Source organism: Rhinichthys klamathensis, unplaced genomic scaffold, assembly GCF_029890125.1.
Source record: "Rhinichthys klamathensis goyatoka isolate OS25496 unplaced genomic scaffold, OSU_Roscu_1.1 h1tg000011l_1, whole genome shotgun sequence".
Lineage (NCBI taxonomy): Eukaryota > Metazoa > Chordata > Actinopteri > Cypriniformes > Leuciscidae > Rhinichthys > Rhinichthys klamathensis.
In genome coordinates this window covers 3020152-3164330 of record NW_026606564.1, presented here as the reverse complement: position 1 = coordinate 3164330, position 144179 = coordinate 3020152, and the positions used below count along the sequence as shown (strand labels likewise).

Below are 144179 nucleotides of genomic sequence, written 5' to 3'. Positions count from 1 at the left end.
TCTAAGCAGCAGTTTTCATTTTTGCAAATCATACATTATTACGATAGATAGATAGATAGATAGATAGATAGATAGATAGATAGATAGATAGATAGATAGATAGATAGATAGATAGATAGATAGATAGATAGATAGATAGATAGATAGATAGATAGATAGATAGACAATTTATTATAAAAGCATACATGTAGCTTACACATTTACCCAAATTATCATACGCCTGTTTAACAGAAGTTAATTTGGGTGGGTTTCTCCATCCCAATGTCACTTCTCTGTGTTTTACGGCCCTGACGAGAACGTTGCTCTCCTCGGCTGTGAACCGCTCCTGGCGCGCACCTGGCAAATCCGCCGTTATAATAGGAATCCGATTTAGAACAAGCGCGCCTGCTCTTAAAGGGAATGTGAGATGACGCTCTGATTGGTTTATTTCACGTTACGCCCAAACCACACCTATGAATAATGAAGCTACTTCAGACCAACCCCTTTTAGATTTGCGCCAGGCACAAGAGGCATTTATCCCGCCGGTTAAATAGCAACAGCGCCGGGATCCGCCCACAAAGTTACTTGCGCTTTGCGCTTTGACACTTGCGTTTCAGATCGTTAAAATAGGGCCCATAGGTTCTTTTGGACTTTCAAAGGATCATGAAAAATGAATCATGGTTTCCACAAAAGTATTAAGCACCGTTTTCAACATTGGTAATAATAAGAAAAGCAAATCAGCATATTAGCAAACTAATCATCAAATCATCATATGATAATGATTTCAGAAGGATCTTGTGACACTGAAGAGTAATAATGGAATTAATTCCTATTAAAAAATAAAACAGTTATTTTTAAATGTAATAATATTTCACAATTTTTTATTTAACAAATTATTTAAAAAACTATACAGATTTAAAATTTTTGGGTGAACTATATAAGTGGCACGGGTAGTATAATAACTAGCGCACAAAATACAAATCAATAATCCAATAGCAATAGCCCAACAGGAACACGTAGTGGGAGAACAGGTTGACCACAAGCAACACATTAAAGCAACACTAAAGAACTTTTCCTCTGCGGTCGCCCTACAGGTTGGAAGCGGAATTGTCCATTACCGCTGTCGTAATTAATTTAACCTACCGCAGACTACTGTTTATCTATCACCGGCTTTGGAATGATTGATGTCCACAGACAAGGTAGAGTATGTTGCATGATTTCATGAAAGTATGATGTATTGTGACATCAGAAGCAAAGAAAAACTAAATAATTACTATTGTAATGCTTGACATAAAGCAAGTCAAATTTGTAGTTTTCTTATGTCTCATTCGAACTACAGAAACGCGACCCGGTCTGGCAAATGTGGTTATAGCAGATATGGGGCTGCAAAGCGAATCCAGAAGTGCCTTTCACCCTCTTACGACTTGATGAACCACTGATACGATTTTGGAAACATTATTTTAAGGTAAAAAATGTTCTTTAGTGTTGCTTTAAAGAGACAGGACAAGAAACAGAGGAAACGTATCGGTTACCTAACGTAACCTCGGTTCTCTCTAGAAGAGGGAACGAGTATTGCGTAAGTTTGCTTACGCTACGGGGAAAGATTCATCTTTTCGAAGATATTGAAGCCAAAAAATTATCCTTAATTTTGTATTCATTGTCAACGCAGTGCAGCAGCTAGCAGACCTAGAGCAGGCTGTCTAGCGCGCTCATTGGCTGCCCTGCGGCAACTGCAGCAGCCTTCCACTGAGCCTGGCGTGACGTCACGTCCAATGAAGGGCGCTCGAATGCCCACCAGAATGGGAGTGGCTTAGCGTATATAAGCGGGGCTCGGAGGCAGTCTCCCTGGTTTTCATCGACTGAAGCAAAAGTCGCTCGTGGCGCGAGCACGGCAGGTTACGCAATACTCGTTCCCTCTTCTAGAGAGAACCGAGTTTATGTTAGGTAACCGATACGTTCTCTTACGAGATGTTCTCTCGTATTGCGTAAGTTAGCTTACGCTACGGGAACCCTTTGTCAACGCCGTGCGCGCCAAGCATCCACTCATGAGTCCCAGGGAATCCTGGGGATCCCAGATTAAGCGGGGAATAAGGCGGCCAGCAACGCGGGCCGGCACAAGTACATAAGCACTCATAGGGAATACAGAGCGGTGCTGCCGATCCGTATAAACATATAGCATATTAACCCAATATAGTGCAGTCGCGTGAGAGTAGCCTGCGCACGATCAACGAAGAGCTGCTCCGAGTGCCTGAAAAGGGCGGAGCGCGTAATGTAAGCCCTCATCGCCCTGACCGGGCAGAGGAGATTGACATCGCTCTTGCTATCGGATGCTGGCAGAGCCGATAGAGAGATGACCTGCGCTCTGAACGGAGTGCCAATCACTTTTGGGACATAGCCATGTCTAGGTTTGAGTATGACTTTAGAGTCATTCGGTTCAAACTCAAGACACGCAGCGCTGACAGACAGCGCGTGTAAATCCCCCACGCGTTTGACTGATGACAGAGCGGTCAGAAAAACGGTTTTGAGTGATAGGTACTTTAGATTCACGGAATCTAACAGTTCAAAAGGATATGCTTTCAGGGCCTCGAGGACCAAAGAAAGATCCCAAATAGGAACCGACGGGGGCGCGGGGGTTCAGCCTCCTGGGAAGCGGATGACAGATTTGGGCTAGCGCGTCCTGACGTCCTCGTTCTTCGAAAAGAACATTGGGCAGTGAGCGTTATGACGCAAAAATGTCGACTTCTGCTTTGCCGAAAAGGCGCCATAGTAACTGGACTGTTTGGGGGTGCATGGACCATTCCCCCGGGGGAATAATGTCCCTGGACAGTCTGTCTGGGCCGTCGTTCAGGCGGCCTGGCACAAGTGCAGCTCTCACAGTGAGCGCAGATGGTGCTGAGACCAAACGAGGAGGCGTTCTGTTAGATCGCAGAGGTTCCTGGATCTGACACCGCCCTGACGGTTCACGTAGGACACCACAGACATGTTGTCCGAATGGACTAGAACATGGTGGTCCCGTATGAATGGGAAGAAGCGCTTCAGCGCGTCCTCGACCGCTATCATTTCCAGACAGTTTATGTGAAGGAGCTTCTCTTGGTCTGACCACAGGCCAAAGACCGGTCTGCCCTCAAAGAGAGCGCCCCAACCTGAGTTGGACGCATCTGTCGAGATGACCTTTCGATAGGAGACAGCTCCCATAATCACTCCCTGCTGATACCAGTCGGCCGTTAACCAGGGCTGCAGAGCCGTAATGCAGGTCTGAGTCACTTTGATTCGTTCGCGGCTGGAGGCCCAAGCTCGGCGAGACGCTCGAGCGTTCAGCCAGCGTTGTAGCGGGCGCATGCGCATTAAGCCCAGCTGGAGCACTGCAGCAGCTGAGGCCATACAACCCAACATCCTCTGAAATGTTTTCAGGGGGACGATGCTGCCCATCTGGAAAGACACGCCCAGGCATCGAACACGGCGCACGCGCTGTGTCAATAAACGAGCCGTCATAGCCACAGAGTCCAGTTCTATTCATAGAAAGGAAATTGACTGGCTGGGCAGTAATGAGCTCTTGGTCCAGTTGACCGTGAGACCCAGGCTTTCCAGATGACTGAGAAGCACTGTTCTGTGAGATAAAAGCTCTATCTCTGACTGTGCCGACTGAGAACCAGCCAATCGTCCAGATAGTTCATAATTCGCAAGCCCTGATTTCTCAAGGGGCCCTGATTTCTCTGCACTTCGTGAATGTACGGGGTGCTAAAGACAAGCCGAATGGCAGGACGGTGTATTGATATACCTGACCGTCGAAGGCGAATCTCAAGAATGGCCTGTGACGGGGTATTATCTGAATCTGAAAATAGGCATCTTTCAGATCGAGAGATATAAACCAGTCCCTCGGGCAAACGTGCGCGAGGATTTTTCTGGTCGTAAACATTTTGAACGGTCTTTTCACAAGAACTTTGTTCAAATGTCTCAGATCTAAAATAGGTCTAAGTGTCCCGTCCTTCTTCGGTACGAGAAAATAACGGCTGTAAAAGCCTGACTCGCTCAGAGAAGGCGGTACTAGTTCTATTTCTGCGCGGAGTAGATGTGCTACTTCCACATTCACTGTCGTCGCGATCCGTGCTTGAAAGCGCGGGGGACGGCGATCAAACTGTAGCGAATAGCCCTGCCTTATTGTGCTTAGCACCCATTCTGATACCCCGGGAATCGCTTCCCATGCTTTTATATACGTGTAGCTAGGGGCAGGATGGCCTCCGGGTTCTGATCGCCGCATTGTGATCGCCGCATAGGTATGGGCGCAGCACGCACGACCTCGGTCCTCGAACACGGCGGCTCGCTGACAGCGGTGGCAGGCTGTTTTGTATGTGACGTCCCGATTGCTATGAATGGGGAGCGTTTTGTGATCACTTTGTGATGCGCGAGCGGTGCCTTGGGTGAAGTGTTTATTAGTAAGCGTGAGCGCTCGTAAGTGGGCACGGGACTTATATTCATAAATGAAGCCCCGATCGCTTTGGATGGGGAGCGTTTTGTGACAACTTCGAGACGCGCGGGCAGCGTCTGGGGAGAGTTGTGTGTTAATAAGCGTGACCGCTCATGAGCGGGCACAGGACTTATATTCATAACCTGACCGATATGAGGCAGTTTTGGCCGTGTGATAGAGCGGGCAGAGAGTAGGCATGGGCACGGGCTCGTGGGCACATTTCCTACATCTAACACTCGAGCGGCATTTGCCAGCTTTATGAGAGTGGGCTCTGTGGGTGACACGGGAAAAGTTGTGCTTGTGTGTAGAGGATAGAGGTCTATCCCTTCTCGGCGGCGCCGTCCACCTGGGAGAGCGACGCGGAGACGTGAGATTGGAGCCTCGCGGATAATGGAGCATTACACGATTTTGTAAGCTCAGTGTGGAGTTCTGGCAGGAAAGGCGCAGGCCTGGATGCGGGCGCTTGACGGCGGTGGTGAAGGAAACAGCCGTCGAGTCTGTTAGGCGCGGGCTCCTTAGACGGTGACCACTCGAGGCCGAATCGGTTGACGGCCTTAGAGAGAAGGCGCAACAGCTCAGCGTCCACTCCAGCACGGATCCGGCCGGATTCCTGGATCGAAGAGGAGGCGGAGTGATGCGAACCCGACCACTCCTCACCAGTGATGCCAGAATGGAGCAGCAGTCCCCTGTGGCTTGTCCTTCTGCCTCGTCGTCCAAAGCGATGGCAGTGCGGGCCATAGCCGGCAGCTGCACATCCGTGAGGGGGGGCGGAGAAGGTGAGAGCAAAGCTCGAGGGAGGAATTCCGGCGAGCGATTCGCGGTGGCCACAGGCTCCGGAGGCCTTTGGGAACGGCGCTTCTTCTTGTGCGGTCCTACGAAGGCCGGAGTGACAGCTTCTGGGTTGAAAACTTCGAGTCGAGCCCGCAGGGTCGACATCGGAAGTTCGTCGCAGTGCTCGCAGCCACCCGAGGAGAGAGCGAGCGCTGCGTGTTCCTGGCCCAGGTAGAGAGCGCAGATCACATGGCGGTCTCCAGCGCTGAGCGGGGCTCTGCACGAGCCACAGGAAGTGTGAGGCATCTTGAAAAAGACGTCTCGCTGCTCTTTTAGAAAGTGGTGTCGCAGCGGCAAACACACACAGGAGATAGAGCTCTGAGAGGAAAAGGATACGTCGCCGGATGGCGTAGCTCGCACGGATGGCTTGAAGGCGGCGAAGACGGCCGGCTTCTTCAGGTGCTGTCCTAAGCTGGCTGTTCGCTCCTCAGACGGCGGCGGCTTCTCTCGGAGTCCAGTGATGCGGAGAGCTTCAGGGAGATGAAAATCAGCGAGACAGCCTCCAAGCCCCGCTTATATACGCTAAGCCACGCCCAGGCTCAGTGGTAGGCTGCTGCAGTTTCCGCAGGGCAGCCAATGAGCAGCTAGACAGCCTGCTCTAGGTCTGCTAGCTGCTGCACTGCGTTGACAATGAATACAAAATTAAGGATAATTTTTTGGCTTCAATATCTCGAAAAGATGAATCTTTCCCCGTAACGTAAGCTAACTTACGCAATACGAGAGAACCTCTCGTAAGAGAACCTCAGGGCTTAAATACACAGGGACTAACTAGTTAATTAATTTAACAACATGAATACAACAATCAGACACACAGGGAAACTGGGTCAAATGAACGGGCACACAAGCAAACATGACAGAACCAAAAACACAATATACACATTCCAATAAGGCGCTAAATGTACCCTATATATATTGCCAGCATTATATGATATAGATTTTAAAGATTTTGTGTGAGATACTGTTCAAAATACACTCTTTTCCTTTTGCCACATTCAGTGCAAAGCAAGAGGCTCAGTTTGGACAGCATTGTCCCAGATAACTGAGCTGAATCAGTGTGAAGCAGGAAGAGACAGCTCATCTGCTGTCAGTCTGTTGTGTGAAGCTTTAGGACGATGTGAACCCTGCCTCTTGCTTTGCCTTTGTTTCCGTGTCTCATGTGACAAGCTCAGTGGACTCTTTGAAGGAGAGTAGCATCGTCAAATCTCCCATTCTCAGCAACTTTTCACATTTCCATTTCGGTGGCAACCTCAATCCTGCCGTAACCTCTAATTCCTAGACAACAAAACAAAAAAATGGTTTCATAAAAAGCTGTATCATCATAAAAAAGAGTTAGGTTATCTATAGAGTTATCATTTTTGCCCACACTTATTTTACTGTAACATGAAATATTCTATTCTATTACAGTTTTCCACTGTATAGCAAGGAACTTACCATTAACCTTTTAACAGGTTTTTAGCATTATTTCAATATTTTACCATTAAAATTACGATACTTTTTTTACAGTGCACAGCGACAACCAATTAATACATATCAGTGCTCTTGGAAAGCTGCTCGGCCAATCAGATTAGGAACAGTGGAGCTAACTCTTGTATTGTCACGTTTGGTTTTGGGTTTTGGTTCACGTTTATGTTTCATGTCTTTTATTTTGAAATTCTCAGTCATGTTTCCTGGTTTCTTGTCATGTGACTTCCCTTGCCTTATGTGTCATGTGATGATTGGCGGATCGTCTTTATTGTTCACAGGTGTTTCTTGTTAGTCATTAGTCTAAGGGGCTGTTCACACAACACCGTTTTCAACTAAAAACGTAAAAATATGTATGCGTTTTGGCCATTCGTTTACACGACAACGGCGTTTTGGCGGCCTGAAAATGCAAACGTTTGAAAACGGTCTCAGTGTAAAAAACAAAAACACGAATCTCTGAAGACGATGACGTCTTGCACATGCGTATTACGCGTTCAATCTATCGCCATCTAATGGCCTGGAAGCAGAATTCATGGTTTTTTGTCTTTTTCTCGGATCCGTGCGAATGGGGATCATTTTGACAATGGTGTCGTCTGTACGCGGAAAACTGCACTTGGGTTCTGCAAACTCGCCTATAGTGGAATAGTAACATATATATATATTCATATATATATCAGCCCGTTCTCATCCTTTGGCGTCATACATGTGACGCTTTGGACATTTCGTTGAAATCTTACGCACATGGCATCCTTTAGCATCAATATGAGACGCAGAACCCAAGGCGTCATACAGGTGACGCTCGTCTAAATCCAACGCACATGGCATCGTTTAGCGTGAATATGAGACGCAGATCCCAAGGCGTCATAACCGTACCCTACCCCAGACCTAAACCTACCCATAACAGTGCGTGTTATATTGAGGCTAAAGGATGCCATGTGCGTAAGATTTCGACGAAATGTCATATGGCGTCACTTATATGACGCCAAAGGATGAGAATGCGTTGATATATATATATAAAACAGGACATGGGCTACAGTGGCGTTCAGTGCAATATACAGAATAACCGAGGAGACGTTTCTTCTTTCAAAACATTGCATGTTTGAATCATCAGCCCAAACCCAGAAATAGCACTGTCACACTGGAGATACTGTTGAGGAACAATGCATTTTGTGAGGCAGGCCATTGTGTAGTGTCATGTCTGGTTTGCTGGAAAAATATATATAAATCAGCTGTTCATTTGTGTCACACAATGGTGGTACCCTCCGCAATCACTGGTCATCCTAACAAAAAGCCCTCTGAAGCACTTGCCGTATCAGCCTGTGTATTCAAGTTACTGGATGTTTTTAAACAATACAGAGCATTGGTGGAAACCGGAGACAGGAAGCAGCAGATTAGAAGAGAAGTCCCTCACTCTTTACTGAAGTGGATATTTCTAGGGCACATCCCAAGATACGTATTCTATGCCGTCTTGAAACTGAATCCCATTCCAAGCCACCCCATTATTAGACACTTATTCATGTCAGATTCCCAAAGGAGAAATCAGTTCTCTTTTGCAGATATTTGCACATTATGACTGTGTAACCTATTATAATTATGTATTCTTTGTGTGCATGGTTACAAGGTTTGCGTGCATTGTGTGCAAGTTACAGTCTAAAAAAGTTTGAAAACCTCTGAAATATACAAGGCGCAGAGTAATATACATATGCAATATACAAATGCACACTGTACCCAAATGAGAGGGAAAGACTTGCCATGCATTTTTCACTGTCACAGTAAAATAAACATATGTGAGCATGACAGATGGCCTGACAAAATTCAAAAATGTCTTGTGCAAACTTGTGCAAACTTGTGCAAACGTAAATTAACAGATCCAGATACATCCATGTCATGGGATTCACAATCCCCTAAAACAGTTATATACTGTATATATATATATATATATATATATATATATATATATATATATATATATATATATATATATATATATATATATATATATATATATATATATACTGTTTGGAAGTTTGGAGTGATTTTTTAATGGAAATTAATGTTTTTATTCAGCAAGGATGCATTAAATTGCTCAAATTACTCAGTAAAGACATATAATGTTACAAATTTCCATTTCAACATCAAAATGTTTCCATTTTAGCTGTTCTTTTGAACTTTCCATTCATCAATGAATCCTGAAAAAAAAACTAAAATAGGAAGCAGAAAAATTTTCAATAATAATATTAATAATAATAAATGTTTCTTGATCAGCAAATCAGCAAATTAGAATGATTTCTGATGGATCATGTGACACTGTGTAAGAAAAAATGATGTGGACGTCGAAGATCTCAAAAATAAAGTTTATTACAGCATAGCAGTGGCGAAGCACCTTGGGTTCACCGGCGTCAGAATGAACCCAGAACATCCACATATTAAACCTTTTATCCTGCTGTTACTGTTTACCATTCTTACTGTAAATGAAGTTGCTCTTGTTGTAACAGCTGTGTTCTGTATGTTAATGAAGTTGAGACACCCAATTGTCTGAGAAGGTTCTCTGTGTCATACACCCATTCCCATTCTACAATTTGACTATACCATTTGCTCATGATGTGATCACCCCAAATGGTGAAGAAACATACAACTTCACTTCCTTCATCTCTATGATAATTAAGCCATTTTGGGGATGAGCTCACTCTTAAATATATTTTGGAGTGGAATCTGGGTCGAGGCAGACTACAATTTCTTACACTGACTGATGACTGGAGTAATGATGCTGGACTACAGGAATAAATGATATTTTAAAATATAGAAAAATGTTCAATCATAATAATATTTCACCAAATTACTGTTTTTATTGTAATTCTGATCAAATAAGTGCAGCGTTGGTGAGCATTTCTTTTCAAAAACACTGGAAAAAAATCAAACCAATCGTACCGATCATGGATTCAACAAATATTTGCAGTCATATGGCTATAGGTGGTCCAGGAAGCCAATGGTTTGATACAGTAGATGAAAACGCATGATAAATGACATTTTTCAAAGGATTGTCAGCCTAGTAGAATGCATTGTATAGCAATTAAACCTCTTCATGGTGGATTTTAATGTTGAGGACTGGTATGCAGTTTAAAATAGAAGGGAGAAACATGGCTTAAACTTCAGCTAGCTTTACTCTAGGGTCAAACAGCTGAGTAAGCACAAACAGACACATACTCCCTCTCACAGTTTGAACTCTTGATATCATTTAATGCAAATATACAAACGTCTTCAGTGAGCTAGGTTAACTGCATAATACATTGCACTGTACTTTATATGGTTGCTGTTAGTTCTTTATTCAGATAAAGTGCCTCCCTGCCCGATCTTTGCAATGAGAAAAGATCTTCTCATCACAGAGTAAAAGAATAGTTCATCCAAAAAAGAAAGTTCTGTCATTATTTAAGGCCTTTTAAAATAAAAAAAGTATCTGCCGATACCGATACCGATAGCCGATTCAGAATGATATCTGATATCACAGATTGAGCGATTACATGACACATGATACATTTCAGTAAGTTGTACTTTATCTTTCACCATTCCTTTTGATGTTCATGCATGATTTTGCGTGCTATAACTTGTATTAAAGTTGAAGAAAAGACTTGAACTGAGGCACTACAGCGATCTGTCACGTCACATTTAACCATGGAATGCATGAAGGGGGTCAAATTGACTCGGCGTGCTGTGATTTGTTAAAAATATTTCAAAAACTTTGGTTCTGTCAAAAACAAAAACTTGTTTCTTAATTTTTCACTACTTCAAGAATGCATAAAGGGAGACAAATTGACCTGTATTCATTTTTGACTCAACACATATTTTTGGATACATTTTTGTCAATAATAATGTTTATTTTCTTGAAACTTTATGGATTATTAAAAAAATAATAATAATTCTCATTCTTGCTCTGAGGCAAATCCAACTCTGTGTCTGGTATTCATAAAGTATATCTCCCTAATATATAGTAGATGAAAAGCAGTATGTGAAATGAGTAGTATTTCTGAATTCACAGTGTTCATAAAACAGTAGACAAATAAAGTATTTGGGTGACCTACCACTTCTGCCATGATTGTGAAGTTCATATTAAAAGGCACTTTACTCTTCATAGACCACGGGAGAGAAGTCGTAAATGGCAGGGAAACCACACAACTCATGTGAAGTGAAGGTTCTGATTTTACTCAGATCTGAACTAGTTTAGAGTTTGTACAACTGCATTTTTTAAATAAAATAAAAAATCTTATTTTGTCATGCACATAAGGAAAGTGAAAAAAAAAAAAAAAATGTATATGTTAAAAATTTGTGTATCATCAGTTATTTAAAACTACACCTTTTTTTTGAAGAAAACCATTCATTCCAATGGGTCCTTTTGACCGAGATGCGTTCTAGGGTTAAGAGCGATGTTTATTCTTTAAATTTTGTGATAAAATGTACAGAATTTGAAAGATGAGACATTGTTTCTTATCAGAAGCAACAAAGCACAAAGCTCTTTGCGATTATTGGGTTGGAGGGAAAAACCACGGACCTGGCAACCCTTGGTTGAACTACAAGTGTTTCAAATTTTCTTTATTTTTCTTTATTTCTTTATTTTATTTTATTTTTTGAACTATTGTGAATGGGAAAATGCTGTGTAAAGATTACAGCATACAGGTTATTCATGTAATGTTTTCTTTTGTACTTTTTTTTCTTTTTTTTAGTCTTTTCAGTGAAAAACATCTCGGTTGCGTATATGCAACCCTCGTTCCCTGTAGGAGGGAACAGAGACGTAGTCGACGTCGACTGCAAAGGGTTCACGACAGGGCAACACATTCTCATCATTTGGCGTCATTTAGGTGACGCCATATGACATTTCGTTGAAATACTACGCACATGGCACCCTTTAGCGTGAATATAACACGCACTGTTATGGGTAGGTTTAGGTCTGGGGTAGGGTAGGGTCTGCGTCTCATATTGACGCTAAAGGATGCCAGTAACGTGTATGACGCCTTGGGTTCTGCGTGTTATATTCACGCTAAAGGGTGCCATGTGCGTAGTATTTCAACGAAATGTCATATGGCGTCACCTATATGACGCCAAAGGATGAGAACGGGCTCGACAGGGAGCCTGTCATCTTCGAGTACTATTGAAACGAGCCAATGGGTATAAACATGGAAGTGGATGCACGGTCTAGTTGCTTTTTTGCTGAGGAGCCGAGCATAACTTGGAGTCAGCGGTGGTCCAGCAATAGTGGCGAAGGGACTATGTCTCCGTTCCCTCCTTCAGGGAACGAAGGTCGCATACGCAACCGAGACGTTCCCTTTCAGTCGTTCACGTTCAACGTTGTCAACGTCGACTGAATGGGATCACCATTGAAAACGCCACTAGTGCTGCCACCTCCCAGTGCCTAGACAAAAGCCTCCTGATCCCCCCGCAACCTGAGGCGGAGATGGGACAGGGCTTAGGCCAGGGAAGTCACTGCTGTTCCACAGGACCACTGGGAAAGCGTACCCTATCAATGGAAGGAAGGCACATCCTGCCCGAAGGGAGGTAACGTGGAGAATACACATATGGACTGGGCGGATGACCTGCAGTACAACATATGGAATGTCACTGGGGTGGCTCCAGCCTAAGACAGGGGGGAGACTCAACCAGACAGTGACGAGGGAAGACACGGGCTCGCCGCAGGGAGCCGTACCGTGGAAGAATAAACATATGGGATCGCCGTAGGGATCACAACATATGGACCCAGCCTAACACAGGTTCCACCAGTGCATACGAGTGATATGCCTGGCTTCGGACGTCCCACCACGTCCGTTGCCGAAGGGTATGGAGGAACTCGACAGGGTTCAGCTAATAAGGGGAACTCTACTGGAGCATGAATTGCGCACGTATCCAGTCCATAGGAGGGGAATGACGCAGCAAGCCGACACTTCGAACCGGGTTTACAGTGAAACTGGCTTCATGTGAAGGGAGCCCATGGGAAGCAGCGGTTCGACACATAGGCTAGTTCTCTAGCGAACTTGATAGGTGTCGCCCAGCCCCCAACTCTATTTAACATCTGTTCAGGGAGGCACTCTGTGTCAACGCCCAGGAGGGAACAATACTCTCACTTAGGAGGAGCTCACCACCCAGGTGGGCACGTTTCTTGGGAAAATTTTCTCACCAAGATGAAGGCAACCACATAGTGGGCGAATCTCTGCTTGGAAACAGCCTTCTCTTCTGCTAGTCTCCGTAACAGTCAAGAGCTGTGGCGTAGGTCCCGTAGGAGAGGTAGGAACCTTGGGCACAAATCCAGGCCGGGGTCTCAGATTTCATTAGAGTTAGCCGGCCCGAATTCCAGGCACGATTCGTTGACCGAAAAGCGTGTAAGTCCCTACCCTCTAGATAGAGACCAAGCAAGAAGGATAAATGTTTCTCTAAAAACAGGATTTTTAACTCACTGCCTGCAGGGCTCAAGGGAGGTCTCTGCAGTGAAGTAGCACCAGAGATAAGTCCCAAGAGGGTAAAGAGGGGGCGGATTCAGTCTCCTTGCTCCTCTCAGGAACCTGACAATCAAGTCGTGCTTCCCACGGATTTGAATCCACTGCATCATTATGTGCGTCAATACAGAGGCAACAACTTTTTGAGGTGGAGGAGACAGCCCTCACTCAAACCCATTAGCAGGAAAGAAGCACTGAAGTGATCGAACACCTTCGGGATCTCCTCACGGAGAGAAGGTGCTCTCACAGAAGTGATGGTCTCTACGGCATAAAAATTCTTGCGGTAGTAACCAGAACCTCCGCGTCCCGTTCTTTTTAAAACCAGACCTGGAACTCTCCAAGGTCTAAACGCGGGTGCCATCATGCCCCATCCCTGAGAATGTACTCAGAGGAGGGAGTCAGGAAGGGCTGATGAGAGGAGAGGTCTGGTTGAGACAATAAGGGGCAACTATGAAGACCTGCTCCATCTCCTCCCTGCTTTAGCACAGTTGTGTGCAAGAAGGCTCCCTGGGGAACGCATTTCTGCGGGGGTCAGAGTTTTTTCTGTGTCGAGGGATGTCCACTCAGACAGGAGAAAAAACAACTGGCGGAGGGACGAGTCCAGAGGGGCAAACAGGCAACAGATGTAACTGTTTTTGCAGACCCTGAAGTGATCCCAAACAGCTGGACCGCCTGGGGACGGAGACTCCACTCTCCCTGGGCCATAGGCTGTCATGAGGGTCGTCAGCGGCACGATTGAGCAGGCCAGAAGTAATAAGTGTAATGAAGCAACCTCAGAAACTTCTGACTCCGAGGAGGAGGTGGCGGGCGAGGAGGTGACCGTTGCGCTACGCCATCTGGACCGGTTGGGAAGCATTTTTGGCTTTCATGAACCGGGCGAGGGGACCACAGACGTACCCGAGGTGGGGCAGCAAGGTGGAGGACAGGGACCCAGCTCGAAAGGCCCGAAGGCGGCCCAAAGTAGGGTCTGAGTGTGGTGCACAACACTTACCTGTCTCCACGAGACGGCCAGGGATGCGTGAGTAGGCAGATGAACGGGTCCTTGAACGGGTCCTTGAACAAGAGGGGGCTGAGGGGTGCAAGGCTTTACAGGGTCGCACACCGCCAGACTTGCCCTCTTGGGACCCAGGAACAGAGGAATTTGCTCTTTCTTTGAAGTGCAGGTACCACTTGCTCCGGTTTGTTGGGCAATGGGAACATGAACCGTCCACACAAAAGCTGCTTCAGCGTGCTGTAAGCCCAAAACACGTGATGCAACAATTGTGACCGTCAGAGAGGAACAGGGAACGACTGCATCCAGAAATGCACGGGTGGAATGACATCTTGAAAAAGACGCAAACGCACCCGTGTTGCTCTTTCAGGAAATAGGACCCATCACCAGTACCGGAGCACACAGGGGAATGACCACGGCAACACTGAACAGTGAACTATAACAGTGAAGGACTCACCTTTCTGCCCTCTAACCAGCCGTCAACAAACACAAACATTTAGAAATTTGTTGCTGTTAAATCAGCAGTTGATAGCTCAAAGCTCGCGATCACCGCAGCACTCGAGCTGTAGAAACCACCAGCACTGGGAGAGTCTTCCAGAAGAACACCAACACACTCTCTCATTGTAAACAACAGCACTCTTCAGAGACATCAAACGATCGGCTCCCAAGTGAAAGGCAACTAGTGAGTGCATCCACTTCCGTATTTATACCCGCGCTGCGGGGGCGGAGTGTGTGATGCAAATCACACACGGCAATTCCATTGGCTCGTTTCAATCGTACTTGAAGATGATTGGCTCCCTGGCGTGATCCAATTCAGTCAATGTCGACTAGGTCAATCGTGAACGACTGAAAGTAAACTATAGGGGCTTTCGCACCGGGTAGTTCTAGGAACTTAGTTCTAGGAACTAGCCATCAGGGTGGTTCCCCGAGAACTAATGGTTCCCATAGGAACAATTTCCTGGTTGCATTCGCACCGCCAGTAGGAAAGCTGAAGTGACGTAAGCCGCGCTTGTTGTTGTGACTTTTATTTTGACGGTGCTGAGAACGCTAGCCAGAGCCTGAGCCACACAATGCTGGCATTCTCCGTGTTCATTAGTTTACGATCTGTCTAACAATCCTGTTTATTACGTTATTAGAAAGAACTGTTATACATAGAAAGTAGACAGTAAATGAAAAGGTATTAGCGTATGCCGTGTGGTTGATGTCCAGTGTCGCTAACTTAGCAGAAACACATAATCATGTTTCGCTTGGTCCCCTCAAAGTTGCATTGGATTTTCTCCTCAGCGTAAAGGTTAAGAGGCCTGTCTATCATTATTTTCCTTGTCCGTTTCTGGAGTAATTATAGGCTATAATCTGTTTTTACACAGTTTTTTTTTAGTTTTTTTTATGGCGGATACATGTGTTTAGCGTACACTAACGTCACAGGTAGTTCCTATAGTGCTGGTTTAGACCCTACTCTGAAGTAGGAGCTAAATTAGTTTCTCCAAAAGGAGTTCCTAGAACTAAAATCGTTCCTAGTTCCTGCGGTGCGAACGTGCCAAAATCCGGGTACTTCCGCCAATAGTCCTAGCAACTAGTTCCTCCGCTGTGAAAGCCCCTTATGTTTAAATGTTGAGTGAGTGTGTGTGTGTGTGTGTGTGTGTGTGTGTGTGTGTGTGTGTGTGTGTGTGTGTGTGTGTGTGTGTGTGTGTGTGTGTGTGTGTGTGTGTGTGTGTGTGTGTGTGTGTGTGTGTGTGTGTGTGTCTCTACTCTGTAACCTCTCTGTGTGTGTGTGTGTGTGAGAGAGAGAGAGAGAGAGAGAGAGAGAGAGAGAGAGAGAGAGAGAGAGAGAGAGAGAGAGAGAGAGAGAGAGAGAGAGAGAGAGAGAGAGAGAGAGAGAGAGAGAGAGAGAGAGAGAGAGAGAGCTGTCAGCAGCTGAGAGCTGTGAGTGGCTACAGTATGACAGTGAGGGAAAGGCCTCCTTCCTCTTTTATAGTCTTATCTCTCAGAATGATATCTCTCTAGACCAGTGATGGTATTTTCAACCATGTGGAACATTCTTAGACTTGTTCATCAGGCCCACCTGTCACATACAAAAAGCCTTTTACCATTCCAATACAATTCAATATTAGAATAAGGATTGTGCGCGCTCTTTTACTGTCATACGATGGTCACACACATCTTAAAGATAAAATTTATTCCACAATTGCCTCTTTTTTAATCATTAATTTATAGCTATATAATAATACAGCAAATTTAAGTTACTTCATCACATTTAAACTCTTCATTCCTGATTTTTATATAAATGATCACTCTCTTAAATTTGTGAAAGAAGATTTGAACTGAAGAATGTTTAGGCTGTTTTTGTGGGGATAGTCACTTTAGGATAAGCAATCAAGTAACACTTTATTTCGATGGTCCCTTTTGAACATTCTGTTGACTATAAGTAACCTTGCAACTACATGTCCACTAACTCTCATTAGAGTATTAGTAGACTGTCTGCTTAATATCTGCTCTTTATTGTGATTGTCCTCCAACAGACATTCTACTGACTATAACTAACTTTGCAAGTACATGTAAACTTATTTTAATCATAAACCTACCAGTCTACTAATACTCTAATAACACTCAAATGAGAGTTGGTAGACATGTGGGTGCAAGTTTACTTATAGTCAACAGAATTAAAGGGACCATCAAAATAAAGTGAAACCAAGATTTTATCTTAAGCCGGGCTGAATGAACAAACACTGTCATTGCCTTGACCTCAGTAAAAGCAAGAAATAACATACATTTTCAGAATAGGAAAAAATATAGCTTCATAAAATTTCTTCCACACGTTCATCTTCATGTTTCTTTGTTTAATATAATTGAAATATATAAATTTCATTAAATCTCTAAGGAATATCTCTAAATTATGAAGTAATTCATGGTTTTTACCTCTAAATCATTTTTTTTTTTGCTATGTATTCTATCCTACCATTAAATTACTAACATTTTGTACAGTGTATTTTTATATTTTTTTGTCATTTTTGTTGCTTGGCATTTAAAACACATTACACTTTCATTGTATGAGCCGGTTCATTCTGTCCATAGAGCTCTTTTTGTGTTTCACATTAGAGGGCTGCATTGGGATTGAGTCCCGCCGGGTCCCGCGGGACCCAACCCAAATCTCGCGGGAGCGGGCGGTTTGAACTTTGCTGCGGGCGGGAATGGGCGGACAAAAAAAACCCCTGCGGGATCGGGAGGTTGCCTAACGACATGATGGAGATGTCAATGATGTGGAAAAGAACCTTAAACGAGGTATTTACAGCACAAAACCTGAGCAAGGCAAGTCTGACATTTACTATTCATCTTCCTGATCAGTGCGTCAGAATACATGCAGGCCAGGGAAACGAAACCAACAACCCCATGAATCTCTTTAACAATAGCAATACAAATACGCGCTTTTTTTTTCCTGCGGGACGGGAGAAGACACAAAGTCAATGCATCTCTATTATTGTGCGGGAATAAATTCTCCGAGTTTTGCGGGTGCGGGCGGGAGTGGACATACATATTGCGGGAGCGGGCGGGAGTGTAACACATACGTTGCGGGAGCGGGCGGTAATGGTCAGAAATTCGGCGGGCGCGGGCGGGAGCGGGATGAAGAAAACAGTCCCGCGCAGGACTCTATTTCACATAACAAAAAGAACACTGGGTTGGAACAGTATGCATGGTGATGGTGATATTGTTTTTTTTATTCTCTGCATTTTAAAGATAACTTGCGAGATGAATAAAAGACCAGGACAACATAAACAACATTGTATTGTGGAACACACCCTGTAAAGACATACCACTGTCATTGGTGTCTTCAGGGCAAACGTTGTTGCTGACTGACATAATAAGAAGGTTACACCTAAATTCCCAAAATATTATAAACCACAGATATTGTGTATAATTTATGGGACACCACAGCAAGTTAGGATCCACCCAACGTTGACTCTACAATACTGCCTTCGAAAAGTGAAACTCCAACACTGAGTCTGAGAAAAAATGGCTACAAAACCATTGTCAGTGTTAATGTGGTTGTTACGTTATCCTCCTCCGATCTCCTGAGTGACTTATCATTATGTTTACCTTTTTGTTTCTTTACTCCTTCTTCGTGCGCTTTATTACAGCCACCGTGACAGATATCAGTTTAGATATCTCAATTTTCACAGTCAGTTTCATCAGAGTATAGTTAAGTCAAACCTGTCTGTCACGGGGCAGATCGGAATCTAAATGGCTGGAATTTGTCTGTATAATATGCATGCAAAGTATTAGTGAAGAATTTGACCGATGTTCTGGGAATAGTGTTTCAAGGAAGTTCTCATAAAAATAAAAATACATATATTTCATTCCTAAACCTCATGTCATTTCAAAGCTGTCTGACTTTCTTCCTTCTGTAGAAACACAACATACAAGGAATGTTCGCAACGTTCACACTGCTCTTTTTACAGCTCCAATACTGTGAAAATGAATGAGGACTGAAGCTGGCAAGCCAACAGATCAAAAATCAAGAGATTCATATCTCATTTGCATACATTCAAATGCGGATCATCATGTCGCACTAGATTTTGATGTATGTGATGCATGCGCATAAAAACTCATTTTCGCGCATAAATTGCTCGATAAATATAATGATTGCTATAGAGACGTATTTCATAAGATCAGGTTGTTCAATTTCTTTGGAAAGCCTTTGGAAATAATGAAATGAGAAGGTTAAGAATTACATATAACATGGATTAACAGTGTTACTTTTTCTTCCCCATTTCAATAATACAAAACTAAGAGACTACTCTTATTTCACACTATTTTAAGTGTGTGAATCAGTACCAATGTAGATAATGTGCAGTATTCATAAGACAGTGATCTAGTATTCCATTCCGAACAGCCTCAGAATTTCAAAACATAGACGACAGCATGTATATCTGTATATCAGTCTCTCATCTGCCCTCTTTTTTTGGAAGGCATCTCAGAGAGCTTTTTGTTACAGAATGAGTGCTTGATTGTTCAGCATGGCATTTATAATGTTATGTAAGTAATTCACATTTTTGTATAGCATAATTGTAATATGGATCCGTTTTGTTCAATACACATGAACCACGGTCATCCGTTTTCTGAAAAGATTTCCTTGTATCTTCTAAGCCAATGGGAAAACCACAGCAAATTCCTGGCTAGCCATATATTCTCTGGCACACCGCAGAGAATCCGATATAGGTCACGATGCCATTGTCCCAGCTTGCGACACACTCTCACTTCTCCAGTTACTCCAATCCATCTCTATCTCTCTCCTTCAGAGCCACCTGCTTCTCGGGCACTGTCTATTGTGGACTGGCTTTGAGCTGGAGTGGCTCAAAGGATCATGTCATGCCGTGTTACTCACACCTCTGTCTGTCTGGCTCGGAACTAAAATGAAGTCTCGGCAGATGTAATCTTTACTTCCCAGACCTATTCACACTCAATAGACATTTCACAGAGTTGAATTGAAGTGAGTTTAGGCTTCACAAAAGAGACTGCTAAGACGTTCTCCCAGTACGTTCTATATGAGGATGTTTTTCAAGGTAGTCTACTGTTGGATGTGTGTGCATTTGATCACAGTCAAACAGTAAAACCCAAACTTTTCTTTTTACACATAGCCTATATAGCCTGACTACGTCAGACTTCGTACTTCCGCTCAATTTCATTTCGCTTCTGTACTCAGTCTGAGACAGCGGCCTATCTATCCGTTTTCCTCCGGCCTGAAAACAGCGGGCCAATCAACGAACAGAGGGCGGGCTGAGAGCCGTGACGTAGTCGCTAAGCGCCGAGTTTAAGATTAGGTCAGGGAAATCGAAAACGACCGCGGATATGGAGACGCGGATGCAATTCGCTCTGTTGTGGAGAATATTCCCGGCACTAGCAAACTGAAGCCCGAACAAGAAGAGTGTGTATTAAACATTTTGAATGGAGGTGATGTTGTGGCCCTACTCCCTTTGGGAAAAGTTTAATTTATCAACTATTACCGATCGTCAGCGAGAAACTGGGGAGCCTTTTGACAGGTCAGTGTCTCCTTTCTTTTCCAGGTCTTAAATATTGCCATGACATGCTGTGATCTTGCAATTAAGTTGCAGCATTTCCGACAGAGTCGAGATGAACAAAGAGCTGTGTTTAACAGAACTAATCCTAACTTTGACAATTGGCTGCAAATATATTTTTTTGTTTCTCTCTACTGTCAAATATCAGTTTAGAGGCCCTGATTGTACCGTGGATGCGTAGATTAACTTCGCATATTCTGCAAAAGTCGTTTACAGCCATGTTCACTCTGGTATTTCGCTCGCATCATCAAGTGTTTACAGCAGGTTTACAGTGGAAGTTCGATGCATGATGTCTGTGGTTCGATACGGCTGTGTCGGCGCATAACATACGTCATATATAAACTTATCTGATTGGCTTACGGGTAACCAATGATTTTAAACTTCAGACAAGCGCCCCCTAGCGAGAGAGAAAACACTTCTCTATTATGCCATTCCAGACTCTGTCTACGAAGCAAAGTGAAGTAGCAGAGTCTGGTATTACCAGGCTAATGCCTATATGCAGCCCATTCTCATCCCTAGGCGTCATGAAACTGACGCCTTGGGAATCATTTTGACCATGCTTCAATATTCGACGCTTTAGGCACCCTTTAGCGTCAGCTACATGATGCGATCCTAGGGCGTCATCTCACTGACGCTTTACCTTTAACGTCAGTTAGATGACGCTATCTAATCCTAACCCTACCCCAGACCTAAACCTACCCGCGTCATCTAACTGACGCTAAAGGTAAAGTGTCAGTAAGATGACGCCCTAGGATCGCGTCATGTAACTGGGTGCCTAAAGCGTCGAATATTGAAGCATGGTCAAAATTGTCATTTTAGTGACGCCTTAGGATGAGAATGCGTTGCTATTTGCATATGACACGAATTTCATCAGCTGCATAGCAAGCACATACCGTACGCGGTGGGCTTTTTTTTCTAAAAAAAAGCATTTTCAGTATACTTCATGTCAAATGTTCAAAGCCTTTCAAAGTGTACTCCATTTGGCGGTCAACACATGCGCACTCCACTTTTAGACAAACACTCGCGAACTTCCCTAAGCACTTCGCCGGCAACTTCGTCAAGAGGACAAGGGAAGTTTATTTGGACAGACCCTCGACACTTCGATTTTGGCCGAGGGAGTGAGTCTACTCATTATGTACACTTGCAGATCCATAGACCGCAAGGCAACAAGATTGTGATGTCACAGCAGGTCAAGCTTAATTTACCCCCATCCCACACAACTCTAGCGTATGATATTGGAGTTATTTTGACATTCAACCACATCGTACTTGTAGCTACTATAAAGGTGCTGTATGTCATTTTTTGACTGAACTTGCAGATATTTAGGAAACATGCTAATTTCACATACTTGTTTCCCTGAAAAACACTTCTACAAGTAGTTATTCTACTTTGAAATGTGCGCTCCGTGTGGGAATGTCTGTTTTTGTTTCGGTCTGTGTGATCTCGCTCACTGCCAAGCAGTGTTGGGGAAAGTCACTTTGAAAAGTAATGCGTTACAATATTGCGTTACTCCCTTAAAAAGTAACTTATTGCGTTACTTAGTTACTTTTTTAGAAAAGTAATGTGTTACGTTACTTTTGCGTTACTTTTTTTCCACCTGGGCTGGGCTTGTTTTTTTATACCAAAAAAGATATATTTTTGGGCAAATGTAAAGACCCTTTCACACCAAAAGTAAAAAATAATAAGCCTCAGACTGAAGGAAATGCAGATTTACTCCTGTACAGTTGAGTACAGTAGTGTTCAGTAGAGGGCGTCGCTCAAACAAACCTTTCAGCTGCTGCTGTTCTGGGTAATAGAAGAAGAGGATGCAGGAGAAACAAATTTAACACTTACTTTACCAATAAAAACATATAAAAAAATCTATAGTCGTTTTTGCTTATGGTTTAACTGGAAAATCGGAGGTCAGAAGCAAGTACTTTGGTCAATAAAGATTAAATGCATACAAATTTGTTTTATTTAACATATTTAGGTATTGGAGGTTTGCATAGTGTTCTGATTCTGCATTTCACTGATTTTATTCATTTTGAGGAATATTGAATCTTTTTTGTGCAAGTGAGATGAGTAAATCCACGCTTACATTTAATCTAGAACTATAATAACCATCATGTTTACACACAACGCCTCTGCACTTCGATTTGTCTCAACATTAGGACAGAAAAGCAGTCAGTCAATAAAGGGGAAAACAAAGTAACTTGCGTTACTTATTAGAAAAAGTAACTCAGATATTTTGTTGTAAATTTTAAAAGTAATGCGTTACTTTACTAGTTACTTGAAAAAGTAATCTGATTACGTAACTCAAGTTACTTGTAATGAGTTACCCCCAACACTGCTGCCAAGTTACCCAATAGTATTTCGACACCCTGGGTTGTCAGTTGGTGGAAAACACAGAGTATTGCAGCCATGGAAGCCAGGAAAAACGAACTGGGTCAGAGATTGCAGATTCTTGCAGACTAAAAATCTCTAGCATATTAAAACACGGATTAATCAACTCTTCAACTTACAGTGTGTATATCTCCTCGCCTTCCATTGTCAACTGTGCTCGCTCCTGTTGCGCGTCCTCAATCTGGAAACCCACGTGAGCGTCGAGTTTGAGCAGGATGGGGCGCGGAAACGACTCTCTCCAATATTTAGAATTTGGACTGAAGTACCTCTTTCAACCGCTAGCTGTCAATATTACATACTGCAGCTTTAAGTTGACTGTTTTAAAGTTTATTGTTATAATTTTGTTGTGTGTCATTTTTTTATATTTTCTCCAACAGCCAAACCATACATGCAGGACAGGCCAATAGAATGCTGCATAAAACGAATTCATAAGGGAACAAAACGTAAATAATAAATCAGCTCCATGGCGGATTCCAATGATCATGGGCTTAGGGTGTTCCATTTAAAACCATTGCAGTAGTTGGCACTCGTGCAATGTGAGAAATGCCATACATCCGAGTGAACGAGAAGGCCTGATGCACGAAAAGGCAGTTTGCAAAATATGCGTTTTTTTTGTAATTCTGCTAGGTGGCACTAATGTTGCAGAAACTACAACCTTCACCATTAAACGGTACGGCGCATCGGCTGAGGTGGGTCTGATCCAAATCGGAGATGACAAATAAGAAACACCATGGCAAGTGTCAATTTAAATGTATGCCAGAAGTGTTTGTTTTTTTATTAAGAATTAAAAATAAGTATGATATAATAAATATTATTTTATTCCTAGGTCTTCCTCCTCCCGGTGGGACACGCCCAGAACACCTTCCCGGGAAGGCATCCAGGAAGCATCCGAAACAGATGCCCAGATACTCTGAGCTCCTCCCGAGTGACCGAGCTCCTCACCCTATCTCCAAGGGATCGCCCAGCCACCCTGCGGAGAAAGCTAATTTCGGCTGCCTGTATCCAGGATCTTATCCTTTCGGTCATGACCCACAGCTCATGACCATAGGTGAGAGTAGGAACGTAGATTGACCGGTAAATCGAGAGCTTCGCCTTACAGCTCAGCTCCTTCTTCACCACGACAGACCGGTACATCGACCGCATTACTGCAGAAGCTGCACCGATCCGTCTGTCAATCTCCCGTTCCATCCTTCGCTCACTCGTGAACAAAACCCCAAGATACTTAAACTCCTCCACTTGAGGCAAGAACTCTCCACCAACCTGAAGTGGGCAAGCCACCCTTTTCCGACTGAGGACCATGGCCTCGGATTTGGAGGTGCTGATTCTCATCCCAGCCCCTTCACGCTCGGCTGCAAACCGTCCCAGTGCACGCTGAAGGTCCTGGTCTGATTGGGCCAGCAAGACAACATCATCCGCAAAAAGCAGAGATGAAATCGTGTGGTCCCCAAACTGGACACCCTCCGGCCACTGGCTTCGCCTAGAAATGCTGTCCATAACAATTATGAACAGAAGCGGTGACAAAGGGCAGTCCTGCCGGAGTCCAACATGCACCGGGAACAAGTCTGACTTACTGCCGGCAATGTGAACCAAGCTCCTGCCCTGGTCGTACAGGGACCGGACAGCCCTTAGCAAAGGACCCCGGACCCCATACTCCCAGAGCACCCTCCACAGGACGCCGCGAGGGACACAGTCGAATGCCTTCTCCAAATCCACAAAGCACATGTGGATTGGTTGGGCAAACTCCACTGTGTGTGTGTTTGGGTAGCGTGTGTATGCGTGTATCCACTCATGCACAGGTCCAAGGGCTCGATTTTGCAAGCACACATGTGTACATGAACATAATGAACATGCTCCTGAAAACTAAATGTTTCTCTTATTTTCAGTCTCTCCCATTCACTTTCAATGGCCGGCCATTTTTTGACTGGGAACACAAGTGTGACTAAAGTGCTTTTACAAAAAATCAGATGCCTATATAAATGAGGCCTATGATTAATCAGATATAGAAATATAAAACCAGTCCTAATTGAAAGAGAACAAGTTGACAAAAAGATTGAATCCAATATTGGGTGATAATATACTGTAGCATAACAAGTGATTTATGAGCTACTTTTTGTAGGCCAGTCATTTTTGACCAGGAACATCACAAGTGTTATAGGGTTTTGAACACAACACAAGGGATATACAAATACTCAACTTGTGAGATAATACAGTGTATTGCGCAGATTCTGCATTTCTGGCTTACTTGAACATAGACGTCACTACGCAACAAATAACAGTGCGCTTGTTCATTTGCATTGAAGCATAGCGGAGATTAAAAATGAATTTGGTTAACAGAGAAGAGACATAACATTGTTATTTTCCAACATTTTCTTTGTACTGTATTGATCTGTCCACCTAAAACACATTTTTGGTTAAAAGGATTGAGGATGAAAGAGAAAGAGATGAGATGGCTGTATGACAGGATTTAGTTTGAATAGGAAATGTTATATAATGTTATATATAAATAAAAGCTGTGATGCATTTTATCTGGTTCATTTCTTTTCTTTTCTGTTTTTTTCACTTAAAGGTTTTGTAGCCAAATTGGTCGGTGAGTGAAAAAGTTCATTTCAAACCCCTATAAATAGGCTGTATACATATTATATCAAATATAATTTAATAAACCCTGATAGCACACACAGAAATTATACGACAGAAATGTGAGAAAGGTTTTGTACCTCAAGAATTGCTTATTGCAGCCCTGACTAGAATTTTTCTATAACTAGGAACCTTTGTAAGTATATAATTTAAACCGCACGAGAACTGCATGACACATAAATAATGAATGTGCATTCATAACCTATGGATCTAAGATCGCAGGGTCCCCAATCAAATAGGTTCTCATCAATTTTTAATCACGGGATAGGTCGTAAGTAGAAGCAAAGCAGTGAAATGATCATATTCAGAGCAGGCTGTATGCTAATTACACCTCACACTGGGGTCAGCAGAGAGACGAGTCCATGCATATGCATCTCTGCATCGGAGATGAGACTCAGTGTTCACTGAAATATGACTTACAGGAGCTCTGCTAAGACGTTCATGGCAGTATGATTCATGATGTATTTACCTAAGCGATGCTGCTAATGATCGCTCAGCTGCTTGGAAAAGACATCCAATAATATGGGATAAATGCTTCATAATTTATTTTTAGAAGAAATTAGGGGATTGGTGTAAATGGCGCTCATTGGGAAATAGCAGGGGAAGGTTCCTTTTGCTTCCTTTCATTCCCCCAGGCCATCTAAATACACTCCATCTTCTCAGCTGTCCTCGTCTACATGGTCACCATCTGCTCTATTTGCATGATGGGCATCACTGACCAAGTAACCATGACAACTGCGTAGAGGACTGTCTCTGTGCCCTTAGAAATGAGTACGGCAGTGGTTAACATTGAGACTGTTCACAGCGTTTGTGCTCATAAGAGCAGTCAATCAAACACAGTGCTATTGCAAGAATTAGCACACACCCAAACCTCATGGTTATCACATGCCTGCGTTTTTTTTGTTGTTTTTTTTGTCTTTACGTGCCATTACTTGATCATGTGATTTGTTTTTCAGCCTGCTGTTTTTACTTCATCAGTCTCTTTGATTTTTTTTGATTTTATTACTTCTCTCAGCATTATATTTTGTAGAGACAAACTCAGCCCTGTCAAAACCATTGTTGCCATTTTTGAATATTTGGCCTAGATTTCCATTTAAAAGTTTGCATTCACTTTCTTTATAATAAAAATTGTATTAGGTGTCTATATTCTTTAAATTGAATTTAAAATATTTGGTACAATTAGTGTGCACATAAGATTTTTTTAAAATAAAGTTTTGGTTAGTGATCGCTATGGCTCCTCCTAGTAAACAAACACATTATATGATAATTCAATGTGAATCTCAAAAGATTTTACACAAGGTTTATTATATAACCACCACTCTTATCTATTGTGAACTTTAAAATGCAAATATTAGTTTCTGCTTAGCATAAGTTACTATTTACATTGGGTGCAAAATACCATACAAATGTTTGGTGTTAGTAAAATATTGTAAGGTTTTTGAAACAAGTCTCTTGAAGGCTGCATATTTTTAAAATGTAATTTATTCCTGTGATGCAAAGCTGAATTTTCAGCATCATTACTCCAGTTTTCAGTGTCACATGATCCTTCAGAAATCAATCTAATATGATGATTTGCTGCTCATGAAACATTTCTGATTATTATCAATGTTTGAAACCAGCTGTGATGCTTAATTTTCTGTGGAAAGTTTTTTTTTTTTTTTTTTATAGATTTTGTTATAATACCGACCCCAAACTTTGGCAAATGGGACAAATTTTAACAAAATAATGATCATGTGTTTGTAATATCATATTTTCTTATTATAGTGTAATTACACTAGAAAGTGGTAATACTAATGAACAACATGAATGGTTTAATTGATACTCACTGTTTACTTGATTAACTACCACCTTATGATGAAAACAATTTGTTAATAGTACATTTAGGTTTTATGAAAAATATCACCTTTTAAATCAAATGATTTTTAAATCAAGGAGCATTTCCAATAGCATAGGTTGTATAATCATGAATTTAACTGATATGGTTATCAACTACTGACATGAAAGCTGTTTCAAATTATGATAAACATTTCTCAGAAAGCAGTGCATTAACAGTAAACTCAAGCTTGACGAAGGCAATCCTGTATTACTGGAAGTGAAACAATGTCATCAGGTGGCCATACTTTGTTTTTTTTTTTTCTGTTTTTTTTTTATATCACCTCATGTTCTGTTAACAGCAGCAGGATAAGAGCACAGATATGCCGACGGGCCCGGGCACTTGCCGGGACCCAAACTGAGCGCCAACAGTTCTTCAAGCCCAGCCATTCAGCACCCAGTCCACATACGGCCCCCTGCCCCGACCCCTCAGGGGCCTCCCCACCCGCAGCTGTGCAAAACAGAGGCCGCTCTCTCACTCGCTCTCACACACGGCTGCGATGGCAACCACTTCAGAGAATCAAGCATTCATAGTCACTGGATACTCCTGGGAGACAGACTGATTGTCCGGGATTTGTGGTCTGCTACAGTTGACAGTTTGCCACCATTTAAATGCCTGTACATACTGTAGCTGATGTAATAACAGAGCTGATGCCATTGATATTTCTGCCGTTTGGCTCTTAAAATAGCTTTTGCTTTGGTACAGATACAGACGCCACTGCGTAACGGTAACCTAGTTTATACTAACATATATATATACACACACACACATACACACTGTTCAAAAGATAAGGATCTTCAGGGATTACAGTTTTTTTCATGTTTTTAAAAGAAGTGACTTATGCTTTCCATGGCTGCATTTATTTGATCAAAAATACAGTAAAAACAGCAATATAGTGAAATATGATTATAATTTAAAATAACGTTTATATATAGCCTGTAAAAAATTTTCAGCATCATTACCAGTCTTCAGTGTCACATGATCCTCCAGAAAGCATTCTAATATGCTGATTTGCTGCTCAGAAACCTGTATTATTATTATCAATGTTGAAAATGATTCATGATTTATTATTTTCAGTGTTGAAAATGATTCATGATTTTTTTCCCTGGATTCTTTGATGAATAAAACGTTCAAAACGTTCATATTTCAAAATATTTTAAAATATTGCTAACACTTCACAGTAAGGTTTCATTTGTTAACATTAGTTAATGTTTTAACTATCATGAACTAACCATGAGCAATACATTTGTATTGGTTAATCTTTGTTAATGTTAGTTAATAAAGATCCAGCTGTTTATTGATTGTTCATGTGAGTTTAATAATGTATTAGTAAATGTTGAAATTAACATTAACGAAGATAAATAAATGTGGTAGAGGAAGTATTGTTCATTATTAATTCATGTTACGTAACTAATGAAACCTTATGCGACAATCATAAGGGCATAATCAATAATAAATAGATAATGATACTTCTAAAAAATTCAAACAAAAGATATTGTTACATTTTCTGCAACTGTGCCACTTTGAAGTTTGTTGTATTGAAACAAATTTGAATTTCCACAGTGAAAGAAAACTTCTAGATGTTTGCATTCCCACTCTCCTTTGAATGGAAGTGAATGGATCCTTAAGCATAGTGTTAAAACTTCATGAGAAAGTGAGTTTTCAATTTAAATGTGTCAATGTGCCCAGTGATTTAAATGCCAAATTTAAAATTTAAAAATAAACACAGCCGTGAATCTATATTGGGTGTACCTTAAATAAAAGAAATTAAGATAGTGTGTTAAAACGTATTTGTATACTTTCAAAGTGAAGCAGCTCTTTCTCTGCAGGGGAGGCTGCATTTTTTTAGATGTTGTCATATCTATATACTTGCCAAACCACACAAGAAATTCGCAAAAATCTTCAAAGCGTTAATTACAGCTTCATTTCCTCTTTGTTTAAAACAGACTCATATGCCGGGAAGGAAAATCATGTCAGAATGCTGTACTGGCCGCATTCCAGAGCACAGCCAAGAGTATTATTCCTCCAATAACTTTGTAGATTAACAAAACAAATGCATTAAAAAAGGGAAATACAGACAACTTGCATGGCGTTAAAAGTGGAACTGAAAGAGGTGGGAGTGAGTTGCTCTCGGGCCCTCTTGTCTTATGAACCACATAATACAATGATTGGGTCATTTCTGTTATGCAGTACCTTTAAAGCTCTGTTACTTATAAGCATTTCTGTTAAAGGGTGTAGAAGATTTTTAGAAATATTATCGGGTCAAGCTCAAGCACCTCATATTTAATTTTTAACTTGCATAGCAGGATGGAAATGAAGAGTGAAAGTCAGCCATTGCTCAGAGACTGTTATAGCTTACATAAGGGCGATCTTTGAAAGTGTTGATATTTTAATTTCTGTAATTTTATCACTCGAGATGGAATGTCGAGTGAAACAAACCGAATGGAACAACATCACAGAATTGATCAAATACATTGCTAATAGTGATACTGATGGCATTAAGGAACTGGCTTTTGTTAGTTAAGGTCATATTACAAAACAAAACTGGATGGATGGATGGATAGATAGATAGATAGATAGATAGATAGATAGATAGATAGATAGATAGATAGATAGATAGATAGATAGATAGATAGATAGATAGATAGATAGATAGATAGATAGATAACAAAAGAAGATATTGCTGAAAAAAAAATGTATAAGTTATTTGTGCCTGTACAGTAAAAGTAATGGGTTCCAAAACAACATTATATGCAAAAAAAAAAAAAAAAAATCTATATATATATATATATATATATATATATATTATGTTGAAGAAAGAAATAATATGTATGTTGAGGGTAAGTACATGACATCATTTTCATTACATACTCATATTACAAAACAAAACTGGATGGATGGATGGATAGATAGATAGATAGATAACAAAAGAAGATATTGCTGGAAAAAAAATTATATGTTATTTGTGCCTGTACAGTAAAAGTAATGGGTTCCAAAACAACATTATATGCACAGGGGAAAAAAATCAATATATATATATATGTTGAAGAAAAAAATAATATCTATGTTGTACATGACAGAATTTTAATTTTTAATTAAACAATAGACAGACAGACAGACAGACAGACAGACAGACAGACAGACAGACAGACAGACAGACAGACAGATAGATAGATAGATAGATAGATAGATAGATAGATAGATAGATAGATAGATAGATAGATAGATAGATAGATAGATAGATAGATAGAAACTTGTCTATACAGTGAAAGTAATTGAAGTCGAAAATCAATTAAAAATTGTTTAATATTTCATCCATAAAAATGAAGACATGATGAGACATTAAAATGTACTGCATAACCAGAATGACATGCTTTTAAGTGTGTTAACCCAGAGACAAAGTCTACAGGAACTAGAGCGCATCTCAGATGATTCGTCCACACATTTTTGCTTTTTTTTCCAGATAGTCTCTTTAGTTTGTACAGTGCTGAAAGCAGTGAATGCAACAACAAAAACGAAAATTTCAATCTTTTGATTAAATAAATATCTTGGCGTATAGCTTTAATGATCAAAGACACGTCATTCACAAAGTATGCTTTTTTCTAATTTTGGTCAAACAAGGTGGCGATGCAACAGACAATATTCTGGTCCCAACAGACAGCAAGTGGCTGTGCACAGTATGATGCAAACAGATACATTCCACTGAGCCATTAATAAGCATTGAACATAAATGCCAGTTTGTACAAGAATGCACAAAATGCAAAACATCGAAACGTCTTTGGCGGTGGTTCATATTTTGGGCACTGTCAATAGCGGTCTGCTCAAATCCTTGGCCTCGCCGGCCGTGCGAACGCGCAGGTATCCCAGCAGGGACATGGCATGCTGGCAGTACTCCTCCACCTGTCTGATCTGCTGGTAGTTCAGCACAGTTCTCCAAGCGCTGACCGCCTGCGTCGCGTTCCTGGACGATACGATGAACGGCTTGGTGGAGGCGTTCGGTCCCGTCGTCATGTTCATGGCGAAGACCTCGATTTCGTGATTGGCTGAAAGGTTAACGAAGCGATATGCATTCCGTACCGTTTTAACGGGATTCTCCACCAGGTCCTCGTAGCGTACCGTCATGTATTTGCCTTTGAACCAGTTGGGGGGGTGAAGAGCCGTTTTAAGAGTCCTAGACGTCTGTTCGCAGATCACCTCCATGGCTCCGATGGAGTGGTAATCTGAGCCGTCTTTTTTGTTCATTTTGTGGTTGGGGTCCACGAATGGCACACGACGAAGCTTGGGGTCCCTGCTGCGCACGACTTGCAAATTCTCCCGGATGAGTCCGTGTCTCGATTTAATCCTGGAGTTCGCCACCGCCCTGGGGTCTCGAACCAGGTGGATGACTTTCAGATTCAGAGAGGGGTCCTCCATTAGAGGAGCCAGAACGTTAACATCCAGAATGCGAACTCCCTTTATCACTATCGTGTTGTACTTCAGGCACTCTTCCTCCAGCATCTGAAGGCTCTGCGGAGGGCACTTTCTGCACACTTTTTCGTCCACCATTCCCACCACATCTTTTCTATAGGACGAGCAGAAGGGGTAGGAGCAGATGACCTTATTGATGGCGGCCCCAAACAGTCCGAGAGAGGTTATGTTCTTCCCCCCGGGACTGTTGTACAACTGAAAAACGGAGAAATCGCACCTGTAAAGAGAGCTCAACATGTCCCGGGCTGCTCCCTGGAGGGACACCGCGTCCCCCGGGTACAGCTTCTGCCAAATATGCCACATAGGCTCATATAAGAAAAACACATCGGGGTTTTGGTTGAAGAGCTCTCCGAAAAAAGACGAGCCGGACCTCCAAGTGGTCAGCACGTACACCAGCTGGCGTTTCTTGACCTGCGGGGCTTTGTAAAGGTAACGGATGTCGGATCTGCTTTGGAAGTTCACTCCTTGCACCGGCTGGTTGCATTGCTGAGGCTCTTTGGTCCATTTGTAATTAGCCAGGTTCAGCATGGTCAGAGCCACCAGCAGAAAATACGCCAGGAACATGATGATCTTCTTCCGCCGTAGCACTTTCATCACAATTCCAGGGTTGGCTATTATTTTGGTGTGACTTCTCGTGCAAGACTTGTGTTTCCTTCCAAAGCCAGCATTCTTCTCCCATGGTGGTGTGAATTTTAGAGGGTAGGGTTTGTTTTTCATTTATGACACAGGAGAGCCAGTGGTGTCTCAAATAGAGCTGCAGTTTATCACATGCAGCGATGATGGCATGGAAGAAAGCGTGACATTTGCCCCAAGTCCATGTAATCGATTATCGATTAGGTGATGCGTGGGAGAGGAGGGGATGCCCGACGCTCCAAAATACGAGGCGAAACGAAAACAAACCGCACCGCAATGCGCAGGGTTTCATCCGGATATCATACAACGGATGCCGTTCGTGTTATTTAACGGCTCACAAAGCGAACTCGAGCTCATTTCGTTTCGCTTACCGATGAAAAGCGGCGGGGTCTCCTCCCGATAACATGTCTCGTCCGGGCCACGGGCTGGGGTAAAATGGCGATATAGATGCGTGCGCGAGCATTTGCGCTCAAAGGGAAAGAAAATCCCGCAAATAGAAAGTTCCTTTTAAACACACGGAGTCAAAAGAAAGCCATCTCCAGTCATTGTGGTACCCAGCCTTTGCTCTGTTGTCCGGGCGTACGCTATAACCGATTGGTGCTGCACGAATTAAATGATAGAAGAGGAACACAAGTCCCGCCTCCTTTAAGCGCTGAATGGTGGAATCAGGAGCATCTAGGCGTCTACTAACGACGCTATTGGTTCCTGTCTAAATCCGTCAAATCTCAATGGTCACAAGCCTACATAGCAACATGATGCGCTGTGTATCACGAAGAATAACATTTGGAGAGTTCAGACAATAATATTATAGGCCTACATTATGTCTGAAAAATTAATTGTAGCCTATCTATTTATAAAGTATCCCTTTATTTTAAGATTTTAAAAAGTTACCTTAAACTGTATGGATGCTGTGTTCTGTATCTTTCATTATTTAAAATGCCTATTAGGATTTGTTGTCAATTATATTGTATATAATATATTCGATGTATAATAATATATCCTCCCGAGACCCTGAAAAAAACGTTATTTTAATTTTTTTTTTCCCATGTCATTACATTGTTTAAAGCATAAAGACACAAATTTGAGAAAAACTTTTTTGAAAACAATTATATTTTATTATTATGTTATTATGGTATGTCCTCCCTAGTGGACATCAGTTGTTTAAAAAAGAAAAAGGCATGACATAACGTATAGACAAAAACAATGTTTGTTGTTTTAATTCCTTTTTTTTATGCAATACATTTTTATGTTTCAAGATTTTTTAACCAAACGTTGTATAAAGATGATTCTCAACTATGTTATGAAAGATATAACGGAATGAATTGATACACCATTTTACTTTATGCACTATGTGGGTAAAATGGCCATAAATGGATATTGCCATGCAAAACACTGTATCTAATTAATGTGTTCTCGGGGCAACATGTAGCCTAATGAAAAAAAAAAAAAAGTATTATAACGGGAGTAATAATCGGCAACATTTTCATTAGGCCTATAGGCTAATATATCATATTTCATTGGAATATTGATATATAATTTATTTCCCTATTCACTTGTGTCTCCCAAAATGCCTGATAAACATGCTTTAAGTCCTGGTGTCCTCCATAAAGTTTTCCTGAGATGTTGATTTATGAAATGAGTCAGATTTAAATAGTAATTACAAAAAAATGATCATATTTCCATAAGAGTCCTAAATTTGATCACTACATGAATGTCAGTCATTTATAAAGACCAAGGAGAAGTTGTTTACAAAAGTCTATTCCTTGATCCCAGAAAGAGGTTATAATGCTACCTAATGCTTTTAATGAAAGTTTTTATGCATCATCAAATTCAGCCTTTATTTATGATTTGGCTGGGCTGGAAGAGGGTCTTGGTTTTGGGTTCAATTGATTTGTAAATGTTGAAAACTGAGTATTAAAACAAGGATTCTTTGGGATTAAAATCACTGAAAACAGATTTTTTAAGTTCTTTTACTTACATAACTCAAGAACAATGACACAGGAATAGTTAATTCACGATAAACACACTAGAGCCTGTTCTTGTAACTCTTCTTTGCAGTTAGCGCCACCTGCTGTTTGTTTCTCTCTCTCTCTCTCTCTCTCTCTCTCTCTCTCTCTCTCTCTCTCTCTCTCTCTCTCTCTCTCTCTCTCTCTCTCTCTCTCTCTCTCTCTCTTGTTTCTCTGTTCTCCACTTTTAGCCTTCTACGTTCTCACCTTTAAACATTAACATATTAAAAGATAATTGCGATGAATAAAATAAGGTTATAGTGCAGAAAAAGTGATGATATTACCTCTATCACGCGTGTTTCTGAAGGGAGATTAGGATAATACAGTAGACGGGCCATTGCAGCAGCGCATTAGGCTGGAGTCTTGCCATATTGCGAAGCAAGTTATTGCTTCAACCCAAAAAAGTGGCGTTGTTTGGGAATGAGTGTTAGTGCACAGAAGGATTGAACTCTGGTCTGGGTGCTTGTTTGCCTCTCTTTCTTTCTCTCTTGTTCCTTAAGACACCTCTCGTGACGCTGTCATCAGTAGGCCTAGTTGTCCATTCGCCATGATCAGTGTGTGATCTTTATGCGATTTCCAGATCTGTGGCTCGTTGTCTGATATTTTCGGTTATCTAGACTTGCATTAGAAGAAACCCATGGCGTTAATCACAAGAGGACTCCACAGGATATTTTTGTGGACCAAGAGATCAAATAGCACAATTACAGGTGAGATTGTTTTGCTTTAAGTAACTTTATTATGACTGATGGAACAGTATGTTTTTTTTTTTTTTTTGCTTGATGTATTATGTAATGATATTTTCCCCTCACTGCTGCATACTGAAATCTGTGCGGCTAAAGTCCATTTTCAAATCCTTTCCATACGTGTATTATAGGGTATTAGAGTTGTAGTAATCTGATATGATGCTGCAACTGGCAAGGGGAATTGTCTGTCATACAGGCTGATGGATTTGAGTGCAGCTACAGTTGTTGATCGGGGCAATACACACTTCTTTATTTTCTGGAACTCACATAGGCCTACCATGCCATGGAACTAATAATAACAATACTACTACTAATAACAACAACAACAACAACAATAATAGTAATAATAAAGATAAAATGCTAGGCCATTTTGTTTTTCTTCTAAAGTCATTAACCACGTGATGATGTTACACTCTAAATATAGTAATAAAAACAACAACAGTAGTTATTATTATTAAGTTTGAACCTTACCTTTGTTATTGCATCACATCATTTAGCAAAAAAGTCACATTTTGTCCAATCTCAAAAAAAAAAAAAAAAAAAACCTTTTAGGCATGTTTAAAGTAGTTAATACTGCCACTGGCCCCCCAAGAGGTGTAGCTATAATAATAATAACTATTGTTGTTATTGTTGTTGCTATATTTACATACACGGGTTAGCATATGATGATTATCATCATCATCATCATCATCATCATCATCATCATCACATCATATGTATTGCCCTAATTACTTTTCCTTGCTAGTGGCAGCATAAGTTTAAACTAGTTTAATCTTCCATTTTATGTTTGTGCTAAACAATAAGTTGCTACATTTCATTAAGACGGGAAGAAATAGACTGTTTCGCAAAATGATGGGATGCTTTAACTGTACGGTTCAAAATGTTCAATTATTATTATTATTAGTAGTAGTAGTAGTAGAAGACCTGGTAGTAGTAATAAAGAACCTTAATAATAATAATAAGAAGAAGAATAAATATCTATATATACTATTTATTTATATTAGCTACTTGTTGTTATATGATTTAAACTTAAATCTTTAGGGTCCGAGAATCATTTGCAAAACACTCAGTTTGTCCCATCTTAATAACTCTGTTGAACACAAATATAAAATGGGGAAATTAAACTATGGGGTCGCATTTTATTTGAAGGTGTCCTTGTTACAGTGTAATTTTGTGCATGTAGGCTACTTACTATAGGGTTAGGGTTTGGTTTGGGGTTTGTTGCTGTCACGATCACCTGGGGCCCGTACCGTGATGGTAGTTGAACAAACTCAAGGTTACAGGATCAGTTTCGTGTTGACTAAACCAAACCAATCCAACCAGGCCTTGTCGTTTACTGATTTTAGTTTGCCTATTTAAGCTCTAGTCTAGTTTTTTACTCGTGGGGTATGAGTCGTTGTTTGTATTTATGTCTCAATCGGGGTACCTGGATGTCTTGTTCCTTTCGTCTTTGGATTATGTTCCTGTTTCTTTGTGTGGACTAATTTGCCAGGTTTCCAGGTTTGGAGTGTCTGTATTTTTTTATTTTTTTTGCCATTTTGTTATTAAAACTATGTGTGCATTTGGATTCTCTCACTGCCTTGTCTCTTCAAAACGTAACAGTTGCATGTAATTATGCATAATATACTGTTATAACATTAACAGGGTCACTGTAAAATAAAGTGTTAGGGAAACTTAACTAACCCTCATCCTTCCCTTGCATTTTGTTACACATATTTTCCCTTGCGGGTCAAAATGACCCGAAGCCCTAAAATTAACCTTATTTTATTTCATTTTGATAATATTTTTTGTGCATGTTTTTTTTTTTTTTTTTTTTTTGGAGATTTGTTATTTATTTATTTATTTATTTTTTACCTTTAAATTACTAGATTTGATCAATAAATAATAAATATATAGTCATTTAAGCACATTCCTTACATTCTTTCAGCTTAAATTCAAAATAACTCACAATTTCATGCATAACCCTTTTAATTCGACTCAAAATATCTTACATTGGGTGTCTTTGCATTGGGTGTCTTTCCAACCTCTTGTGGAAAAATAATATAACATATGGCATGACTCTAACCACTAGATGGCCTTATAGCTCTATTTGGAGCAAATGAGCTGTTCCGCTGGGTCCTAACGTCAGTTTTTCGTCAGTATGCATTCAAGAATTTGTTACGTTTTTTTTTTATTTCAAACACAAAACTCCTCGAATCCATTAAATTTTTGTTTTGTGTATTCGCGGTTCAAGTGCGACAAAAAAAAAAGTCCTAGGGTCTTTGACCCCTCTGATGAACACTCAATGTTTAAAAAAAATAAAAAATAAAAATGAATTTCGAGTGGCATACTTAACCTATGTCCCGCTGCAAGGGCCTTGGAGATGTGGTAACTGATCCTCTTTTCAGAGCCATCAATAATGCAGGTGGCAACAGAGGCCGATGAGTCTCTTAAAGGAGTGAGCTCAGTATTAGGTGTCAGTGAAACATTCTTGGGCCTCGAAACGGCTGCTCTTCCACCCGTTTGTTCATCTAAAGTACTTTTTTAAAGACCATATTTAACCAAGGAAAGCATCCTTCTTTATTATGGACCGCTCAGAGATCTTTTAGTGCATGGCAGATGTTACCTGGATCCCTTGAAAACAGGAAGTGAGTATCTTTGTAAGGGGTAAATTGATAATCCTTTAAGAGTTGTATTTCCTGAAATGATTCTTGTGGTTGTTTTTTTCTAAATTTGCATTCGTTTTTTTTCAATGCTAATGCGTATGATCCATCATTCTGTTACATCATCTTCGTTTGCATTCAAAATCAGTTACATTACACTGTAAAGAGTGTTTTCATTCTAACGATATAACAACATTTGGTCACTTTTATATCAGGTGTCTTTAACTACTATGTACTTACATAAAAAAAATATTGTATTTACAGTGTACTTAAGGTCTTCATGTTGTATTGCGAAACACTTTTGCTGCTGTTGAGGTACAATATGGGTAAGATACGGGTAAGAAGTGGTTTGGTTAGGTTTAGGGGTCAAGAGAAAGTGAACAGTGTATTTATAGATGTAATTGCAGCTTAAATTACATACAGGTATTTTTTTTAATATAAGTAAACTATAAAAACATGTATCTAAGTCCATTGCATCAAATGATTAGGTTACACTTTATGGTAGCACTTTATTTTACTGTCCTGTTCCCCATGTACATACTTATTAGAGTAATTACAATGGGTAATAACTGTACTTATACCCTTAACCTACACCTGAACCTAACCTTAACCCTTGTAGTTACCTTATGTTACCTGGTATTTTCTTACGCAAGACTGTAAGTACATGTACTGTAAAATAAAGTGCAACCCACTTTATTTTAATGTGTCCATGTAACAGAGTAATTATACATTTAAGTAATAAACATGCACTTACTATAGGGTTAGGATTATGGTTTGGTTTAGAGTTAGTTGCGTGTAATCGTCCATAATTCATAGTGATTGTTATAGTAACTTTATGTATTATATGTAACAAGGACCATAAACAAACTGTTACCAATGATTCATTTAAATGTTAGTGCACAATAGTTAAAGACACTTATTATAAATCAGAACCCCACATTTCCAATTTAATTCTTTAGCTTTCAAGTGGTCTGAAAGTCCAGTGAATTTATGATTGCAGATTAGGCTATAACATTTGGCATCACTTTGAGTTCACTTACATTTATAACAGCAAATAAACTTAAAGCAATTAAGCAGCAATTAAGATGCACCTCTCCAAGCACTTAATGACCCTTAACACACACACACACACTAAAAAAACTTTTTATTCTTATTTTTTTCCATCTACCCTTTAATTATTTGTAGTGGTTCTATCATGAAATGAAGTTACTGCTCTAGAGTCATGCTTAAAACATGAAGGTCTGCTGTCAAACATCTGTCAGCTGAGGTTTCTTGTTCCGCCTCCAGTGAGTTCAACAGCACAGAAGAGTAATATTATTTTTCAGCACATTCCTCTGTTTTATGGCTGGAGATTCCCTCTTTCCCATCATTAGGTCAGCCGATAAGGTCTTATTACTCTGGTAGAGCGCGTCTCCTGTATCATCGCTGTACTTTCGTTCTGCTCTTGTATCTGGTCGCTCTGGTTATGAGACCAATTAAATGGCTCATTTTATAATGTATATCTTTTATCAAAGAGGCCTTCCAGATTGTGTGTTTATGGTTGTGTTTGTGTGAGAAAATCAAGCTTGTTTTATAAGCTTTGATAATAAAACCAGTGAAATGTGGAGCCGTTTTTTTAGGTCACAAAGTTATGTGGGTATAAAGTATGCTCACATGTTACATAGTACAATAAACGAATGACAGCCTCAGCTGACACAGCATTAAGTTGGGCGTTAAACGTTAACTCCAGCTACGAAGTAATAGACATTACAGGCCAAAGGTCTCTTACCTCACCATTATCTGCATGAGCTCCACATACGCAGTGGGAGAGGACAGAAGTCACCGCAGTGGATCCGATTGGAATATCTGCATCTTTTCTAGGGTAATCTCACGCTGAGTCGTGGGACTTTTTAGGAGAAAGGTATCGTTTTCTCAATGGCAGCATTCAAGCTTTGATTTTACTGTCTTATCTCATCAAAACATGCTGATTTTGTTTGTATGTGTCCCGTGGCTTTTGTTTTCTAATTATTCAGTGATATTTCTGTGATTGATAATAGAAAACTGATGACTCAGTGAGTTTGTTCTTGTAACTCGTATGTCATGAAATCCTGCTGGGATGTTGACATGTCCTGCGGTGTGAGATGCTAAACTAGCATTTTGCTAATTCTTTTAGTTGTTTTTCCTGCAGCTTTTATGGACTCATATTATTTAAAAGGGCTACATGGAACATTTGTACTTTTAAAAATGTATTTATCACACCTCGGTGCCATTTAAAATGAACCAGTGAAGACAAATGGTGAAAGCTAAAATCTTGATGCTGATGAACTTACTACTATTATTAAGCAAGGATGCATCAATATCAGTACAGTACAGATATTTATAATGTTTTCAGATTCATATAAACATATTAAGCAGCACAGTTGTTTTCAACATTGATAATAAGAGATGTTTCTTGAGCAGCAAATATTTGAATAATTTCTGAAGGATCATTTGATACTGAAAATTCAGCTTTAACATCATAGGACTAGATTATATTTTAAGATGTATCAAAATAGCAAACAGTAATTTTAAACTGTATAACATTGTAATAACATTTGAATAATTTCTTACTGTACACTGTAAAAAAATAATTATGTAAAAATACAGTTCAATTGTAAACATATTTACAGAATAACCTGTAGGCCTAAATGTCACAATTTTTAACAAATTGTAAGTTATAAGATTGTTTTTAACCTATAACATACTGACAACCACCATAATTAAACTGGTGGTAAAGAAAATGATGAACACATGATGAATCAAAGTTCATTACAAGTAGCTTTACAAGCTGAGATAAATAAAAATGCATTGAAGGTGTTTTACTGTATTTTACTCCAAAATTATATTAATATAAGGTTAGATCTATTATATTTTTTTCCTGTATACATAGTAAGGGAACTTACTGTTTACCTATTAATAGGTTTTGGTCGCACTTTGGCTTCAGTTCGTCAGTTTGTCCAGTTCTCCCTATTAACTAGTTGCTTATTAGCATGCATATTACTAGGATATTGGCTGCTTATCAGTACTTATAAAGCACATATTAATTCCTTATTCTGCAGAACCATATTCTACATCCCTTAATGTTACCCAGTACCTAAACTTAACAATAAACAAACTATTAATAAGCAGTAATTAGGAGTTTATTGAGGCAAAAGTCGTAGTTAATAATGAGAATTAGACCCTAATCTAAAGTGTGACCTACTTTTTTCAACTGTAGTGTTTTTACGGTCTTTTTACAGTTAAAATTACAATCATTTTTGCAGTGTGTTCTTGTTCAAGTAAATGCAGCGAGCATATTGAATTTTATTAAAAAAAAAACAAAAAAAAACCTCAGCCTTTTGAACGGTAGTGTATGCCGACCCATCTATAACTGCATTTCGTTAAGTATTTCTACCAGTCGTGTCCATCATGGATTTGCTTATCATAGAGATACAGCAATGGGCAAACAGAGTATAGCGCACAAACTCTCTGTGTGGACCTTTTTGGCAGGTCTTTTGCATGGTGAGCACTGCTGCGTGGAGACCAGCATGGAGAACAACGTCACACAGATCTCCAGAGAAGATCTGGAGGAGCTGAGAGAGGCTTTCAACAAAATCGGTCAGTAAAACTCTGTCTGAATCTCACTGTATTTTAGTGAATTGTCCATTGGAACATGTGAAATGAGCTTAAATCATCTACTTTGTGCTTGTGAGTTGTCAAAAAGTACATGTGTTTTGATGGCTGATCATCGTATCACGTGGTTCTACACACATAATTTATAGGTTTTTAATGGAATACCGAAATAAGGTGTCAAAGATTTTCTGCAGTGAGGAATTCAACTACTATAAAATGTAATATTAAAACTGTCTTTCATTCTAGATATTGATAACAGTGGCTATGTAAGTGATTTTGAACTTCAAGAGCTATTTCGAGAGGCCAGCTTTCACCTTCCCGGATACAAGGTACGGGAGATTGTGGAGAAGTTCATTGCCGGTGATACCAACAAAGACGAGAAGATCAGTTTTGAAGAGTTTGTTGTGGTAAGCCTGATTATGAGTTTTCATCTTATCTTGAAGTGTTGATGAGTTTTTATTGGTCAAAGTATACCTCAGCTGCTCGTGTCACTGGTGCACTTTGAAAGCTTAGATCTCACTAAATTCTTCAGATATTCCAAGAGCTAAGAAGTAAAGAAGTGAGAGAAACTTTCCGCAAGTCCATCTCCAGGCGGGATGGGATTCGGTCATTTGGAGGAACATCAAAGATCTCAAGTGAAGGAACGCAACATTCTTACTCAGGTGGTGACATATTTCAAAATTGTTTATGCAGTGATGCCATAATAGAACCAGTTTGAGTTCCTGAAAGAACCGTTATAAAACCTTTTGTGCACAAGAAAGGTTCCGTGGACGTTAAAGGCTCTTAATGGAACCATCAATGACAATAAAAAAAACATTTATTTTTAAGAGTATAGACCAGGGGTAGGCAAGTTCAGTCCTAGAGAGCCGCTGTCCTGCAGAGTTTGGCTCCAACACTGAAAAAAACCTCTCCTGCCTATAGCCTTAGTAATCCTGAAGACATTGATTAGCTTGTTCAGGTGTGTTTGATTAGGGTTGGAACTAAATTCTGCAGGACAGCGGCTCTCTAGGACCGAACTTGCCTACCCCTGGTATAGACAGTCAAAATGAAATTGAAATGTACCTTAGTTTCATTCTTAACTCTTTCATGCTAACTATGTTGCCAGCCATCACATTTTTGATCATATTCACGCCGTGTCCAGGCATGTTGTTGTCTCAACAGATGCCTCCACCACCGGCTCCTGGACAGGACCTCTACTGCACTGGCACATCAACTGCCTCTAATGCTAGCAGTATGGTTTGCTCTGCGCCACTTCAAATTGCTGCTACAGGGCAAGCATGTGCTGGTCCAGACGGCCTTTGCGTACATCAACCATCAGGGTGGTCTATGCTCCCATCTCATGTTGCAACGCACCTGCCATCTCCTCCTCTGGAGTCAGAAGCATCTGAGGTAGCTTCGCTGCGTTCACATTCAGGGTGAGCTCAATCGTGCGGCTGACGAGCTCTCACGAATAGCCCACGCTCCCAGGAGAATGGCGAATCCACACCCAGACGGTCCAACTGCCAGTTGTTTAAGTCCCTGACCGAGGGGACTACGCAAGTATGCGTTTCCCACAGTGAGCCTTCTCGCACAGACACTGTGCAAAGTCAGGGAGGAAGAGGAGCAGGTCTTGCTAGTTGTGCCGTACTGGCCCAACCGGTCCTGGTTCACAAAACCAATGCTCCTTGTGACAGCCCCTCCCTCTTAGGAAGGACTTGCTTTCTCAGAGACGGGGCACCCTATTGCACCCGCGTCCAGACCTCTGGAGGACTTACGTAGTCTACCCCCGGCTGTGGTAGAACCGCTCACTTCAGCGAGTACGCCCTCTACAAGGCACGCTTCCGCTCTGAAGTGGAGCCTGTTTGTTGATTGGTGCTCTTCTACAATGAGTAGCTCCCTGGAAATGCCCAATCAGAGCTGTGCTTTCCTTCCTGCAAGAAGGGCTGGAGCGAGGGCTGTCTCTCTCCACCCTAAAAGAGTATGTTGCCGCTATCACTGAACATCATGATGCAGTAGATGGTAAGTCCGTAGGAAAGCACGACCTGATCATCAGGTTCCTGAGGGGCGCAAGAAGATTAAATCCTCACCGCCCTCACTTTCTACCCTCTTGGGGTCTTTGCAGCCTTAAAGGGGGCACCCCTTGAAACACTGCAGTCAGTAGGGCTTAAAATCCTGTCTCTTAAGACGGCGCTCCTGACTGCACTGGCTTCTGTTAAGATATCCACCCTGGAGGACCTGCAGGCATTTTTTTGGCTGATGGATCATGCCTGGAATTTGGACCAGCCAACTCTCACGTAATCCTGAGACCCCGGCCTGGATACTTGACCAAGCTTCCTACCACTTCTTTTAGGGATCAGGTGGTGAACCTGCAAGCACTGCCCCTGGAGGAGGCAGACCCAGCCCTTGCTCTGCTCTGTCCCTTTCGCGCTTTGCGCCTATACATGGACCGAACGCAGAGCTTCAGGACCTCAGAACAGGTCTTTTGTCTGTTATGGAGGCCAGCAAGAGGGAAAGGCTGTCTCCAGCAGAGGTTGGCCCACTGGATAGTGGACACCATAGTCTTGGCATATCAGGCCCAAGACCAGTCGTGCCCCCTTAGGGTGAGGACTCATTCCACTTGGAGTGTTGCGTCCTCCTGGGCGTTACATTAGTAACCTAGACATTTTGATTTATATGCTGTTAAATGTTTGATGATCACGTTAGATTACTTGTGCACAAGCAATGCTTCTATCAACTCCTTCTGGTTTATGCAGATCTTCTTCCCTTGTTTTTGGATCTGGAGATGCTGTGATATTTCAGAGGATGTGCCCCCTACCTTATAACAGTAAAAACAGGGATTGCAGGAAAAAACTCATCAGTGGTGGGGAAGCGTGGTTCTAAAATTATGAAAAATCTTGTCAATGGCGGGGAAACAGTTAATGAACATTTCAGTTTTTTTTCCAAAAGAATAAAAAAGGGTTTGTCTTCATTTATCAAGATTTAATAACTTTCTTTGACTTGTAAAAATGACTTCAGCTGCCCACCTCCATTATGCCATGGCGTCCCTAACCCTTTTCACCATCCAGTGAATTCCTGTTGAATAAATTAACTCTATTCATATTTTCTTATGGAATATCCTGTTTCACTTGGAAACACATAAAGCCTCTGTGCAGTCCCTGCTGTGCTTGAGCACTGCTTCAGAAGAGTCAAACCATATTTGAACAGTTTGAAATGAGATTTGTCAATTGATTTGTCAAATGATCCCTGACGCAAGTGGACCAAATGTAATTTTGCTAATGTTTTGTTTTTATAAACGTTTCTCAGATGAAGAAAAAGTGGCCTTTGTTAACTGGGTCAATAAGGCCTTGGCAAAGGATCCTGACTGCAAACATCTGATCCCAATGGACCCGGAAACTGACAGTTTATTCAAATCCGTAAAAGATGGAATATTGCTTTGGTAATATAAGATTAACTGGTTTACTGTGTAATGTTATTTGTTTGTTGTGCTGGTCAATACATTGCCTTTAATTATTCAGCACATTTAAATACAATAGAAATAAGAGTTCATGTTTAACAACCTCTTGGCCGTTTCTTTGCAGCAAAATGATCAACCTCTCGCAACCGGACACCATTGATGAGCGGGTCATCAACACAAAGAAAAGCACTCCGTTTACAATGACTGTAAGTGCTCTCACTTTTGAAATCCAACAAAGAGGTGACATCAGAATAAAGATCTTTGAAAACCTCTCCTATAATGGGTGATTCTCAGCCCCGTCCTAATAAAAAAAAAATGTCCAGGTTACATTTGACCCTAAAATCAAGAAGAAAATCGACAATATATATATATATATATATATATATATATTTTTTTTTTTGCATTGACAATTAATGCCACAATGTGACTTTAATTCTTATTAATTCTAATTAATCATGAGAATTAGGAGCCATTTAAACAACATCGTTTTCAACTAAAAAAAATCATTTTCTTTAATTTGGTGGATTATGATTTGCTATCAATGTTTAGGGATTCCAACGATATCGCCCCTTTGTGCCGTTATTGTCATAGTTGTGGTGGTGTGGACTTCCCCATTCTGATAGAATTAGAATTATTATTAAAATAATTTTTATAGTCATGGCTATCGTCATTGGTGTGATAGGCCTTTAGAATATTTATTAAAATAAAAGATGTGTGGATTAGAGACATATATTTTAACAATAAATAAAGTTCTATCTACCTCTTTACTAATACAGGAGAATTTGATGTTGGCACTTAACTCTGCTTCGGCTATTGGCTGCACGGTGGTCAACATCGATGCTCAGGACATGAAAGCAGGGACCCCTCACCTCGTGCTTGGCCTCCTCTGGCAAATCATAAAAATCGGCCTCTTCGCTGACATTGAGATCTCACGCAATGAAGGTCATTACTCTGCCTAAATTGATTTTTGGTAACATGGTGCCATCCAATGGGGTTACTAATTGCCGCCATGAATGAATACAAGCATGCATGTACATGAGTGACTGATTTACGCCTCTTGGGAGGTTTCAATAACGTGTGTCTGTGTATTTATCTGTGTGTAGCTCTAATTGCATTGCTTGATGAGTCAGAAGAGCTGGACCACCTGATGTCAATGTCCCCCGAGGACCTTTTGCTGCGATGGGTCAACTATCACCTGAAAGCTGCTGGCTGGCAACAAATCAGAAACTTCAGTGAAGATATCAAGGTATTTTATGCTTCATCACATAAGTCATCATCAGTCATTCAGTCATTACTGATAATTCACATCACTCCATTAGAACTGGGCTTTGAACTGAAGTTTACCATATTTCACCCAAGTTTACCCTTTTCTTTTTTTTCTTTTGGCCAAAATATATTTCAAATACACTACCATTTAAAAGTTTGGGGTCATTAAGATTTTAATTAATTAATTTTATGTATTTATTTTATTTTAAAAAATTATGAGCTTCCACATTCCCCTGATAAACTTTGCATTCACTTGCAAGGGCGTAGGTTTAGGGGGGGACGCTAGGTACTAGTCCCAATCAATATTTTGAGATGACAAATTTGTCCCCACCAATATTTAGCAAGCTCCTTTGAACTGCTATTTTGATACTTGCGCTGCTATTTGGATCGATTCCAACGGCCAGGACGACGACAGTAGGTACAAGATACGCCGTAATTTGATTGGCGGCGGGGTATCTGACAGGCTACACGTGCGGGCCGGGACTACTTTCTGTGCTTGCACTCACTGGCAGCGAGCGGGTGGTGTGTGCGTGTGCGCGCGTGACGACTCCGACAAGTTACCAGGGCTGTCTCTCTGCCTCCCATATACAAATGCCAGAGTAAAACATTTTAATATTCCGTTTTTTTTGCCCCTTTTTGTACTTTGTAGATCAGCTATGTCACCCAAGAAGAAGAAAGGGGACATACGAAGCTTTTTCATAAAGCAGAGTGTAAGTAGGCAAAATTACGGTGGCCGAGAGAGCTCAACGCGCTGCAACTGAAGAAAACACATGCAAATAGAAGAAAACACATGCAAATAGAAAACAACGCGTGCAAATAGAAAAAAAAACACATGCAAATAAAATAAAACGCATGCAAATAGAAAAAAAGGCGTGCAAATAAAAAAAAACACCTGCAAATTAAGAAAACATCTTCATCAGTTTCACAACACACGTGTGCTCCAAATACTCACAACACCACCAAATACATAAACGCGCTGCAAATAACACAGAGCACAACGGAAATGTTTCCAGAGGAACCAAATAAGTGACGAACCCGGCTGGGACGTGCTGGCATATATCCATATCCATTGATATCCATAAATCTATGCGTGCTGGTGCTTACAGCTTAAAATTATACTTTATTTATTTGTTTATTTATTTATTTGTTTGTGCAAAACATACAGAGATTACATTTTTTATGACATACAACTTGTATACAATGTACAAAATGTATTAACAATATGTTCAATGTCATCAGAATACAAATGAGAAAAGAACAATGAGCTGGAAACTAAAATAAATAAAGAAAAAAGATAAAGAAGAAAAACATTAAGGAAAGATATTTATCTATAGATCAGTTACACTGTACAAATTGTTTCATGTTATTACATTTTCATAAAGAAAAGTTTCGTAAGAAATGTTAGGTAATGTAGGGTCCAAAATTTTTAAGTTGAGACACAGATATATAACGCATATTTTAAAAGCTTTTTTTGTAAAATAAAAATAAAAATGTATTTGCATCCGTTATGTTAACAGCATCATATTACTGTCGTAAGACCAGCTGATGGACACCGTGCTGCGTTGTCATGGGAACATCCCACGATGTCTTTAGTTGCTCCCTTCATCAAGTGCGCTCCACACGGCTGCCTAACAGCCCACTAGAGCCTTGCTCACTCCAAAAGGGCTCTAATATCTGCCCTTTCGAAGGGAGTATGGCATAGGGAAGCTCACGAGCAATAAGCACGTCTCAGCCGGGTTCGTCACTTATTTGGTTCCCCTGGAAACATTTCCGTTGTGGTCTGTGTTATTTGCAGCGCGTTTTCTGTATTTGGTTGTGTTGTGAACTTTTGCAGCGCATTTCCTTATTTGGAGCACACGTGTGTTGTGAAACTGATGAAGATGTTTTTTTAATTTGCAGGTGTTTTTTTCTATTTGCATGCGTTTTTTTCTATTTGCACGCGTTTTTCTCTATTTGCATGTGTTTGCTTCAGTTGCAGCGCGTTGAGCTGTCTCGGCCACCGTACAAAATAACTATAGCCACACAAATAACTAGCAGTAGTAGTGACTGACCAGGCTTTCAAATGCAGATTCTACTGTGGAAAATAGTATTAACTAGTGATCCTGGTTGCCCAGGATATTGTTACAGTTAAACCTTGCTTCTGCAATCTTTCAAGGTTAGGAGCATTAATTAGGGGTGTGCAGCACGGAAACTAATGTACATAATAATTTATGTTAAATAAAATGTTTGGTTGTTCAGCATTACACAGTCTAAGGTTTTTATTTTTTGAGAGTGCATTTTTGAGATTATACAGTTATACTAGCTCTTTATTGACAGTATACAGGATGGTGTATCGGGGTCAGGATACAATATAATGAGATGAAGTAGATTCACTGCTGTATTGTGATATACTGTATTGCCAGCAGTCTGAAATGACAAAGGAAATCGCCATTAAAGCACTGTAATCTTACAACAAAATAATTCGCGTGGGGGGGGTGGATGTCCCCACCAAAGCTGAGACCAAACCTACGCCCATGTTCACTTGCAAAATGTAAACGTAAATGTAAAGTTTCTTGGTGGAACGCAAAACATTTTGTGAGTATATATATATATTTATATATATATGGCCATTTTGAAATACCGCATTGGTTAAATGCTGAGTAAATCAAACACAGGCCTAGAAATGAAAGAACTATATAAAACCCTATAAAAGCCTTTGATCTGGTTTCACATCAAATCCTTTGAGCTGTCATTTGCATGTCAGTTGATATTGACTTATATAATGCTCTCAGGACTCCAGGGCTTACTTCCACCTGCTTGATCAGATCTCGCCTAAAGGAGACGGGGATGATGAGATGAGGATTGACATTGACATGTCTGGCCTGAAGGTAAGTCGGTCTGAATGTTTAGTCAACAGCCTTTGCCTTTTTACTGAGAAAGTCAACATGCTGATTTGTTTCCGGCGTCAGGTCAGTTTCCTGTGTTCCACACTTTATGACACAATTTAGTGCAGATAAGAAAGAGGGCGACTTTTTGAGTTTAAACAAAGTGAAGGGAAATATGAGAACAAAAGACAACAAGACAAAGTCCTGAGGAAGGGAGGTTGGATACGAGTGTTTGGCAAGTTTGGTTTTGTAGATTGGGATTGGGGAGGTTCGTTTGTCTTTAGGTTTTAACTATTTGTGTTGCAAAATTCACTATTACTTGAGCATTAATACTATTTTTCAAAACCCTAAGCCTATGTAATTAAACTTTGATGCAACTCATCATGAATCATTTGTGCCACAGACACGAAACCCCAAAATACAACAAAGAACTTACACAACTTTCAACAAGGTCACATTTCACTTAAATAAATAAATGTATGAATGCTATTTTTTGCATTATGGAATTATTTTCATGACAATTAACCACATTAGCGCTATGTGTTTGAATGTTTTTTTTTTATAAAAACAGATAAATAATAAAATATTTCAATGATACTAAAAGAACACTGAATGGAAGTGCCAACCTTTGATACTGTATAGAAAGCCAGTACAATAAAATAAACGCAGTCTATTTTTCAAGCCAAATAAAATAACTTATTCTAACCTGGGGTGTAAAATGTAGCGTTTGTACAGTTACGTCCACATATTGTCCTATTATTGTGGCACTGTACAGAACAGCCATTAATCTTGTTGCGGCAGATAATCATCTGCTTTCAGATTTAAGCATAGTTACTCAGACTCAATAACTCTGTCTTTAAGGAGCGCGATGATGAAGTGCGAGCGGAGCTGATGCTGAAGCAGGCGGATCGCCTGGATTGCAGACAGTTTGTCACTCCACGGGATGTGGTGGCAGCAAACCATAAGCTCAACATGGCCTTTGTGGCCAATCTTTTCAACATGTACCCGGCCTTGAACAGACCCACCACTAATGGCATTGATTATGAAATTGAGGGTGAGTTGCATTATTTTATGTGAATGTGCCAAACGTGTGCTGAAAAGGTGTTATTTATGCAGTCTGGGACCCTTTAGAGAACCTGAGAGGTTTTTGACTGCCTGTGATAAATTATGCTGCATTATCTTTGCTTCACATCTGAGCTCACATACTGTTTAGCCAACCAGACATTTCCCATCATTAAAACAAGAAACATACTCAAAAAGCAAGATCCATGAAAGTATTCACAATACATTCTTAATGACTTACACACAACCTATGATTGTTTGATAGAAGACGATCGTATTTTTAAATTATTATATTTTGTATTATTTTGTTCCGCCTGAACTAGACTCGCATAAGGCCGTTACCAGAAGCCAGTGATTATAGTTTATAAAGTTATACATATTTTTCTTGACATAACCGCATCACTTTGCTTCAGAAGGCCTTCATTAAAGGTGCAGTGTGTGACTTTTAGCGACATCTAGCGGTTCGGTTGCGAGTTGCACTAAGGGCTCAGCCCACTGCACACCCCTCCCTTCCGAAGAAGCTACGGTGGCTAAAACGGGACAAACATCGTCGTCTGAGACAGCAGAGAATAGCCAGAGTAAGCCAAGAGTGTGTGACATTGTCACTGTTTCTGTACCACAGTCCATGATTAAACCACATCATGGATAACGTTTACAAAGCCATAGTCAGGTGAGGATCAAGGGTTTTAATATATAATATAATAATAGTAATCAGCTGACTGTCTCACAAACGTAACCAGCACATTTCTCCCCACATAGCAAACCCATAATACAGCGAGGGAGAAGAACCACATGAAACTATGCAACTATATATGTTTTCTAACAGGGTAGTAAAAGTTTAGCTGTAATATGAGCTGTTACTGTGGCTGAGCTGGTTAAAGCGTTAAGCCTTGTTTATACTCGACGCGTCCGCATGAGCCCAAAGGTGCGCGTGGCAAAAATGACATGATTGTAACAGCGCGCGCGCCTCCGCATCCCCTAGACACCATTTACTACACACAATAGGCTTTTTTTTCTCTGATTTTGAAAACTCTTCGCGATCGACTTAAAATGCTTCCAAGATCGACTTGTCGACCGCGATCGACGGGTTGGTGATTCCTGTAACATACTGTTTTACGGTCAATGACAAGAGTACTAATCAGCTGTCTCACGAACGTAACCAGCACATTTATCCCCACATAGCAAAGCCATAACACAGCGAGGGAGAAGAACTAAGTGACATGAAACAATCCAACTACATATTTACACCACTGACAAGGGAAAAGTCACTACTCACGGTGTTTATGACTAGCTTCTTCTAGCTTCCTGCGGCTTCTCTTTTAAGGTAGTGACGAAACGCGCTCTGTAGCGCTGTGTGTTTGCGTTCGGCTACGGTAGAAACATGACGTCACAATATGTCGACCTTCATAGAAGGGGGTGCCCGCGGTTATGTAGATATAAATGTCTCATTCTAAGGTAATAAAAACATTACGGTTTATTAAGTAAGTTCTTTATACACCACTGAAAACATAGTTATGGATGTCATATTGCATTTCTGTTAATAGATACTCAAAAATTTTACACATTGCACCTTTAACACCCTGTATGGATTATGTTTGTGATGGATGAACTTTTTTGGGGGGCTTCAAAATCTAAGGTACCATTCACTCCCATTATAAAGCTTGGAAGAGCAAGGACATGTTTTAATATAACTCCGATTGTGTTTGGCTGAAAGAAGAAAGTCATATACACCTAGGATGACTTGAGGGAGAGTAAATTATGAGACAATTTAAATTTTGGGGTGAACTATCCCTTTAATTTGAACATTTGCTAATATTTTAAATGATTTAATGGACCTGAGCTAACATGAACTAACAATGAACAATTCTATTTTTATTAACTAACATAAATAAAGATTAATATGTATGTATGTATGAATGTATTATATATGTTTATTTAGTAGTGGGTTGTTTCTTAGGATATTTCTGAGTGTGTAAGAAAATGCTGCTGCTGATGATAATAATAATGCTAATAATATAGAGGCTAATAATAATAATAACACTTATTATAAAAATAATAAAGAGCCTGATATCAAATAGGAAACAGCATCTATGTAAAGAAGTCACTTTAGGTAATAGATAAAGTTTCAAGTCACTGTTATAGGTTGCAGGAAATATACATGAAAGACATACAGTACTGTTCTTCTTACCAACACCTCTGACAAATTAGTGCTTTTGTGTGTCAGTTCATGCATCTGCAGTGTTTTCAGCGAGCACCAGGTGGCGCTCTGTGGCTTACTTCACACATAATGCATGTGTGTGTGTGTGTGTGTGTTAGAGGATCAACATGTGACAGTAATTGGGGGTGATTAGGTTTTATCTCACTGTCTGTTTATCTGTCTTTTGTCCTCTTCATCTGATTGTTCTATTCTCTTCTCCATTCTGTCTCCTTAAATACAGCATGTCATCAGCCAAATAGATACGTACATTTGCCAGAACCCTCTTAACTGCCTTTTTCCCATTTACGTTGCAGAGGGAGATAGATGGTTATTTTACCATCATGCTCTTTTCTGCATTCACAACACTATTAATTTAGTTTGCAGCCTGATTTTATTGTTAATAAGGATAAAGGTCTATTGAGCAAACTAAGAGAATATCTAGCTCAGGATTGTGAAACAGACTATCATCATGTAATCATTCTTGCGCACTTTAGTAATTCGTATTTAAAGGACTTTATTAAAAACACATTTAACAGGAGCATATAGTGGAAGACAGGATTTCCGCTGTACAAATAGGCATACAGTAACATTCACAACACAAAGATTCCTCCTTAGTCCACTTAGGTAATTTATGAAAACTTAAGGAAAACTGCTAAGGAAATTGTAATGGCTATGACACCACAATAATTAACATGACCACCCACATTTATACATCAATGTCAATCTATCAAACTATTCACTATACAGCTGTCACGTTTTCGTCCAGATGAAGATGATTCAAAAGTAAAAAAGTATTTATTAATAAAACTAACACAATTAATCCAGTAGTGAGAGCTAGGCAACGTACAGTGTGTAAAGACACAAACAATACCGGACAAATGAATTTAAAATAAGAGTCTTCTTTGAAATATATAAAAAAAAACAATCTCACCGACCCCAAACTTCTGAACACTAGTATAGTTCAGCTGAATATCTATTCAGGGAGGAACTTAAATACACAGTGATTATGACAAAATAACAAACAGCTGTGATGTTTGAATGAATGTCAATGGAAACTAACGAGTGGCAGGAACCTAGAACAAAGGAAACAGGAAACTGACAATAAACAAACTAAAAGTCCATGAAAGTGAAACTAACAGAACATAATTGTGACATAACACCCCCTGTGGGAAGGCGCAACCTCGCACCGTAATATATGAAGCGGGGGGGTTAGGAGGCAGACGAGAAGTGGGTGAAGGGCTGGATGAAGGCAGACATGCTGGCAGGAGAGACAAGGGTGGCGATGGAGGTAGTAGCCATGGAGGACATGATGGTGGAAGGGCCCAAGGAGAGGTGGATGGTGGTAGGATCCAGGGAGGACCGGACGGCCGACGAGATCCCAGAGCGACCCAGGAGAAGACCATTTTGGAGGTGAGCCATGGCGGCAATGATGGAGGGAGGAGCCCAGGGGGTTCTTTGAGCCTGACCAACAGCACTGATGCCTGGAGATGAAGAGGCCCAGGTGGAGTCTGTGGCACCGAGAGACCAGGTGACACTGAAGGACAGGCAGGGAGACCAAGGCGGAGTCCTGGCGACAAATGGCCATGTTGGAACCAAGGGGCCAAAGGACCAAGGTGATGCTGGTGTGAGTGAGGGGTGGAGGTGACCCCGGTGGAGCCTGAGGGGTGGAGGAGCCTGACATAGCCGTAGGGGTGGAGCGCAGCGGACAGCCCGGAAGTCCGTGGAGATGGTGGGGCGACAACTGACCAGGGCGGAGCTGGTGGGACGAGGTAGCCTGATGGAGCCGAAAGGACAATGGTCCCAGGTGGAGCTGAGGGGGCAAGGAGCCATGACGGAGCCGATTGGTCAACGGACTGAGGTGGAACTGAGGGCTCTGAGGGACGAGGCGGTGCCCGGGACACTAGGGCTGGGAATCGCTGGGTACTTCACGATACGATACGATATGCGATACATTGTTCACGATACCGATAATATCACGATATGGCGATACTGCGATAATCGATATTATCAGTAATAACTCACAATAGCTATATCATGTTTTAAGAAATACAATTTTCTTTTAAATTAGGAAAATTAATCTCCATTTATTTTTTGGGATGAAACACAATAACAAAAACAACTTGTGTCTTATCAGTTGCAACAAAACAGTCACAGACACTATTTTAGTGTAACATTGCTGCAATCAGTAGTAATAAAAATGTTTACGCCGGGGTGTGTCGGCTTCGAGCCAGCACCAACCACGGCTTTCTCACAGAGCTCCGGGTGATGCCGCGTGAGGTGTCTGTACATGTGGTCGTGTTTCCCGTTTTGCGGACTTTTGCAAAGCCAGACATCCCAAGTCTCACGGAAGTTCAGGGAGTCTCCCGCATAATGATAGCGTCTCCCTGATGCCCGCAAATTAGTTCAAATCTCCCGGAATCTAGAGCGCGCATGCGAGACAGAACAGCCTGCACGCATAACATACATAGCAGGGGAGAGAGCGAGAGACTTTGCGTGTGTGCCTCATGAAAGCTAGTCAAATCCAGTCAACTCGGATAATGAATAGAGCGTTTTATAACGGCTTTTAAGATCGATACTTGGCAAGAGTGCATCGAGAATCGATCGCGGGAGTAAATATCGTGATATATCGCCATATCGATATTTTGGCGCACCCCTACGGGACACCTCATGCCAGGGCAGAGATGGGGACCGGAAGCCCCAAGGCAGATCAGGGCTGATGGTGAGGGGCTAAAGGGAGCCGGCGGAGCCAGAGCCGAGGGAATGGCTGGCTTCAGTGGAGCGTGCAGAAGAGGTAGACTGGGTGAGGAAGCAGACTCAGTGATGGACAGGGCTGGTAGCGACGAAGATCATACTGTGATGGACTGGTGGTGATGACAAACTAGGGCTGGACACAACCAGTGTCAATGATGACACAGTAGACTCATGGCTGGGTAGGACCAGCGGCGATGATAAACACTGATTATTACAGGAGACGACCAGTGATAGAGAAGGTTCGTGGGTGGGCAGGGTGGGAAGCACTGCATCCGTTTCCCAGTCTATCAGCCATCCTTCTGTTTCCAGTTCCGCTAACACCCCCACTGACACAGATGTAATAGCTGGCTCACACACCTGGTCAGCTGGGACCTCTGGCTTCTCTTGTGGGACGGATGTGGCTGCTGGCTCTGGCTCCTTGGCGGGCATTGGCTCAGGCTTGTTATCCGTGGCAAGAATCAGCTGGGTCTCTTGGTCTGTGGTGGGCTCTGGCTCCTTATCCGCAGTGGACATGGGCGCTGGGTCGGGCCTTGGGGGTGGTGACTGATGGTGAGTGGGGCTGGATGCTGGCAGCAGGATCCTCTTCCATATCGCCCACAATGAAAGAAGATCTGTTGACCCGTAGGGTGACGTTGTAGTACTTGGCCAGCGTCTAGCAGGAGTTTCCTCGTGGCACCACAGCCGGATCTTGTCGTCGAGTATGATCCAAAACCCCTTCATGTGCGGGATGTCTTCTGATGCCGACGATTTCCTCCACATATTCCTCCAGGCATCTGCCACTCAAAGAGGCAACATTGATGGAAGCTATTTCCAAGCTTCTTCTCATTTTGGGGTCCTGTATTCTGTCATGTTTTAGTCCAGATGAAGATGATTCAAAAAGGTTACAAAACAAAGTATTTATTAAAAAAACAAGAGTAATCCAATAGCGAGAGGTAGGCAACGTACAGAGTGTAAAGACACAAACAATACCATACAAATGAAGAGTGCACAAGGAGGAACTTAAATACACAGTGATGATGTATTACATGGCTACTTGCCACATAAGTAAATAATTAGACACAAAATATTGATCTGAGTCTAAATATTTTATTAGGTCTTCAAACGCAAAGCTTCCGCGGAGAGAGCAGTTGCTAGCGCGGCAAGTTCAAACTACAGACATATAAAGATACGGTACAGTCATACCACTTATTACACAGCATTTCACCACATAAATAATTATGGGGATAAGAGATATTGATTTGAGATGAAACTGTTTTAAAATCACACCTGTTTGAGAGCCGTGTAATAAGACAAAATATTGAACAGCTGTGATGACTGAATGAGTGTCCATGGAAACTAACGGGTGGCGGGAAACTAGAACAAAGGAAACTGTCGATAAACAAACTAAGTCCATGAAAGTGAAACTAACAGAACGTAGTTGTGACCACAGCAAATTGATCCATCCTGATAAACAACAGTGTAAATTACATGGGTAAACAGACAATAGCCTACATATAGTGTATATTTAGAAGTCCTAAATGGACAGCAGCAAAAATAGGCAGTTTAATTCTCAGAGGGGGGGGCAGTTCTTTGGTGGGCTTATAATGTGAGGTCAATATAAACAGTAACATCCAATTAAAACAGTTTTAAAATTTGTTTTCAAAAATTAACTGCATCTAAAGTACATAATGATCCTCAAAATAAGGCATAAGACATGGTGTGACTGACTAATAAATGATCGCTCTCTCTTTCGACAGGAGAAACACGAGAGGACAGGACATTCAGAAACTGGATGAATTCTCTGGGGGTTTCTCCACATGTCAATCACTTGTACAGGTAACACAGCCATTTATTTAGCTTACAGTAATGCCGTAGTTTTCTACGGTGACAGTTGAAATATCAGGACTAATGTTGGTTCTGAAATCAAAAGCTATGAATCTATGGGTTCATGGTGGAACCACTGTACTACAAGGAGGTTGTGAGATGGAGAAATAGCTAAATAAATTAAACAAACAAACAAAATGTATGCATGTTTACTTTTGAATGTATTACACCATTATTTTTAAAATGTAGAACTTTTAAAAATGGAAATATAACTAAAACATAAAGCAATTAGATAAAACCATAAACAAAATTAGTACACCAGCTTAAAAATAGGTGTTATTTAGTAGTAATAGATAAAATAGGAGTTATTATTATAGATTATTATAGAGATAGATAGATGGATGGATGGACGGACGGACGGATGGATAGCACATGTCCAACCACAAGGCCACAGCTCTGACATGTTGCTTTTTGCTTTTTGTTGTGCTTTGGAGAAATTTGCTGACAAATCAGAGGTGGTCTGTACATTTAAACACAATTTACATTGATTCACTGTACTACATAAAACATTATAACCAAAAGACTGAAGTTAACCATGAACATCCTCTTCTCCAGTGATCTGCATGATGGTCAAGTCATTCTTCAGTTATACGAGAGAATCCAGGTCCCTGTTGACTGGACTAAAGTCAATAAACCTCCCTATCCAATACTGGGCTCCAACATGAAGAAGGTTTGTGCTTTCAGAAGTTCAGCTTTGAGTTGCAATAGGTTAAGAGTACAAGCAGCTAATAACTGAAATAAAAGAACTGGATCAGCTTTGAGTCACATCACATTAGTGCGTTTGTTTCTGAGAGCAAATTAAATATGTCTGTACTGCTACATGTTGGATTTCTGTCCCTGCTGAATGATTTCCACAGCTGCCTCAGGGTACTGGCGAGCTCAGTTTAGAATTCAAAATGCACTTTATTCATCAAAAACTCCATTTATGTATGCGTACTGCTGTCGTCGGGGTTAAATTATACATGTCATTTTAACTTGGCTGACATATGTTTGTTTTGTAGCTTGAGAATTGTAATTATGCAGTCGCACTGGGCAAAAAGGAAGCAAAGTTTTCCTTAGTAGGAATCGGTGGTGAGAATATCAATGAGGGAAGCCCCATGCACACCCTGGCACTGGTCTGGCAACTGATGACAAGGTACTTTATCTATACAATAAAAGTTTCAACATGCTGTCATGGCAATTCTAACTATTTTACATGTTGGCGATTTTGTGGAAAATCGAATGCACATGTCTTCGTATGCACATCTGCTTACACGTTTAGAGGTGAACCTTCATGCTAGAGTTTTTTTTTTTCATACAAATCAAATCGTATGTATTCATATGAAAATTGAAAACTTGTAAAATAGTTCTCATGAGATTGGGTTGAAATAGTTTGACTTGACTCGTATGGCAAAAAATTGGCCAATGATCCTTCAGAAATGATTCTAATATGCTGATTTGCTGCTCAAGAAACATTTCTTATTATTATCAATGTTGAAAACAGCTGTGCTGCTTAATATTTTCATGGAAACAGTGATACATGTTGCTTTTCGGGATTATTTGATGAATAGAAAGTTCAAAAGAACAGCATTTACTTGATAGTCTTTACTGTGACTTTTGGAAAACAAAATGAATGCCTTTTTACTGAATACAATTAGGATTTTCTTTTAAAAAATGACCTCAAACTTTTGTATATTTAAAAAAAAGAACTTGTCATATGAGGATGGTTATGGCTTTGACGTCTATTTTTGTTAAACATGTGAAACGTGTGAATCATCTTACAAATAACTCTTGCAGATACACTTTGAAGGTTCTGTCTGACCTCGGTGAAGGGGAAATAGTCAATGACCAAATTATTATCAACTGGGTGAACAACACTTTGAAACAAGGCCATAAAGACTCGTATATCAACAGCTTCAAGGTGAATCCCATTCGACACAATGTTTTGCCAGTACTGCTTTCCTACAGTACCATAAAGTGAATGAATTCATATTGGGATTTAAATAATAGCAAACATGTCTACGTTTAAATGAAATTGAATTGTGTATGATGTATTGTTTCAGGACAAATCAATCAGCACTAGCCTGCCAGTGATTGATCTGATCGACACCATCGTGCCCAAAGTCATTAAATACGAGATGGTGAAGAGCGGGGAAATGACGCCAGAGGACAAGCTGAACAATGCAAAGTAAGTTCCCCCCGCGGCTCCTCATAAATTACCCTGATACGCATCTGACGCCAAATTGCCTGTTGTCTCGCCACCAACAACCGTCTCTGTATCTCTGTTTCCCACTCACAGATACGCAATCTCAGTGGCGCGAAAAATCGGAGTCAAGGTGTACGCCCTGCCCGATGACCTTGTGGAGGTCAAACCCAAGATGGTGATGACGGTGTTTGCATGCCTCATGGGAAGGGGCTTGAAGAAAGTCGATGGCTGACCTTGTCAGAAAGCACAACCCATACATTGCACTTGTTTTCCCCCTGCCTTACGCACCAACACTTTAATGCGATTGTTATTTTTTTATGAATAGTTCCTCATGAATTCACCTCCTGTTAATTGCACCGAAATACGTCACTAATCATTTCATTTCTAGCTAAGATGCAAGATTATTCAAAGAGAATGTTATTTTCTTAATAATTGTGAATGCTTTATTTCTTCATCGGCTCTTGATTCTCTCAGATTGTAAATAGCTGGATATTTTTGCATTACGTAAATAAAGGTGCTCACAAGAAATATTGGAGCCATGTAGATCTGCACATTCATTCATTTTGTTATTTAATCAGGCTTAGATGCAGCTGGCCAGCTATTCTGGCTTATAATCATACATTCAGGGTGTCAGTCTAAATATTTGCTCATCCAGGAAAGCGCATTGTAATTCAGAGGAATTCGAAAGGAGAAAAATGCTACAATTGGCAGTAAAAATGATTGAACAAGCATCCACATCATTTAACAGTGGCCAGAATTGCAAACACTTTGCAAACACTGCCTCCTATTTACAATCATCTAACGTGTCCAGCTCTCTTCTAGAGGGACTTTCTCTCAGTGTCATTGTGAAATTCCAGATGTGTTTGAGTTGCTGGGAGTGTTCCCCTTTGACAATCGCACCATCACGTAGAGCTGCGCTCGGTTTCACATTCGAAGCCCCCTCGGGGCTCAGTGGATTCACTTTAACAATGTGTCCCATTCACTGTACTGCATTATGTTACTGTACAGAAACACTGGCAGATCTCAGTATATTAACAAGTTTGCTGCCCAGTTCCAGCATTAATATGCCAATTCAAATGCTAAACCCTTGTGAAAACGAAGTGTGCTTAATTGTATTGAATGTGCAGTTGTAGTGTACTTTAAATCTTAAAAGTATATAAAAAAAACTGTACTTGCAGATAATATAACACTAATAAAAGACTATAACGAGAGTACACTTTCATGACTGTTTCTTAACACACTTAAAGGGATAGTTCACGCAAAAATTTAAATTCTGTCATCATTTACTCACCCTCATGTTGTTCCAAACCTGTATGAGTTTCTTTCTTCTGTTGAACACAAAAGAAGATACTTTGAAGAATGATGATCAAAACATCTTTTTTTGTGTTCAACAGAAGAAAGAAACTCATACAGGTTTGGAACAACTTGAGGGTGAGTAAATAATGACACATTTTTTAATTTTCGGGTGAACTATCCCTTTAAGTACAAGTGCACTTTGTAATAATGTCAAATTAAAGGTTTTACTTTAAAGTGCATTTTACGCTTATTTTCATGTGTTGACTAACATACAAAAAGCACATGTTACATACTTAATTATAATTTAACTAGTGTGTTTTATATTTGATATTTTATTGAAAGTTATTATATAGTTTAAATGTACTAAATTGCAACTTCACCACAAACATGTAATTACACATATAATTAAATATATGACATACTGTATATGTTTCAATAAAATGGCATTAAAGTATATTTTAGTTTACCATAAATGTGTTGTCAGTAGTACACACAGTAACCATATTTCAAAGACAATAAGAAGTAATTATGTAATTATATATCAAGATGTACTTAAGTCCTACTTAAGTGGTCTTAAATTCAAATTTAAACTATAATACAAGTAACATGCAATTAAGTGTCCGCAAACATTATATTCAGTTCGCACTTAAGTATATATTCTTTTAAAGTATTTTATCTCCATAATAAGTACTTTATCTAGAATTGTGTTAAAGTGCACTTCTTTTTCACAAGCAAAGTCAAAAAATGATCTGCAGTCTTTGCGAAGCAAATCTCAAAGCTCAGTATTCTGATAAACATAATTTATTCTATGCAGCACATTTTCATGTCCCATGACATAATAATAAAATATTATACTGTATATATTACATTTACAAAATATAGTAGTTTTCCTAAATTGCAGTTAATATCACTCATTAGGTAAACATGGGGTGAACTGGGGCCAGAAGTAACTAATTTAAAAGCTGACAAATAATCCAAATTAAACTGACTCCCTCATATACACTAAGCAAACTTTAGCTTTTCATTTCCACTCAATTTTCATTTCATTTTCCCATTGTTTGAAAAATCAAGTTATAATACGTTTCTGAGCTGCACAAGAGCATACAGTATTTTAAATAAAATACTGCATCGCAGAAGTGACATAGGAACTTTCTGTAGTAACCTCGGCTGACATAAAAGCAATTTACAGTGCACTTCATTTTGACAACATTTCATTTTGTCATCTTCAATCTTCGTTCACTCATTACAACACTAGATAGATTAGATAAATGTCAGATTCAAAGGCCAACATGTCCGCCGCTCTCGTAAATGTCAGCACCCCCCAGCTAAGCTACTGCAAATGACAGTTTGTTGTAGTGAGTGCCTTCATTTTTCCACCGTGCTCTGCAACAGTTCAGATCTCCAGTCCAACTCTTGAAGGAAAGTGCTTTTTACTATAACTATTTTAGAAGTTATTTTTAAAATGATTTTGAGGGCCTCATTGATTTATGTTGTCAAAGATATTTAAGCCAAGTTCCTTAAAAAAAAAAAAAAAGATTGAAACAAACTATTTTTAAAGTTTTTGCAAATGTTCTATTGTCGGGGAAAATGTGGAAAAAGCAGTCTTAAATACTGGAAGAGTCCTTCAAGTATGAATGTTATTAAATGCACTTACATCAAGTGAATAATATAGGTCATAGAAATCCAGACTCCAGCACATTAACAGCGAATATTCTTCAGCACTCCCAGATCCCGTTGCTTCTTGGTTTTGAAGGCCATCACAAAGTTATAAGGGGAAACAATACCCTGTCCCTGTTCATCTGTCTGACCCATGACAATGTAGTTAAGCCCTGAAAAAACAAAACAAATATTATATTATATATATATATATATATATATTACAATAATAATATATTTTTTTACTTAATATGAAATAACATACTCTAAACGAATATACTTATTAAAGGTGCTGTATGTACAGTTTTTTACTGTACTAAAGCACAAAAATAGCCAATTTACCCAATAGTATTTCGACACCCCGGGTTGCTAGTTGGTGGAAAACACAGAGTATTCATACTTTGCAGTCACGTGACTACCATGGATACCTGGCGGGCAACAAACGCTGACAATATGGCGACAAACAGTGGCCAGCCAGGGGAATTGCAGCCTTGCAAATTTCTAATACTACAATCAATTAACTATTTAGACCATTATGTTACCCGAATGTTAAACTTAGATATCAAGAAAAGATTAACCATGATCCATACACAGCACCCGCTGATGTATTCATTGCTTTGAAGCTGGCAAAGTCTCAACCAAACTTGGAGTAACTGTAAGTAAGTAATAAGTTGACGCAGCACAACAGTAACGTGTCATTCATTCTCCATGTCTTCATCTTCTCATCATATCAAATCAAAATCACGTACAGATGAACGCGTTCTCGCCACCTACTGGCGAACGTGTAACCGCGTTTATGTTAAGATTACACTATTGACATAGTGCATCCAATCGCACAACTATCTGGCATGTCGTTTACACCTCAAAACACCAACTTTTGTATATTAAAACTGGCGACGTCCTGGCAAGATCCTTGATTAGTTTAATGGGTTTCGTTGCTAGAGAACGACGTTCTTGCCCGCCAGCCAGTACTTATGACGTCACGTGCAAAGTATGAATTGCAGCCATGGTAGCCAGCAAACAAACTAGGTCAGAGATTGCAGATTCTATGCGACCTAAAAAGCCTCAGCATCATCTAAAAAGCTCTATGGCATATTAAAATACGAATTAATCAGCTCAACAACTTACAGTGTATGGCTCGTTACCTTCCATTGTTAATTGCGCTCATTCCTATTGCTTTTCCTCGGTCAGGAAACCCGCATGAGCGTCGAGTTTGAGCAGGAGGGGGCGGGGAAACAACTCTCTCCAATATTTTGAATTTCAACCGCTAGCTCTCAATATTACATACAGCACCTTTAAGTGCAAACTGAATGTAATGTTTTCAAGCACTTAATTGCATGTTAGTTACAAGTGTTTTTTGACCCAAGTAGGACTCAGCATAATTTCATAATTTACATAATTTTATAATTAATTCTAAGTGATGTCAAATGTGCCGACAAGCATTTATGGTAAACTGAAGCATATGCCTATACTTTAATGTCATTTTATTTAAACTTGTATGTCATGTATTTAAATATATTTGTAATTACGAATTTGTTGCAATTTAATACATTTAAAATATATTAACTCTAAATATTACCTCAAATAACACCCTACCATTACAATTTGAATCAAGCGCTTGATTAAAGTCAACACATCAAAATAAGTGTACTTCTTTTGACAAATGATTATCAACTTAATGATTTCAAATGTACTTTAAAGTAAAATAAATAAATAATTTGACACATTTTTTTAAAGTGTGTTAAAGGGATACTCCACTGTTTTTTCATATTAAACTATGTTATTCTCTTATCTAAGACGAGTTGATACATACCTCTCTCGTCTCAGTGCGTGCACTTAATCGCTCTGTCGGGCAGAGAACTTTGAGAGCAGTTAGCTTAGCCCCATTCATTGTATATGGGCCAAACAGAGATGAAGTTAGAAGCGACCAAACACATCCACGTTTTCTCTATTTAAATATAGTTACACGAGTAGTTACACGACCAAGTATGGTGACAACAAATAAAATGTGGCGCTTTTTATAAGCGGGTAAAATGGATAACTATAATGTATGGCGGAATAGCACTTTTTTGGGAGCACTTCGACTCGGCGCTGTAATATCTTCACTCGTGAAAAGTCCTCTCTCCCTCTCCCTCTCCCTCTCCCTGATACTTCGTCAACTCTGCACAAAAAAACTACTACTACTGCAGGCGTGCAGGTCACGTTGGTTCTATTGACGGAAATGACAGGGAGAGGGAGAGGGGAGAGGACTTTATAAACTTTATATGGTTCAATAGAACCAACGTGACCTGCACGCCTGCAGTAGTAGTAGTTTTTTTGTGCAGAGTTGACGAAGTATCAGGGAGAGGGAGAGAGGACTTTTCACGAGTGAAGATATTACAGCGCCGAGTCGAAGTGCTCCCAATAAGTGCTATTCCGCCATACATTATAGTTATCCATTTTACCCGCTTATAAAAAGCGCCACATTTTATTTGTTGTCACCATACTTGGTCGTGTAACTACTCGTGTAACTATATTTAAATAGAGAAAACGTGGATGTGTTTGGTCGCTTCTAACTTCATCTCTGTTTGGCCCATATACAATGAATGGGGCTAAGCTAACTGCTCTCAAAGTTCTCCGCCCGACAGAGCGATTAAGTGCACGCACTGAGACGAGAGAGGTATGTATCAACTCGTCTTAGATAAGAGAATAACATAGTTTAATATGAAAAAACGGTGGAGTATCCCTTTAAGAAACAACCATGAATGTTAACTCTCTTTTAGTACCCTTAACTGGCCTTTTAGTACATTAGCATTACATTATCTGCAAGTACAGTTCTTACGATATTATACTTTTAAAGGGATACTCCACCCAAAAATGAAAATTCTGTCATCATTTACTCACCCTCAAGTTGTTGCAACCCTGTATGCGTTTCTTTCTTCTGCTGAACACAAAGGAAGATATTTTGAAGAACGATTGGAACTTTGGCACCATTGACTTCCTTCCTTTTTTTTTTCTACTATGGAAGTCAATGGTGCCAAACAACTGTTTGGTTCCAATCGTTCTTCAAAATATCTTCCTTTGTGTTCAGCAGAAGAAAGAAACTCATACAGGTTTGCAACAACTTGAGGGTGAGTAAATGATGACAGAATTTTCATTTTTGGGTGGAGTATCCCTTTAAGATATGAAGTGCATTCAATACAATTATGCTAGCCTAACTTCCTTTTCACAAGGGCAATTTATTTTTGCTAGTTCTAACGTGATGTTTTTTTATTAGTACCAGAGGATTGGCCACATTTTGAACTAGCAAATGCACATCCCAAACCTGTGGCGTAAAATAAGTTCAGGAGGGTGTTTAGAACTCATTTATTCATTTAACTGTTGAAGAACACAGCCGCCTTTGCTTTAATATAACGTGAGCCAAAGCAAATAATATTCTGTTTATTCCCTTGCTTTTCATTTCAACAATAAAAATTCCACCGCAAATGATTAATGTTAAACTGTTCCTCTGAACTGCCAAAAACAATTCCTGCATATTTTAACGCAAATTCTTCCATGGCACATTTTCTAGAAATTCCCCCTCAAAACAAAACAGTTGCTTTTCAGAGTTTCCGAGCAGTGGCTTACTATTTCGACACTAAGTGAGCTGAGGTAAAGCATGGCACCAATAAAGTCACATACCATCCATGGGGTTGAAGAGAATTATTATTCTAGCTGTCCATGATTCAAGGAAACCAACTGAGACCCTCTCTTGAGCGAGCTTAAGTTACACACCGTGACGCCGAAATGGCATATCCTGCCTGAAATATCTCAACACCACAAATGGAGCCGAAGGACTCGGGGGGGGGGGCTCGAAATTTGCAAACTATCACCTTCCAAAATCCACCTCAATCAACTATAAACATCTGCTGGACTCGCTGGATGCTATCGCTGGCTGTGCTGGTTTAAATTAAAATGATTAAGGTTAGGGTTCTTGTAGATCATGGTCGGTGTAAAGATACTCGCCTCTTCTGACTAGAGGGCATTTTTTACAGAGGACCGTGACTTTTGTGCTCATGGTCTTCCCAGCCTGTTGAATGGCTAAACTTCCTTCCTTATAAAGGTGTATGAGGGAAAAGGTGGCGAGGACGCTGTGGTCCCTCATGGCTGCTGAGATAAGGGTGGCGGTAATCACTGTGGAGAGAGGAAAAAAAGACTAAATTCACAGAATCAGGGTTTCTTCTTTGAACAAATGCATAAAATCGCATGTGCATGGTAATGTATAAAGTATGTATAGGTCTGTTATGCGTGCTGTCATTTTTACTGTGCTCAGCAGCTTTACTGCCACTGCAATTATTTAAAAAAAAAGAAAGAGCTGAGTCTCAGTATCGGCCTGAACACATTTTCCATCTATAAGCATTATTAAAACAGAGACGGGAATGAGAGCTTTAGTTAACTTAAAAAAAAAAAAAAAACAGTGAATTATTTCTGTGAATTCAAATAGGTTTACATCACTTTTAGGTGTTACATCTCTTGAAATGTTGACTAAAATATTTCATATTCATATTTGAATGTTTATAGGTCACATTCAAGTATACTACTAGTACATTTTTGTATACAGTGTACTCACTACAAAGCGTATATTTTTATCAGACTAATTTGTTTAATGCTTTTGTAAAAGTCCTGAAAATGTGAAAAAGAGCGCTGATGCCTGGAGTCAGAATTTCAAAGAAATTCCCAGAATTCCTCCTAATATTTGGGTTTGCAGAAAGCAAAAGCATTTCAAACAACGGCCACTTACCAAAGTTACTAGAGCAGTAGTGGCTTTCAATTGTCCCAGTCCTTTTGCATTTTTGCTTGCAAAGACCTTCTGAATATGTAAGGGCTTTTTGAAAAAGAGAGCAAAAAAAAGATTTTCAACTACAGCATGTCCTTATACACTAAAATACAGTGTAAAAAGCAGCAAAAGTCACATACATTTATTTCTGTTAAAGCACTTTAGTAACAAAATAGAAGCACGTTTAGTCTTCCCATGTGACCGAACTAATGCGTTCCATATGAACCAAACATAATAAATCTTTAATACATTCCAATGTCATTACCTACACACGTTTATTCCTATAATATACAGCAGTTTTACACCGTGCCGCTACTTGCATTTTTCATTTGAAATGAAACCTTCTGGAAAGTGGGCTGTGGACTGACCTGCGGGCCGTGTGGTGGGTGGGATGGTGCTCATGGGGGTGAGAGGGGCGCTGGCTGTGCTGAGACTCCTCCATTTAAAGCGGTAATGGCCGATGAATCCATCCGCAGTTAGACTCAGGTCAGACAGAAACATGATGAGGAGATGATTGCCATCCGAATAAATTGGCCTACGAGACAAAATAAATAAATAAATGTTTGAAATTACCTTCTTTTTTTTTGAAATACCTCTCTAAAATAAAGATTTATTGACCATGTGGACACTATGGATGCTTGTTTCCGCCACAGAATAAAAAGGTTTTATGTCTGTTTTTCTCAGAATTGTGTGATATAAACTCAGAATTGAATGATATATTTTATATAGTTTATATCACGCAATTCTGACTTTATAACTTGCAATTGCGGTTTTATATCTTGCAATTCTGTCTTTTCAATACAATTTCTGATCAATAAAATTTGTCCTTTGGAAGGTTGTTTCCGCCACGTGATGAAACAATTTAAAAGATAATTGCGATTTTTCTCTCACAATTCTGACTTTTTTCTCAGAATTGCGAAATATAAACTTGTATTTGCAAGTTATAAAGTCAGAATTGCGTGATATAAACTCCCAACTGTGAGAGAAACTTTATTTCACGATAACGATATATCACAATATAGTTGTTGTGGCCTAAGACATTTATCAACCAACTGTTTACGTTCACTCAAGACATAATGTTATATCACTTGTATACCTGTCACGTTTTCAGTGTGTTTAGTTCAGTTTTGTGATCTTGCTTCCCCCCCTGTCTTTGTGATTTTGGTTTAGTCCTGTTAGTGTTTCCTGGTCTGTTAATTATCCCATTAGTCCCTGATCATTTAAGCCCAGTGGTATTCCTCAGTGTTTGTTGGTCGTCGTCAATCTATGGTTGTGTGTTCTTAGTAAATAAATCAACTATACTTCAGTTCCCGTGTCCTCGTCTTCGGCAACCTGCACCCAAACCTGACAATACCGTGATACTGCCCTATTAGAGTCTATGTATAAAAGATTTTTAGAATTAAGGCCCCAATATACTTCAAGCGAAATCGAAGGATAAACTGGTGTGCCGTCATTTCGAACACAATCCGTTCTAAAATGAAGTTCATGTGGAGTTTGGTTCCAAAGAAAGTTAGCTCCGGCTGGTAAACATCGTCAGACTACCATTGGTGTAATTCTAATTGAAAGTGACACTGTTTTCCATGTTTAATACTGTAAAGCTGTTTGCGTTAAAGCAATATATTGTATAAAGTGCTGTATAAATTAAACGTGACGTGACGTGACTTGAATGGAGTGCTGAATTGCAGAGCTGGTGCAAACATATCCGCATCGCATGACCAGATGCTTCTGAACTGCAGCTGCTTTCTCACCACTGTCATTTTTGTTGTGCGTTTATTTAGTTATAAAACATATATATATATATATATGGGCCATTCCACCGAATGGGTGACATTTGCTTGTTGTATTTCTTCAAAATTAAACTTTATTTTTTATCTTTTTCAACATTGAATCTAATACTACACATATTTAACTATTCAAAATGTGTATTGGTCAATCTCAGGCAACTTTATTTACTTTTTTACAAGGTTTAAGCAGAAGATGGGCGCATGTTTTCTCAATCATGTTACCGAAAACCATGTGCCATTTAAAAAGCAAGTTTAAAAGCATGTCAATTAATTCCTTTGTTTTCCCCACAAGAAAGTGTTTATTTTAAAGAAATTGTTGGTTATTTGTTCCAAAAATGTATATTTGTGACAATAAAATCACTATTAAGGCAAGGTGTATTTTAATAAAAAACACAAAGCCATTTTTTTCATTTTAAAGAAGACCAAAGCCTCAAGTTTATATATTTTTTAAACAATTTAATTGATTAAATAATTGTATAAATGATGGGCCAAACAAAACTGATAAAAACAGTGATTTAATTTAATTTTTTTTGAAAAATTAAAAAAATAGTAACAGGACTGAAAGTAACAGGATTGAGTTTTCAAGCAAAAAGTTATCAAATACATGGCATATGGCCACATAGTACATGCTAATAGCATGAGGACACTGAGCCATTTCTAGTGCCTTTCCAAAAGTTAATATTTTTAAAATAAACAAATAAAATCTAAGAAAAAGTTTAGGTAACAGGACAGTATGTTGAGATTGACCTTCTCAGTCGTAGTTACAATTTCATCACATATACAGAAATTAAAATGAGAAGACTAACTTATGGTCTTCCCATTGCCTTCAGAAGATCCAGATGATGCAACTTACTGTTGAAAATGGTCTTGTGGATTATTCCCAGTTTTTCAGAGGGGGTAATGTGTTAGGGTAACAGGACTGAGTGAAAACCCGGGGACATGACTAAAATGTGTATTTTATCTCAAATATTAGATAAAATGTCTTTTTCTTTTTTCATTTTAAAGCAGATTGGATATAAAGTCACACAACAATAAAAAAAAATTCAGATTTCTGAAGGATTTGAATCATTATATTTCATTGTAAAGTTTAGAGATGGAGAGTGGGGACATGCAGAAAATGCAATTTTTTAGTGTTCTATGTAGTTTTTATCTAAGTTTTTAAATATACATTTTAAATTTGTAGGTAGCTTAATGTGCAGGACATTTTGCTTAATAATAAAATGTATTTTAGAGTTAATTTTCATGCAATTTTATACATATAATGTCCTGGGGACAGAAATGTCACCCTTTCGGTGGAATGGCTCATATATATATATATATATATATATATATATATATATATATTACGGCTGTCAGTTAAACGCATTATAAACGGCGTTAACGCAAACCCATTTTAACGGCGTTAAATTTTTTAGCGCAAGATTAACCAACGCATTCTCACCCCAAGGCGTCACTAAAATGACAATTTTGACCATGCTTCAATATTCGGCGCTTTAGGCACCCTTTAGCGTCAGTTACATGACGCGATCCTAGGGCGTCATCTTACTGACGCTTTACCTAAGCGTCAGTTAGATGACGCGGGTAGGTTTAGGTCTGGGGTAGGGTTAGGATTAGATAGCGTCATCTAACTGACGTTAAAGGTAAAGCGTCAGTGAGATGACGCCCTAGGATCGCGTCATGTAACTGACGCTAAAGGGTGCCTAAAGCGTCGAATATTGAAGCATGGTCAAAATGATTCCCAAGGCGTCAGTTTCATGACGCCTAGGGATGAGAATGGGCTGGATTAACGGTCTTTTTGGCCTAGCAAACTTTGTAGTTTTTTTTCACATGCTTTTGCAACAGGACGCGGCACGCGCGAGAACGTTTTGTTGCTTCGTCGACCAAAGCGCAAGCGGATCTAGCTAGACCGGAAACAAAACAACAGGCACGCAGCACACACTCGTTTGGGCTTGCGAGCCGTCCAAATAGTAGGTTAACGTTACATTTTGAGTGGATGACGAGCGCGAGACGCCGAAATGGATGCCAATAAGAATCTGAATGGAAAGTTTACTTTTAAAAAGTTGCCAAATGGTTCCATTGACAAGACCAAAGTGATCTGTGTGTTTTGTCGTTGTGAACTGAGCTATCATCATCGCAGCACGTCCAGTCTGAAATACCACTTGATGATGGCCAAGCACACACACACACACACACACACACACACAGCTGATGTGAATTCTCCGCCCCCTCGTCAATATCAGGACCTCTCAGCATTTCTTTCACCCTTTTATTGATGGACAGTGTTACATTGTGTGAGAGATTATTTGCTCCAAGTGAGAATGTTAGTGTGAATTTGAACACAGTTTATGTCAATGTTGTTTTCAATAAAAAACATTTGCACAAAGCAAGCCGATCCACTTTTCCATGTTGATAAGAGCATTAAAATGAGAAAAAATAATGGGACAAAAAGAAATCAAGAGACATTTAGAATAGATAAAAATGTGCGATTAATCGCGAGTTAACTATGACATTAATGCGATTAATCGCGATTAAATATTTTAATCGTTTGACAGCACTAATATATATATATATATATTAGGGGTGTAACGATACACGTATTCGTATTGAACCGTTCGGTACGAGGCTTTCGCTTCGGTTTTCGGTACGCATTTTTGAACCGAACGGTTCGTTGGACCATTTTTCCTGCCGACCAAAATTTCGTTATTTCAAATGAAGGGGCGTCACGTGTGGCAAGCGCGCTCATAATGTGCGTGACCACAACATTGCCCAACATCAAATGGCAAATGTAATGTAAGCGGAACGAAACCACTCGTTATTGTGTGGTTGAAGGACCGTTTATCAGTTTGGACAAATACAGCGCGAGCCGATCTTAATCATCAGCACTGTTACTACACAGCCAAATCCAGTAAAGAAAGCATTTGAATTCGCCACTGAAGTAATAACATCGCTGCAAGATCTAGTGAGAAACATTCGCATTTCTCCGTTATTAACGGATCAAACAGCGCTGACGTGGAAACCAGGAAGAAACATTGTGCCATGAATGAACTATCCAGTGTCCACAGATCAGCAACATTCACCATGGGTTTACTGTAGTAACACTACTAACTGTAACCATGGAAGTTTGGCAGGAATAGTAGGCTATAATGCTTTCAAGTAACATCACGTCGGTTTTATTTTGACATTATGAATACAATTGCTGCCCTCAAATGTTAATCTGAACTGAAATAAACCTTTGTTTATAACTACTACAATATTACATTTAATTTTGTCCAAGGAGCTGTTTTGTTTTATAAGCTCCTAAGAAAAGTCAAGTATAGCTCCATCATTGCTCAAAGTTAAAAAATATCATACTTTATGATGTTAGTTTTAATAAAAATATAATTAAAAAGATTAAATCAAGGAAATTTCTCTGGCATTTCTTTCTTTTTGCTGTATCGGAAACGTACCGAATCGTACCGAACCGAACCGTGACACAAGTGTATCGTATCGAACCGAACCGTGAATTTTGTGAACCGTTACACCCCTAATATATATATATATATTTACACACAGCAGTGTGAGCGGTGTCAGGATATTCTCTATCAGTATACCGCTGAAAAAGTATTTTGAACTTCTTTTTACCCCTAAGTGAAGAATAAAAAAGAACTTTGCCATGAAAATATGGGAATGGGCAGGACAACATGCAATAATGTAGCATCAACCAGTCTAAAAATTTGAGGTCAGTGTCTGTGGTGGTTTCTCTGCTTAGTGAACGAGTGGTAAATGGTGTGTTGGTGCATGTGTGATGGACTGAGGGTCTCACATGGGTGGGCTGTCTCCGCAGAACTTGCCGATCTTCCGTGACTCATTCATTTCTCCACCATTAAACGCAGCCACATGGTCATAGCGGCAGGAGCTGTCCCTCTCCACATCAAACTTCTCAAACTTCAGCTCAATGATCTGAGAGGGGGGAAGTTACTTTGCAATTTAAAAAGATATATAGTCATACTCATCCTGTCAATGTGCTGTCAATGATGCATGACTTGTGACACATGATCTGGAATTGATAGAAATAATAAATTAACACCTGGTCTTGAGGAGCAACAATATGCCAGGCACATGTTACTCCTGCTGGGTAGTCTTTATCTGGCCAGTTAGGAGTCTTTATCGTCCCAGAGGGCTTGTCTAAAAGACCCCCGCAATACCGGTCACCTGCCATGGACAATCGTTGCATATTAGTCTGATGACATGGAATCAATGCAGATTTATTTGAAAATACTGAGGTCTAGTGCTGCATTTTGAAATAATTTCTGGAAATTTGACTGTGCATTTACAGAAAAAAACCTGATGAGCAAAACAAAACACCGAGCTGAATTGAAATAACAGGGAAGGGCCACTTACTATATTTGGATGGTAATAAGTTGGTAGTCTCGTTACCTCTTTCATTTGGGCGAATCGCTGAGTATACAGCAAGGAAACCACTCCCAGCTGTGTTGGCGTCTGACACCATGACCACTTGCATCTTGTTTCCACTGGTGACCAGCGCTCCGGGTTTGGCAGTGCCACAGAAGCGGCCGAGACGCTGCCCGTTGATGTGGCCATTGTAAACATCAACAAAGTCATATCTGCAAAGACTATCACTCTCAAGATCCAGAACCCGGAACAAGAGGGAGACGACCCTCCCCTGAGGGACCTGTAGACGGTTAATTGAGAAGAGTCAACACAGTCCCATGGCTATTTGTAACTACTTTACATTTTGGCAAATTGGTGGAGAATGTCATTCATTCAATTTGCTTAATGTTACGTTTAGGGTTTGGGTTAAGGGTGCTTGCTTAAAAAAAGAAACATGTTTTCAATATGAATAAAATTTGCCACCAATTCCACAAAATGTCAAATTGTTACATTTTCTCACGAGATTAGGAGTAAATTCCCCATACAATAGCGTAACTCGTTGCCTTACTACCATAGTACGACGCAACGAGAAATTAACTAGCTAGTTGCGCTGTTTCTCGAAATAGAAGTAACATGGTCGCACCTCTGTCATTTCAACAACATTGGTTTAACAATATAGGACTGTCATTAATGTAATATGTGGTGTAATAACGTCTGCTAATTAATCAATTCAGAATCGCAATTAATCTCAGATTATTATAGTTCATTTAAAGACGAAACATCAGAAAGCCAAGTTTTTGATCATGTTTACATGCAGTATGTATTTGCTGTACTTCCGTAGGCTATATATGCGGTTACATTTCTCCAAAATGCTGCTGTAACGAAGATGGCATCTGAGGACTATTGCGCTATTTTTGATCTAGAATGAAATGTATATTTAGGGGCTGTTCACACGACACTGTTTTCAACTAAAAACGTAAAACTTTTTATGCGTTTTGGCCGTTCATTTACACGACAACGGCGTTTTGGGGGCCTGAAAACGCAAACTTTTGAAAACGGTCTTCATGTAAACAACAAAAATGCGATTCTCTGAAGATGATGACGTCATGCACATGCGTTTCATCACCATCGGATGGCCGGGACGCAGGATACAGCGTTTTAAGTCCTTTTCAGGTTTCCGTGTGACAACGGTGTCGATTTAAGCATATCGTTGTCGTGTAAACGTACCCTGAAATGGAATGATGAGCACTGATGAGCCAATATATTATGGCCAGTCAGGTGAAGCGAATATTGTTGATCATCTCCTAACGAGGCCACATATTAAGGTCTGGGTAGATTAGATTGTAAGCAAACAATCGGTTCTCGTAATCAACGGGTTGGATGCAGGAGAAATGGCAGGAATAAAGATCTGAGCGACTTTGACAAGGGCCAAATTGTTATGGAAAGGGAACTTGAGTGGGTTTCTTCTGGTCAGCAGTGGTGAGAATTTACCAACAGTGGTGCAAGAAGGGGCAAACCACAAACCAGCGACATGGTGTTGGACACCCAAGTGTGTACGCGTGTGCCATTTAATCTGGGGAAAAGATGGCTGCCACACAAATTTGCAATGCTGTTTCCAAATGTTCATTGGAACTGTGGTTTCGGAAAACACTATTAACGATGAAACTTGCGAAAGTAGTTGGTTATCAGTGCTTTTGGGAAATAAAAGAATACATTTCTTTAGCATGAATATCTTTCCACAATCAAAACATTTAACTCCTTAGATTACTCTCCAAAAAATGCAATTAGGTCGCAGCTGATTTTCAAAAAGACATTCATAATTCAGTCGAGGTGCTCGTGAGTAACACATTTGTGCTATAGACATGAATCATACTTCAAATAGTGTGGCTTGTTGAAGTGTGCTGCCAGTGAAGTGTGTGTTGTTACTTTTCTAAGCAAAAAGAATTATATTTTTGCCTGGTAAACTATAAAACAGGGAGGAATTCTACAGAATTACAATGAAGGATCAGAATATGGACCAAAATATCATTGGCTCGGGACAGTATGCAACCACCCAGACCAGACAACACTTTGTGAGAGATTTATGGTGCATGGGAAATATTTTCTTTGACAGAAAAGACATTTAAAGACTGATATCTCCCACGCATCTTTCCTTACTGTAATTCTCCACACACATTTGTTGTTGGGTGGGTAGACACCAGGATACCCCTGACTCCCAATCAGTCCTGTGTCTCCAGTGAGGTTCCCGCCACATGTAAAAACTGGTCTACAATGAGGACAAATGGGAAAGCACATAGTTAAATTTGAAACTCACAAGGAATTCAAAATCATGTGCTTTATTAGTAGCTACTAAGTAAAATTAATGAACAACAGCATGCTTAATATACAATGATTTGTTCCTTAATTAGTATAAATTAGTCAAGTTTGTATAATATAACACGGGAACTAATAGCTATGTCACCAACCAAACAGCAAACAGAATTCAGCGTGTTCTTCATCAATTCGAGCTAAATGCTTTTTTGACCATATATAGGCATCTAGATATGGATTTAGTTATATATTCCACATACCTTCGATGTCGTTGCGTAAAAATGACGCTGAACAGGAAAGCGCTCGCGATGCTCCAGATTATAATCCTCATCGTATGAGGCGCGTTTGAACAAATGAAACATTCAGAGAGGAAAAGGAGTGAAATCTCCAGAGATATTATACTGCTGACTGACTGACTGACTGACTGCTGCTCATGAATGTGCCGTTTGTTCTGCGGGAGTTGAAGGGCAGTTTCCCTAAAACCCTTTTAGTGAAGACATGTCACTTCCACGTTAGAAGTATTGTGACTGTAGTGAAGCACGATGCTGCTGCTGCAGTTTTCTTTATAAGGAGACTACATTTGATCCAGAACCATAGCCCAGGTTATGTAATTCAGTTTCCTATCTGAAATCTAGTTGTGTTTTGCGCGAAGCAATTTTTTCTTCCGTTTGGTATCTACGATAGCCTACTTCTTTTAAAAAATAATGAACATTTAGATATTTTTAAAGTCCATATAAATGAGCAGAGAGTGGTTTTAATCCTCTGATTTACCTAATTTTACCTCACGCTGACGGAAGACCACTAGATGTCTACCTTGCACAAGATTTTATCAGACTTGATGAGTATCCCATTTTTCTTTATAGGGAGAGTGGGGTAAGATGAACCAATTTTTACTTCTGTGATCCTAAAGATAAATGAAAATGAGGTTACAATGAAAGTATCTAAACTAATTTCAGGATGTTTCCTATCCTTTTGAATGATCAGAATATATGACTTCTTATTTTAAAAAAAGTGTTCCTGTGGCACAATTTACCCCAGGTTTGGGGTAAGTTGATCCGAGTCAGTGGGTAAGTTGCACCATATGGGTGTAAACTTACCATCTAACTGAATTAAATCAAACCCATGTGAAATTGTAAAGATGATATACCTCTTTTTTTTTTTTTACGAATTTAATAATAAAATTTCCTTTTACAAATAATCATATCTCTTTTAACTTAAAAAGCATAAAAGAAACCATATTAAGTAGAAGTATATTTAATTGTTTTGCATTTCTGAAACAATATGTTGAACACCAAAGTTGTAACCTTCCCAAAAGCAAACGGAGAGCTTTGTTGGGTAAAATTAAATAAAAACTGAATTAGAATGAATGAATGAATGAATGAATGAATGAATGAATGAATGAATGAATGAATGAATGAATAAATGTCAATGAAACTAATAAACAGTTTAGTCAAAAGGTTCTAGACCTAGTAGATTTTCTGAAATGTCAAACATGTTAGGCCATTAGAGACTACAGGAGGAAAGATATAAGCATCTTCTTGTTCGTATAAGAGAAGGATTTTGTGTACATTGTTCCTGTCAAATAAACTTGAAAAAAAAAATATGAAGTTTATACTTCAGAGATTTAACTTAACTTCAATGCTGGCTCACTTTGTCCTATATAGCTGCCATTTAAAAAAAAAAAATAGCTAGCTTACCAATTTCAGGCTAATGTTTAGCTAAACGATTTGAATGGTTTTATACGTCGCTAAATCACCAATGTGCATCAAACATATTTTTAGACCTGGACAAATTTGCTTTAATGTAACAGCCATTACATCTGTTATGCTAAAAAATGTCTTTGACAAGCCAAACACAGTTTTTAAAGTAAATGGATGCCTTCCACTCCTCCCATGTGCTTCTCCTTTTCACAGCCTGGCAGAAATGATGGGTGGTTCCAAAATATATGTTCACATGACAATAAATGTGTACGGTTGCCAAGATACATTACCACCTGGCTCATCTTACCCCACTCTCCCCTAACTTGTGTAATAAGTGCAATGATTGACAATGGTTTTCTGAAATTGCTTTACAATGAATCGGTTTGCCATCTAGGAGAACCTATTAAGATATAAAAAATATGTAATTTATGATTTTCTCTATGTGCTCTTTTAATTCTCAACAGATTGAATCAGAAGGGACAGAAAGCAACATGTGGGAGGAATTCATGCTTTACTCTGAATATTACATACAGATTTGAGCAATTTCCTGCTGACCAAATGTTAGTTGATTGCCCTCTAGCATAACTTGGCCCACCGCAAAATGAGGATAAGTGATTTTTACGACGCACTTACAAGGCTTTATTTATTGTTCTTGTCTCTGAGCCCTGGCACCGCCTTTGAATCGGCCTCTGGCACCGCAGACAAGGGCTTCAATTTGGGCTGTAGCCATTCTGTGGATTAATATCGGGCTTAATGGAACGAGATGTGGCCACACAGCCAAGTGGGTGACATATAATTCATTAATGCAAACTGTTGGCCCAAGGGAACGCACTGACCTAGTAATATTTACTCAAGTGTAAATTAGCATCTAATGACTCCATACAGGTATTACGTGCAAAGGGGAAACTGACAGGAATCAGAGCGGGCAGCGGGGACCTTTCTCCATGCCCTCTACCTTTGAAAGAAGATCAGATTTCGGTGCTTTTCTGAAGTTTTAACCAGATGTGTGTTCTTTCAAAGACAACTGGCAGGCTCAGAATGGATATCAGTCGGTCTTTATGGGAAACAACTCTGTAAACAATTTGCACATAAACAATTACTGGCAAATTGAAGAAGCCCTCCCCCTTGTCCAGGGGACTAGAGTTTCAAATATGCACATGGAAGTCATGAAGACCATTACATGGTTTGTTTTTGTATGCAAGGGCCCAAATATCGTATGTCGGTTCATACTTCTGCTGGAGTCTGTGTTATGGTGAAGCCAGATTTTATTTCCCCGGATAGTTTGTGAGAGTCTGTCGGTGTGGCAGTCATATGGAACAGCCTGGGTAAAATATTCCCGTGCCCAACCCCCCCAGTTAGCTGGTTTTCATTCACACTGTTATCTGAACCCAATCCCAAAAGAAACACAGTCAAGCGATGCCAGACCCTGCTTAGTGTTTGATCTACAGCTTTAATTGATTGAAAACTATGATGGTGCCTTTGAGGGAGGCTCACAAACGCAACGTTAGTATAGGTTCAAGGGTAGAAGGAGACACGAATTTGGATTATTTGGTCCTTATACCAGCTGTTATCGATTCGGCGAAGGTAAAACAATGCAGTCTCGCACTGAATAAATAGCAAATGGAAACTCAGAAGGCAGGAAAACTGATCAACAGCACTGAATAGCATCTCATTTTTATCGCCAACCTGATGTCAGTTATTGAGTTGCACCTGTTCAGCACTGGGATTTAGTTTAATAAACTGACTGTAAGTAAAAAATAGAAAAAGAGAAGGGCGTGTGCCAGTTACTGGCGCTTGGGGATTTAGTTATAATGAAATCTTCTGTAAAAATCACTTTTTGGGTGATATTAAAATTAAAAAAGGCAGCTGTGAACCCATGAAGAAAGAACATTTTTCAGCACCGTATTAGGGAAAATGTTGTCTCAGTACTTACTGAAACTGTCTTAGGAACTGAAAAAAGTCTTAGGGCCAATTATTAGTTCTGAAATATATGGGTTGGTTAATTTAAAATGTTTTTAATGGACAATGTACGGAGAAACTTTTTACTCAGCTGGAACAACAAATCAAATCAATCAAAAATTAAGGAATTGGTTTTGTGCCATGTGAAATTCAATCATTTCAATAAGCATGAAACTGCTTTTAAATGTCAGTAGAGATTCAATTGCTTCCATTTTAGTAATTGGTCTAGTACATTTTCTGTGATTTATTCTGCTGTGTCTCAATCCAAAAGTTAGGGTCAAAGAAACTAATACTATTATTCAGCAAGGACGCATTAAATTGATCAAAAGTGATAGTAAAGACTTTTACAGTTACAAAAAAATCTATTTAAAAAATATGCTGTTCTTAAAAATATGCTGTTCTTTTGTTTTTCTCGTGGCCTCAAGATAGTTAACTCGTGGCCTCAAGATAGTAACTCGTGATATAACCATCTCGTGGCCTCAAGATAGTGAACTCGTGGCCTCAAGATAGTAACTCGTGGCCTCAAGATAGTAACTCGTGGCCTCAAGATAGTGAACTCGTGGCCTCAAGATAGTAACTCGTGGCCTCAAGATAGTGAACTCGTGGCCTCAAGATAGTGAACTCGTGACCTCAAGATAGTAACTCGTGGCCTCAAGATAGTAACTCGTGGCCTCAAGATAGTGAACTCGTGGCCTCAAGATAGTAACTCGTGACCTCAAGATAGTGAACTCGTGGCCTCAAGATAGTAACTCGTGGCCTCAAGATAGTGAACTCGTGGCCTCAAGATAGTAACTCGTGGCCTCAAGATAGTGAACTCGTGGCCTCAAGATAGTAACTCGTGACCTCAAGATAGTAACTCGTGGCCTCAAGATAGTAACTCGTGGCCTCAAGATAGTTAACTCGTGGCCTCAAGATAGTAACTCGTGGCCTCAAGATAGTTAACTCGTGGCCTCAAGATAGTAAATCGTGGCCTCAAGATAGTAAACTCGTGACCTCAGGGTAGTAACTCATGGCCTCAAGATAGTAACTTGTGGCCTCAAGATAGTAACTCGTGGCCTCAAGATAGTTAACTCGTGACCTCAGGATGGTAACTCATGGCCTCAAGATAGTAAATCGTGGCCTCAAGATAGTTAACTCGTGACCTCAGGGTAGTAACTCATGGCCTCAAGATAGTAACTCGTGGCCTCAAGATAGTGAACTCGTGGCCTCAAGATAGTAACTCGTGGCCTCAAGATAGTGAACTCGTGGCCTCAAGATAGTAACTCGTGACCTCAAGATAGTAACTCGTGGCCTCAAGATAGTAACTCGTGGCCTCAAGATAGTTAACTCGTGGCCTCAAGATAGTAACTCGTGGCCTCAAGATAGTTAACTCGTGGCCTCAAGATAGTAAATCGTGGCCTCAAGATAGTAAACTCGTGACCTCAGGGTAGTAACTCATGGCCTCAAGATAGTAACTTGTGGCCTCAAGATAGTAACTCGTGGCCTCAAGATAGTTAACTCGTGACCTCAGGATGGTAACTCATGGCCTCAAGATAGTAAATCGTGGCCTCAAGATAGTTAACTCGTGACCTCAGGGTAGTAACTCATGGCCTCAGGATAGTAACTTGTGGCCTCAAGATAGTAACTCGTGGCCTCAAGATAGTAACTCGTGGCCTCAAGATAGTTCACTCGTGGCCTCAAGATAGTAACTCGTGGCCTCAAGATAGTTAACTCGTGGCCTCAAGATAGTAAATCGTGGCCTCAAGATAGTAAACTCGTGACCTCAGGGTAGCAACTCATGGCCTCAAGATAGTAACTTGTGGCCTCAAGATAGTAACTCGTGGCCTCAAGATAGTTAACTCGTGACCTCAGGAAAGTAACTCATGGCCTCAAGATAGTAACTTGTGGTCTCAAGATAGTAACTCGTGGCCTCAAGATAGTGAACTCGTGGCCTCAAGATAGTAACTCGTGGCCTCAAGATAGTTAACTCGTGGCCTCAAGATAGTAAACTCGTGACCTCAGGGTAGTAACTCATGGCCTCAAGATAGTAACTTGTGGCCTCAAGATGGCCTCAAGATAGTAACTCGTGGCCTCAAGATAGTAACTCGTGGCCTCAAGATAGTTAACTCGTGACCTCAGGATAGTAACTCATGGCCTCAAGATAGTAACTTGTGGCCTCAAGATAGTAACTCGTGGCCTCAAGATAGTTCACTCGTGGCCTCAAGATAGTAACTCGTGGCCTCAAGATAGTTAACTCGTGGCCTCAAGATAGTAAATCGTGGCCTCAAGATAGTAAACTCGTGACCTCAGGGTAGTAACTCATGGCCTCAAGATAGTAACTTGTGGCCTCAAGATGGCCTCAAGATAGTAACTCGTGGCCTCAAGATAGTAACTCGTGGCCTCAAGATAGTTAACTCGTGACCTCAGGATAGTAACTCATGGCCTCAAGATAGTAACTTGTGGCCTCAAGATAGTAACTCGTGGCCTCAAGATAGTGAACTCGTGGTCTCAAGATAGTAACTCGTGCCCTCAAGATAGTAACTCGTGACCTCAAGATAGTTAACTCGTGGCCTCAAGATAACTATATTGAGGCCACGAGTTACTATATTGAGGCCACGAGTTAACTATCTTGAGGTCACGAATTACTATCTTGAGGCCACGAGTTACTATCTTGAGGCCACGAGTTACTATCTTGTGACCTCAAGATATTAACTCGTGGCCTCAAGATAGTTACTCTAGAGAGTAATGATGCTGAAAATTCAGCTTTGCATCACAGAAATATATTTTCAGATGTATTAAAATAGAAACAGATATTAAAAATTGCAGTAATATTTCACAAAATACTATTTTTGACCAATAAAACCAACTTTTGGTGACTTTGGTTTTATTTTCAGTAACCATGTACTGGATTTTACGCAAATCCTCATTATTCACAAAAAAAAAATCCTGCAAATTGAATTTAAATGTGAAGACTGCTATGAGAAGCCACAGGGATCAAAAAACTCAAACCGTAATCCCACTTGAACTAAGCAAAACTTCATTCAAATCCCCAGACTGGGTAGATTAGTAAAAATACAGTGTAAAAAGTGCTAAAACCCAAACATAATTTCCTTTCCACAAGGACCTACTTAATCAATGCTACGGACAAGAGCAGACAGGGGGAACACTCTACAAATGGAAAATGAATTCTGAGTCAGCCCACTGGAGATTAAAAACGGGCTGCAAATGAATAATGGAGGAAGACCATGAAGCAAAAACAGCACGAAAAAATGTGCAGAGTCATCAATATACCTTATTGAGATTGTCTCCCAATGAAAAAGTACAGCTGCAAAAAGAAAAACTCCTAATGGAAATGTTTTCGGTTCATTTTTGTTGTCTAGTTAAGGGATCCGTTCCTGAGGTAGAAAACCGGGCGATGAAGAGATTCACATAATCTATCCTGGACTCGTTTGTATAAAGTGTCTAAAAGTAAAAGTGCTGATATAGGATATCCGCCAAACCTCATTCCGCAGAAGAAGACCAGAACTAATCCAAAATCACCACCCCTGCCTTGAAACCTGACAATTGTTTACTGGTGTGCGGCTCTCATGACAGTCTTCTAACTGCAGATGACAGAGCCTGCTCGAAATCGCAGAGAAGCATGACTGAATGTTTGTCTAATGAAAGTAACAGACTTGAAGTTCTTTTCTTTCACAACCAGCTCAATGACCAGAACTGGTAAAACTTAAACAGGTAGGCTTATTTGCAGATATGGCAGAAACACAACGCATAAACAGGTAAGTGATGATGCTTGAGATTGTTTGCAGATGAGATAGACTTGTATTGTTGACTTTGGGTCTTTTTCTTACAGAATCGTTGGAGCACACACACATGAGGGAACAACGCTGAGACGAGGGATGGCTGGAAGACGACTTGGATAACGTGATGACTGGAGGATGACTTCAATGACTGGTGATTAACTTGGATGAGGTAACAGCAGTAGCTAGCAAGGTAGTCCTCAACATAAAGCAGATAAGTATCAAGGTAAGTAGACCATGGCTGCATCCAAAAGCTGATAAATGCTGCCTACGGAGAATGCATCCAAGGTAGGAAGGCATCAAGGCATGTCCAAATTTAATGCTATAGCTTAACTTCCTGTCTTCTGAGATACCTTCATCTGATCGATTTTTGAAGCCAGCATATGTGTATCCTTTACTGCTTTTGATATCCCACAATCCTGCGTGTTCCGTTCTGCGACAGTGAAGTTAAAAAATTAAGATGGCATCTGAAATTTGAAGTTGGTGGTCAGTTTCTGCATAAATGTTTGTTTTTGACCGTTTTCCACTTTTGATGTCATTTCTAGTGAGAAATTACAATTGGAGTGTCTATTTACACTAAGTGCAAATAGCCTGCCTTGTTGGCAGAGGCTATTTACACTAACTCCGCCCACTGACGTCTGGTCGGGCCAGACAAAATCACGGAAGACGCTGGATTGTCAACAGAAGCGTAGGGGTAAGGCATGTGGCAGAAAGATTTGACGAAATTGACCCAAGTTCGATTCCGCCTTTTGTTGAACTCGCTCTACTCCCATCCAATCACATATCAGAAAGGCATTTATTATCAATGAAAATGAAGAATACATTTGAAAAGTGGAAATAAAGTGTCTAACGCATGTTTAATAATCAAGTGGGGTTTTTTTTGTTAGGGTAGGTGTAGGGAGGGCTTTATTGTCCCAATAAGGCAGCATCCATTTAATAATTGTAAAAAATATTATCATTTACACTCGGTTATTATTGCATACCGTTTAATGTACAACAACACTGAGGTGCAAATAGGATCTGCCACTATTTATATGTATATTCATGTATTCAAAGTTTAAGTAAGCAGAACTGACATATTTTTATTTTGTATTTGTACATTTGAATTGTTCTTAACTTGAAATGTTTGAGTACACTAATTCATACATTTAACTTAAAATTTCATGTAATCTCAATGTGAACACTTTTATTAGTATAAACTTAGCTAGCTCTAACAAGCTAGTTTGCTAACATACTATTTTGTTAACTTCTTAACAATAGTATGCTATACAGTAACACTTGCAGCAATATAAAGGTTTTATTTGCTCTCAAATCAAGCTCATGCACCACTTGTCACCATGATGGTAACTATCCTAAAAACAACATTAACAGAAATTCTTCTAAATTAGCATAACGAAACATTAATCATTACTAAATCACCCGCTTAACATTAATCTTGCACAAAAAAACATTGTATTACACTTAATTTTAGCATTTACTCTCCCTTTCGAGTGCCATCGGCAAAGCATGCTGGGAAATATACATCCCAGCCGTTTCAGTTAAACTTAAGTTCGTCTAAATTAAAAGAAATAATTTCATAAAACTCAAAACAATGAAACAGTTCAGTTTACTTAAAATATATCCATTCTGTGAACTTGAAAGAAAAAGAAAGTGCTAAATACTCATAAAAGTTAATTTGACTGAACTAATTAGTTTAATTTAAGTTTTTCCTACTCAAACCAATTAAGTATTTTGAGCGTTAGGGTTTACAGTGTACTATTTACACCCATTGCAAAGAAAATACCTATTTAAACATTGTGTAAATAGAATCTATTTTCACTTAGTGTAAATATCGCTAAGCAAAGGCTGCTATTTTCACTTAATCTAAATAGAATCCATTGCTATTTAAACTTTAAGTAAATAGCAGCAATCACTATTTGTACTTAGTGTAAAAGAGCATCTAGTTGCTATTTGCACTAGTGTAAATAGGATCTTTTGTTATTTGCACTTAGTTTAAATAGCATGTATCGCTGCCATTTAAATATCCACTTAGTTCTCACCAAACTAAGCTGCCTTAGAAACCTGTCCAAAATCAGTTTCGTGAGGTACCTTTGTACACAAACACGGCCTGCAAAGTCATTGCCTAATATAGCAGTGAGGCAACAAGTCAGCTACCTAAACTTTCAGAAGCAGCCCATGACTGAGGGAGTGTGTGTGTGCTCTTTATAGTGCTGGTGATGAGGGCTAGATGAGTTCTAGGTGTGCGTGGTTAGGTGCCAGGGAGGATTATGGGAAATGCTGTCCGTGACACACATGAGTTGTGAATGGCAGTGAAGTGATACAACCGACGGCGTAGGTCACATGATAATGACAAGAAGCGGATGTAGTACTTCTAGACACCATCAACCAACATGACCATTTTAAAAGGTGGCGATTTCATATGAATTTGTATGACTTTATTTGTACGAAAACGTACGATTTTTAGGAAAAATTTTAGCATGAAGATCCACCTCCTACCCCAACCCTAAACCTATAACCATCAGTGGGACGTAAGAAGCTCATCTGCAATATGTTTCTTGGACGTTTCCTGTCAGATGTAATATAGACATTTAGAAGATGTCTTTGAGATGTTTAAGATTTAGAAGCAACACAACAATGTATGTAAAACCGCCTTTTCTAAGACGTTTATCAGATGTTTTTACACAGCAGATGGTTTCCAGATTAACAGATCTTTAGCAGACATTTTACAGATGTACACTGTTAAAAATTATCGTGATTTTAACGGTAAAACACTGTAAAAATGCTACAGTGAAAAACTGTTAATTGGTTAACAGAAAGTTTCCTTACCATATACGGTAAATAACTGTGATATATATATAATGGTACATTTAATTTAATTTTACTGTAAAATACCGTTAAATTTACAGTTTTTGGAAGTGAAAAAGAACAAGTCATTGTATAATTTACAGTGAAAAAATGTAAATTGACATTCCCACAATTCCCTGCGTGACAATTCACATTTGATGTATTTTGTTTTTAAATAACTGTTTCTTCATAATTTTCTTAGTTTTTTTTTCTAATCAGTTATGTACATTAGGGTTTTATGTTACATATAATGTTGTTAAATTAATCCTTATTGCATTTTTTAAATTTCAACATGTTACCATGATGGTGTTTAATGTTTGTGTGAATGACACTGTGCAGCTTCTGTATATTAGTATTAACTTTCTTGTGGAAGAGCTGCTTATGATGAGCTTTGATTGACCATTTGACTCTCATCACTGCTGTGATTGTTGGCTGTCAGTGTATTACAATGGAAAAAAACAGATATTAATAAAAGGTCAGTATATTAACATTATAATAGATAATGATGTACGGTTTATTGCTGTAAAATTATATACGGTTAAAAGTTGTAAAATCTAAAACGTTGCTACCGTATTTTTAACAGGAAAACTCTGGTAACCACAGCTGCCTAACAGCTGCCAGGGTTTTCCTGTAAATCTAACTTTTTTTTTTTTTTTACAGTGTACCTGTGCTGAGTGCACCTTTAAAATAATGAAATATCACTGTCGATATCTATTTTCAAACAGTAGAGCATTCAAATTCATGAACTGATAAAAAAAAAAAACTTGAATACAAACTATAACTGAAGTGATCCTGTCCTAGTGTTGACAGGAACAAAGCTAGTCTATAGTGGATATAATGAGACAAAATGTAACCTTCTGTGTGTCCGTTGTTGGCTACACCCTTGCTGTTTCGCATCTCAACATTTGGTTCTTGTCATTGGCTAGTCTCTAAATCATAATTGAGGGTCAGTGAAGCCTTGATGATCTCTACAAAGAAAGGAAAACAAAGTGTGTGATGAGGTGTTTAGAATAGCGGGAGGAAGTGGGTCACAGCTATATGGTCTGTTGCTTCTCTAATGATCAAATGCTTAAACGACTGAAAAAATATCCATTATCTGGTCGTAGTTTGCCAAGTTCAGGGCTAAAGAGAAGAGAGCAGTGACCTTTGCGATAGCATTTACCAGCTCTACTCTTGGTTTCAGAGAAAGCTCAATATTCCTGTGATTCGCAGGCTCAGCAGTGACAAACTGAAAGCTGTTTTCGTCGCCACACCTGTCTATTGCACCCGTGTGGCCCGAGCAGCTCTATATTTCAGCAGTCTTGAAAGCGAGCCACAAAGGGGGAGTGCTTTATCCACCTCTGTCAGCTTACTGTATTGACTCGGCGCATGGCCCTCCGGTACCCTCCCTCTGTTCTCCTTCATCTTTCTCTCTTCTTCCTGTCTTCTGTTCCCCAGCCAACCTCTGCCAGTGGCTACCTGTCCAAACACTAAAAAAACAAGCTCCTGTTGACATCCGCCTCTTGAAACAGATGTGAGGTTGCCCAAGAATTTGAAGTATTGCGTGCGTTACAAGGGTTGAATTTATGTTGCACATGGTGAGGATACTTTGATCAGTGTCTTTCAGCATTTGCTGGTGAAAGCAGGACTAAATCAAATGATCAGACCATATCAAATCCCTGAGATTTAAGCGTTCTCTGAACCAGGTAATATTTGCATCATCAAAGATTGTCTTACCCGGAGATCTCAAGAGTCTGAATTGTGTTCAGTTTACCGCAAATCTTTGAATGATCTCCCCTGATTTCCCAGTTACAATGATGCAATGATTGGGTTAAAGTGTAGTGTAGTGCGCCTGCTGGGTTGTATTTCAGTGTGTGAATCATATTTTTTTCCCGGAGATTATATCATGTTCTTTGCTGTTATGACTTCAAACTGAAGTTTTCACGACGATCTTCCAGCAAGTCGAGGTGTTAAGACCAAACAAAAGGTTTTGCGAGAAAAAAAGGGGGGCATTGTTTTGCATTACAAGTTTTTGCAAGGTTTTTTTTTTAGCAACAGAAGAGCAAAGATGTAAAACACTTTTATAGATAATTCCATAATGAAATGTTTAAATGAATCAACACATTTATTTAATAAGTCAATAAAAGGACAACAACTGCAACAATCCAACAGTGCTGTTCATTATATGATCTCCTAGACACAAAACAAAACACAATGAAACAAAAACTAAATCTAAACAAAACATATACCAAATACATCTAAAATGCATCTCTTTCTCAGAGTCCCCAAGTGAACTTTTTACTTGAAATGTAATGCATGATAAATTACCATTGTTGTGGTCAATTATACATTGTTGCAATCCTTCCTTTCTAAAAAAATGTATGTCTTAAAGTTATTACCATGACAAAAGACTCCTTTTTTCTCACTAATCTTACTGTTGTTTAATCAAATGGATTTGTACTTGATGAGTGTTAATTGGATTGTATAATGCACTTTAAAATGAGTAATTAGACTTTCATGAAAACATAATGAAACAATTTATGGAAGACACACTTTGGGTTGATTCAAGTTTATGGAATATGTTCCTCTCTCTGTTTCTCCTTTCAAAACCGTGGGTCATTTCTTCATGTTAAACCAAATAAAAAACAGCTAGATCAAAATGAATCCAAAATGTAACCAGATTGGATTAGCTAAAAAATGCTGTTGTGTAATAAGTACCAGATTAGATTTCAGAAGTAATATGTCCAGCACGATACCATTCATTTACAGCTTTGAAGATTGTTTACAGTATCCCATAACCTTCCTGTCAACATGAAGCCCATTATTTAATCAGCAGAAAGCTGGATGATGATTTTTTTTTTATTGGTGTTGGGTGACTGTTACACAAATATCCTAGTCGTGGCCATTTGCCAAGTCAATCCCTTCTAAAATACAGAACACCAATTCCTGCAGTAAACAAACAGTGAGTGGCGCTGTGCATCAAAGAATACCCATACATTACTGATTCGCCACAAATTGCCAATGGGGCTTCTGATTTCCCTTATAAAGGCATTTTCAATAAAATGGATACAGGTCGATTTAACACTCTCTTAAAAAAAAAATGAAATGCATAAATAAAATAACTTGGGGGAGTAGGCTACTTAGTCTGTAAATTATCAGCGGAATCCCGCAGGGTTTTGCCTTGGGACCAGTAGAGCTTTTGCCCCCCATCATTCCTCGCAACTGACACTCCTCTGTGCAGTCGCAGAGAATCAACAGCTTCTTTCACACTGAGGATGAGGATGATGCCACACATGTAGAAGACCATGATAGACTGCGCTCACGAAAGAGGTCGTGGATTCCGCGGTGCGAACAGTTGTGAATGAAAAACCTGGAAACAACCAAACCAAAAGGAGCTGGGCATTTTTTTTTCTCAGGCTGTAATTTCTTAAGGCGTGAATTCGCCCCTCCAGTCTCTGTATGCTGAGATTTAACGAGACTTTCTGTCCCGGTGACATATAGACAAAACGCTATTCATGTTGCAACCTCAAGCTTCATGACAATGGATTATTCGCTGTTATTATACAGCCTTTGGGTTCCCGTTATTCTCGCTGTTGAGGGTAAGTGTAAACGCTCTTTGTTACGGGGCTACTCGGTTTCCGACCTGGTGTTATGGTCATCAGCTGGCTATTCATTTTATGAAATAAATAAATACATGCAGAATATATAATTAAAAAAGCTGTACTGGACTAAATAAGCTTTACGTACCGCGCGGACTGTTCGGGCTCGAAAACTTCGCGTTCGACGAAAACTTAAATGCCTTGGTGCGATTCTGCCTTTTATTATTCGGACAAGGGATGCAGTTGAATGTGCAGTCGGCTGCAAATATACAATATATTTGTGCGTTTAAAGTGAATATGAAAAGAGGGAATTCGGTGTACCAGGGCAATGTGTCAGTTACTGAATCATCATTAAATTTGTTTCCCATTATTCTGAAGAATTCCGATATCCAACGGTATGTTTTATTCCGTGTGGAATTCTATTTCTGAAGCTTTACCAGTGAGATGACCAGTGAGATGTTTGTGTTATGGCATGTCCATGTATTGATACAGACAATGCTGTTTGTCTACATGCTCCTTGCCTTTGTTTTTATAACAACCCGTAAAAAAAAACACAGACTAAATCAATTCTTTTAGTAATCGTTGTGTTAAATGAAGACGTTTACACATCCAAGCATCTATTTAATTTGCTTGCCAGTGTTGAGTCTTTGTGAGCTTATGATCAGTGTTCTGCTTTGATCATTTCTGTAAAAAAAAAATCGCATACGTTGTTATATATTCAGATGTGCTTTGTGTTGCTTGTGACACATGGTTTAGGACTGCTGAAAGCCCCCTGTTGCTCTGGTGTGACACATTTCACCCTAAAGGCTGTTATCCAGATAGTGATGATAGCAGCATCACGATCAGTGTAATTGCCACACATGTTCATTTGCTTGCATGATCACAGCTGTTCAAAGGGACTATATTAGGTGAGAAAAAGGAGTCGCTTCAAAGTAACAATGCATTTTGAAATTAAATCCAAGTCAGTTGCTATCTTGAAAACAGTGGTGAGGTGAAAACGTGCCAACATTGAGCCTAGGTGTGGTTTCGGAATAGCTATTGATACCTTTGAGGTTTGTTGACTTCACACACTACGTTCTTGTCGAGGACTCTTATGAATATAGTCTCCTCATCATATGTTCTAGCCTCCAAGCCCAAATGTAATTTAAAATTATACTGTATATATATATATAAAGATTAATAAGATCTATTGTCAAAAATGCATAAAGGCAATTAGTCTCGCTTTCTTGTAATTTAATGCTTGCAAATTATTAATTTCACATTCAAAACAAATTGCTGCTTGGCAATGTTCCATGTTACAAAATTCCAGTGTCAAGGCAGGATTTTGTTACATATTTGTATATGCACTGATACATGCATAGCTAGCATCATTATGCACCTCGGTCATGTCCCAGTAATTCTTAACTACAGTGAAGCCCGATACTCCTTCACCTTGGCCTTCACTACCTCGATTCTTCATCAGTTTCAGCGTCAGGATCTCAATCGATAGTGTGTGTGTGTGTGTGTGTGTGTGTGTGTGTGTGTGTGTGTGTGTGTGTGTGTGAGAGAGAGTAGGTGTTTGACTCATAGGTTAGTTTCTGAGCTGGTTTCTTAACAGACTATATTAGTTACACTTCCAATGGAGGTCAAGTGAGCCAGCCACCTCATGACAAGAGGAAAATTGTAAAGCTGCATCCAGGGTCCCCTGTGTCAATTCACTCCATCTGTCAGAAGCCTTGCAGGCACTGTGGCATATAAATATAAAACGAATGAGAAGGGTTTTAGCCCAGTTAGTGGTTGTCATTACTGTGGATTAAAGTAGGGTGAGTGTTTTTCTGCTTTTGTTATTATATTGTTATTACATGATGATAACACAGCTAATCAAGCACCCCCATTATGTTTCTATGCTAAATTAATGTGTTTGCCTATTGCGCTCACATCTTGCGTCTTTTACAGTGTCTCGTCCATGACAGGGTTATAAAACGGCTTCAAGTTAACTGCGAAAAGTTAACCCCCCCCCACCTCACCCCCCCCCCATTAATCTATACCGTCTCTTATTTTTTAAAGCAAAAACTCTGTGTGAATAGCCCTTTAATCTGACTGACAGAGAATGTATTGAATATAACGCATATACAAATAATTAATACGGACTTGTATCTTACCTTGCTTGTGTTGTGTCCGCTGCGCATCACTTTTGTAAACGCCTTATGTTAAGTCCAATTGTAGTCCGATTGACATTCTGGATGATTCCAAGCTACAATCTCATATCATTTGGCAAAAACTGGATTTGTATGATTTCAGTCGGACTAAAGGCTCATTCATACCAAGAACAGTAACTATATTGATAATATTCCATACCATATCTTGTCATCTGTTTACATTTCTGTTATGTCATCTGTCGCTCATTAAGGTGTAAGAATTCTGATTGGCTAATTGGCTGGTCATTTCTATCAATAGCATTCCTCTGTCGTTACCATTATATTGTGATGTGTACTTCACCTATTATCATAGCATTAAATAATTATTAAATTGTTATGGTTACCGTCCTTGGTGTGAACGGGCCTTAAAGCATTTACATGAGTACTTCCTGAATGAAAACAACATTTTAAATTGCATGTTAATATACTTCTTGTGATAAAACAAATAAGCGCCATTATTTTTTCCTCCTGCAAACACTGTCTTTAAAGGTTGTTTGCTTTTCTTTATAGTTTTTACATTCTAAAAGTCTAGTGGAGTTACAAACGATTTCAAAGGATAATGAGGTGTTTTGTAAATCTGCTGACTGTACAATACAAAGTTTCAAAGAACATCCTGTACACTCATTTGTGTGAAACAGACAGCAATAAGCTCCTTTGTGTAAAACTGATGAAAATCATGACTTTGTTTCCCACGATGCACTTGAATGCACAGATGCAAAGAGCCTTAAGGAAAGACTGAATGCGATCATAAGGAATTGATCAAAGCATCAAAAGATCGCCCCCCAAAATGTATGAATATTTCACACAGCGAGATGCCCTTACAGCTATTTCATCACACAATTAACTCTCTCTGTGATTTACAGCACCATTAAAGCGAGGTGTAGCCACACTCCACAAACACCATGTGTGTGTTTGCCAGTGCGCGTCGCATACACGTATTTACCGGGGCCTTAATCAGCTAAGTTGATGTTCTGCTCTAAATATTCCATGGATTTGCTTGCAGATGTGTGCGTGTCACATTAATTTGAAGCGAGCGCTCGGCTTCATCGGACGCCGACTTACAAAGTGAATAAAACATTCGAATGTGTGGTTAATTTGCGGAAGCTGGCTCATGCAGTTTTGCTCCACTGATCGGAGTGTATTTAGAGAAACAGCGAGCATCCCTGCGGTACGCAACAGGATCTGTTCTCAGATCAGCCACAGGCCAGAGCTGGAGTGGGTAGATAAATGCGGATCGCATTATTAGTGTGCGGAGTGAAAACAGTGATTAGGCCCTTCCACATATGCAGGGAATTCAAATGAGTGAAGTGCTTTGATTTGTAGCCGGTTAAATTACAGTTTTTAGCACCGTGATGGTCTGTTTGTGTTTGGAATGGAGGCTGTTGTTGTCGTCGGAGCCTCATTGATTGCCTGTTTTGCAGAGACTCTTATGGACAGCAGGTGGGCAACTACAGAGCTGGCGTGGACCACCTATCCAGAAAGCGGGGTGAGTGTTGTAGCGTTTTCCTGTCTGCAATTGTCCATAAGGGTGGATATTAATCAGCACATGCATTGACTGGAAAATGGCACTTCTAATTACCCTAACCACTGATATAAAGCCAAACTTTTACAGTGAGAATTCGGATAGCACACGTACATCACGGAGACGTCTATTTGATGTGCGTTTACCTCGGGAAGACGTATTTTTTATGCTCAGCACAAGTCTATTTGATGTGATGTTTACATCTGGAAGACATATTTTTAAGAGTGTTTGCTCATCTGCAATATGTCAATAGGATGTTTCCTGTCAGATGTCAAATAGACGTTTAGAAGATGTCAGTTTAACATTCATTCTAAATCATTACATCTTAAAGACATCTTCTAAACGTCTATTTGACATCTGACAGGAAACGTCCTATAGACGTATTGCAGATGAGCAAACACTCTTAAAAATACGTCTTCCAGATGTAAACATCACATCAAATAGACTTGTGCTATCTATACGTCTATATGATGTTTCCTGTCAGATGTCAAATAGACGTTTAGAAAATGTTTTTAAGATGTTTATGATTTAGAACGTATGTAAAACTGACATCTTAAAGATGTCTATCAGATGTAAGTTAACAGATGCTTTCCAGATGAAGTGATCTTTAACAGACATCTTGCAGACGTACCTGTGGTATCTAAATTAATTCGTTGGTCCATATTGAACGGCAAAATGTCCCACGATTTCACAGCCAATCCCAAAATGTGAGATGTTGAAATATATGAATCCATGATAAAGATTGTGAAGATGTTCTACCATTTTCAAGAAAAGTTTCAATTGAATGACTTCCTAATGATTTCCTAATTCCTAAAATTTTGAATACACGTGTGTACAAATCTTAATCATTATTGTCATTTTTTTTTTCCAGTTTAAGGCAAGAAAAGTTCACTTTTTTGTTTTTACAAATATCATTAATTATTCATTCATATAGGGAACAACATAAAAATTAGCTTTTCACTACTCCCATAGTGTATGAAAAAATGATATATGTTTGTATTGAACAGAGATGGAGCAACAGATTTTTTTGTGAAAATAAATCATGAAGGTTGTTTATTTTGTTTAAAAATCTGGGGTAAAAGCCTCACCAGCGAGGGACAAACTAAAATAAATTTGTTTTTAATAATGTCTTAGTTAATACTTGTTAATACACAACAATCACTCTATCAAAGTTTTTACTATTTTCTGTTTATTTTGATATGCTGTCATTAAAATATGTTAATATAAAAATACATTTTAAAAATACAGAAACAAAATTGTTTAAAAAAGTAAAGATTCTGAAATCATTGAAGTAGATCCCAAAATAATTTAAGATTTTAGTATATGATATGATTAATATCATATATATATATATTTAAATAGATGGTTTCATTATATACATATAAATTGCGATTATCTCTAAGGTGGACACCTAACTTGATTTATGATATTTATCATCTGAATCTAACCATGTAATATCAACAAACGGAAAACTGCTATTAATTATGTTATTATTATCCAACAGCAGGGGCGCCTTTTACCCCAAATACCATACTTTTACATATTCTTCCGTTATTGAAAAGCTTTTGATTTAAAGCTGCAGTCCGTAGCTTTTTTGGGGTAAAAAATGATCCAAAATACATACAGGTATTTGAGAAAATACATAACCAGCCAGCGTTCAAAACTATCTGCTTGCCGTAGCTCAATTCAAAGCGGTAAGCTTGTAATAATGTTTTTAATTCCAGTGGTACTGGTGGATTTCCGCGGGAGATTCGAGCATGTCTTTGCGTCATTACGTCACATCTGCACACACACATCTGTACACATACATCTGTACACACACATCTGTACACATAAAGGAGGAGTCTTGGCTAGTAGGCTATAATGCGTGTGAGGATGTTGGAGGTGGAGATTTATAGCCTTTTCTCACAGCACTTGATATAATTAAACTTATCAATGTGATGGCGGATCCAGAAAGTTTAAACGGCGATCACCAGTGACAACAGATTCACCCGCTGTAAAATGCAAAAGACTTCGGTCGGACTTCGGAGTGGCTACAGAAAAAAAAGAGACTGCAACCGGACCCATGAGAAAACAAGGATGCATATCGGAAGGACATTACATGTAGTCACGCAATGCTGACATTGTTAACATTATCAATTTGAGAACAAAGTATAATTTGCATGGTTTTGCGTGATATGATAAGCGATTGTTAGATTTAATCAGCGCGATTTACTGCAATGTCAGAACCAGAACTAAAGTGGATGTTTCTTACTTGTTTCATTTTCCGGTGAAAATTCTTATGTTGGTCATTCTTCCAAAAAGAATAATCTGTGATTCTGAATGCCAGTATCCACACCGGCGCCGTGACTGACAGCTGCACTCTCCTCAAACAATGTGTTCATCCGCGCTGTGCCGTGTCGAGGTACAACTCACGTAAAGTTGATAATTCCGTGAATAACTGCAATTGCAGATTTCGAACAGAGATGGCGACAAAGAGGAAAAACTGCAGGTGCAGCTTTAATTACCTTAAACAAAACTGAAAATCATTAAGAAGACCTTTGTTTCAAAAGTGCCTTTTACCCCGGTTCACTTTTTGCCCAGTTGTGCCCTATACATTTTTTGAGAGTTGCACCACATGATATTTTAAAACCTGAATATTGAAGGTCAAATTACCAGATATGTTTGGCCAATTGATCTTGACACACAGTCAGAAAGGTCCTCTCTATGATGTGTTGTTAATGGCCTCCTTTCATTTGTCTCAACAAGACAAATGAAAGGAGGCCATTAACAAGAATAATCGCTCTCAACCTCCCTGTTTGCAAGAATGCACTTGTGTATGCCGGAGACTTACAGCAGCAGTTTATTTTACACATGTGACTGGTGAAGAAATTAACCACAGCGATTCTGACCTTAAGCTTGACACCCCCCCCCCCCCCCCCCCCCCCCCCACCCCCACCCAAATCTACTCGCTCCCGTTGCATGATTTGTCTTTGGAATGTGCATGCGAAGTCAGTCAATGGAAATGATGGGTTGCCATGGCAACAATCTTAAGCAGCTCAGCCCTTTCCGCAGGCTTGTGCTCGATGTCTGGCATCTCAAAAGGCATGCATCATCATAAGTAATGTGTTCCTTCACACCTGGAGATAAACACATGCTACCACTCGCTGCGATGCCTCTTAATTGTGTTGTGAGAAGTTCAGGGAACCCAAATGTCACTTTTGAGAAAGCATTTGTATTTACCCTAACCACCGACATGAATTTAATTGAGCATTTGAGTCGTTCATTATTCCTACTTCCATTTAGTGCTGTTTTGGGGCACAACTTAGAAGTATCAATCAATTGATCTAGATTTTATGATTTTTATGTTTTGCGTGACACTGTGTCCCAATCAGACATGATGCAACACTTTTTTTTCCAGTGAGAATTTGTTTGTCCATATTGAACACCAAAATGTGAAGCGATTTCACAGCCGATCCCAAAATAGGAGATGTTGAATATAGTGATCAATGACGGACTGTGAAAAGTGTCAATTGAATTACTCTAAAATTGGCATTTTCCATCAAGTAAAAAGTTCCTAACATTTTGAATACGTGAGTGTACACATCTTAATCATTATTTTCATTTTCAAACATGTTTAAGGCAACAAATAAAAAGTAAATGTTTTTGGTTTTACAAATATCATGAATTAATCATTCATATGTAGATTTTTGGGGAGTTGCATCACATGACATTTTACAACCTGAATCTTGAAGGTCAAAGTATCGTATATTTTTAATAAGATCAATTGATCTTGACACACAGTGAAGAAGGTCCTCTCTATGATGTTTCTTTTTTATGTTTTTACTGCATCTTTCTGTATGTTGGTTGTACCATATTGGTTGCATTTTTAGACTTTAAAAAGCAGTGAAGCAAAAATTTTTTACTAAGAAATAATAATACAAGATCATGCCAAATTACCTAAAAAGAACATTACGCTTTATTTCATTATGATATGACAGTTGTATCATCCTGACATTTTTTGAAATATCAAAATGAGTTATATTGAAGATATAATGTATAATGCAATGGGGGAATATGTGTGGGTCCTGAGAGCTCCAAATGTCTGATGTTACCAGTAAAAAGTGGCCCACATTATTTTAAATATATATCTTGTCAGTAACAGAGTGCAAGCATATTCGTCTAAAATAATTCTGTATTTTAAGCTATAGAATAATTCTGGTGTCACCATTGTCCTGTGCATTGGGTTACCAACACCAAGTCCAAGCCTCTACATTTACACCCCCAATGTAATACCAAATTCAACATTTTAATCAACAGTACATTTTTTGTTAACATTTTACCACATGTCGTGGAGTATCGCAATAATATCGAATCGTAACTTGAGGGTATCATTACACCCCTAGTATCTGTATTACATTGCGCTTGATCAGGTCGTGTCTCATTTCGAAGGCTGCTCCTCCGGAGATCGCATATGTCGTCCGCATACGCCATAAATGACGTATTATTTCAGAACAGTAACCATTATACAATTGATCATTATTCCTAGTGAAGCGTAAATTGTTGTAATTTCTTTATGACTTTTGAATGTAGTGGTCAGTTAACTGAATTGAAGCAGCCTCAATGACGTATGCAGCCAACAAATGCGATGCAGCCTTTGCAATGAGACACAACCTATGTTACATTCAAGAAGGATTTCACTATAAAGAGTAAGGAAGGTCACAAGTTATAACCTGTTGCATTTACATGTAGTTACATTTCAAGAACGTTGAAAAGTGTGCAGACCAGTGACAGTGTGTTGTGCCCTTCTCAGTGGGAGGAAGTGAGTGGATATGATGACCACTTGAGCCCCATCAGGACGTACCAGGTCTGTAACGTACTGGAGCCCAATCAGAACAACTGGCTCCGCACAGACTTCATCCCCCGTCGAGGAGTCCTTCGGGTCTACGTGGAGCTCAAGTTCTCTGTGCGGGACTGTGGCAGTATTCCCAATATTCCCGGCTCCTGTAAGGAGACCTTTAATTTGTTCTACTATGAATCGGATGGAGACATGGCCACAGCAAGCAGCCCGCCTTGGAGGGAGAATCCCTACGTGAAGGTCTGACTTTTAATTTAACTCTTTGCATAACGATACATTTTGCCATGTTTTGCTGAATAGTGGCATTTTTTACTATTTACTTGGGAATATAACACATATTTAAAGGGATAGTTTGGTAAAAAAAAAAAACACACATTGTATTGTTTACTCTCCCTTCATGTCATTCCAAACCTGTTTTGATTTTCTATCTTTTGTGAAACATAAAAGAATATAATGTCAGTGTCCATTTAATGAATGAATATTTGAAAATAAAATGTCCAACTTAAACTGTCGTAAATCTTGAATGCTTTGGAGCATAGACTTAAGTCTGATCTCTTTTCAAAGACGACACTTGGCAGATTATTGCTGAAGTGAAGAAAGTTTAAAAAAGTTAACTTAAAAAATAGTAACAGAAATTTACATCTATTGTTATGAAAAATTCACAAAAATACAATTAAAATTGGTTTTATATGAAATATATATATTTTCAAAATCACGGTTTACTCTAAAACTGCAAGACAATCAAAGCCATAAATCTAAACTACTTGTCTTCCAAATTTAATCCTGATATCTCCAAAAATGAGCTTTCAGTAAGATTTTGTTTGGCTGCAGTACTAAAAGTTTCCACTAGATAAAATTCGTCTCCCATTCATTACCAATGCAGTCATTTTAGAGGAGCACAAGTGTGACTATATTTTTTACAGGACCATTTAACCTTTTCGAATCATGTCCATGATTATTTTGTGTGTGTGTGTGTGTTCACATGACAAGTGCCAAAACCTTTACCAAGTTTCGTATTCCAACGAAGTAAACAATTCTAACAAATTTTTGGTCAAATATGACCGAAGAGCACCAGAGGGTTAAAAACACTAAGTAAATGATGACAGAATAAATAGGTCCCTTCCAGATGTGATTGGACACAAACATCCAATTGAATGTCTTTACCTAATCTATTGTCTTTTATCCCAGGTGGACACCATTGCCCCCGACGAGAGCTTCTCATTGCTGGAATCGGGAATAGTCAACACCAAAGTACGGAGCTTCGGCCCTCTTTCCAAAGCTGGTTTCTACCTGGCCTTCCAGGACCTGGGCGCCTGCATGTCCCTCATCTCGGCCAGGATCTTCTTTAAAAAGTGCTCCACCACCATTGCCAACTTCGCTGTCTTCCCTGAGACGGCCACTGGTGCCGAGGCCACGTCTCTGGTCATCGCTGCCGGAGCCTGCGTGCCAAACGCCGCAGAGGAATCGGTCCCGCTAAAGCTGTACTGTAACGGAGATGGAGAATGGATGGTTCCCGTGGGAGCGTGCACCTGCATGCCGGGCTTTGAGCCGGCCAAGAAAGACACTCAGTGCCAGGGTAAGTGTTTGGCTTTTAAAATCTGAGTAAAGCGGATTCTGGTTAAAGCTTTTGAGTGTATGCTGGCAGATGCTACAATACGGATTATAAAATCTGCATGGTGGCAACGCAAAGGTTACTTGCAGGTCAGAGAGGTTTTATTATCCTCTTTTAAGCAGTGACTGGCAATGCTAATTTTTTTTTTTTTTTTTTTTGCAAGATTATTAAAACATACCTCACACTGAATAGCATTTCTTTCTTTTTTTGCTACATTTTTCACATTAAGTGGTCTTTTCTTAACATTTGAAGATGATGTGAACTAGTTATTTGATGATTTGAACTAATTTCACATTTAGGGCTAGATTTACTAACAACCCATTTTCTGGCCTTAAAAAAACTACTGTCGGGATCTATTAAAGACACGCAGTGTAAAATTTGTGCTGAAAAGGCATTATTTTTGCAGCTGAACTTATTGCATATGCATTTGTAGGAGTTTCCCTTTCAGACGCAACATTTATGGGAGAAGAGTATTTAAATGAATCATGCAACGTGATTTACTAAGGTTTGCGCTAGTCAATTTAATGGTTCATGCGCCAATATTTACTGCCCAAAAAGCATGTCTTAAACCAGATGCCAATTTGCACTGCTGTTGGTAGATTGCATTGGTCATTATAGAAATGATCGGGTTGCGTCTGTGTTCTTTAATATGCTCGTCGTCAGTAGATCATGGGCAGAACTTTTCACTCCCATCTGCGATTTTTTTAAATTGCGATTTCATGCTAATTTGCCCTGTTTAGTAAATCTGGCCCTTAGTGCTTTGCTATTTTTATATTTAAAAAAAAGTTAGCATTACATATGTGGCTCAATATGCATCATGTGACACTGAAGACTGCTGTAATGTTTGCTGTATATTCAGTTTTGACATTGAATTAATATATTTTAAATAGTGCTGGGCAACGATTAAAAAATTTAATCGCGATTAATCGCATGATTTTCTTGCGATTAATCGCATTGTTGCGCGCAAAATTGAATAATGAATTCTAGTAGTGTATTGCGCACTTTTGATTTAAATGTACTGCTACAAAAGTGCAATAACATGTGGTTTGCAAAAACTTTAAACAAATAAGGTGCTTTTATACCAGCAGTATTCCCTTTACACAGTATCAATAAAATATTTCTTGTAAATCTCAACTTAAACATTAATGTAATCAAATCAAATATTTAAACAAAGCTATTTGCCACTGCCAGGGCATTACCTTTTATCTAGCTTGTTAAAACGAGTCCGGTTTTCTTGTTTGTTTTTTTCTGAACAGGTATCTTGTATCAGGTAGCAGCAGAAACAGTCTATGTAGTCAAAGGGTCATGATCACTACAGATATAAGTCGACCAACGTTACTTCTCTGATAGCAGCTTAGGTTTGGTCATGGCATGCCATGGTTTCCCACGTAAGATTACATTAAACAGAGGTAAAGCCCAATGTATACTTCTGCGTCGAACTCACGCCGTAGCTGTGTAGCGCGCGTACCCTGACGTGCATCTCTCCAAAAATGTAACGTCAATTCTACACGTACCGCAAGCGATGTGATTGCTAGAACCGCTCCCCGGGTTTCACACTCTCCCTTATGTGTAATTGCGCGTCAACGCGGACAACGACGCATAAATGAAAACCAACGCGTAGTCTATAGCGTAGAGGCTCCAGCGTAAATCCGACGCAGAAGTATAAATCAGCCTAGAGTGAGGTGAAGTGGTCGAGCACAGGTGCAGCGATAAGCGGGTGCGTTCCTGTGAAACTGTTGCGGTCATGCTCGCCTCACGCACGCGCCCGCGCGTTGCCGAAGTTGAATTGTCTAACTTTTTTGTACACGACGCGCAGCACAAATCATTGGAAGAGAGACTGATCCTCGGCTCGCTGTTTGTGAGTTTCCAGAATCTAAATAGTTATCAGGCAGCGCCGCCGCTCCCACCACGCGCATCACGCGCTGTGCGTAGGGCACCAAGTGCTGAGGGGGCACCAAAAATAGCCTAATGAAAAACCAATCATCAAACTTCTTGTTATAATCAGATTCAGCGCGTTCTTCCTCTTCACTCCGCAGCGGCGCCGAGCAGAGACAGAGAGCACGTCAGAAACACAGGACAGGGTGTGTGTGTGTGTGATGTGTTCATGTGTGTGTTCATCTGAGCCTCATTGGTCTGTCACTGCTCGACAATGTCAGAATATTTGAGATGACCAATCAAATCAAAGTAGGCGGGCTTTATGTTCACAGACGCTGAGCGCGAATTTTAACAGTGCAACTCGACGCTTCAGTGTACGGTCAAGTGCGAGATAAGATGTAAGTAGCTAAACTTAACTTTATTTGACAGTTTTTTTTAGGTCATAAATGTTAAACGAATGACAAAAAATAATTAGGCAAACTAATATAGTTTTGTCTAATTTCGCCATTTTGAACTGAAAATAGGCCTATGTAACATGTAGCCTAGTGTAATAGTTTAGGCTACTGTCATTGTGAGGAGACAAGAAACATGAACAAAGCCGTTTTCATCATGTTAGGCACAGGATTTATAATGAATGTGTACATATTGAGAATAAAATACAAATTGTAACCTTTAGTAAATTAAAAAAGCCAACTTTAGGAGGGGAAGAGACAGGGCAAGATAAAAACAAAGAGAAAAAGAGTGTGATGCTGATGAGGAGAGAAAAATAATCAGCTGCCCACTGACATGGTTTTAAAGCTGTTGTTATCGATATTTTTTTTTTTTTTTGCCTTCACAACATCTTTAAAATGCACATCTGTAGTTCAGAAAAATTCCAAATTTCCCCCGAACACCCCTAACTAACCTGCCTCAAATTCGGGATCCCAGTAATTATAAAACCATGCCATTGCATGGTAATGAAACTAGTTAATAGTAAGCATTAGACCCTAATCTAAAGTGTTACTTTTTAGCTTTTAAATTTTTTTATAAATCATACCCTCATTGGGGGCTTAGCCCCCCTAAATGAAAATCCTAAATAAAAATGTTTTTTTTTTAGGGGGGGCGGGGGGGCATCATAAAGGAATTATGCTTAGGGCACCAAAATGGCTAGCAGCGGCACTGTTATCAGGACATCAACAGGAGGGAATTCACATGGCAGAGCATCCCCGCTAAACTAAACGCAGGCCTATCAGGTAAAGTTATGTATAATTTTAATTTAAGTTAAAAAGGCTACAGCTGCGTAGCGCACAGAAGCCGTTGCCATGGTTACTATCCATAGAGCGCCTGTCATTCACTCGCGGAGCGCTGTCTCCCTTTCTGTTCACCTGAGAGAACCTGCCAAAGCCCCTCCACTGCTTGTTTGGGTGGGTTATTTGCTGGCTGACCAACATCCCACCCCTCTTGTGATCATGGTTTGACTGTAGGCCTATGTGTATTCAGAGCCAGTGAGCAACGGACTTTCAAAATAAAAATAAAAAAAACCTCTGCGTTAACGCGCGATAAAAAAATTGTCGGCATTAATTAATAAATGCGTTAACGCGATAATAACGCGTTAACTTGCCCAGCACTAATTTTAAACTATATTAAAATAGAATTAGTTCTTTAATACTTCACAATATTACTGCCACAGTATGAATGCAACCTTGATGAGTGTAAGAGACTTCTTCAGTGTTGCCAGATTGGAAATGTCCAAGTATCGAACCAGAAGCTCAAAATTATCGTATTTGGAAAAAAATTATCGTACGCGAGTTAAACGTACAGAATGCAGCTATTTATCTAGTCCAACAACTTTTTGACGCGACCTGCAAATTACTTTATTGCTAAAATATCGACCTCGGATTGGAAACAACTGACCTAAGCGCCGCGGCAGGAACGTTAACATGTCCTTGTGAGAGTCATTCTCAACGATGATTGGCCGAGAAGACATAACGTGAGATGTGAAGGAAGACGTGTAACACCACGTTCACGTTCTCCTCACAATCATGATGGTAGACTTAGGATCCACTGCTTCCACTATTATAGAAGCCATATGATTACAATAATTTGAAGTGTCCCGAAATTCTGAAATTATCATACATTATGGGATTTTTTTTCATTATTGATCGTACATCGCACAGAGGTAAAAAATATCGTACATTTAAACATTTAAAAAATCTTACCGACCCCAAATCTTTTAACAGTAGTGGATATTTTATAAAAGCTAAAATAGCCGTTTGGCTAGTGTACGATAATTATGTTCCAAATACGATCATTTTGAGCTTCTAGTACGATACTTGGATATTTCCAATCTGGCAACACTGTCCACGCCCCTGTTCAATTTTATTAAATGAATAAGAGTAGTCAGTACATTCTCTATTTGTATTCAATAGAAGAAAGAAAGTCATATGTGTTTGACTCAAGTGATGTTATAAGACTAATGCTAATTGGATGAATGATTTTTGCATTCTGGGGTTAAAGGGCCAAAACCGCTAATAGGGTTTTTAGGTGAATATGAAAAGGCCAGAATTTAGTAGCTCAACAAGGCTAGTATAGCTAGCGTGCCAGTCCAGAATCTGGAGTCTGGAGCCGTACTCATGCACAGTCTCTCCGCAGACCTTATCTGGGCTCAGCACAGAAGAGAGAGAGAGTCTCAGTAATGGGTGGAGGACTGCAGTGGTGTCAGAGAACAAAGCTGCCAACAGCGCAGCCCACAGCTTCCATTGACACATCTGATAGGGCCCTAACAGCAGAGCGATGTACCAGAGACGGATGCTGCTGCAGAAGGCGAGACCAATTCTCAAACGCGAGTCTGGGAGAGTAATGGGGAAAATTAAAAGATAGACTACAGAGAGCGGGGGAGGAGAGAGCGAATGATGAGGTGGGCTCGGAGTAATAAAATGTGAATTGGACGGGCCTCCTGGACTGTTCTCTGGGAAGGAGCTGGTGGACAGAGGGGGAACTTCCTTTTGAGATTGCCAGTATTTGGCGGCTCATTTGTTTCCATCTGGTTGTTCAAGGTTAAGAGCTTGCTTTAAAGGACTGATAAACGACTCTCCAGGGCCGCGCTATACAGCCGTGAGATGCGCCGTGGCCAATGGAGAGTGCGTCTAATTTCCTTTATCACCTTCCAGCATTAATCCGCACACACACACACACAGAAGGGAAAACAGCCAAGCCCAGTTAACATTTATCTGTCAGGTTGGGTATGTTCTCACTTTTTTTCTTTCTCTCAAAGCTCTTCCCGTCTCAATCTCGCCCTCGGTCTGAATGCGGAACGCCACGCGTGTTAAGGTTTGAGAGCAGAGGCCACTCGCTCGGATTTTCCACTGTCTTATTACACTAGCCGTGAAGCGATATGTGTCATGGGAAGGAATACTGAAGACGGGTTTTCTTTTTTCTGTATGTGCTATAATTCACCGGCGGTGTCACAAGCAGGACACGATTCTCAGCATGTTCCTCATTAACTGCAGCATTTTGTGTGGAGATACGGGCGTGGCGGCTTGTTTACAGGGAAAACAGAGCTTTGTGAAAGCTGCAGATTCCAGCCAGACTGTTACATCAGCCATTGGCTTCCAAAAGAAACGGACTGAGTTTAGCGCATCATTATAGCACAGTTTGGTACCATTCGCGGTTAGCAAACTAACTTTATCTGAGCTTGGGTGATTCGTTATTATTATAAATGTTTCGAATCGTATTCTGAACTGTGCCGTTTTTGCCATGGAAAAATATTTTATTCCAGTGATCTGCAGCTGGTTCGTGACCCAGATTTTACTTTGAATATCAAGTGTGCACTGTAAAAAGTGGTAATCTTGAAGGAATATTCCAAGTTAAGCTCAACTGACAACATTTGTGGCATATGTTGATTACTACAAGAAATTATTTTCTAAAAATCAAAGTTTCTCTGGCGGCACTTACAATGGAAGTGAATGGGGGAGTGTTATTTCACCTTGTAAAGTTGTTTTAGTTCATTTGTATGGTTGTTTAGATTTTAGGCGTTACCGTTATGGTCATGTGAATGAAGTTACGGTGAGGCACTTACAATGGAATGGATTGGAATGGAGCAGATGGATGGATTCAAAAGCAGATATGATATGAAAACACTTACATTAATGATTCTATTAAAACTAGAGTACTATTTGAGCTGTAAGGTTGTTCTGTTCATTTTTATGGTTGTTTAGGGTTTTAGTTTTTTCGTTGTCGTAACAATGAAGTTACGGTATGGCACTTAAAATGGAAGTGAATGGGGCCAATTTTTGCGGGATTTAAAAGGAGAAATGTAGAGCTTATAATATAAAAACAGAAGAATTATTTGCTTTGTAAAGTTGTTCTTGTTTTTTTACGGGCATTTTGGGGTTTTAGGCGTCATGGCAATGAAGTAAACTGGATATAACTTTACATTGCTTTCCTATGTTTTCTTTAGTGAGTGATGTTTCAAAATGTTTTAAAATCACGTTAACACAGATTGTTTTAGGTTTTTTTGGCTAGACTTTTGATTGGTTCCATTCTGTTCCATTGCGTCTCATTATAACCAAGATTTTTTTTTTCTCTTTTAGAAGAAAAGTAGGGACTCGCTGTGGTAATTTTTGCCCCAAATGCGGTGAATTGAGCCTGTTTTGAATCTTGAATGGTCCGTCAATGAGCTTAATGTGTTTAGGCCGATCCAGTGATGTTATTTTTATTTATTTATTTTTCAATTTAGAAGCAAATGTCTTAGGTTAACCTTGTTTTTCCATTGTACTAAATGAAATTTCACTTGTATTTCACTTTGCATAGTATTTTTGCAGTTCGTTTTTGAAAATGGCATGACTTGACACCTTTTTTCTTCCTTTAGCGTGCACCCCAGGGACCTTTAAATCCAAACAAGGTGAGGGTTCTTGTACGCCGTGCCCTTCCAACAGCCGGGCCAGCTCTAGGGCGTCCAGCATGTGCCCTTGTCAAAACGGCTACTACCGCGCTGACAGCGACCCGCCTGACACGGCCTGCACTAGTAAGTGATGACCATCAGTGCCACTTGTTAAATTAAAATAGCTCCCACATTGTGTTAATTGTATATTGCAAAGGTCTGCTCTGTGCATTCGCCCCGTTTGATGTGGCGGCTAATGACACAGAAAAGCATGTTGATAAAAAGGTCATGACTGCTAATGTAAGCCCGTCAGTTCTCATCATTTAACGCATAAAGTGTGCGATTATAACTAGTAAGCTTCAGCGCTGTTGAGTCTTGACACGTGGATTTAATTGGAAATATCACATGAGTTCACACATTGATGCAATGTGTTGCAAAAACCCCCGGCTGGAGAGCATTTTTGCAGTGGAGGTCTTTTGAAACATTTTCAGGAAGCTTGAATGTTGTTTATAATTCATGTATTTTCAAAAAGACTGAATTGTGTTGGAGGTATGCAAAATAAGAGGGATTTTTTTGTTTGTTTTTCCTTTTCAATAATTGCAACCAAAGCTTCCAGTTCCTTAGGCAGTTGTGCAATGAAAATCCAGCTTCTGGATTTAATTAGTTTACATCATGATTCACTGAGCAAGATTCATTGGTTATAGATTTAACCCTGACGAGCTAACTATGGAGTGCATTGAAAATCCCAGTGATTTTTGGAACAAATATGCAAAAATAAATAGATAATTTAACCAGTGACTGCCTGACTTTGAGCATCTTGGTTTTTTTAATTAGTGTTGAATTACTGTGTAATGATCTACAAAACTAAGGTGTTTTTTATTCCTGACTAAACATGTACTGTAGGATATGTGCAGAAAGTGTTTCGCTCCAGGACATCATATTAACTCTTTACCCGACAGCGTTTTTGTAAAAAGTTGCCATGCAGCCACCGCCAGCATTTGTGATCATTTTCACAAAATTGTCATGGCCCCCAGAATATTTTGCTGTATGAAAATATGAAAAGAAAGAACAGAGCCTCTTCTTTTAAACAAAAAACCTGTTTTATTCTTGTATTTAACACTTGCATGTGGGTAAGCTTCATTAAAAAAGCAACATTATGAGCAAAAAGCTGAGAAAAATGTATCAGGATCAGATTCATAATGATGATCAAAACATACAGTAGATGGAGTATATCGAGTCCATCAACTCCCCCAAAGCTTCATAGTCTATACCTCGTCCTGGATTGACTATGATGGATCGAATGTTGAAGATCGCGTTATTTTACATATGCATCTGCTCACATATGCTATCGCTTGTTTCTGCTTCTTCTTTACATGTCTTTTGACCAGGATACTCAGTACTCTTTCAGAAGATGCGTAATAGCGCCCCCTGCAGTATAACAGTGAAAACACGGAAAGCCGGAAATTTCCGTCAATGGCGGGGAAAGAGATAAATTATGCATATTCCACAAGTATAACACTTTACCATTGTCTTCCTAGCGGTTCCCTCGTCTCCTTTAAACGTGATCTCCAGTGTGAACGAGACTTCGGTGTCACTGGAGTGGTCCGAGCCACGGGATTTAGGCGGGCGAGGGGACGTGGTGTATAACGTGGTGTGTAAAAAGTGCCTGCACGATGGCGGGTCCTGTGCGCGGTGTGACGATAACGTGGAGGTGTCTCCTCGCCGACTGGGTCTGGCCGAGAGGCAGGCGGCGCTGAGGAATCTACAGGCACACACCCATTACAGCTTTGAGATCCAGGCTGTCAACGGGGTGTCCCCCAAGAGTCCAGCCTCCCCGCAATATGCCACTGTCAATATCACCACCAATCAAGCAGGTGAGAGATTCATTTTCAATTGTCTAATAAACCAGTAAACCACAAGAGACGTCTTATAGTAGACCCTCCCAAACAGGTTAACTCACAGTAAAGCACAGCCTCAAGTGGCTTATTGTGTTTATTAAATGGTGGCACAAGTCTCAATGACAAATGACAGCATCTACAATAAAGAAAAGGAGATTTTTTTTTAGAAATTTAAAACACACGTGTCAAGTTTTATGAAATGTACTACTCATGCTGGTTTTGAAAGACTATGCATAATGGTTTTCAAGAAACATTTTCAAGAAACATTTAATTTAAGGACTCCTAAAATGGGATGAAAAGTAAAACATACATTTCCTATACATTCAGTATGTTTTCAAAAATGTCTTTTATTTGTTAGAAATATCACGAATTATAAATCTATAAGTATCATTATGTCTTTGGGGAATCGCACCGCATGTCTGTTATTTGGTGTCCAAATGTTGTAATTATTTATGAAAGAATTATTAATGAAAAGATAATGGCAAACTACTTCATAAGGTTTTCTTTTTAAAATCTCTCATTTAATGGGGCTTTTTTTTTCTTCATTATAATATCTGGACAGTTGTATCACACCTTTTGATACACCCCCCCCCCAAAAAAGTTAATAAAAAAAATAATTTTAATTCAGAAATCAAAAAACATGCTCATCATAGAAGAGGTGTTGACCACTGACCCACAAGCAATATGATCAAAATAATGTTCAATAAATATTTAATTTTAAATTATTGCGTATTATGCACAAGAATCAAAATACACTATTATAAAATAGTGCAATTTATTATAAAATATTAGGCCAAAATACAGTAGAGATCGATATGCAAAGTGTTAATTTTAGCATTTTATTTCCCTGCTGTCCGTGCAATCAGAACAGACAATATACCTTTCAGAGCATATATTTACAATCTAATCTGTTATTCTAATAAAGTTATGCAACTTTTTCTCTCTCCATCTCTTAAAACCTCCAGCTCCGTCCGCGGTCCCCACCGTCCACTTAATGCGGGCCACAGCTGGCACTCTCAGCCTCTCCTGGCTGCCCCCAGAGCGGCCCAATGGCGTGATCCTGGATTATGAGATCAAGTACCAGGAGAGGGTGAGGAACTGCTATGCGCATCTAAATCACCCCGTACTGAAGAACTCTTGAACCTGAGCCAGATGACATTACACCAGGCACCCAGCATGGGTTTAACTGGCGTGAGCTCAAAGTAACCCTGGCTCGACTTAACGTGGAGTACAATGGAACAGCAGATGGCCACTGGTCAAAACCCAATGGCTAATGCTAAAAAGAGTGGAGCTTAATTCCGTCTATAGGATTTACTTGCTGCCGCGTGTTTGGATCACAGTTTTAGCCGTGGAATGCCTTTTCAAATGCTTTTGATCCGCTAATTGCAGTGAAAACTGTTAACTAAACATTCACTTTAAGCGTTGAATGACTCGAGAGTCTGGTTTTGGCCGTTCAGTGTGTGTGTGTTTTTCTTTTCCTCAGGGAGAGTCGTTCTCGCACACGGTCACCGCCCAGCACACCTCAGCCAAAGTGGAGGGTTTAAAGGCTGGCACGGTGTACGTGGTGCAGGTACGGGCTCGTACGGTAGCCGGGTACGGACGTTATAGCAGCCCGGTGGAGTTCAGTACGAGTCTGTATGGTAAGGACACGCACTTTTATTTCTTTTGCATCTGTTTTTTTATTTCTTTTGCATACTGAGTGGCCAAGTGCAAACCATGATTATCATAAATGAGATCTCTGTAATATCCAAATTGTTTCTCCAAGGCCCTGTTTACATCTGGTTTTAAGATGCATTTTGGTCGATCGGGTCACAAGTGGACAATGCTAAATACAGGTGTAAATAGGGCTTGTCCACTTTCGACCACTTCCAGAGGTAGTCGAAAACGCATTCGACCGGATTGCTTTCGTTGTGTAAACGCTAATGTGATCGAATGAGTTCGAACAGCCACTAAAGACCGCCTTCTCCGCCTACTGAGTAAACTAGCGCGCTAGCCAGACGGGATTTAAACTTTGTAGGTAAGACTGAAGCTTGGTTTTGAAGATGAAAAACATACCAACCACAATGTTCTCTCACCATTCCTGATTTCTAACACACTCTCACCGTGTTCAGCGTGATCTTGCGGCTGTCAGAGTTGCAACGAAAGCTGATGCTCTTCGTATGTTTTTGTCGTCGTCTCCGGGCGCGTTCATATGTAAATTGTGTGAGCTTTTGTCCATTAGATCATAATCAAATAATAAATAAAGTAATAAAACACATACATTTACCCTCCCCTCGAAGAAATCAGGACAGAAGTTGTTGGAAGTGGTTCAGTACTCTTACAGCTTTGTCTGTTTGTTTCTGGTGGATTTTAGAAGAAATATCATATGAAGCTTTGCCTATATTTCTCCATTATTGGTATTGTAAATACATTTAAATTCATCTGACAGATGACCCAGAGCGGTCAGTACAGGACCTTTTGCCGCTCATTGTGGGCTCCGCCGCGGCTGGATTTGTGGTCATCCTTGCCATGGTGGTCATTGCTGTTGTTTGCCTTAGGTAAGTTTTATCAATGAACAGTGAACACCCCTACATAACTTACGGATAGTTCTGTCATCATTTACCCATCCTCATGTTGTTCCAAACCTGTGTGGCTTTCTTTCTTATGTGGATCAGAAAATAAGCTATTTTGTCCTAGCTCTTATTTCTGACTGAATTAGTATATTTAATGAGGAAAACTAAAGGCAGAGGTATAAAGTAATGACTTCTGAGCTATATAGCTTAATACATCGCTACACTATTGACAATAGACCTTTTTTGTGCTAATACGACCACGCCTTTAGACCAGGAACTCGTGTTAAAGGGATACTCCACTTTTTTTGGAAATAGGCTCATTTTACAACTCCCCCAGAGTTAAACTGTTTGAGTTTTACCGTTTTTGAATCCATTCAGCCGAGCTCCGGTTCTGGCGGTACCACTTTTAGCATAGCTTAGCATACATCATTGAAGTGGACAAGACCATTAGCATTTCTAAAAAAAAATGACCAAAGAGTTTCGATATTTTTCCTATTTAAAACTTGACTCTTCTGTAGTTACATCGTGCACTAAGACCGACGGAAAATGTAAAGTTGCGATTTTCTAGGCTGATATGGCTAGGAACTATATTCTCATTCCTGCGTAATAATCAAGAAACTTTACTGCCGTACCATGAGAGCAGCAGGCGTAATGATATGACGCAGCGCCTGAAAATAGACTACCTTCCGTCAACACAACGGAACTATTTTCAGGCGCTGCGTCACATCATTACGCCTGCTGCTCTCATGGTACGGCAGTAAAGTTTCTTGACTATTACGCAGGAATGAGAATATAGTTCCTAGCCATATCAGCCTAGAAAATCGCAACTTTACATTTTCCGTCGGTCTTAGTGCACAATGTAACTACAGAAGAGTCAAGTTTTAAATAGGAAAAATATCGAAACTCTTTGGTCATTTTTTTTTTTTAGAAATGCTAATGGTCTTGTCCACTTCAATGATGTATGCTAAGCTATGCTAAAAGTGGTACCGCCAGAACCGGAGATTGGCTGAATGGATTCAAAAACGGTAAAACTCAACAGTTTAACTCTGGGGGAGTTGTAAAATGAGCCTATTTCCAAAAAAAGTGGAGTATCCCTTTAAGATAGTACGAAAGTAAACGGGGTCCGTTTAAACTTCATGTTGACTTAGCAAAGGGCTATTTGTATTGTTTATCATGTCAATGGCTCAGTACTTGGTGTCAAACAAACTCAATAGCACGAGATGGGCACTGCAAAACAGACTTCAAAGTGCGTCTGACTTCGGATATTTATGAGACTCTCACAAGATGCTCATTTGAGGCCACTTCGCCCAGATCCGAACGAAGACTGGGACGTTGCCAATCACTCCAGAGACGGCAGACTGCCACTGTGTCTATTTGACACATTCTTCTTGACTGTGACCGCCTTGTTGTGCCAAAGCGTCTCCTCCTCTCCGCGTCAAGCTCTTTCTTCTCTCTCATTCATGCCCTCTCCGCTAGTATCCCAATGTTTTCTTTGTGTGTGTGCGCGCTGAAGCGTCACTCTTTTCCTCCTGACATTTAAATTGGAGATGAGATGCTAATTAGCAGCAGGCGTCATTGTTAGCACAGGTCAAGAGACAAAAGGAATCCCACAGATGGCGAATTCCAATAGGCCCCTTTGCTCCCGTTCCCTTTCAAACGCACTACTTATGCAGAGTTAGTGAAACAAAGAGATCTTAATGAGAAGCCTGAGATTTAAATACACTGTTCACTGTCTTCAGACACTTGATACAGGCATGAACCGAGCACAGATTAGCATGTATGTTCCGGGCCTGGTTATTTGTTACGCGCTTAAGGATTCAACCTATGATTTGGTGTTAATTGACTTACTGTTTTTAGAGTACAACCTACAGTTCGGCTCATCTGAACCGTGTAATGGAGGAGTTCTGGTTAGAGGCGATGACAAGACAGTCTTGACGGTTGATCTTTCGTGCTGCTTGTTGTGGTGACCCGGCCTTTGAATCCGGCATGTACTGTATCGCAATTAGGCACAAATGACGAGGAATGGCTGAAAAGGCCTGGATCCGGCTTTTAAGGGGGTGAATCAGCCTCAAAAGTTTAGATTGATTAAAACTAGCAATTTGAGGGACATATTGATGATTGAAGCATATGAAATACCCTAAGGCACTCAAATGTTCTCTTTCGCAAGATGTCCCAGTTAAAAAAAAATGTTGTGTGTTTGCCTGTACCGTGTAAATCCAGTCTTAAGCCAGACTCTCAGTGTGTGTATAATCTGGTTACAGACGGCAGCGTACTGGATCTGAGCTGGAGTATACGGAAAAACTGCAGCAGTACGGTGAGTAAAACTGCACCCTGTTTACAAAAAAAGATATATGTATTGCTATACATATTTACTGGTGTGGCAAGAGAAAGCTTGTGAATATGGTGCAATGATGTAACATATTTAAAAATATATATATTACATTTAATTCAATTATTAAGTCAGAGCCATGATCTGGTGGAAACCTATTGTATCAAGTAAAATAGGTTTTTTTTTAAATCATAATTTTTTGCAGTGTGCCATAATTTTAATTGTTGAAGATTTAAAATATACTACAGTAAAAAACTGTTAATTGGTTTAATTAATTTTACTGTAAAAGTGTATGTTTTTGGAGGTAAAAAAGTATGAATTACCATTTAATTTAGAGTGAGATGTATATCTGTTTTCATCATGACATTATATGTATATACAGTGAAGCATGTGTCAAAATGTTGTTGTTTTTTTTGGTAGGAAAAAATAGTTCCATTTTATTTATGATTAAAAAACTGTAAAAGGACATCGAATTTGATTATATTTTATTTAAATCTTTTTTTGTTATTGGTACATTGGAATGTTTTTTTTGTTTTGTTTTAAACAAAATGTTTACAGTGTACATATCTATAAAAAAGCATGTAAAATAATAATAATAATAATAAAATAACTAACATTCTTCTTTACTTCTTTTCGCTTTAGTATCACCGGGCGTAAAAGTTTACATTGACCCTTTTACATATGAGGACCCGAACGAGGCAGTTCATGAGTTTGCCCGAGAGATTGACATCTCATGTGTGAAGATAGAGGAAGTCATTGGAGCTGGTAAACCACATTCCTCCGTATTAAAACCAAACCTGGCATCTCTAATTATTATGGTCGTTATGAAGAATGTATGTTTTCCCAACATGCCTTGGATCAGTGGTTTTAAACTGGTTTTGCTTCAGGACTTCATTTTACATGACCAAAATTGATAATCATACAAAAAAAGTCTTTAAAATCAAACATTGATATTTATGATTATTACCATGAACTGCATAGGTCCAACAGTATCGATTAAAAATCATAATGTTTTTGAAATAAGACTGCTATACTCATCAAGGCGGTATTTATTAGATCCAAAAATAAGGGAAAAATAGTAATATGGTGAAATTGTTACAATTCAAAATAACTGTTTTCTATTCTAATTTTGAATAAATTTATGAATTTGCATGAAAAAAAAATGATTTGATTGGACAGCCTCCCTTTTAATGAGATTGTTTGTTTTCATAAATATTGAGGACTGTATGATCAGTTGCATTTAATAATTGACATGCAGTGTTTTTCCCTGCTGTCCATAGCCAGTGTTTTGAAAGGATCTGCAACACACCAGTTGAGAACCACTGCCTTGGAAAAAAAAAATATTAAAGTTTTAAAATATTCATTTATAACAATAGCTATTATTTAAATAGCTTAAATGGATAGTTCGGAGAGTTTATTCTATAACTAACCATATGCATGCTGCCTGCTGCCTTTACCTATGTTCTTCTTTTTCTTTCTTTTTTTTTTTCCATCCCTGTGCTTGTTTTATGTTTTGTGATCTGAATCACTTCCCTCCGCCTCATCTCAAACATTCACATCCAGAGTCCAGGCCCAAAACTCCCACAACCCTTAAACTCCTCTCTCCTCCCTCTCCACAGCCCGTCCCTAAACTCCTCTCTCACCCTCTCTCTCCATCCGTCCCCTGCCTATTCAAACTCTGAACTGTTGCCATCTGCTCTTTTCTCTCTCTCTCTCTCTTGCACTCTCCTTGGTCTTTCAGCAGTACATCATTTCTTCCCTCGAATGATTTTTTTATCCTGAGCTCAAACCAATAATCCTCCCTCTCCCTCACGCCCCCCACCCCACTCCCTCTCTCTCTCTGTCTCTCTCTCTCTCTGCTCCATTCATTCAGGAGAGTTCGGGGAGGTGTGTCGAGGCCGACTCAAACAGCCGGGCAGAAAGGAAGCCACCGTAGCCATCAAGACGCTGAAGGCAGGATACACGGAGCGCCAAAGACGGGACTTCCTCAGCGAGGCCAGTATCATGGGCCAGTTTGACCATCCCAACGTCATCCACTTGGAAGGAGTTCTGACTAGGAGTTGTCCCGTACTTATTGTCACAGAGTTCATGGAGAACGGAGCGCTCGACTCCTTCCTTAGAGTAAGACTGAGATCATATTTGATGCAAAACCATTTTACTGTATTAGCCTTACTTATGTACTTTACATTAAAAGACATTCCTGGTCTTATTGTGCGTGATTCCACAGCATCGGGAACTGAGCCCATGGGCATTTTAGACATTATTAGCGTGGCCCGGCTAAGTTATCAAGGTTAACGTTTTTCTAACCCTGTTATATTTGCCCACTGGTACATTTCACAAAAATATATTTAAAAATGCTACCATTTTTTATTGTAATGCATAAGACACTCTCTGATAAAGTCCACAATCAAATTTATACTGATTTAATAAGTAAAAGTGGGTTAAAACAAATGCAAACATATAGAATGTGATTTCATTATATCACATATTCATTTTAAACTGGTAATAGTAACAACAATAGTGGGTAAAATAAAAACTATGCATTATAAACATGAATAAAAGAAGCCATCTAGACATAATGTTGATAAAATAAATAAATAAACCTTTCCAGCTCATTTGAACCCTTGTATTGTTAAAGTTGTATTTATGATCATTTTGTTTATGTGATTATATTCTGTGCAATTCACCAAAAATCACACTATGAAGAACACACAAAAAAAAACGTTCAGTAAACCTTTAACCATAATACATCTCGCACATTAAACAAAGTAAACATGAGAACATATGATTTTTAAAAGTATGTTTTAAAACATTTGTTTCACAACAAAAAAAATAACCAGCTTTTAAAATATTTTATTTTAAATTTAAGATTTAAAATGTGCTTTCCTACAGCTCAATCAGCAGAGACGCCAGCAATGCAAAAATGTATTGCGGGTCAAATTTGACCCAGAACATAATACATCGATCAAATTTATTAAATCTGTATTAATGCATCTCGTCTTATATACACCTGGTGGAGACTTGGAAACATTTGCGAAATCCACTTTTTATCCCTAAAGTCTTTCTTTGTGTAACATAGTCCACTGGAGGCGAGTGTAGTGAGAACCCAAGATCAGTGTATTAATCCAAACAGGAACAAAATCTAGACTAGAAACATAAAACTCACCAACAGTAGTTACAGGAAACAATACGGTCAATGATAACATGAGGGCTTTATATATATATATATATATATATATATACAGAGACTAATGACTAACAAGGAACACCTGTGAACAATCAAGACAATGAACCAATGACAACATGGGACACAAACAAGGATATATGGACAAGGACAAACAGGAAATATGATTACGACTATTTACAAAATAAAAGACATGAAACATGAACAAACCGTGACACATTGTACCTGTACTCAAAATGGGAAATTGCATTTTGAATGACTGTGTCAGTTTTGGCTGAAAAGCAAGTGGCCAGAGCTGTGCATAAAACATACAACCTTAGCTACGACTTTCTTACTGTAACTAAAAATAGAAATTATAAATAAATCGATATAATGTAGTGAATGTTGATGCGTTCCCCCACGGTCCATGTCTTTGAGGCCCCGTTCTACACAAATCCGAAGCGTATAGTAAAGCACCCTGTTTATACGGCCTAGCGACGCAATGTGACGAACTAAAGCACTGCCATTAAATTGAGAGAATCTGTTGAGTCGTGTTGCATTGCTTGTGATCTAGATGGGATGTTAAAATACATCAATCGCATATTAAATCAAGCTCCATTGCAATAAAAAAAAATGCTGCAGTGCATACATTAAAAAGAATGAAAGAAATAGAAAAGAAAAAAAAAACAAGCTGGAAAGAACAAACTCAGCTTTTGGAAAACCTCCGGGGCTTCGCCTAGTCACACCCCTGGTGCTAAGAAAAAAGTTTGGCTTCATAATCTTTCATCAAAATTTAATAACTTCTTCAATCAATTCCCGATGGATAAAATCAAGTCCAATTGAATATTCTGCTTCAGTCTGAAATACGTCACTTTACTTTACAAAACTTCCCTTGCATGAATCTGTGGCCTGACTGTCAGTAATAACAGGGGGATTTGATAAACCCTTCAGCATTAAACACTTATTCATGGTTCTTTAGACAGAACCTTGGTTCATCTTTAACTTGTGTCAACATCTGGCTTTTTAAAAATCTTAAAAAATACCAAAGTAATCTAAAGTCTTTATGTAATCCCTCAGCTGAGTTTCTACAGAAACACTTAAGAAACTGTTTGAACTCCAGAACCTTAACCAACCCGTGCAGTCAATGCAGAACACTGAGAGTTTCGACATCCAGAGGTGGGATAGTCTCGCTCTGTCTGAGCACCAGCCGATGACACAACTTAAAGCCCATGCAACCCAACCAGCCTGGCATCTTCCTACGGCACAGCCTGTACTCCCACAAAGTCCAGCCGGGGACACAAGCACGCTCATTTCCACGCATACACACAAACATGCTCTAAAAATATCCGGAGGAACAAGCTTTGGCATGATTCATCTTCAACTTTAGAAGAAGAAAAAAAAGACATCAACATCAAAATCTTGTAGCAGAATGTTTTTCGTCATTGGAGCCAAACCAAGTGCGACTGGCTACAGACGTGATGATGTTCTTTTGCTTCGAGGCTTAACATGAACCATGTGCTATTTTTGAACAGTAGACTTGAGCATTTCCCATCAGAGGTTTCTTCAGCAGAAGAACTGTAGAATTAAAGTACATTTTTTATATTGACATAAATCCTCAATAAAAAATCTTTTTTTTTTGTACAAAAGTATATGTACAGTATATACTTGCAACCATGTAGGAAAACACATCATGGCCAAAAAAATGACGGAATCACATTTATTCGCATCAAGGGGTGCATTAACGTTTGGTCAAGATCTAGTCCAGCTCTCTGTAACGTCTCCTCCAGCACATCCCAAAGACTTGCAATGAATTTAAGGTCTGGACTCAGAGATGCCAATTCATGTGTGGAAATGATTCTTCATGTTCCTCCCATCCATTCTTTCACAACTTGATCCTGATGAATCTAGACATTGTCATCCTGGAATATGCCTATGATTTGTTTCCTACATGATTGTTTAAGAAATGAAAACCTACACACTTCATCAATTAGGTTCAGAAGAACTGTTGCCAATAACATGCTAGAAACATAATAACTGCAATAATTATCCAATCATAGACTCTTAAGCATTTGATAATTTCTTTGGCCGGGCAGTCTGTTCTCACTATTAACTAACTAGTACTGTAACTACGATTTTTGCCTCAACAAACTCCTAATTACTGCTTATTAATAGTTAGTAAGGTACACTGTAAAAAATATTTTAGCAATTTAGTTATTTCAACTTATTTTTTTTTGTGTAGAGATAACTAGATTGTCCAGACAACAAGAAATTTTAAGTTTTCTTGTCCTCAACTTATCGAGAAAAAAAAAACATGCAAAAAGATAACACAAAATAATGAGTTACGTTTTTTTACAGTGTAGTTGTTAAGTTTAGGTATTGCGTAAGATTAAGAGATGTAGAATACGGTCATGTATAAGGCATTGATATGTGCTTTATAAGTACTAATAAACAGCTAATATTCTAGTAATACGCATGCTAATAAACAAGTTAACAGTGAGAATTGAACCCTAAATGAAAGTGTTACCCACTGTTTTCGCCCTGCTGTCTGTGATCCTATCAGAGCACTTCAGTTTTTCCCTATTCAGAATATGAAAATGAAAACATGTGGGTTTGATATTCTATGTGAAGTGTGTAATTGAGTTATGCTTTTAAGTATTCAGCGCTTTTGCGAAAGGAAATTCTTCCATGGGGATTAGCTTTTGTGGAGCTCTGTCTTCATAGCATTGGCATCCCGATACTATGAGGAAGATTACAGGCTGCTGCGTGTGGAATTAGTCCGACGGCACTGTCAAAGTCAGGCTGATTAGAACGAGTAGAACCGGGGTGGTGTCATGTTTACATCTGTTAATGTCACTCTCCCTCTTTTATTGCTCTGTTTCCCGATCAGCTGAACGACGGCAGGTTCACCGTAACGCAGCTGGTTGGCATGTTGAGGGGGATCGCGGCTGGCATGAAGTATCTGTCCGACATGAACTACGTCCATCGTGACCTGGCTGCTCGCAATGTGCTCGTCAACAGCAACCTGGTGTGCAAAGTGTCCGATTTTGGCCTCTCTCGCTTTTTAGATGATAACTCGTCGGACCCCACCTACACCAGCTCATTGGTGAGTTCAGATAAGGTCTGCTCTTTTTATGTAATGATATAAAGGCAATAATGAAATAGCCTTGTTCCAACAAATCCTCCAATCCCCCACTAAGCCGATATTGTAGCTTATCTTTAAGTGTATTGTCTGTACAAATGTACAAATTAGTAGTCAGTGCATGGCTAAAGGAAAGAGCTCTTGCTTTTATTGATAATATAATTTTATTTCGTTTCATTTAAACAAAGAGCACATAACTGTTACTTATAATTTACATAGGTAAATTATTAAGTAAAAAAGGAGGAAATAAAAAAAATCTTCATAACAGAGAGATATCAATAGGGTCCATTTCCTTCATATGTCAGTACAAACTATAGATGACATCTTTTTTTTCCAACATGTCGTGTTGTGAACGTGATGTCACCAAGTAAAACATGTTCCTCACTGTAAAAGAAGTTGCTTGGATGAGTAAGTCATTTCAACTTAAATTACATTAAGTTGACTTAAACAATTTGTTGAATTTTGTATAACTTATAAAAAAAAGTAGAAAATTGCTTAACTTATTTTGATGAGTTAAAGCAATGTAAAAACATATGTTGTCATGACTTATTGATCATATGATTATTTTTTACAACATTTCAATCAACCAATCAGATTTTAGGGACAAGTTTACAGTCAAGTTTAGACTTACTACCAGGGTTAGGTGCTTATACATAAGTGTTATTCGCATATTTTTCCCTCTGATTTTAGGCAAACTTATTGTTTAGGGTTAGGACTACACTTTTGGACTGGAATGTTGTTCCAGGATCAACAAAATATGTTGATCCAGGAACATGTTTTACTTGCAAAATCACGATGACCTTATGTTAGCATAGATGACGATGCTATGCATTTGGGTTATCATCATGGGATAAATTTTCAATACCATGGTACACCATGATACTGAATGATTACCCTATTTAATACCCTGGTTTCGGATTCGATGATAGCTTCCATATGCTGTGGTGTTTATGCACTTTATACATGTCCAAAAACCATGTTAGTATGGTATACTGTTTGGTATTTTCTGTTAGTATATTAAGCTAAAAGACCATATAAAAGAATTGTTGTGGATTTTAGTCCGTGTCTGTTAGCTTTGAGGGACTTCAGAGAACATTTTATCCAGGTTCCAGGCAGAAATGTAAGCGATATCTGTGCTTTACAGATACAGTGCGCATTAACAATCGAAAGAACAGCCTTGACCATCAGAATCGGGAGTACAGATGGCATACTTGATATGTGGAAGAAGCCTGTCTCTATCTCTGTCTGTTGGAAACATATGGAAGTAGTCAGTACGGTACGGCTTGTTCAATGTGTCCGACATGATAGGCGACAGATAAGGGAATTGAATGACTAGAATCTCATAAAATTCCTTTCAGTTTATTTTTAGAATCTTTTGGCTACAAATGTTGAGTAAACATTTATGTCATCATTACTGGGCTAGTATTAGTAGAAGTGAAGATTTAGTGCTAGCATGCTAGTTTAGCTCGTAATTGGCTTGGATTAGTGTATTGATTAGCTTCTCCGTTCACGTTGTCTGTTTCATGGACAGATCAAACTGTTATGTTTAAAGTTAGAACCCTGCCATCTTATTTTTACTGGTATTCATCTTAGATTAATGAACCCAGCGATGGTGCCCTGTGGGGAGAGAGCCGCGAGTTGGGGCCGAGTCTTCGCTCTAATTAGGCAGCTGAAGACTCAAGCCCTCTCATTGGTTTTAAAGTCTGTGTTTGAATTTAATGGCTTCTCTGTGTGCATGTGTGTTATCATGTAGGGAGGGAAAATCCCAATCCGTTGGACCGCTCCCGAGGCGATCGCCTTCAGGAAGTTCACCTCTGCCAGTGATGTCTGGAGCTACGGCATTGTGATGTGGGAGGTCATGTCCTTCGGGGAGCGGCCGTACTGGGACATGAGCAATCAAGATGTATGTCAACTTTTATGTCATTTTGTTTAAAGTCACATTTTAGACCAAAATGCGTGAGAAATTATATATATATATATAAGAAAAGTGTGTTATTTATATATAAAGTATTTATATTTTTATATAATATAAATTAAGTATAAATATATATACATGTAAATGTTTAAATATATATATGCATATGTGTGTATATAATTATAAATAGTTATACACAGTACACACACATATATTATGTAAACACAAACTTTTATTTTGGATGCGATTAATCGTTGCCCAGCAGTAATATATATATATATATATATATATATATATGTATATGTTGTTATTATTATTAATAATTTGTATATATTTATTCAAAAGCACATACCTTTGGCAGAGTTAAATAGTTAAATAAAAAAAAGGAGGGAAATAAGTATTTATGCTTTTAAGTTTTTTGGGATTCTCCACTATTATCAGTGGTGATTCTCATATTTAGGCTGATTTAAATGTAAAAATCAGTATTTATTACTGTTAGACAGTAAAAGAAATACTGTAACATTAACGTTTTATGTAAATCAGCACAGATAAAAGGTAGGAAACCATATACTACAACTATACAAAATACATTTTGAATAAGATGAGAATGACATTTTTTGCATTACGTTAAAGGGAATGGTTTGTATAAATAAAATATAATAAAAGATCTATCTAAGAGCATTTTATTTTTGATTATGTGGTGAAATACGACCCAGACATATTCCTAACACGTTTCACGAGGTCCATCCTTTCACACTACTAATATTATGTTAAAATACATGTTGTATAACCTCTTTTATTATACTGTTTACTGTCTCTATTCTTGTTTTGTCTAAACCGCAAGCACAGTGCTATCTTATTCTGAGATGATCTTGTGAAGGTTTTTCAACCCTATTAGTCTTTATTAGGGTTTAACTGTTGTAACATTCCAGTCGCATACTGTATGCCTAATAAAACTCTGCATATATACTGCGGAGTTTGTCCTAATGCAGAAGGACAGTGTAACTGCTGTGCCTGTTGATGCTGTAGGTAATGAACGCAGTGGAGCAGGACTACAGGCTGCCTCCTCCCATGGACTGCCCCGCAGTGCTGCACCAGCTCATGCTGGAGTGCTGGGTGAAGGAGCGGAACATGAGGCCGCGCTTCGGACAGATCGTCAGCACACTTGACAAGCTCCTCCGCAACGCCGCAAGCCTCAAAGTGCTTACCAGTACACACTCAGGGTGAGCAGAAAACAGCCAGATTGGACACGGGTCAATTCTTGCTTTGACTTACAGGAAAAGACGGATCTTTCTGCTGCAATGTAGTTTGTGAAATCACAATTGGCAGAGCGTATGGGAAAGAGTGCGTTGTTACTGCTAGTTCGTCATATTGTCTGAATATTATTGACAGCACGGCATTTTACCCCACATTGTGATTCTATTTATATAAAAATCTATCTATTATAAAAGAATGTATTGCTAATTTTTCATGTCTCAAGATACATAGTGAAGTTTTGTGCTGAAGACTGTTTCTTGAGTTTTTTTGTGGTATATATATATATATATATATATATATATATATATATATTTAAGTAACTACAAAATTTAACTATAAAAAATAAGGTTAAAATAAAATTTAAAAAAGTAAAAGTGACATTACAAATAAAAAAAAAGATATTTGTACCTGCGATATATAAAGTCACATTGTGAGACATAAAGTCGCAATTACATGAAACAAAGCCAATTTCAAGACAATCACATTGTGAGATTTAAAATGCCATTTACAAATTGCTTGCTACAAGTTACTTTGCGCAATATAAAGTTGAAATTACAATAAATAAAAGACAAACTGCAAGACAAAGTCACATTGTGAGATGTAAAATGCCAAGTCAGAATTGTGTGACATAGTCACTGAGCAATATGAAATTGAAATGTCAAGAACTAGCCACAATTGCATAACAAAGTCACATTTTGAGATTTAAAAATGAAACTCTAGATGGCGAGGCTGAATTTTTTTTTTTTCAGGGCGGTAGGGGAATATTCATTAATATTCATTGGGGAACTCATCCCTGATTGGTCTGATGACCTACCCCTAACCCTAGCCCCTAAACCCACCCGTCACTGGGGGTCTGATGACCTATCCTTAACCCCGGCCCTAAACCTACCCGTCACTGGGGGTCTGATGACCTACCCTTAACCCCGGCCCTAAACCTACCCGTCACTGGGGGTCTGATTACCTACCCTTAACCCCGGCCCTAAACCTACCCGTCACTGGGGGTCTGATTACCTACCCTTAACCCCGGCCCTAAACCTACCCGTCACTGGGGGTCTGATTACCTACCCCTAACCCCGGCCCTAAACCTACCCGTCACTGGGGGTCTGATGACCTACCCTTAACCCCGGCCCTAAACCTACCCGTCACTGGGGGTCTGATTACCTACCCCTACCCGCGCCCCTAAACCTACCCGTCACTGGGGGTCTGATGACCTACCCCTAACCCCGGCCCTAAACCTACCCGTCACTGGGGGTCTGATGACCTACCCTTAACCCCGGCCCTAAACCTACCCGTCACTGGGGGTCTGATGACCTACCCCTAACCGCGCCCCTAAACCTACCCGTCACTGGGGGTCTGATGACCTACCCCTAACCCCGGCCCTAAACCTACCCGTCACTGGGGGTCTGATGACCTACCCTTAACCCCGGCCCTAAACCTACCCGTCACTGGGGGTCTGATTACCTACCCTTAACCCCGGCCCTAAACCTACCCGTCACTGGGGGTCTGATTACCTACCCCTAACCCCGGCCCTAAACCTACCCGTCACTAGGGGTCTGATGACCTACCCCTAACCCCGGCCCTAAACCTACCCTTCACTGGGGGTCTGATGACCTACTCCTAACCCCGGCCCTAAACCTACCCGTCACTGGGGGTCTGATGACCTACCCTTAACCCCGGCCCTAAACCTACCCGTCACTGGGGGTCTGATGACCTACCCTTAACCCCGGCCCTAAACCTACCCGTCACTGGGGGTCTGATGACCTACCCTTAACCCCGGCCCTAAACCTACCCGTCACTGGGGGTCTGATCACCTACCCCTACCCGCGCCCCTAAACCTACCCGTCACTGGGGGTCTGATGACCTACCCCTAACCCCGGCCCTAAACCTACCCGTCACTGGGGGTCTGATGACCTACCCCTAACCCCGGCCCTAAACCTACCCGTCACTGGGGGTCTGATGACCTACCCCTAACCCCGGCCCTAAACCTACCCGTCACTGGGGTTAAGACCAATCAGGGATGAGTTCCCCAATGAATATTAATGAGTCTTCCCCTACCGCCCTGCAAAAAAAAAATTTGCAGCCTGGAGACTTTTGCATAATTAACTACATGGCACAAGCTGATTGGTTCCTGTTGCGTCTGCAGCCAATGAGCTTGCTGCTCAACGTTTAAATAGTTGATGCGTGTTTGCTGTAGCAGTTGAAGCGCGCTTTCAAAGTTCCTCAGAAACCCTCCACCTTCCCCAGCTCCACCTGTGTAGATCTACTACAGGTCATTTCATGTGCTATTTGTGCAACAGCAGCATGTCTTACTTGCTCACAGCAGCGTGTCACTGTGTGTAAAGTAGCAAGTCTCTGTACTTGCTCTGCAGCAGCGTAGCAGATCTATTCCACCAAGACCGAATACATTAGCATTGTCATATCCATAACCGTGCTCAACTTTTCAGAGAGTTTGTATGATAGAATGACAGTTACTCTAAATAAAGTTGCAATTGTGAGATATAGTCACAATTACCTTTTTATTTTTTTTAACTTGCAGAAACAGACAGAATAGAAACGGTAACATACAGTGAGGGTAATTGGAAATGTTTGTGATCTCTGACATTTGATTGATCATAGTAAATCTAAGCACAGTGTGTGCCATTACTGAGATCTCTACATGAGGAGATGTGCGATTACTGGCGACGAGAAACATCTGAGAAGCAGGAGACGTTGCTCTCCATTTCATCTCATTGCAAGTCTAGGAGAAATAATTGAGATATTAAAAAGAGATCTCTCTTTCCTGCGGGTAAAGCACAAGCTGAATTTTTAAACTGAATATGTGCAGCAATAGCTATCCCCATAAGCTAACCCCTCCCCGCGCCTCACAATGCAAATCATTATTTAACTTGTAGGGCTCCCCCCACCCAACCCCCCAACCCCTCACGATAAGCAGTTTCAACCACATAAATTATCCAGCAAATAAATGCAATCTATAACACTGCTGAGTCTTAGTCAAAATAAGCACGCTCATTTGACTTGCGTTTGTGAATGCGCTGCTTTAGCCTAAAGCGCTGTGAACCGCACCGTCTTGGGAACGGAGTAACGGCTGACTTACACACAGTGCAGTGCCCTTTCCTCTTCGCTGGCTGCTGTGTCTGCTCACTGGGGAAGCTGGTTCAGTCCAGACTAGGCTAGCGGAGGTGGCGAACAGAGCTTAATAAGGGAGATGGAGGAGATGCTAAAAGAGAGCAATGACTTTAATTAGTCGGCTAATGAGCTTTTTAATGTGCAGGCAGTGGAGCCTCGTGTCCAGCGGTCGAGTGTGTGAGTGTGTGTGCCTCCGCGTGACGCCGCATGCTGATGGCCTGTGTATGATTCATTTATGTTTGCATCTGTATGCACGAGCACCGCTGGCCGGGCTGTTGACATGTCATGATCCAATCTCCAGAGACAGCTGTGTGTCTCTGTGCGTGATTACTATCCTCGTTTGAATGAGAGCATACACATTTTGGTGTTCTTTTATTGGAAATTTAAGGAATACTTTACCCCCAAAATTCAAATACTGTCATTGTTTACTCTCTTCCAAACTACATGGTGTCATGGCAATACTTTATTTTATAGTACTTGGTACATGTTACATATGCGTACTATACTAATGACATTAAATTAGGCATACATAAAAGCAATTGAAATAACCATAAACCTTATAGTAATTACAATAATATTACCCAGTACTTGTTTGTGTAATTACACTTTGACAAGGACACCTTCAAATCAAGCAAACACAGCAATTTTTTTGGCTGGAACTGGACATTTTGAAGAATCTGTACGTAGCTCTTTCCACACCATCTGGAATTAAGCTGAGAATGGAAATTCCAATTCAATTGCTACATTTGAACTGAAATTGCAAACAGAATTGAAATTTGAATTTGATTGTAATGTAGTTTTTTTTTTTAAGATAGATAGATAGATAGATAGATAGATAGATAGATAGATAGATAGATAGATAGATAGATAGATAGATAGATAGATAGATAGATAGATAGATAGATAGATAGATAGATAGATAATGGAAGAATTACCATGTCATGTGAACTATCCCTTGAAATGAAATCCTTCAGTGCTGTCACATGTCAATGTTTAGCTGATTTTTTCTGTGTTTTTCCATCTCTATAGTGATCTCTGTCGAATTGGCGGGACCCTGCCGGGCCACCAAAGGAAGAGTATAGAAGATGCACAAGACATGAAACAACAAATGAGCCAAACTCTTCCCATACGGGTTTGACTGATTAAAAAAAAACACCTGCTGAGCCTCCAGGCTAGCATCAAAATCCCGTTTGAAGAGCAAACCCTACTGGGACAATCCATAAAGCCCATGGAAAATTACTGGAACCGACTATTGCTTGAAGAGCCAATGGAAAACCTGTATACAATTTGGGACAGTGTCGCACCTCTCCCAAGGAGCCTGTGGAAAACTACGGCGTGTCCAATGGAAAAGTGTATCAGCCTGTGTATGGAGCACCTGGAGAGTGCTGGGAAAACACAGCACATGTTAATTGGAATTCTGTATGATGGCGCCTCAGGCAATCGTCTTTGTTCTTTCCCTCCCTTTTGTCATGACTTTCTCGTGTTTACACTGACTTTTCATTACATGGATTAAATTGGCGACATTTCTACTTCTCAGGTTCAGTTTGCATGTGTGCATGTGTTTCTCTAATGGCAAAAAAACAAAACAAAAAAAAACGATCACTCTCTTCCTTAACTCAAATCCCTTCCATTCTTCCTCTCATTTGCCGAGGCCACAAACGATGAGACGGACTTGAGAATTATAAGCTAACTGTAATAATGTTTAAAATATGTATTAAATGTAAGCCGGAACTGTTCGATGTTGGCTTGAGGGTATTTTGCCGCTCTTTTTCCCTCAAAGACTTGTTTCTTCTGATCTTTTCTTCATATTGAAGAAAGGAAGAGAGCGGAACACATGAAAGTTTCAAACTGGGCAGGATGGACTCAAACTGTAACTTTCGGAAAGAGACGAGGAAATGTTCAAAGAATGGAAAGTCCTTTAAGGGCGAGCTGACTTTAAAGAAGTGGATTGTTACAATTCAAGACAGGTGTTTTATTTACCTCCGTTGTAATTTGTCTTCCATGACATGCTCTTGAGAGATTGCTCTACGTGGAGGACATCGGACTGTGATTTAAGAATTCCTGTTTCCTCTGCTGGTGAGAGAAGGGGAATTGCGAACTGTATGTGTGTGTGTGTGTGTGTGTGTGTGTGTGTGTGTGTGTGTGTGTGTGGGTGTACAGTATGCTCATGTGTGCTTGAGTGAGCCGGTCGAGCTCTACAGCTTTACATGCATGCCATATTCAAAACTCAAACGTATCTGAGAGGGGAGATGACAACAGGTCGACTTGAGAGCTGTTGTTTGATGAATATTCCACTTATTTTAATTCAGTCTGTTCAAGTATGCATAACTGTGTAAATAAATGCCTCATAAGAACTGAAGAGTCATCGACATGATTATAACGGCTAATTTATGAGACCCATGACACCTATGAAATGTTCCAATCTACTATATTCATTGTTTAGTGCAACAAAATGCTACATTGCTGTGTTTTTCACTATTGCACATGCATTATTTGACAATAATCAAATTACCCTTTCCGGTAACACTTTACTTGAAGGGGTGTACATAAGACTGACATAACACCTTCATAACCATGACATGACATATGTCATGAATATGAAGTAGGGTTTATGCATGTTTATGACAACTGTCATTAAGTGTCTTTCGCTCAATAATGACATTTCTAATGCAAATATGACATTGTTTAAGATGTCTTTGTTATGACATCTTGACATAAACCATAACATCATAACCTGTCAGTGTCTTTGTCATGACAACTTGACATTAAATTAAGTTAAACTGTCATGTGGTTGGTTTTGACATTGGCTGTCATAAGGCCATTATAACTGTGTCATGAATATTTTTCGTGACCTCAACTACAGTGGTACACATTGAATTTGTCATTAAACAGTTATAATGGCTTCATGACAGCCAATGTCAAAACCAACCAGCTGACAGTTTAATGTAATGTTAACCAATAAAGCTAAGTGGTTTCTTAAGTTTAATAATTAATCTGCTATGTCATGTTTATGACAGGTTGTGTTGTCTTAGTAATGTCAAGTTGTCATGACATAGACACTGACAGGTTATGATGTATTGGTTTATGTCAAGGTGTCATAACAAAGACATCTCAAACAATGTCATATTTGCATTAAAAATGTCATAATTGAGCGAATGACACTTAATGACAGTTGTCACAAACATGCATAAAACTTCCTTCATATTCATAACATGTGTCATGTCATGATTATGAAGGTGTCATGTTAGTCTTATGCACACCCCTTCAAGTAAAGTGTTACCCAATTTGCCTTAAAATGTCACCTCTCTCATACAAAGCATTAGGAAGTCGAGTTCACTTTAGAGCATCAGTTTGTTCAATGCTATCTCACGACCAATTCGTCCGAATTTGACGAGTGATTAAAAGATGGCTAATTTGTACGAATTCGTACGACCTCACTCGTACGAATTTGTACGATTTGTCTAAACCCACGTGATGGGTAGGTTTAGGTGCGGGGTCAGGGGTAGGTCATTCGTACGAATTCATACGAATTGGGCAACTCGTCAAATATGTACGATTTAGCAAAAATCGTACTAATTCGTACGAGTGAGGTCGTACGAATTGTTACGAATTAGCCGTCTTTTAATCACTCGTCAAATTCGGACGAATTACTCGTGAGATCGGGTTGGTTTGTTCAGGCAGTTCATTTAAATTTATCCAGTCGAATGACTCCCTGCACAGAGGATTTTAGCTATATAATGAATTATTTTATTATCCATCAATTGTATTATTATTGTTAATTAAACTTAGGGTAGGCGATTTTGGAGAAGCTAGCAATAACAAGCTAGTTTTGAAAGCATATGATCCCACCATCCCTTCAGAGCGTCTCCAAAGCCACTCCTCCTCCAAAGCACATGAACGCGCACAGCAGATTCTGCAAAGTGTTACGAGACGAAAGGAGGAGTAAAATTAACTCATGTCTCAAAGCAAATACCATTACAATAATAATGAACGTAGACAACTTACAGAGCTCTATTTGTACCACCTGACTGCTGCAGATTCATTTCGGCGTTGATAGTCTTGACATAGAAAGTAGAAACGCACAAATACATGTCTGAGGACGTGAACAGCTCCAGGAAGAACATTGCGGGTTGCCATCTTGTAATTACGGTTACTGAATTCGGACTGAATGCAATGTTTGGACGAATATTTTTTGTTCCTGAGACTTCCACAGAAGTTTAAAATTTAGACCACTTCTATTATTGATTGCTATCAGGGTGTGAATAGAGTTACAACCAGTATAACAAAGTGTGTTTATTAAACAAATTGTCTACCCTACCTTTCATTTATGTATTTATTTATTTGTGTATTATTAATATTGTTAATAACTGTTAATATAATATATTATTAGTAGGGTTTCATTAATATTGCAATTGGTATTCAACATTTGAACAGGATTTATTATATGTAATTAATATTTTGTATTATTATTTTTAAATTGATCTATTATCATACTTAGTCTACTTTATCTACTGTTATAGTCTACTTTTTGATACTTTTGTTAGTTTTTTTTTTTTCAAGAGTAGCTTGACTGTAGTTTAGCTACTTTCAATTATGAGTCATTTTTATTTTGACAGTCTAATTTCATTGAAGACTCCTTAACACTGCCAACATAATGCCATTCCATGTGCGTATTGATGTCCAACATCCAATTATCCACAAGTTCGCCTGATAAAGTATAATCCCCCCGAATCGCCAGCACTTATTTCTTTACGAGCAGACTTGGAAGGCAGTTTGTCAGCGTGATCAGAGCTTCTCTATCTCTTGTGTATCTCCCTGATTTCCCAAGTCAGATCTCCCTCCGCGGCAAAGCTCCGCATTCCCCACGATGCACAAAAGCACGTTTGATCTTTCCAATTACGCCGGCCGCTCTGTGCAAGCCTGCAGATCGGAGAGAACAGCTTGGCAGCAGAATTGGTTGCACATCAGGCTCTTTTACTAGCGGAGTTATTCGCCCAGAGGTTGAGATCCGCGTATCTGCCTTTGCTGCAGCCTCATCAAGAGAGAGGAACTGTTTGGGCCAAAAGTGCAGTAATAATCACAATGCGTGAACTCTCATTAAGGTGGTGGAGGGTTTTGTGTGTGGGAGGTTGTGTGTTTGTGTTTATTTGTGTGTATCTGTGAAAGAGGAAGGGAGAGTGTTAGTGTGGGCGGTGGAAATACAGTAGCTTTGTTCCAAAACCTAGTGAGCCGCCTCGATGTCTATTGCCTTTCATAAGCAGCTACCTTAACCATCTTCCTGACGGTCATGGAAGCTCATGAGTGATCATTGCAGAAAACAAAATTTCAACAATCAGTATTTCACACAGTAGTAGAGCTCGATTTGCCCCTGATTTCAATGGTTACAAGTTAGCATGTTGTTAAGCTAAACACTCTGAAAGTCATAACCTCACATGTAACCCTTACAAAATGTTTGTAGGTAGCAACTCTACAAACAGCATTTTGAATGGGATACACGCCATTTATTTCAATGGTTCATGTTAGCATGTTGCTAAGCATCCTCACGGACATGGAAGCCCATAAGTGACTGTTACAGAACGCTCTATATAGGCAGCAACACTGCAGGACTCGACTTGCCATTGGTTTTAATGGTTTCATGTTAGCATGTTGCTAAGCTAACTAGCATAATAATATAGAAATTCATTACCACAACTTATTTAATTTGTTCCCTCGTTTTAGGAAAATTGTGGCCAGTTGGACTAATTCGCTTTCTTGTTTTCGTTAAATGTTTGTAACCTACTTACTTGATTCCTCGCTTAAATTTTAGTTCATTTCATTTTGGTTACGTTTGCATTAATCTGTTAATCCTCACAACTATGTTCCTTTTTTAGAAAGAAATGGTCTCTGCATGGATTTCCAGTCAGGATTTAGACCGTATCATAGTACTGAGACTGCTCTCATTAGAGTTACAAATTATTTGCTCTTACCATCCGATCATCTCTATTAGTGTTACTGGATCTTAGTGCTGCTTTTTGAATATATATATTTTTTGCATTAGCATTGTTCAAATCATTCTTATCTGACTGTTATCAGCTTGTAGCAGTAAATGAAGAGATGTCATATCGATCACAAGTTCAGTATGGTGTACCGCAAGGCTCAGTACTAGGACCGTTGCTGTTCACTCTGTACATGCTACCCTTGGGAGATTAATCTGGATATATTTGAAAACACAAGTTTTTTTTATTACATTTTATGTATGTGCAGTACTATCATGTAAATGCTTTCTGAAGTTATTGTGGATGGAGAGTTCTTTGAAACAAAAATGTTATTTTCAAATGTTTCCAGATTACTTTAGCTGTACGAGAGAACGCATTAGTAAACTGTGGCCATTATTTAATTAAAATGAGGGTAAAAAAATAATAAAACATGGCCACTAAATAACAAATTGTGGGAACTAATTATAAAAAATGTTCTGCGGGGCTCCGTATAACCTTAAATTACTCTGAAGTATTTTAATAAATACTTGTCATATTTGCTGAAACAAGTTTATTTATAATCTGCATTTTTCTTATTTCATATTGGATTTATTAATCACTACCCTTGCTAAAGTGCATTCCGGGAATGCTTTCTCTGTTAAGAATGTGATGCTGCTTTAGAATTTGGCCAAAATTAGAAATCTAATGATGCAGCATAATTAAGACTGGAATTAAGGTTTGGAACAGTCTTCACATCAGGAGCATATCCATGATGCCTTAGAATGCTGCCACCATAGTTTTGGAACAGAGCAGGCGTGCAAGTTTGTGCGGGGGAAAGGAAGATTCAGACAGACGGGCTGAGAGTGTGTTAGCATCTGTGTTGTTTGAGAGAAATATAGCAAAAGAGAGTGAATGGTGGAGTGTAACAGCGCTGAAGACTCGGGGGGTTGTCAGAGACACATCACTGCATGCTGCAGAAGTTGCATCGAACGTATAACTAACGTTCTCTTGGCGCGTGTGTAAGTGGAAGCTGTCAAGACGTGCTTCTTGACTGTCGGCTCAGGCTCGAAATTCCAATTAGATGGACATGGCAGATTCGGCGTATATACCGGACGGAAAACAGCTCGCAGTACGGTCTCACTACAGATGTAGGAGGATGTGCTGACCTCTTTCAATTTACGTGGGTTTTACACTGGTGACAACTTGATTTTTCAATTTTCGGAAGAAAATGGGAGTGGTGCTTTCTGTGCAAAACAAGCTGCCTTGATGCTAAAGCATTGCTGCAGTTGCTAAGGTGTTTTGAGTCGTTGATATACTATTGAGGATTGGTTGCTAGGCTTGTCTGGATGGTTGCTAGGTGGTCTCTATGTTATTCTAGTCTCTGAATATGGCTTGGGTCTCTCCTTCAATTTAGGTCTAAAAGATTTTTTCAGACAGAAAATTATTTAGAATCGCTCTGAAAAAAAAAACAGCACGCCTCTTCTCAATAAACTATGATTTGAGGTATCATTCATGTCTTTTCCACAAATAGTGTGGAAGGACTTACACAACAAAGTTTAATACTTAGAGTTAGGGGTTTAGAATATGCCTATAAACGTATCTGCAATAATAACAGTGATGTTTTTATCCTAGCAAATACTGCTAATTACAATTCTGTGCACTGCTTCAGTGGTGCTGTGTAATTTTCTGTAGCGTCGCATCTCTCTTCATGGATTAGATGATCTTGCTTAGAGACTGTTTTGCCCCATCGATTTCCTCCCACATACACGCGGGAGCAACACTGTGACACCATCACACCATCTACTGACATTCATGCTCCTTCACAAATGTTTATCCAGCGTCTACATGACAAGAGGTGTTGGAACAGGCGGAGGTGTAGGTATGAACTTTAATTGGTTAAGTTAGTTGGTATGTATACTTGTTTATTTAATAACAAAACACAAGAATTGCCTGGTTGTTATCTGCCACCCATGTAAAGGTGAATACAGTGCGCCTTGTTAAAACTAAGAATGAACACGGAAGTATTGCATCAATTTATGTGGGTAACAAAAATGACAACCTAGTGATGGCAATGAAACTGAATCTGAATGGCATATTTATAGCTGCCCAACAAGCCTCTAGACAGAGCTGAAAATATTTAAGACAACACGAAATAGCATTTGCAATGTAGGGAGGGACTAGATTATATATCCATGGCGACATTTATTGGATTGTAAAAATGGAAACTTATATACAATCAGACCTGAATGTGAGATTATAGTCAATTGTAGGTGGCACTGAGATGTCTCTTATTAGAGTCCCGGTTTGAGCCAGTAGGCCTTTCTGTGTGGGGTATCTGTGTGTTTTTCCTGTTGGCATGGGGATCTCCTACAATTCAAAGACATGCAGGACAGGTGAATTGGAGACACTAAATGGGAGTGTTTGAAGAAGCATTTTCTTTGGGATGTGGGATGTGAAGTCAAGTTAAGTGGTCGACCGATATATATCTGCCAACATTTGGCAATTTAGCCAAAAAGGTTTGGAAGTGTGTCTTTGGAAGTGTGACATTGTCAGGACGTTTATTTTGACAGTACTGGAAACGCCAGCACCTAAGACTCTAGTTCTCATTCCCATTCCCGTTCCCAGTCTTCATTCGTTTTCTGTCTTAGTTTAACAGTTCTAACTAAGGTAACATAACACTAGGCAAAAATAGCTGGTAACACTTCAGCTTCAGTAACGAATAACTACACAGGAACAAATGAGTAAAGCACTATTAACATTCTAGTAACTACTATTAACTAACAAGAAACTCTGATTAACAAATTAGTAAGTAACAGCGCTCAGTTGAATATGGTAGTTCACTATTAGCTAATCAGTAATTTTTTCATACCTCACTGAGAACTACTATAATTAACATAAATAATGCATCATTTATAATAAAAGGTAACGGTAACCCATTAGTAATGACTCAAGTGTTACTACATCCTTCTAAAGCTTTTGAGATTTTCGTATGATTGTGAATAGTAATTCCTTCCGGTGGATTTCATTCAGTCTGAATTAGTCATTACTAGTGTATTCCCATGATCTTCACTTTAGAATAATGATCCAAATAATTAGTAGTTCCTTTAGAAAGATGTAGTAACACTTGATTCATTACTAATGGGTTACCATTACCTTATTTGAACCTGTATATAGTAATTTTTAGTAGTCTTCAGTGAGGAATGAAAAATAGTTACTGATTAACTAATAGTGAACTACCTCATTCAACTGAGCACTATTACTTACTAATTCGTTATTCAGAGTTTTAACCAGTTAATAGTAGTTACTAGAATGTTAATAGTGCGTTACTCATTTGTTCCTGTGTAGTTATTCATTAATGAAGGAACAGTATTCTGAAGTGTTACCAAAATAGCTATTTGGCTATTGGTTAACATTAATTTCCCTGCCCACACAGCCATCAGCAATGTTTGATGAAAGATTACAAAGACAAAGATTTTAATTGCGTGCACTGAAGAATCACACAATAAGACCAGGAATGTGTGTGAAGAATGTAAAGGGTCCATTTTGATTCATGTTGACTTGAAGCGTTTCATTGCACCTTCACATGACAGCATTACAGTAACCTTCTTTTTGAAGCACAGCCTCAACCTTTCGTCAAACACTTCTCAGACTATTAGTGTGAACGTCAAGCTCACCTAAACCTGCATTGTTTGAGTCTTCGGGGCACAGGGGGAGCTGACCTGAGACCAGGCTTTAAAGGCACATTTAATGCCTGTCATTTATATTTATAGGGCACTTTGACTTAAACACCTAGTGAAGCGCTGAAGCCTTTCACTGTCCGGCTGAATGACTGAGTGACTTTCACCTTAGAAGGGCGACATCCCTCAGTATGGACTTTAAAGTGCTAGCAGAGGGGCTTTCAGGGGCCAGATAAAGACTTTCTTAGCACACTAAAGCTGAGTTGAATTTTTGGAAAGCACAAAGCACAGATTAGAGTCCCTCTGTTTGCCGATAGGATTGGGGAGGTTCGGGACCCCCCAATGGTGTTCCTGCCAGCAAAAGCCAGATTGTAAATCAGAGGAGAGAAGCAAAGAGAAGCAGGAATAAAGAACCAGCTGGAAGCTCATACATTATCCCTGACGTCAACATACAGTAAGGATATAGGCCTGTGGAAAGCACAGTGGGTTCTTTTCGGTGGCCTAATAGGCACACCAGGTCTCAGAGACCTGCCGAAAAGACCACCCTGCTCAATTTGTATCGACTTTAAGAAAGTAAAGTGGCCCTCGTGGAAACTCCTGAGAAAATCCACGCCACATTCCTTCGAGTTTTCCTCTTCCGCCGGATGCATTTGTCCTCCTCATTTGGCTTGTGCCTTATTCTCTGCATCCGAGCTGCGTACTAACATTTGCCACCTGAGTCATCCAGACAGAGATGGACCAGATACTCCCTTTTGATGAAGTCATGCCAATGACCCTTGTCCCTCCCCCACCTTCCATTTGTGCTCCTATCCTCGCCTTCAGCGGATATATAAATAGCATCCGCTCCTGCTTTAGTTTGTTTTCCAGCAGTTGCAAGAATGGTCTATAATACAGTATACCTTGATATATGGATGCTGCCATTTAGGCTCTGTTCCAAAACATTGTGAGCTGCCCTTATAGACAGTATCCTAAATGCCATTGAACCTCGTAAGTGACTCATTTAGAACACCTTACATAGACAGCCACACAAACAGCGCTCGGTTAGTGATTTTAATAGATTTTGACATTAGCATGATGCTAAGCTAATGTTGTGATTCCCTCATAAGCAGAAAATACATACAATATTGTAAAACGTTGAATAACATTACTTTTTAAATGATACTTTTCAGTATTTATTGAAATACACACATTTATTTATACTCTGGATTTTTCGCTGAGTTTGTTGCAATGCATTCTGGGATTGACCTATTTTGATTTTACTGAAGACATGGCTCTAATGATACTCTAATAAGCATGTGAATAAATATTTGGTCAAATAACTATTTTTAATCAGTTCTTTTTACTAAATGATATTTATAGTCTGTTGTTTTGCTTCCAATCTTGTTGTTGTTGTTGTTTTACTTAGCTTATTGCATTGATTCTCTGTAAAGGAAACACATTCTGCATAGAATCCACCTAAAAGTATGGAGCAGGGATTTTAGGTAAATCGTGGCCATGTTGTATGAATTTCTTCCCTCATTTTAACTACACATGTGGCCATACTCTAACTACATTAAAATAAGGAAACAATTTATTACAGTGTAGTCTCGATTTACCTCTTAATTAGTGGCCATAATGTCTATTTTCTTAATGTCTTAATGTCTTGTTCTCCATAGGACTACATGAGACTTGCTCCCTGTGGCCTTATACAAAAACTATAATTCAGTGTTTCGAACAGTTGAAAGACTACGTTGCAGTCCATATGTGTTCGAAAAACCGAACTCTAAATATCTAGTGTGAACACATGTGATCGACCCATGCAAACTAGACAGTTTTATCCTTGTCCAGTGTCTGCGTTATTTCTCTTCAGAAGTTATTAGAAAAAAATATCTTAGTTATATACATCTCTCAATCATCTCACACAGGAACTTGTCACTGCAGAGGTCTATTGAATGCTTGTCAATGTGGATTTCTCCAGTATTTTGTTGTTCTGTTGTTCCGTTTCTTTTTCGACTGTGAAACAACGGCCCTAGTGTTGACACTTTGTGGACAAACGAATAAGTGCAAAAAAAAATTCAAGGCGTGTGTGTGAGTATGCACATAGTTAGACATATCGGGCTGCTTGCTCTTTACGCATACCCTAGCATAAGCATAAAAACCAAATTATCCACTTTTTTTCCTGAGCAACCAATGTCATGATGGAGTCTAACTTCCGTTGAACTGTTGTCCCATTCCGGTCTTTATAGGAACTCATGTGAATACTAGGTAAAAAGAGCGACTGAATAAATTAATCGAAAACTTTTCGAATACTACTAAGAATAAAATTAACTCAGGGTCGAGCTGTGCTGTATTTGCAACAACATCACCAATACTTCAAGGAATTCCTGGAAATGACTTGTTTTGAAGCACCAACACACTCAAAAAAAAGGAGGCGTCATATGCATTGCATTTTCTGGCAAAGACTGATGAGAGAAAGCATGCATGGCTTGCAGCGCTAAAGTTAAGATACTCCTCAAAGAAGGTATATGAGGACTCTTATCATTTTGCGGACAAAAAGCCCTCAAAACTTCATAGTAATCCAGAGCTGAATGTAGGATATAAACTCCCACCTGTTATCAAAGTAGTTAACCTCGGGCCGCTTCATGTCATCTACCCACTCATTAAACATTGACAGGTGAGCCACAGCCAAAGGATAGTCATTGCAACACTAAAGTGTTAACATTGGAGCCATTCGCTTTTTAGCCATATTCATAGGTTTAAAGTTTATATAATTGAAACACCAGAGACTCGGATGAGGCTCAAACTCCTTCCAGCATTATACCATGGTGCTCTCTAGATTCATAGACTTATTGTAGATCGGGTCATTATAAAATAGCTGTGAAATTCCACTAAAAATATAATCAGGAAGGTTGGACATTTTAGAGGGCTCTGCTATACAGGAAATGCGGCGTTAAAATGAATCAGTGGCGCAAATTAGTAGAGTAGACCCTAACCCAGGGTTAAATGTTTTTGAGGATGATCCAAAAAGCAATTAAGAAGCATGCGAGAGGAATGCGATGATTGATTGTTCTCCAAGGGCCGTGTTTTACAATGCCCCTGTCCTTGCCGAATGGTTGCTATGGCAACAGGAAGAAGGAGGTGGACTTCGGGAGCGGGAGAGGATGACAGATCAGTTTTGGAGAGTATTGACCCTCTGTTCCTTTCAACTTGTCTTCCATTTGAGGCCGTTGTGCGCAATACTGCATTTTTAATAGCCCGATTTAAAAGGGGATTCATGGAACGGTCCCAGCAACTGCTGAGTCACGGTTTTCATAAGACAAATGAACTTTTGTATAACATCAGCTTTGAGTGTGGACGCCGTCTGATCTCTCTGCGATGGATTTACATGCTTTTAGCGAGTCTGTTTAATGCCGTTCGACCTCTCAGGGATGTGACGTGCGTTCATGCGGGAAGATAACAGCGCACCTGAAGTCACGAATTAAAATATTTGAGTTGATGCAATGATGACGGCTCTGACATGCTTCTTAGTACATTAAAGTCAATTAAAGTGTCTGCCGCTGTGACATGGAAGCAAGCGCCATTATGTAGATTAAACACAATTATAGACGCGGTTAACCTTTAAAAAGGACAGGAAACGAGGGAACTTGAATCTCCAGATACGTCAGTGGACATATTACCTTATCTTTTTCTTAAACTAATCACAACCAATTATGTGAATTGTAGCCTTTAAGGAACATCATGGCAACTATATAGTTTAGTACTTGGCCTTATATAAGTCAATCTAGAGTTCCTGTCTGTCTGTCTGTCTGTCTATCTGTCGGTTTGTTTGTTTGCTTTTAAGGTGTGAGGAGGAAGTATACTTCAATCCCATCAGGGAAGACCACCCAAACAGCAGCTGTGCTTTCTACTATACCCTAAAACTGCCAACGGCGTCTTCAAAGCGATGGGACAGATGTGCCCCGAGATTAGTTTTTGGCAGACGAAGAGCGTCTGTTCGGGCGGCTGATCACACAAGGTTGAGTACACGTATTCAGATATGAACTCTTGCTTTCGAGGACCAGGTGCGTGATTGCGACAAATAAACTGACTGCAAATGAATTCCTATTGTCCACAAGCTGCGTCTGGCTATAACACCCAATTACTTCATCTGTGTGTGTGTGTCGCAGAGAACAAAGGAGAGAGAGCGAAGGAAAAGGGGGATATGATCGGAATTGAATATCAGCACTGGATATACTCTTCACTAGCTGCTGTTTTAAATTAAAAAAAAACATTATGGATCAGTAGATATGACTGATTCTATAATTGGAGATACATTTGCATTTCAAAACGTTTAAAAAAACTGTTCTCTTTCTAGTATCTTATTGAAAACATATTCAATTTTAATAATTTAGTGATTGACAAACACAAGTTACTTGTGATTATTATAAATGATTATTTTTATTATAGTTTGTCAACTCTGTTACTGTCAATTCTGGTACATACTTTCAACATCGTTACTCTACCTTGGTAACAGAGTTGACCATTTTTACACTTTTTAGCCAAAAACTCCACGTGCTGGCATACATGCTAAGTGTACATGACACTAATTAAATCATTGTGTTTTAAACAACACACTGTGTGATCAGTCATATGTGGTTTCCTTTTGATATTGTGGTAACAATTTTGACGTTTTACAAAATAACTCTTTGTGTAAGAACTTTTTCTTGCAGAGAGAGAGAGCACACATACCTTTCAGTGCTTCAGATCTTATCAGTGAGGCAAAGTCACATCATTTCCTGTATATTGCATAATTGTGGGAGATAATTCCAACAATTTAAAGGCAAAGTATTGTAACAGACTTGATGCAAGATTTTTTTTTAAATTATTGTCATCAAGATTTTTAAAAATTAATGTTGTAGAATTAGGAAAATTACTATTTAGGGCTATTATAAATAAAATAAATGAAATATTACCAAACCAAAAGTAAAATAAAATATTTTGATCACACAATGATACATGATGGGGAAAAAATACACAAATTCAGACAACAAGAAATCATGATTTCCAGCTATATAAGACATTGTTATATTGTTATGGCCTGTTACATCTTGTGAACCAAATTATTAAAATAATAAAAAATACAACCATTAGAAAAAATGGTAACACTTTATTTTACGGTGTCCGTGATACATAGTAATTACTTAATTAATTACTTGATATTAGACCTTGTAATAACATGTAACAAAATGTAATTAGCATGCAACTACGTTATGGAACAGCCTGTACTTACATATTGTAATTATGCACATGTAATGGGCAGCTACTGTTATATGTAACAGGCCGAGTCGGTTACATACGTGTTACAGACTTGGTACAGTGTAATTATATAAGAAACTAAGGTCTGGAACATATTTAAGTACTTGTTGTTACATTGTGTAGTTCTAAGTACTTTCTTATATAATTACACTGTACCAAGTCTGTAACGCGTATGTAACCGACTCGGCCTGTTACATATGTGTAACAGTATCGCCTATTACATGTGCATAATTACAATCTGTAAGTACAGGCTGTTCCATGCATGTTAACTACATGTTGTTAAATGTTATTACAATGTCTAATAAAGTGTTACCGAAAAAATCGACCATGTACCTGCAATTATAGAATCACCAATATATGTTTTCACATGACCTCACGGAGCGCAGTAGTAAAAATCCCATTCATTTTCTCCATAGAGCTACTTTTGAATGGCCGTGAATAAAGAAACAGGCTTTTTGCTTGCCTAATCGTGTAGTTACACCATCAAATGCTGAAAGGCATTCAATTGTGGGGTACAAAATGCAATGTGCTTCTTTGCATACTGCACATTTTGACAAAGGCAATTTGTAAAAAAAACTCACACAGAAAAATTGCATACCGTGTACAGTACTGTACGAACTGCATACTCCAGTAATAGAAGCTATTCTGACCACAGCCAAAGAGAAATGTCTAAACAGAAGAGTGGGGGGTATCAGTGGGTGTATAAGATGGTAAAGACACATGATGCTCGATATGCTGTTAGTGGCAACTATTGTAGCGGTTTTGTGGTAAGCCTCAGACGCCAGAGGAAAAATTTATGACACTGGAAGATATAAATGTTTGTGCATCTGTCTCCTAGAGCTCACTTAAAGGAATATTTCAGGTTAATGTCACAGGTGATTATTTCAAAAGATTTTTTTTTTTTTTTTTGAAAAGCAAACATAAATCATGTTTCCTGTAATGCACTTGCATTAAAATATCACTGCACAGTCAGCAAGTGTTTCGAAATTACAAGATTCAAGATTGATATTGTATAAATGCACATTCTCATTTCCTCTATTCTGCACCTCCCCCACCCCTACAATATGGTTACTTTTGCCATCAGTTAATACTCACTTAAAGTTAATCAATAAAAACAATTTAATAGTAAGACTGATAAATATTTAGTACATATGTGCCTGTTGTTGTGCTAAAATCACTTGGAGCATTTAAAATGATTGATTTTCAATTTAATGATACGAATGTTAATATTGGTGCATTCCTTGGTAATCATAATCTGACGTTTATCATGAAAATTACTCTGCGCATGAAAACGAGTTATAGAGCAAATAGGCAATTTTACTGGATTATTTGTGTTAAGTGCTAAAAATACTAAAAATACTAAAATGTAAAAATACTAGCTTCACATTTCTGCTTTTAAACCCTCCAGACATAGATATGCATTGTAAGTGCATTACTTTAAACAAGATTTTTTTTTTTTTTTTTTTAAAGAGACGACTCAAAGTTATATTCTACGGTAATTGGCAGCATATCACGGATGCTGCTTCTGGAGGTTGAGTTGTATTTAACCCAGAATATTCCTTTAAGCAAATCCCACGGGACAGCGTGAAGTCGGTAGGCCCTCGGGGGTGACTTTGACGCCCTTCAAAACGTCAGAACTATCGTTTAACAGCATTATATTACAAACCATTTAGAGCAACCTACTGTGGACCAACTGTGGAGTTGTAGCCCCTTGAATTCATAGAAACGTGCCCTTGAAGAGTTTTTTCCCAAGATAGGAGGCCCTCTTACTTACAGTTAGCAAAAACAGACTGTGAAAGTGACACTGCAGCAGGGCTAAATTGGATTGATTATATGATTAATGGTGACACGGAGGTTAGCTGGAATTTTCTTTTGCTCCTGCAGTGACACTGTCATCAAAGCGCTGGCATGTAGACAAGACTGAGGTCCCTTTAATCAGATTTGCTAAAGTGAAAACTCTCCTGCGCACAAAGGCACCATTGATACGCGGTGGGTGTCAACAAAGGAAGAGCTTCGACAAGGGGAACGGGGGGGTAGGTGGAGAAAAGAGTGGACTTGGATGGGGGGAGGGAAAGAATGAATGGGTGCATCTCATTGTAAAGTTAACATTTGTATGGGCCAGATGAATCTGCTGGAGGACTGCTGAGGAGCACAACTGTCACTCATGCGCCCGCTGAACATGTCAGCAGTATCTAGAACTGCTTACAAATATAATGCAGAAGCTACATATGGCTTTAAGAATGTAGAGACCTCTGGAAGGAAGTTGTTTCTGTGAATGATTATTTGTAGCTTGTTGATTGAGGTACAGTCATTTTAGCACCATTTTTCGGGGCAAAAAGGCCATTGTCTATTGTCTAGTGTAGTGATGTATAAAGCACAGCTCAAACAGAAGTTGCTTTCAAACCAAGCAGCTTTCTGTTGGTCAATGCTGCAGATTCGCAAAATCAACTTGAACCTGTTAATAAGGCTTCATTTGTTGCCTTCAGGTTTTACACAAACTGCGCTCGAGTGCTGCTGTCATTAATGCAAAAACAAAAATGAAGACATTATTCTGACATTAATTTGAATATATTTAAATGTATTTGAGCTTTCTGCCAGCATATTTCCATCACCATGTCCGCAACTATTCACTTTCCTTCCTACAAAGAAAATTGGCTAAATTAATTAATTTATTTAAATGCATGATTACCACTTGAATATTTCTATGGTTTAAGGGATAGTTCTAGCCTGACTACGTCAGACTTCGTACTTCCGCTCAATTTCAGTTCGCTTCTGTACTCAGTCTGAGATAGCAAACTATCTCTCAGTTTTCCTCCGGCCTGAAAACAGCCGGCCAATCAACGAACAGAGGGCGGGCTGAGAGCCGTGACGTAGACGCTAAGCGCCGAGTTTAAGATTGTATTTTAGGTTAGGGAAATCGAAAACGACCGCGGATATGGAGATACGGGATGCAATTCACTCGGTTGTGGAAAATATTCCCGGCATTTGCAAACTGAAGCCCGAACAAGAAGAGTGTTTGTTAAACATTTTGAATGTTTACGGGTAAACGTATGGCTTACGGGTAACCAATGATTTTATACTTCAGACAAGCACCCCCCTAGTCTGTCACAGGTGTTTCCTATTAGCCACACCCTCTTGTTATCTTGTTAGCTCGTTTACCTTTGTATTTAAGCCTGTATGTCTAGTTCAGTATTCGTGGGTCCTTAATGTTCTTTGCTGGTTCTTCTGTTCCTGTTTCCTGAGTCTGTCTTTGTATAGTCTGGTGTAAATAAAGTCAATCTGCAAATGGATCCTCGTCTGCTTCAACCTCACATGACAGAAGGACCCACCTCACCATGGATCCAGCAGATTGTCGCTTTCACCTCCGCCAGGATAAACGCCTGATGGAGGATTATGTGAGAGATTTTTTTTAGTTTTGCCATGGGGTGAACTTTAAGGACACGGACTTAAAGGACAGGTTTGGCCGGGGACTTAATACGTTTCTGTATTTCCTCATGCCTCACGATACCCCACATTACACTCTGGCACAATACATTGGGTTCTCCCTTTTATTGAGTGGTTCGCCATTTACGGTGGGCTTTGCAAGTGAGGAACTCCACAAGCACACACTATTCCCGAAGCCTGTCATAGTGCATGTCATGCCCACCACGCCTGAACCCACTGCGGAGGAAGCTGTCCCTGAGGCCGCTGCGGAGGAAGCTGTCCCTGAGGCCGCTACGGAGGAAGCTGTCCCTGAGGCCCCTGCGGAGGAAGCTGTCCCTGAGGCCGCTGAGGAGGAAGCTGTCCCTGAGGCCCCTGCGGAGGAAGCTGACCCTGAGGCCCCTGCGGAGGAAGCTGACCCTGAGGCCGCTGCGGAGGAAGCTGTCCCTGAGGCCCCTGCGGAGGAAGCTGTCCCTGAGGCCGCTGCGGAGGAAGCTGTCCCTGAGGCCCCTGCGGAGGAAGCTGTCCCTGAGGCCCCTGCGGAGGAAGCTGTCCCTGAGGCCGCTGTGGAGGAAGCTGTCCCTGAGGCCCCTGCGGAGGAAGCTGTCCCTGAGGCC

General features: G+C 39.5%; 4 protein-coding genes across 4 annotated transcripts; 2 read left to right on the top strand and 2 right to left on the bottom strand.

Annotated features, from left to right (window-relative positions):
• Positions 1–30914: 30914 nt before the first annotated feature.
• chst2a (carbohydrate (N-acetylglucosamine-6-O) sulfotransferase 2a) lies at positions 30915–32875 on the bottom strand. Its single transcript, XM_056264133.1, has one exon. The coding sequence runs from the start codon at positions 32345–32347 to the stop codon at positions 30953–30955; it is 1395 nt and encodes a 464-aa protein (XP_056120108.1). The 5' UTR covers positions 32348–32875; the 3' UTR covers positions 30915–30952.
• Positions 32876–39378: 6503 nt separating this feature from the next.
• pls1 (plastin 1 (I isoform)) lies at positions 39379–59435 on the top strand. The gene is made up of 16 exons (XM_056264129.1): positions 39379–39554; positions 41162–41269; positions 41531–41691; positions 41817–41946; positions 44567–44699; positions 44842–44923; positions 45494–45659; positions 45821–45963; positions 48755–48850; positions 49709–49901; positions 56594–56672; positions 57276–57390; positions 57722–57855; positions 58497–58620; positions 58763–58887; positions 58999–59435. Exons 2-16 carry the CDS (start codon positions 41200–41202, stop codon positions 59135–59137), a joined length of 1890 nt encoding a protein of 629 aa, XP_056120104.1. The 5' UTR covers positions 39379–39554; positions 41162–41199; the 3' UTR covers positions 59138–59435.
• A 1784-nt stretch (positions 59436–61219) lies between these two features.
• On the bottom strand, positions 61220–75534 carry pcolce2a (procollagen C-endopeptidase enhancer 2a). Its single transcript, XM_056264124.1, has 9 exons — positions 75378–75534; positions 74965–75073; positions 72853–73108; positions 72503–72627; positions 72239–72375; positions 67021–67187; positions 66617–66700; positions 65842–66009; positions 61220–62030 (listed from the first exon to the last, which is right to left on the bottom strand). The coding sequence occupies exons 1-9, from the start codon at positions 75446–75448 to the stop codon at positions 61900–61902; spliced, it is 1248 nt and encodes a 415-aa protein (XP_056120099.1). The 5' UTR covers positions 75449–75534; the 3' UTR covers positions 61220–61899.
• Positions 75535–88468: 12934 nt separating this feature from the next.
• Positions 88469–127591, top strand: ephb3a (eph receptor B3a). The gene is made up of 16 exons (XM_056264113.1): positions 88469–88974; positions 92573–92637; positions 97466–97750; positions 98699–99086; positions 105847–106002; positions 107397–107732; positions 108722–108846; positions 109240–109396; positions 110185–110293; positions 112570–112622; positions 113280–113402; positions 114511–114758; positions 118688–118903; positions 120693–120842; positions 121884–122077; positions 126267–127591. The coding sequence occupies exons 1-16, from the start codon at positions 88911–88913 to the stop codon at positions 126373–126375; spliced, it is 2778 nt and encodes a 925-aa protein (XP_056120088.1). The 5' UTR covers positions 88469–88910; the 3' UTR covers positions 126376–127591.
• Positions 127592–144179: the final 16588 nt, after the last annotated feature.

Excerpts from the sequence above, each read along its gene's own strand:
- chst2a (XM_056264133.1), bottom strand. The coding sequence starts at position 32,347 with ATGAAAAACAAACCCTACCCTCTAAAATTCACACCACCATGGGAGAAG.
- pls1 (XM_056264129.1), top strand. The coding sequence starts at position 41,200 with ATGGAGAACAACGTCACACAGATCTCCAGAGAAGATCTGGAGGAGCTG. Across the intron at positions 41,270-41,530 it reads AGAGGCTTTCAACAAAATCG|ATATTGATAACAGTGGCTAT; the intron begins GTCAGTAAAACT and ends CTTTCATTCTAG. Across the intron at positions 56,673-57,275 it reads CATGTCAATCACTTGTACAG|TGATCTGCATGATGGTCAAG; the intron begins GTAACACAGCCA and ends CCTCTTCTCCAG.
- pcolce2a (XM_056264124.1), bottom strand. The coding sequence starts at position 75,448 with ATGAGGATTATAATCTGGAGCATCGCGAGCGCTTTCCTGTTCAGCGTC. Across the intron at positions 75,074-75,377 it reads TTTACGCAACGACATCGAAG|ACCAGTTTTTACATGTGGCG; the intron begins GTATGTGGAATA and ends TCCTCATTGTAG. Across the intron at positions 62,031-65,841 it reads ATGCCCTCTAGTCAGAAGAG|GGCTTAACTACATTGTCATG; the intron begins GCGAGTATCTTT and ends TTGTTTTTTCAG.
- ephb3a (XM_056264113.1), top strand. The coding sequence starts at position 88,911 with ATGACAATGGATTATTCGCTGTTATTATACAGCCTTTGGGTTCCCGTT. Across the intron at positions 99,087-105,846 it reads GAAAGACACTCAGTGCCAGG|CGTGCACCCCAGGGACCTTT; the intron begins GTAAGTGTTTGG and ends TTCTTCCTTTAG. Across the intron at positions 122,078-126,266 it reads CTTACCAGTACACACTCAGG|TGATCTCTGTCGAATTGGCG; the intron begins GTGAGCAGAAAA and ends CCATCTCTATAG.